We start from the raw sequence: 125046 nt of genomic DNA, 5'->3' as shown, positions 1-125046 counted from the left end.
GGCAGGAATTTACAAACCTAAGGCTTATGCAGCAACTAAACATCCACTCCCAGTTCCTCTTGATTTTGTTCCAAGCACCTATTTACAAGCGTCTAAGTATGCTCACTGGAGGGCTGCTATGCAGGATGAATATAATGCATTACTATCTACAGGGACTTGGTCTCTAGTTCCTTCTCATTCCACTCAAAATGTCGTCGGCTGCAAGTGGGTGTTTCGTGTCAAGACAAAGGCTGATGGTACTGTTGATCGATACAAAGCCCGGCTAGTGGCCAAGGGCTTTCATCAGCAAGAGGGAATTGATTTCCAAGAAACTTTTAGTCCAGTTGCTAAACCGGTTACCATTCGAATTCTGCTTACTCTTGCTGTTCAACACAATTGGTTCTTAAATCAATTAGATATTAGCAACGCATTTCTTCATGGTGACTTAAAAGAGGTTGTTTACATGCAACAACCCCCTGGTTTCATTGATCCTCTCCTTCCAGATCATGTATGCAAGCTCAGAAAATCGTTGTATGGCCTCAAACAAGCGCCTCGCGCTTGGTTTGATAAACTGTTTCAAGCATTACATGCTCTTGGTTTCACCCAATCCTCCTCTGATGCATCTTTATTTGTATTGCCTGGTCCTCAGTTGGTTATAGTTCTTGTGTATGTGGATGACATTCTTGTCACTGGGCCTAACTCCATTCTCTGTCATCAGTTTATTCAGCAGCTAAGTGACAGATTTCCGGTGAAGGATCTTGGTCCTTTACACTATTTTTTGGGGTTGGAAGTTCAGAGGTCTTCCCACGGGATCTTTCTTCATCAAACGAAATATTTACTTGATCTTCTACAGCGGACAAATATGGAGGGTGCAAAGCCTTGCTGCACACCTCTTGGCTCTCAAAAACTGGATCACAGTGGGTCACTTCTCTCCAATCCGACTGAATATCGGTCTCTTGTTGGAGGTCTTCAATACCTCACCTGGACTAGACCGGACATTGCTTTTGCTGTTAATCAGTTATGTCAATTCATGCATGCTCCGCGTGATCAACACTTTCAGGCCGCTAAAAGAGTCCTCCGTTTTCTCAAAGGTTCTTTTTCCCAAGGACTGTGGTTTACCAAAGGTTCTGTTGCTCTCTCTGCCTACTCAGATGCTGATTGGGCAGGCTGCACATTTGATCGGCGGTCGACTACTGGTTATTGTGTTTTTCTTGGCTCTAATCTCATCAGCTGGAGTGCAAAGAAACAAAGCACTGTTGCTCGTTCTTCTACAGAAGCCGAATATCGGTCTCTGGCTCACACTGCTGCAGAACTCACTTGGGTCTGCAAAATCCTTCGTGACCTTCACTGTTCTATTCCTACACTGCCTACTCTGTGGTGTGATAACATCTCCGCCATTTCCTTAGCTTCAAATCCTGTATTCCATGCTCGCACTAAGCATGTCGAGATTGACTACCACTACATTAGAGAACTGGTTTTAGCTCATCTGCTTAAAGTGCAGTTTGTGTGCAGTGCTGATCAATTGGCTGATCTACACACCAAGTCCTTGTCCAAAACCAGATTCCGCTACTTGTGTTCCAAGCTTCCTCTTGGCATCACTTCTGATTCCTCCTCTCGCTTGAGGGGGTGTATTAGGACAGATGATACATCATCCATTTCTGTTAATGATAAATAGTTTGGAAAAACTAAATGTAGTTAGTTTTGCTATTAGTTGTGGTTAGTTAGGATTGTACAAGTTTAGTTAAGGAAGCTAAGGGTATAAATGTAAAGAGCCAAAAGGCTATATATATGTACATCCATGTAATTGTTTATTCAGTCAATGAAAAACAATCTTACAGAAGAAGATTTGTTTCTCTTTAGTAAACTCATCAGAGCGTAGGCCTTGGACTTGCAATATACAGGTGTTAGTAACAAGGAAGGGATGGGAGGGAACAAAAATAGGAGGGGAGAGAATCCTCCTCCCTCGAAAATAAGTCATCATGCATTGATCAAATATAAAAAGAGATACGGAATAAGTTACAGTAAGAGCAGCGCGCATGACAATTTTCTTAACGTGCTACCAAGAATTTCCGAAAAGAAATATATAGTTTAAAATCATGTATATATCATTATGCTTTCTAACATTCTGCATGTGATCAATGTTTCTCATTTGCTTTCTACATACTAAACGACATACTTATCTACAACGGCGGCGCTAATGATTTGTTGAGATATCCCAAGTCAATTCAAGACCATCCATTTTAACTTTTCAACAAAGCAGTGTGTGATTGGTTTGAGATACCAGCTTCCCATCGCATTGAAGACCTTCTCCTACTTCACAGTCATCGTACAATGCTCATTCAACACAGCCTACAAATGCATACAGTAATGCAGCTGTGGGCAACACGCAAAATTGTACAATGACCCTATAGAAATGAATTCAATTAAATGTTGTACTGTGTGTATATGAAAAAAAGGACCGACATCAAACTAACAAGGCTCTCACTCCCGTTTTGTGAAAGTTGGGGCCGTGACCTTACTCTTACTTTACAAAGATGTTTCCTCCATATGTGTGAATATGCAAGTTTCTTTTTCTGGGTTTCATTTAATATTATTGCAGGTGCTGAGTGCTAAAGAGCTTAGGTCGTATTTATTGGAATAATAATTGTATAAAGCAATGGCCTAGCCTAGACAACTTTAGGTCCAGCCACCAACTTTTGCATCCTTTGAAAGAATGATGACTGGATGATCAAAACGACCCTCGGTTTCCGTGACAAGATAACCCTTATCCTCTGAAGGAGGAATAGGTTTTGATCCGGGAAATGATTTCAGCGCTCTTTTTTATGTTTTGCGCCGTGATCTCATTTGATTTGTTTAATTTAATGACCAAACAAATAGAGGAGTACAAAGAATGCAGAAATTATGTGCAAAAATTATTTTCCGCTTTAGTCGAGATGTAAACACATACCATTTTGAAAGCTTAGAGCCAAAGGGCTCTCTCCCCACTCTTTTCATTGCGCAGTTGTAAAGAGAGAAGAAAGAAAAAAGAAGGCATGCTTGAAAGCTTTCAAACTAAGGCATGTTGGCGTACTTGCCCCATTCATTCCACTATAAATTCTTAAATCCGCCTAGGCCGTATACACCAACACACTCATATGAGTTCCTCTCGAATCTCGTCTTTTTTTAAGTACGCTGCCGTATACGGACACAGCAAGTATCCACAGTTGATGCGGTGTACCATAAAAGGTCACATTACTGGGGACAATGTAACAAGGATGATTTAAATTCAGCAGGGAATCAAATGCCAAACTGGAAAAGCAGTCAACAAGATTAAATTCAAGGGAAAAAAAAAGATATTAAACAAGAAAAACAAAAGCAGTCAATCATAAGAAAAGCCAAAATTCTGCTGTCAGGAATTGGATTTGGAATTTTTTTTTTTTCTCTTTTAAATGTTTGTTTTTGCTTTTGATGACTTCTATGATTACTTTGGTAAAATTTTATCTTGGGGATCATTTGTCACACAAAATTATATAATCAAAAGCAATGATTGGAAATTGGAATTAGCCTATACTTTTGGACCAAATGCCTAAATCTTATGGGAAGATTGTGTGTGAAAAAGAACTTTACTGCTCAAGGATCCAAGCTAAACAGGGAAAGGAAATTAAATAGTATACCAAAAAATTAGACACTAACATATCATTGAAGATATCCCACAGCAAATAAAGAGAAAAATTGCATCATTAGTTATTGGATAATACTTGTGTTCTTTCGAGGAGAGATTTTTCAGCGTGCTTGGACAATGGAGCAGATTCGGCAAAACGCCATATGTTATTATATAATCGGATGGATACTTGAAATAAAAACTTATATGTAATTGTGTAATAACATGTGGTGTATCGTTCTGTGTTTCGGGCATATTGAAAAATTTCTCCTCTTTGAGGGGATGAGCTAGTTCCTCCATTTGATATGAACCAATCATGTCTTAACATGTGTTCATTCTTTTAAAATGAAAAATCAAATAACAAAGAAGCTCTGTTATTCAGTAATACATTCTGGTGATATTCCTTTTCTCGTAGAAGTGAGAGGTATTAGGTTCGAATCTCGTGGATGGCGAATTCAATACCAAATTAGGCTGCTCATTGTGTGGCTTAGTCAAACTCTCCTTTCCTCTAGTGTAAAAAAATTGATGGTACTAAAAAAAAAAAGCCCTAATTTATAGAAACTTCTAATCATGCTCAAACTCATAATCTGGATTTATTAAAATAAAAAAATTCAAACACATGAACACGTGTCAAGATATAGTTAGTCCATGTCAAAGGTAGGAACTTGCTCATCCTTAATTATTTTCTTTTGGTTGCTATGCATCATTTGCAGCCTTCTTATGATTTGAGTACTAAAGTTTAAGCAGTCTGTGATCTCATACGTTTTTCATAATTACCTAAAATATTTTTGTTTATGCAGATTGGAGGAAAAGGAGAAAAATAAAATGTGGTTCCTTTTATAGGGGTTTGGCCTCCTTTTTAAATTAGCGAGAGAAAAATTAGCATTAATTTGAGGTTAATTAGGTAATTGTAGGTTAAGACAATGTGCTCGTCCCTCATGCAACTTAAATTCAAATTTCTCCCCCATAGATTTATAGAGGTAAACATTAATACAAGGAAATATACGTAGTATGACCTTTAGAAGCCAATGCATTCGCTACAAAATTAGTTTAATTTTATTGAACAGTGATTAATGGAGATATTCTCAAAGGAGTATGATATCCACACACTCTCTTTTTACTTCTTTCACATCTTTTTAGTTTTCAGCCGTCATATCAAATGAATTGAAGAAGATCATCGAACATAAATTAACAAAGAGTACATGAGAAGTAAAAAAAAATGTGTAGATAGCACACCTCATTCTCAAAAGAATATGCTGGTGGTTGAATGGTTTTAATGATAGTCAGCTTCAAGAGAACTTCAGATCGAGTCCAACTTATCTCCTCTTCCATTTTCCCTCTCCTCTAATCTCTTCATATTTGAATGTTCACGATTGAGTCACATCAATATCTTGTGTTGGCTTCTTTATAGTGAGAGAAAGACAGAGGAAAGTGAGCGAGAATGGGAGAAGAGAAGATATTTAGAGAGGAAAGAATCCTCCATTTAGATCGTAGAGTAATCAAATCAATCGATTAAAATAGTTTACTTAACAAAAAAAATGCAAATTAAAGAGGAAAATCATGAATGATGATTAAAGCATTAGCATCCTTGTCTCATCATTAACTTCATTAAGGATTGGAAAAAGCTATACATATACCCTCCACACCTACCCCATCATGTTATATTGTATTTCCCCCCACCACCTAAACTAAACAAAATATGAAAAATACAATAAACCCCACTAAACATTTTCTCCAAATATACCAAAAACAAAATAAATTTAAAACAAAAAATAAAAACTGCTTGCAGAGAACTAGCTACACTTCCACATTCCAATTTCCAGATTGATCAAAGCTAAAACTGAAGTACGTATCGGAAATTCGAGCGGCGGAGACGCGAATTCGTGCAGCTTTTCGGGTTTATTAGACTCGGAGCAAGTAGATACTGAGCTCAGGAGCTCCATTGCTATCAGGGTTCATCATGTAGAAGGCCTCAGAGTCTCTAGACCCAACAATTCTCTCAAACTTGGCCCTCATGTACATGAGTTCGCCGTCGGATTCGGACCCGGCTTCAGCTTCATTCCCTTCCACCGCCGCAGACGGCGGCAGCACACCAGCCCCCATCGAAATGGGCTCCACAGCTTTCAACACCTTCCACTCCTTGGCCCCACATTCTCTTTTGCTAGCAAAACCATATTTCTTACCGTTGCAAAAAGTTCTCCACACTGGCTCTTCCAGCAGCCTCAGAGATTTCTGATCTTTCTTCTTTTGAAGATCTTCTTTGTGATCCTTGTCACACTCCAACGCAATTCTGACGAGGCCGGACGCCATTTCTTTAACCAACCCGCTGATCGGCGTTGCAAGCTCGATCAAGAAGGCCGGATGTGAGCTAGGGTCTCTCTGGAGTGCAAAATGTACGTGGCCACGCCTGGAGCCGAAAAGAGTGCCTACCACTCGGGGTCCCAGCCCGAGTGGTAGGCTAGATCGGTTCTTACCAAATGTGGTAAGAACAGACCGCAGCCTGGAAACTGCAGCCGCTTGCAGTTTCCTCCTGGGAAGTTGATGAGCCTCATGACCATGCTGTTGTTTTTGATGATGATCATGCTCTTGTTTCTTCTCCTCCTCGTCGGATTTTGCTTTCGACGCGGAGGAGGATTTGAGGCTCGGAAGAACTACATTATCAACATCATTCTCTTCTTCTTCTTCGTTGCCAACTTTGTTTGTCCAGAGGAAGTGTCTCTTGGAGGAGGAGTCCTGCAAGCTCCTTGCCATGCTCACTGCTTTCATATGAGAAAGCAATCAGTGGGAAGAGGGGAGTCCTTAAAGATGGTTTGGTGGGTAGAGAGAGATAGAGAGGAGAGAGATAGAGAGTGGGGATTCTGGTCTCTTCCTTCACTTTTATTGATATTTGGGGGGATTTCATTTCATTAATTCTTTGTTTCTAGCCCTTTGTTGTAGCCAAAGAGAATCCTGACAAAAGAAACACAGCCTGACCCACCAACTGAATGAGAGAGAGAGAGAGAGAGAGAGAGGGAGATTTGAAAAATAGAAAAGAAAGGAATCTGAGGAGACAATGTGCTTGTTATTTCACTTTCTGGTGGGGTAGAGAGGAGAGGGAGGGGAAGATGGATGTTGCTTGACTGACTCTTTTGACTTGAAATCCCCAAAACAGCGAAGAGATGGCAACCATAGCCCAAACAAACCCAAAGCCATCACTATTCCCACCAGACATCACCACAAGTCACAAGTCTCAACACACTCAGGGGAAGAACTTTCATGTAACGGGGCACATTATCATGCTGATATTCCAAACCAATCGTTATCATGTGAGATAGTTAATGTTCACGTTGTGTTTCGTTCAATTGATTGATTGGTTTGTGTACCATACCAATACTATGAGAGACATATCTACCTTAGGGACGTCACTGTGACAGTATTTCAAACTAATCACACACATTGTCTTGCAAGAAGTTCAAAACGTATTGCGGTGTGTCATTGACTTTGAATACCATCACAATTTGTTTTAGACGACAGTGCGTGACTGGTTTGAAACATTGTCGTTGTGTGTGATCGGTAATTTTCTCACCATGGACCACACCCATGCCCATGTCCACTTCTAGTTGAGAGGTGCACCAGGCGGTGGTGGCGTTGTTTGTTGGGGGTTCTCATTAGAACACTGATATCTCACGGGCTATGTTGGGTGCAGAGTCTACACTTCACCTACCTGCGAACTGACGCTTCACTGTTTGTGGGGACCCAAAAACCAGTATTCTTCCATTGAAACATTGAAACATTGAAGCATCACTTTCCTCAACGACCAGAATCTATTTGTAAGCCTCTCAATGTGGCCTTACCACATCGGTTGGTGCTGTAAGAGTTTTATGAGGAATGATTTTTCGACGAAAAATGCATCCGTTTGTGACCTAACGGAACAGTCCGCAGGATGATCTGAAAGCGTAAGAAAACCCTTAAGGAACTTTCCTTCGTAAGTTGCTGCATCCCGTTGGATGTTTTGTGAAAGGAAAAAGAAAACACAAATGCAACAGAGTAACCCCGTAAACGCAGTCTCTATCGAGAAACAACGCTAAAAGAACACAACTTTTTTCCAAACTAATGACTAAACAAAGCCAAATAATTACATACAGTTGCGGCACCAGGAGTCGTACAAACTCTTACTAGTTACATGAACTTATAGACAAGGATCCATAAAGAAAATACAACTTCGTGTGCATACGGACATAGGCCAGCTCACTCACTACTGAATGGGTTTTTTTCTTCTTCTTTCTTTTGTACATATAAGAGAAGCACAAATGGATAAGTCGAGGATACTTGCCTACGGTTCACGAAAAATAAAAGGTCCTAAAGTTAGCTCTCTAAACTTTGTTCGGGGTCTGGTTGCTTGGGTGCGGTGGCTCCACCATTCATTCTGGCACGTGCCTCGGCAAACATCCTCTGCTGCTCAGCCAAGGCTTCTTCCTCTGTCATCTCCACTCCGTTCCCCCATTTGACACTTTTTGATAGGTCATGCTGCAAGGAATTCCACTTGCATCAGCCTATAGTTTTATGTTTTATGTTGCAACTTCACGACTGACTGACAATTTATAGATATGTGAACTAGTTGACTAGTTGCAAGTGCGGGAGTGTACATGTGCGTGTATAGAGATAGAGGTACTGCCGGTTAAACCCAGCTGCACAAGGGATCAATCCCTAACTCTCAACGTTCTGCTGAATAACTGATGTCTTGTTTTAAGTTATAACAACTTCAGTTTCACATAAGTTGTATGAACATAGAAGGCATCATGAACACTCACCATAGTCTCCAGTTTGTGTTGTTCATACGCTGAATAAACTTCCTCAATGTACTCGCTAAACCCAAGAACCTGATACACAGAAGAGAAAAAATGTCACAATGCAGCTGTTGTAAGCACCTCACAAAGTATACGAAAATAATTTTTCTTCATCACAAAATAGGGGTAACGATTTAAGCTTATTGCACCAATATTCATCTCGTTCGAGGATCCACGTAGGTGAATGTGACAATAACTATCATGATAAAAGTATGAACTACACATAGATAATGCCTACAAGTACGTATATACATCGTACGCATAGACTGATAGATATATTAATATACCACAATATGAAAGTACAGATGCGCCGTGGACAACAACAAACTAGGAAAACAAATGAGAACCGCAAAGAATCAAATTTATAGAACTGAAAACACGTTCAAATGGGTTGTTCACAAACCTGTAAAGCCTTGAGTACATGCTCAGGAGCTATTGTTCTTTTCTCCTCTCTGCCACAAACTTCATTCGACTCTGAGGAGATGAGATTTATAAACTCTGCAAACGCAATAACGCAAGTCATGAATGGTTTAGCAGTATCAAAACTAAACCCTAAACCCTTAACTACAAGGTTTGATGTGCAGAACATGCTATTGCCCAAAACGGATAAGGGTTTAATCTATACAGAGATCAAGAAACAAAGATAGATGCATTAGCAGTAGCAAAACTAAAGCAATTTTGAATTAATGTATAAATGTAAAACATAAACTATTTAGATATTCTCACCTACACAACACTCAATCAAAAGATCTTGAGCATCTCTTGCGACACGTACATCTGGCGGCAGCATCTCTTTAATGATTTTGGTCATGGTTGCTGAAAATGAATACTAAATCATAAGTTACACATACGGTGGCAATATCGTGTATAAGAAGCCCCTACCGGTGATTCAAGAACATAAAGAAACCATGAGGAGCCACAAAGAGAGATGATAAAAGTATAGACAAATATGACCAAGTGAGACAGATAAATGATTGTAAGGACATACTACATAGGACCAGACAAGTAATCGCACAAATAATTTGCCACACCCGGTAAAGGCTTTGCCTCAACACAAGAAAACACGAATTAGACCTAATGACTGTTCTAATCACATGCAGGAAGCAGCCCTTCACAAGCAAATTCGAGGCCCCTAACCAGCAAGCAAATCATGCATACCTATTTCCGTCCAAATGAAAGTTATTTTTAGGAGTTCTTATTCTGATTTATTTGTTTATACAGTCCTACCCGCTATTTCATATCCGAGGAATCAATTTCTTGAAACTTTTAATTCAATATACAAGATTTAGTCCATCACTATTTTCAATCAATCTTTAACCAATCAATTAGGTAAGCAATTAGTTCAAAATAAAGAACAACAGCAAAGCCCCAAATCCTAGGGCACTAATGTTGTCGAAATCATTCAATTACAAAATCCAAAGATAATTACACGAAATTAACAAAAAAAAAATCATGAAATCGATAAACGTAACAACAATAATCTCAAAAATTAAAAGAAAAAATATACAAAAATTACGAATCTACCTTTCGGAAGCGAAGCATCTTCCTTTGACTTCCCGACGATGTCCATCGGATCCATCCTGGACCTGCGCACACCGTAAGCCCCCAAAAATCAGCACCTACATATTCAAAAATTCACCGGAAAAATACAAGACGGAAAAAAATATCACAGATCTAAAAATTCCAGCAGAACCGAGATGACTCACCTGATAACCGAGTTGAATCGGAGAGCGAGCGAGCGCGAATCTGACCACGTAGACGACGAATGAATCAACCGATCGACGAAGATCCGAGTTGCAGGAAGATCAAGATTCGGAAGGGGTACATGGTGTTGAATATATGGATTTATCAGGGGAAAGGGGTTGAGTTCTTCAGGATAAGAGAGCCAGATCTCGCTCGCAGGCGATTAGGGCAAACGAAACAATTCTCCCCCAAAAGCGCGTTGATTTACGAGTCCACCACGCGCGTCGTTGAGGAGTTTTCGACGTCCGTGTGTTTCGCGGGGTGAGCGCTTGGCGGGTGCTGCGCACGCGGGGTGGGGACGCGTGGAGGTTTTTTGGATTGGTTTTGTTAGTGAAAGGGTCTTCTCTCTCAGCTTCGGAATATCATCCTCTCCTTATCTTCTTTGTGGATATTCGGAATATCAATCAATCGAGTTCGTTTATGGTATATCGTACAGTTATAAATTATTTTAAATTTTAAATTTATAATTAAATATAAATAATATTTAATAAAAACTGATCACATAATGTACAATAAACGAACATGATTGATTGATTTTCATCCCTTCATCTTACATGGAAATAGAGCCAAAGGACTTTTGGCGCGTTTGGAAATAAATAAATATGTAGACTATCGTAAATTGATTTTATGAACATTTTAATCTAAAAATATTTAAATTCCGATAAATATTGAAAAATCACTAAATCCATATATGAAACTCATGAAACACTATGGAAGAATATGAAAATCATGATAGAGATGTATAAACACAAAATTTGGAAATGGGAAGAAATGGTAGAAAGAAAAATTGGAAGAATTGTAGGAGAAAAGTGAGTTTTGTGTGGATTTTTGAACAAATACATAGGTATTTATAGAGTTTTTGGGTGAATTTTGAGTTAAATAATTTTTTAATTATTTTAGTCGTTGGATTTAAATTTGGGTTGTTAGATCTTTTTTTTTACCATTAGATTTGATTATATTCGATCTCAACCTTTGGATTCAATAAATATATAAATATAAAAAACAAAAACAAAATTGAATCTAGGTCGTTGGATCAACCAACGGCTTGTTGATCGCGATGGTCAGATCAAAGTAGCCATTGAGGCGCCTGGGAAAGGTGGCCGACAAGCCCACATGGGTGGGGCCTTGTCTGTTTGAAGGGTCACGCGCCAGGCGAGTGGGTGGGGGGGGGATTGACGCACAAATGCCGGATTTCACTCGTTTCGGTGAGGCCCACATCGAATCCTGGGCTAAATTTTGGAAGGAATTTGGCTTTTAGCTTTTAGCCCAAAGATTTGGGTTGGGTTGGTTGGATTTGGGGGGGGGGGGATAGGGGGAATTTGGCATTTAGTCCATGATTGAAGATTATCTTATAGACTAAGAAATAAAAAGTTAGTTTCCAAAAAAAAACAGAAAGAAAAAATTCAGCTTAATCACACAGCGGGCAATCGAATTTAGTATTGAATTCATCATCTACGAGATTTGAATTTAAGACCTCTCACTTTTAAGTGAAGAAAAATACAACTAGACCGTAGTACTGAGTGACACCTAGAGATGCTTTTGGTTGAGTACAATTAAAATTAACTCATCTTTGCAATCTAATTTAGGGTAATTATTTTTTGGTCAATAATTTAGGGTAATTAATAAAACATCTTTTTTCAACCCAAAAAAATGTTGGAAACAACTAAATATTTTTTGACTTCGTAGTGGGCTTTCCCTTTAATTTTATTTTGTCATGTCAGCCCAGACCAAATTAATCTGGGTAGGCAGCCCAAAGTGGTCGGATCCACACTAGTGGGTCGACTGCCGAGCCCATTCAACCCAACAACCCAACCCAAATTACATTTTTTTTTCCGGTCCAATAGTACAAGTTAACGACTACGTTCTCTGGCTTCTTCGACCTCTCGCTCTCCTCCCTCCTCTCTCTGCTCGAAGGAGGGCTTTGCCGCGCCGGCTCGCCCTGCAGCAATCACTCTCGACGAAACCCTAATCCTCAATTAATTTTGATTACCCAGCTTCTTCTTAATCTTCAAGATATTAAGAAGTTAATCAAGCAATGGCTTCAGACCAAGACGATTTCGTGTTCTACGGAACACCGATTGAGCGGGAGGAAGATTTCACCAGTCGCAAGAAGAAGTCCGTTGCCGAGGCCTCCGGTAACTTGCGTACTCTCGTTCCTTGGAAGCAAGAGGTATGCGTTTTTTCTTATCTTTTGTTTGGTTCCGGAGAAAGCTCGAGAAAGTTGAAACAATGGAGAAATTTCAATGTTATGTAGTGGAGTGTGGTAATTGAGTTTTAATGTCAGTTGTGTTGAGCTTAGAAGTTGTATGTAATTGGAGGATTGGGTTTATAGGGAAATGTGATCGGAGAGATTTTGCAATTAGTAGTTGTAGTAATGTGTTTGGTTGATGAGAAAGTTTGAAAAGGAATTTGAAAATGTGGACTTGGTTTGGGTGAACAGGGTGCATATTGAAATGGGTTGATTTCCATTTTGGAATTTTAACATTGAAGTTGATAGTTGGCGAAACTTGTATAGCGGAATTATGCTGAGTGATTAATGTGGGATGCCGGTTTTGCTATCTTTATCAGACAAACTTTATTATGCATCGCATTAAAGCTTTAATTAATTTTCAATAGTTCTGCTCACTGATTGATGTTTAAATGAACGGTCTGGGTTCGCTTTTCGGTTGACTTTTATGTCTCCAGGTTAGAGATGAAGAAGGGAGAAGGAGATTTCATGGTGCATTTAGTGGAGGGTTTTCAGCCGGCTATTACAATACGGTCGGCTCAAAAGAAGGTATCTTCTTGCTTTCCTTTGAACTAGAAATGTGTGATTCCTTTTCTTAAGAATGTTTGAGGGTAGCTAATGGTTTAAGCCATCTGAAACAAACGTGCAGGGTGGACACCGCAGACCTTTGTGTCATCGCGGAAGAACAGAGCTGAAGTCAAGCGGCAGGACATTATGAACTTTTTAGATGAAGATGAAAGAGCTGTAAGTTTGATCTTGGCTTTAACCTATTACACCTATTTCATTTATATTCTTCAACTTTTGGAATACGTTACAAAATGTCAATGTTGGAATCATCGCCTTATAGAATTGGTAAACTATGTATGTTTATGCTTATTTCATGTTTGGTTATTGTAGTTATCTAATATAAACTTTACAACGAAGGGAGTGAAAACCTATTGGTTGGAAAACCATACAACCTTTTCCAATGGTTAGTTTCAATTATGTGAAAATTCTCATCTAGCAAAAAATAGATTAAAAGTAGCAAATAGAGTTTTTTTTTTTTTAATTTTCTAATGTTGACTGTTCTCTAGAGGTCGCACTTGGTGCGATGGCAAGTGCCTTCGCCCATGAGAGGTAGGTCTCGGGTTCGAGACTTGGGAGCAGCCTCTCCATAAATGGGGGTAAGGCTAGCCGACATTCACCTCTCCCAGACCCTGCGTAAAGCGGGAGCCTTGTGCACTGAGTACGACCTTAATGTTGACTGTTCTCTAGCTCTTGAAAAATGAGTAATATACTTATGTTGTTGAGTTCTTCTAGATGATGAGGACTACTGCCAATGATTTTACTTTAGAATTAAATCAGTTTTCTGATTCTTCTTTTTAACATTTAGGAACTTGAAGGCCAATCTTTGGGGACGTCTATGCAGTTTGATACATTTGGATCTACAGCTGCTGAACTTGCTCGTAAACAAGCTGAGAAGGAACAACAGAAAAGGTTAGGGTGTTGGTCAATTGCAGTTCTAGTTTAATCAATAACCAAGTTGATAATACAAGTTAGTCATTTGGATGAAAATGATAAGGTTCTGAATACTACCCCTTGTTGTACACTGTACCCTAACCTTTAGGTTCTAGAGAGTTGTAATGCTTTCATACCATTGCTGAACAAAATTAAATTCTTCAGGTATAAGGTTGTTTGAAGTGTTAATCCCACTTTCTCTTGGAAATTTATGGTGAGAGTAGAATGATAGCATTTTAAAAATGATTTTTCTGGTTAAATGAATAAGATTAATTATCATATTTAACATAGATTTTCTTTTTTATATGTTAATGACCGTGACAGATTTTTCTTAAAATCCAGTCCTTGAAAATAGTGTCATGCATTGTTTTCTAACTTGTTGATATCTTGTTTGTCATGTATTTTAGGCCATCAGCTATTCCCGGACCAGTTCCTGATGAATTAGTTCTTCCAGCCACAGATTCTATAGGTTTGTTCCAGTAAATTTGGGTTGGTGATTGTTCAAAGAGTTTTTTTTTTAATTTTTTTAATTATTAGTTGCACATCTCTTTATACCCGTTTGCTGTTTTTGATTAGGTGTGAAGTTGCTGCTGAAGATGGGATGGCGCCATGGTCGTTCAATCAAGGATTCACATACCGATTCATCATACGGTATATATGGCTTGCAAATTCAAAATTGTTCTGAAATCAACTATTCTCGTATCGGTTTGGTTGATGTGAATGTATTATTTATTTATTTTATGACATGGAACTTAGAACATTAGTATGGGGTTCTTTGCTATAAATTTAGATTTGGCATACCTAGAATTCATATAGCATGTGCGGGACTACCAGAACACATACAGTTTCATCTGATTTCTATTGGTTAAGGTCTTTCTTTCATTGCTTACAGTCTTAAACATTTTCATGTCCTTTGTACAGATGCTCGAAGGGAAGCGCGAAAAGCATTTTTAGCATTTTCTTCCAGTGATGCAAAAGCACAGCTTGCTGACTCTGAGCCTGTTCATGGCGAAATGGAGGATCATATTGAGCTGCCTGCTAGTGATGATGTTCAATCTTCTCAAAGCACACCTGTAAGTAAATTTTCTTTTTTATGTCAGTCATTCATTTGGTTTTCTTTTATTTCTTGATTCAGTATTTGGACCGTAATGGATAATTCTATTGTGTATTTGTTTAATTCATAAGTTGAGTCAGAGTTTTGGAGCTTGTAAAAATTATTATTTAGGTATTTCAAATTTTTAGCCGACCCCACTTAGTGGGAAAAGGCTTTGCTGTTGTTGTTGTTGAGGTATTTCAAATTTCTTTTTCTAGGCAGTACACTTTTTCTCGAAGAGTTCTTGAGAACATTTTCTTTGATCATTATGATTTGTAATATTTCCTAGCTTGTGGAGCCTCCTTTTGAGGAGCAACAGCCACTGAATACTTAAATTATTCCATGGATCCGTTTGCTAATATAACTTAATTGTACTTCTGGGTTTCCAGTGATTGCTTAGCATTGCCATTGCGTCTCACCAATTTGGAGTCTGTAGTGACTGAAGAAATTCTATATCTTTTATCAAATTCAATTTTTTACAAAAATGACCTCTTTCAACATGAGATTAAAATTTCATTTTATTTCGTTGGATTCTCTCTGTGCCTTACATATTTCCTTCAGGTTTATGTTCTCTACCCAAAGCAGGACTTTCACGGATTAGGTTTTGATCCTTATAAGCATGCTCCTGAGTTCAGAGGTAAGTGATTTTCTTTTCTTTTTACAGAAAACTGGGTCATATTTCTGTGATTACGAGCAATCTAATGCATCCTAACTACTATTTTTTTATTTTTTATATTCAGAGAAAAAGAGATCACGCCTCTCTGAGAATAGGGGTATTGGATATAGAAGTGCCCGTTCAATGGACAATAATCTTTTTGGCTTCAAGTGTAAGATTTATGATCCGGATGAAAAGCATTCCTTTTGGTGTTATACTATAGGGTTCTATCCTAAGAAGCATTTTCATGGCAACTTGGTCGCGTATCCCCTTCCCATACTTAATTGGATACGATGCGCGACCGATACTCTCAGATATGCCTCCAATACGTATCGGGTGAACTGATATGTCTTTTGACTAATGGATAAGGGTATCCAACATTTGGGATACAGTTATCCAAATTTTCGGATACGTATCAGGCTGAGAAGGATTGAATTATAGCCTTCCTGCGCAATTGCAGATCCACAGATCTGTTGAATATCGTGAGGAAGAAGACGGTAGCATCTGATAATCCTCTTTATTTTCACACATCTAAACGCTACAGTTTCAGTTTCATGTGTCGTACTCAGTTAGTGGCCACTGCCACTCAGCCCAACCACAACCATACGTGTAAAGGTTAAAAAAAATTAAATGCAATTCCTTTCCAATTTGTTTGGTCTCCTATATATCTTGTAAATATACCATAAATTATCTATAATATGCTTTTCTTGTATCTTATAAGTTAGTAATAGATACTTTCAATAGTAATGATAACAATTACTAAATGTTAATATATAATTTAAATTGTCGTGTCCATGCCGAAGAGTATCCTAGTTTTTAATAATTTGTTATATTGCCATGTCGTATTGTATCGTTGCCATAACGGTATCCGTTCTTCATAGGTTTTGTCCTCTTATTGCTTTTATTTGATTGCACGGATTGGTTTCTCAACTTATGATTGATTTATCTTGTTATTCATCAGCAGGAAAGGTTGCTCCTGGTTTTGGAATTGGAGCACTTGAAGAACTTGATGCTGAAGATGAGGATGTTTATAATTCTGGTTAGTGTTATTGTAACAAATAATCAATCTTTGCAGTAATTATAGTTATTATAGAGTCATTGCATAGAATCACTTTGTGTTTTTGGTGCTGGTCTTTTCCTACTATGTTTTCTGGGAGAAACTACTGAAGATGTGATTTATTTAATCTAAGCTTTCCCTTCCGCTTTATTCGGACCACAGATTGCTCCGTTGCATTATTTTTCTTCATTTTGCGTGATATATCTTACAGCTTGTGATTTACTGGGTAAAGGGGTATGGTTCAATAGTGATTAGACCTGTTAGTCAGATTCATTTTGGGCTAACCAGATTACCTTTTTGTTGAAATATTATTCGTTATAATGCTCAAGTTCTTGCAATTGTACTTTTCGTTCAGGTTATGGCTTTGAGGAAACTTATGTTGAAGATATTGATGATGAGCCTTCAAGATCAATCATGGATAGCAAGCAAAAGTCCGTTCGAAAGGAACCAGGTGGTCTCTCTGGATTTAGACTTGCATCTAATTCGGACTACCAACATGAGAGGTAATCAGAGGTTTTAGTTTTATATGCATGTGAGTATGCAGAAAAGAGTGATTCTTCCGCTTGTTCATTTCTGAATACATAAACACTAACTATTACTCTGGGATTTGTTCCAGATTTGATCCTCCTGTAGTACCAAAAGATTTTGTACCCAACCATAAATTTTCTGGGTCTCTTGATAGTGGCTGCAAGCTTGGAGATCCTGGTCCCACAGAAGTCTCTCCTCCAGAGGATAATAATCTGAAACTCTTAATTGACGGGGTCGCAACTTTAGTAGCTCGATGTGGTAAATTATTTGAGGATCTCTCTAGAGAGAAAAATCAGTCAAATCCCTTGTTTAGTTTTCTAGTTGGAGGGAATGGCCATGATTATTATGCAAGGAAACTGTGGGAGGAGCGGCAGAAGCAAGGCAATCACACCAAGGAGATATTGGATGGTAAATTGTCTCCACGAAAGCAGAAGATGACAGCAGAGAGCCGTGGAAAATTTTTAGGGGAAAGGCCTTTGGAACGAAGCTCCAAAGAGTCAAGTTCATCTGTTGCTTCTGAAGAGGCCATTCAGCTTCAGTACAACCTTTCAGATACATTTACTAAACCTGCATTAGATGTGAGTACAATACATCTTGCTTGTCTGCTTTCTCAAATGTTTATGTATGCAAGTTGTTTGCGAATCTAGATTGTAATGTCCTTGGTTTACTTAAGCATTGCCTTAGCTACCAATAGTTTTTCATATTTTTATGAATGAATGAATGAAAGAACTGGGCTGTTTGTGTTGCTCAAGGAAAGTTTTAGATTTTCTCACTTTGTTTTATGTGTTGAATGTAGGGTGAGATGCTGGAAGTTGCAAAACCCTTCAACGATGATCCTGCAAAGCAAGAAAGGTTTGAGCGGTTTCTCAAGGAGAAATACCAAGGAGGACTTCGATCTACTGAGTCTGGTGGAGCTAGTCATATGTCAGAAGCAGTTCGTGCTCGTGAGAGATTAGACTTTGAGGCTGCAGCTGATGCAATACAGAAAGGGAAGTGGAGTAAAGAAAGCAAACTCTCCACATCACAGTTCATGGATTTTTTATCTGCTGGAGCCATGCAGTTTACTTCTGGGGGATCAGCGGTACGTTTTGCTGGTGTTTTTCAGATTTTGGTTTTGTAAACATGTATTGTTATTCTTTATATAAATAATTAATTGGTTCTTAATTTTTGAAAACAGCAAGCCAAAGACACTCAAACTGAAAATTCTATAAAAAAGGAAGTTCGCATAAAACGCACAGAATATCAGTGGCGTCCTTCACCTATTTTATGCAAACGTTTTGATCTCATTGATCCTTTCATGGGGAAGGTGCAGTTGAATACTCTTCTCTTTAACTCCTGCTCTCTCTCTCTCTCTCTCTCTCTCTCTCTCTCTCTCTCTCTCTCTCTCTCTCTCTCTCTCTCTCTCTACATTTTTCTTAACACCATACCTTAAACATATGATACTGTCACATGCAGCCACCACCAGCACCCCGGATGAAGAGCAAAATGGAAACTCTGATTTTTACATCAGATTCTGGAAAAGACACAAAAGCAGAAGAAACTGTAATTGTAAAGAGTGACTACATCCCTGTTGTTCAATCTAATGCCCAAGGAATAAGCAAAGATGTAGTTGACGAGGAAAGCGCAGTTGAGGTTGAAGTTGAAAACGTCGAGAAGCCAGTTGACCTTTACAAGGTGCTTTAAACACAAATTCAGTGATTTGTTTTTACATGCACATGCTAGACGTAACACATGCCTAATATTAATCTTCATTTGTGTGCAGGCTATATTTTCTGATGACGAGGACGATGATGAGGATACCTCTGTTTCCAACGGGGTGGGTAATCCAGAGAAGAAGGTTGAAGCAGCCAATACAACATTAAACCGTTTGATCGCAGGCGACTTTTTGGAATCCTTAGGAAAAGAACTAGGCCTAGAGGTTCCCCCTGAGCTGCCCTCATCAACGAACAAAGCCAGGACTTCTTCGCCTCCCAAAGGAGCTGGTTCAGGATCTTCCAGTATCCTGCCAGTTGATAATAAGCCGCCTTCCACCCATGAGATTCCGCGCAGACCAGAAATTTCTCAGGAGGCTCCGCGTGACAATGCTGAACCTTTTAATGGTAACTTGACGGGTAATTCAGCGAGAAGCAATGGCAAAAACGCAGAGATGGGTGCTTTGGGAAATCAGTTTGACAAGATTATTTTTCGGAAAGCACATCAAGATGATAGGAAGGACAAAACACCCTCAAGCCGGCACCACAATGTGAGCAGCAGTTCACCATCAGAAGATGAAAGGAGCAGAAGGCGCTCTAGGGGACATCGGCACAGACACGGTGATTCAGATAGCGATTCATCCAGCGATCATCAGGACCGCCACCGTTCTAGGTCCAAAGTTAAGAAGAAAGGATCCTCTCGAGAAAAGAGCAGTAGTAGCAGAAAACGCTCGAAGCATCATAAACGTCGAAGCAGAGACTCCCCTGAGAAGGAACGTTCAGAATCCAGGAGAGACAAGCACAGAAGGCGAGATTGAACGCGACGTACTACTTCCTTAAACAGTGGAACTATTTGCACAAGTTATGGAATGACGGCCGTATGACAGCCCATGTTCCGACGGCGCTCGCCTTTCGAAACTTCTAATTGAAATTAGATTGTTCTTGGAGAGCAGGATTCATCTTGTATGCGTAAGAGTTTGAAACATTACTTTGGATGTAATGTTGGGTGGAAGTAATGTTGTGTCATAATACACCCAGTCAGAATCCGTATCATTAAAATTTGATTCCACAGTTACAAATAGAGACCCACTTTAAAAGTTATAATAACTTCAGTCGTTGGATTAATTTTCAATGACACGGATTTCCTGATTGGATGAATTAGGAGGAAGGGATTCGGAGATGATCCCTTTCCTTGTCTTTGAGGTAATATATGTACGGTTAGTGGGTATATTTGCAAAATTAGAAATTTCCACGACTCGAACGCTCGCCCATGAACCAGAGAATGAAAAAGTTGGTATATCCTTAGCAAAATAAAACAAGGTGTAAAGAAACAAGATTCGTGGACGGTTATATCCCTATCTCAATCTCACTTTAACTCGATACGCAGTTCTTATTTAGGTAAACTAACGAAAAAGATTTAAAAATTTAGAGTTTTAACGTTAATGATAAAATTAATAGTATTGTGATTGATTTTTTTATGTAAAAATATAATTTTTTGTTAAAATAAACATTATATAAAGTTTTTCGTTAAAATTCTGTTTTTATTTCTCTGTCCTACTCATCAAATGCTGACATTACGGATGAGATAAAGAACTGAAGATATTTTAGTCGATTACATTATAGAATCTTCTTACTTTTGGCAAAGTAGAAATCTCTCAATGAAAGAGAAAAGGAAAAAGACTTTGTCGTATATTATATGGCCCACAATTAAGCCGAGTAATTATAACTGTTAGTCAAACTTAACAGGCAAACCTGCACTGATTAATTAATCAAAGGTAAATTGCCATCTGAACTCCACAAATACTTTCTCAGTTTGAATTGACGGCCTGAATTATGTTTTTATGTAAATTAATTCTCTGAATTATTTAAAATTAATTAATTAATTCCTTACAGTTAAATTCAATAAAGTTTCATTCTTTATCATCATACTGGCACAAATTTACTCTCAATAGTGATTCATATGTCTTTCACGTGTTAGTATTTAATGACAAAGTGAATTAAATTTCATCTAATCAGTTAAGGGTTAATTAACTAATTATTAATAGTTTAAGAAATTAATTTACTAAAAAAATAATTATAAGAGTTAATTTTGTTAAAATAATAATTCACGGAGTTAACGGCAGTTTGCTCTCGATAGATATAAGAGCATGTGATTGGTTTTGTTTAACCCTCCCATCTCACTTTCTAAACGACAGACGTTTTTAATTATTTTTGGTCGCTCTCATTTTTCTTTTTTTTTTTAATTTTTTTTAATTTTGCTTATTTCCTCTGATAGCTCCGTTTCAGTCAGCTACCACTAGCTTTTCCTTGCATATCACATTTTTTATTTGCAGGAATATTTTTGCTTCATTTTTATTCAAAAGATCCCAAATTACAATAATATTTTTTTTATTTAGAAACAAACGTTATTATCTACACTAATAAGGAAGGGGTGAGTTTAGCTTCACAATGAGCTAATAATAATGTGGTTCAAAATCGTAAATCGCGTTTAGTAAGAATCGAACATAAGACATCTCACTTACAAGTGAAGAACCACTAGACTGTAGAACTAGGTGGCAAATTACAATAATATTAATTAGATATGATTTTCACACTTTTTTTTTTTCATTCATATTATTCATTTTTCAATTGTTAAATTGGATAAAGTAAAGAAGAATCAAATGACGTAAATGATCATATATGTGCAAAGGAGAAAATGTTTCGGCTTTTTAGTCAAAATGATTCATGAAATTGATATAACTCCTCACTTTTGTATTTGACAATGAAAATCGATAGAATTGGTTTATGAGTTTGCCCACTGTAAATCATTTTGAAGGGGTTGGTTTGACAAAAATACCCTTAAAAACATGGTCACGGGGTTGTTCACTTGACAATTTAACGATAACATCTATAAATTTTTCATGGAATGACCAAAACAAACTCATGGACCATTTCTATCGATTTTTATTGTTAGAGACTCAAATGAGAAGTTATACCGATACTAAAAAGCTGAAAAGTCCCCTATTATTAATTTCTTTTTAGAGTTGTACATTCGATGTACACACCCTTCTTAAAAGAAAAAAATTATATGCACTGTCATGTGAAAAAGTTTTATTTTTCTTTTTTGTCAATATTTTTTTATTCAATCTTACCTTGTGAGAAAATTAAGCCTAATTAGTTATAGACAAATATCTTTACAGACCTTCTAGAAGGCTTGATCCGTACGCCACGTATCTCTCTCCAACTTAAACTTTTTTACAATGACAAAAAGTCGTTTATTTAATTCCCCGAGATATAGAGCTGTTGAATTTTTATACAGCAGTTTGCTTCAGATAGCATTTTAAAGGTTGAAACATCAATAACAAGAAAGCTTTTTTCTATTAAGTGAGGTCGGCTATACGAATCTTAGAACGTCATTATATTAGGTTCTGTGTCATGTCCTCCCTTAGATCCAAGTACTTTGAGTCTTTTTTTTTAGAGTTTTCCAAAGTTTTTATAGGTCTTCTTCTATCTCTTCGATCCTAGACCTCTGTTTCGTAGTTGCATCGTCTAACCAAAGCATCAATAGACTTTCTTTGCACGAGTCCAAATTTTAAAGGTTGAAACGATTCTTTAAATCTCTTTCCCTTTCATACATTTATTAATTAACAACTCTTGTCAAATTTTCAAGTTTGAAACCATTATTTAAATCTCTTTCCCTTTCATACATTTATTAATTAACAACTCTTGGCAGATGAGTTTCCACTCTCTCTCTCTCTCTCTTATCAAAGTTTGGTGCTTCTCTAGCTACAAGTCAAAACTGGCAAGCTAGCCATCGCCCAGCTGCTTCACATAAAACACAGAAGGAAAAGAAAAAGAAAAAATCAAAATCCGAAAAATAAGGTGAAAAGCACAGTTGAAGCAATGCCTTCTTGTCCTCTTTCATAAAGTTGAACACTTTGTGAATTTTGATTGCAAAGTTTCAGTCTTTTTCTTCTGGGACTTCAGAATTCTAGCTCAGCAAGTTCTTTTCCTGCTGGGTTTTGCTGGGTTTCTTGCTGGGTTTGCAGATCATTCTGTTTTCTGAATTGGGTAAGTTTCTGTTTCTGAGATTTGTTCTCAAAAACTGGTTCTTTGGTGGATTGAGAAAATTGTTTGACTGGGTGGGGGATTGTGGTGGCTGTGTGCACCCGTTTATGTGTTGAAGTGGTGGATTGAGCAAAATGGGAGGTGGGAGTAGAAGAAGAAGAAGGCATCATTTTGGCAGAATCCATGCTTTTTCATGTGGGAAAGCTTCCTTCAATGGCGAACATTCACGGATTGGCGGCCCTGGGTTCTCGAGGGTAGTTTACTGTAATGACCCTGAGTGCTTGGAGGCCACGCTTCGGAACTACGAGGGCAATTATGTCAGAACAACTAAGTATACACTTGCTACATTCTTGCCCAAGGCAGTGTTCGAGCAGTTCAGAAGGGTTGCCAATTTGTACTTCCTCATTTGTGCAATTCTATCTTTTACGCCGCTTTCGCCTTACACCGCCGTTAGCACCGTCCTCCCTCTCGTCGTCGTGATCGGAGTTACGATGGGGAAGGAGGCTGTTGAAGATTGGAGGAGGAAAAAACAGGTATACTTTTTATGTTAATAACATGTTTGGTGCATTTTTCATGTGGTATAAGATGTATAGAAATTCTCTGCACAGAACGTCACGCTTTGAGACAACCTCGTTTCGACTTAAATTTTGTAACTTTGATCTCATTTGGTAACAGGGTTTGATTGTTCGGTGTATAGAATGTTCGTTTAGATCTTCGATTTTAGTTTCTGAGTATCAAAATTTAGAACTAATCTGAGGTTAGAAACCAAAAGACTAAGCTCAGAGTAATGACTGTATAGGTTAAAACAATCAACCATGTCAATAACTGCGACCAAAATTGAAGAAAATCGAGTAGAAGTGAAGTTTTCTCGACGTGTCATGTCTTTGAGAAAGACAGGGCGTCCTGGATTTGACTATATTTAGTGCTATTAGTAATGGTAAAACAGTTTTGTAATCTAGTTTGTAAAACTGTGATCAGGACATTGAAATGAACAACCGAAAAGTTAAGGTGCATCGTGGTGAGGGCACTTTTGAGCTTACCAAATGGAGGGATTTGAAAGTTGGGGATATAGTGAAGGTCGAAAAGGACGAGTTTTTTCCTGCTGATCTTATCTTACTTTCATCAAGCTATGATGAAGCGCTTTGCTATGTTGAGACCACCAACCTTGATGGGGAGACTAATTTGAAACTAAAACAAGCACTGGAAGGAACTTCTAATCTGCACGAAGACTCGAGCTTTGAGAATTTCAAGGCTGTAATCAGATGTGAAGACCCAAATGCAAATTTGTATTCATTTGTTGGCACTATGGAGATTGAAGATCAACCGTACCCTCTTACGCCACAGCAGCTTCTTCTTCGTGACTCCAAGCTGCGAAACACTGATTTTATATATGGGGTGGTAATCTTTACAGGTCACGATACAAAAGTTATGCAGAATTCAACAGATCCTCCTTCTAAGAGAAGCAAAGTTGAGAAGCGGATGGATAAAATTATCTACTTCTTGTTTTTCCTCTTAGTTCTGATGTCTTTTGTTGGGGCAATTGTCTTCGGGGTTAATACTAGTAAAGACCTGGATGATGGGAAATTGATCAGATGGTACCTCAGACCAGATGATACCACAGTTTACTATGATCCGACAAGGGCACCGCTTGCAGCAGTTTTGCAATTTTTAACTGCCATTATGCTGTATAGTTATTTGATCCCCATTTCCTTGTATGTGTCAATAGAAATTGTCAAAGTTCTTCAATGCACTTTCATAAACCAGGATGTGCACATGTACTATGAGGAAACTGACAAGCCAGCCCGAGCGCTTACTTCAAACTTGAATGAAGAACTTGGCCAAGTTGATACTATACTTTCAGATAAAACCGGAACATTAACTTGCAACTCAATGGAATTTATCAAGTGTTCTATTGCTGGCACTGCTTACGGGCGTGGAGTTACTGAAGTTGAGAGAGCTTTAGCTAGGAGAAAAGGCGAGGAGTTGACAGAAGAAGAGATCCATGCTGAAGAATTGAGTGAAGCCACATCGATAAAAGGCTTTAATTTTATGGATGAAAGGATCATGAATGGAAAATGGGTTAATGAGCCTCGCGCAGATGTAATCCAGAAGTTTCTGCAGTTACTTGCAATCTGTCATACTGCAATACCTGAAGTTGATGAAGAAACCGGAATTGTATCATATGAAGCTGAATCACCAGATGAGGCCGCTTTTGTGATTGCAGCAAGAGAGTTTGGGTTTGAATTTTATGAAAGGAGTCAAGGAAGCATCTCATTGCATGAGTTAGACCCTATTTACGGAAGAAAAATTGAAAGGTATGCTTCTTGCATTTCAGTTTAGCTGCTATATGATATATGTTATTCTCAAGCTATTGTTGAATTTTCATAAATAAATATTTAACTGTGTACATTTTCCTTTTTTCAGAACTTATAAACTTTTGAACATATTGGAGTTTAGTAGTTCAAGAAAGCGGATGTCCGTAATTGTAAGAAATGAAGAGGGAAGGATACTACTGCTATGCAAAGGCGCTGACAGGTCTGTTAACTTACTCCTTGCTAGTCTAATTGAGTTTCTTGATAATCAAATGAAATTGTGTTTGTTGTATCATGCATTATATATAATGTGCTTATTCCACAAACAGTGTCATGTTTGAAAGACTTGCAAATAACGGAAGGGAGTTTGAAGATAAGACTAGGGAACACATTAACGAGTATGCTGATGCTGGTTTGAGGACTTTGGTACTTGCATATCGCGAACTTGACGAAGAAGAATATGATGAGTTCAACAAAGAATTCACTGAGGCCAAAACGTTGGTGAGTTCAGATCAGGAGGAAATTGTCGAGGAAGTTTCAGAGAAGATCGAGAGGGATTTGATTCTTCTCGGTGCTACTGCAGTTGAAGACAAACTTCAAAATGGGGTGCGTTTTAATTTTTACTGGTAGTCTGGTACTGCTCGTGATGACTTTGTTGGAGATTTGTATAACATTCAAGACTAAATATCATTTTTTTCTTTTGTTCTTTTCTGTGCTGAACAGGTTCCCGAATGCATTGACAAGCTTGCTCAGGCGGGAATTAAAATATGGGTTTTGACTGGAGATAAAATGGAGACAGCGATTAATATTGGGTAGATGATTAGTGAACAGTTTTGTATCAGAAAATGGATTTCAGTATACAAATATTTCTCACTGCATACCTTTTTGCTTGTTTTTCTCTTTCCAGATATGCGTGCAGTTTGCTTAGACAAGGAATGAAACGAATAGTAATAAGTTCTGAGACTGCAGAAGCTAAAGCATTAGAGAAGGTGGAGGATAAGACGGCAGTAACCAAGGTAAACCTAATTTCTTTTGCAATATTCTTCTTTCTTCCACTTCAGCTCTCTTATGGCGTAATATGTGATTCAGGCTGTAGTGCTGTAAATGGATTATAGATTCGTGTTTTAGTTACTGCATTGACACTTAAATCGGACTTTTAACATGCTAGGGTTCGAAACTGTTCTCTCTTGGCTGATAAAATGTCATGCTGTGAGAGTTTAATGAAACCATGCTGATTGTACAGGCATTGAAGGAAAGCGTAGTCCATCAAATAAGTCAGGGAAAGGCCTTGCTTGCTGCACCAGAAGAGAACTCTGAGGCATTGGCTTTGATCATTGATGGGAATTCCCTCACTTATGCCTTAGAGAACGATGTCAAGGACCTCTTTCTAGAGCTTGCCATCGGCTGCGCATCTGTTATATGCTGTCGTTCATCTCCCAAGCAGAAAGCACTTGTAAGTTTTTCCCCTTTGCCTCCACTAAATAAGTTCCAAAAGTATAAAATCATTTTCTTAGATATATGGTTTTGTAAAGAATTAAGTCCTAAATAGTTCTATTTAAAATAATGCAGGTTACAAGGCTGGTAAAAGATAAAACTGGCAACACAACTCTGGCCATTGGTGATGGGGCAAATGATGTTGGAATGCTTCAAGAAGCAGATATCGGAGTTGGTATCAGTGGTGTTGAAGGAATGCAGGTAAATTCTTAACAAATTGCACTCATCATCTGTTACTTCTATTTCAAATTTCTTCCGCATGATGAATTCTGACTTATCCTTTCTGCCAATCAAAAATTTCAGGCAGTCATGTCAAGCGACATTGCAATTGCACAGTTCCGATTTTTGGAGCGCCTGCTACTTGTACATGGCCATTGGTGTTACAGAAGAATCTCATCAATGGTAAATTCTTTTCTTTCTAGAATTCAAATAATAGCTTTTTTTTCATCTCATTTTCTTTGTATTAATCTGTAATACATTCAGAAGCTATTCTGAATTCCATCATTCTTGTTAGACAACTATTAGACGTCAAAAACTTTAGTTATATGAAATACAGACTTCTTATATTTAGAATTTATATGTACAATTATAGTATATGTTGTTGACATACTTCTTTTCTTGTCTAACAGATATGCTATTTCTTCTACAAGAACATTGCTTTTGGCTTCACCATTTTCTTCTATCAGATCTATGCTTCATTCTCCGGCCAAACTGCGTACAATGATTGGTATCTGTCACTATACAATGTCTTCTTCACGTCACTTCCGGTGATTGCCTTGGGAGTTTTTGACCAAGATGTCTCGGCCAAGTTATGTCTCAAGGTAGGTCCTCCTTACTTGAAAAGATAACTGGTGAGAAATTCATGAGTCTTATTTGCAATCAGAAATATAGCATATGATCCTATGGTGATCTTTAGTCTCTCTCTCTCTCTCTCTCTCTCTCTCTCTCTCTCTTACAGTTCCCGCTATTGTACCAAGAAGGTACACAAAATGTCTTATTTAGCTGGCTCCGGATACTTGGATGGGCAATGAATGGGGTGGTGACTGCTACCCTAGTCTTCTTCTTCTGCCTTGTGGCAATGGGCAGTCAAGCCTTTCGTAAAGGCGGGCAAGTGGTTGGCTTGGAAATCTTTGGTGCGACGATGTACTCATGTGTGGTATGGGTCGTCAACTGTCAGATGGCGCTGTCCATCAACTACTTCACTTACATACAACATCTCTTCATCTGGGGTGGCATTGTGTTATGGTATATATTCCAGTTGGGATATGGAGCCCTTGACCCCGACATATCGACCACTGCATATAAGGTGTTCATTGAAGCCTGCGCACCGGCTCCGTTTTATTGGCTTCTCACACTGTTTGTTTTGATCTCTTCCCTCCTGCCATACTTCATTTACGCAGCCATCCAAATGCGGTTTTTCCCAATGTTTCACCAGATGATACAGTGGATAAGAACAGACGGGCAATCAGATGACCCCGAGTTCTGTCAAATGGTGCGGCAGAGATCCCTAAGAAGCACAACAGTAGGTTACACAGCCCGCATCGAAGCAACATCTAGACGCTTTGGAGAGAAGCTCGAGGTTCATTAATCAGCGGCCTTGTTTTCACGTTCCTATCCAAAGAATGTACATTATACCAGTAAGAAGTTTCTTCTCTTCTACATAATGGTTCAAGAGCATCTTCCCAGAGATGAGGGTTTGACTCGAACCTGAAGCACTCGTGTCCTTCCAAGTTTTTCGCGTAGGATAGTTCGGTTTCTCGAAGCTCCAAAGATCTACGCTTTAATGTTCATGTAGAGAATAGTATAGTCAAAATATTGTATCATGTATGAAGTATCCGATGTATCATAAACCACAATGTTCAATAAAGAAAGGGTTAGCGAATGTTTGAGATTGCTTTGGAAAAGCGCTTGCATATAAATAAAGGGTAAAGTGAATAGTATCATGATTGACTTTTTAGTGTTAAAATGTGGTTTTTCGTTAGTGAACAGTACCTGAAACTTTTCGTTAAAGTTTCCATTAATGAAACGTATAAAGAAAAAAAAGTACTCAGATTGTCAGTTTGTTGGTCAGAAATTAGTCAAAATCGTAACAAGGATTCAAAATCTACGTCAGTCAATAAGCAGGTGAGAAGATTTTCTGTTCTTTTTTCTGTTTTGTTTGGAAAATGCAGTAGAGATGAACATGTACCATCAGATTTCTATAGATCAAACCTCAGGTCATGAGGCAGCAAGGCCTAGAAAACTCGACGCCGATTTCGCCATTATTGTAGCAAATTCATTGAAACTAATGACACCATCTCCATCCGTATCAGCCTCTTTGATCGTCTCCGTCACCTCCTTATACGTCAACGGTTGCCCCATTTTCGCCATGGACCATGCCAGCTCTGCCGCAGTAATGTAACCGTTGCCGTCATGTTCAAAAGAGCGAAAAACCTCCAAGAGTTGCTTTTGGTTTACCATAATCTCCTCGTCCATGTCGGGCAATATGGCACTGACCAGCCCGTCGAATTCCACGGAGCCATTGCCGTTTGCATCCATGTTGGCTAGGAGGACGTGGACTTGGTCACCGGAGGACTTGAGGCCGAGCGAGCGGAGGAGGGTGGTGAGCTCCAAGATGGTGAGGCTGCCGTCGGAGTCCATGTCGAATCTTGCAAATATGTCTCTTAGCTGGTTGATTTGATCAACTCGTAGTGCAGGCATTAGGGTTATAAATAGGGGTGTAGTATCCGCACATCTCTTTTTACTTCTCACACCTCCTTTTAATTTTCGACCGTTGGATTAGATGAATTGAAGAAGATCAACACATAGAAATTAACAAAGGGTGTGAGAAGTAAAAATGGGTGTGGATAGCACACCCCTATAAATATTGTTACAACAAAAAAAGTGATACAATGCGCCAACAGTTAATGAGAACGTATGGTTTGTAGCACAATGTGGCAATATATTTGGTATTAGGAGGTGGTTGTGGAGGCGGAGGAGATGAAGGTGGTGGTTTGGTTTGGCGTGTTGAGAGAGAGAGAGAGAGAGAGAGAGAGAGAGAGAGAGAGAGAGAGAGGTGGTTTTTTGGGTGGTGAATGGAATTTGAAGGCTAAAATATGGTGTGGGGGAAGACAACTAAGGACTGGAACATGAGTCGGTGGTTTCTTTTTTGCCTTTTTTGTCACACGCATAGGGAATCATATGAATAGAAGGCTTCTTGGAAGGAAGCTAAATTTTGGGCCCTTTTTCTTGAGTTGATTAAATTATTTTAACCTCTTACACATGTTTAATTTTGATCGTTAATTCTATTTGACTTATTTAATTTAATGGTCGAAAATTATAAGGGGTGTGATAATTACTCTTCCTTTAGAATATCTGTAAACGTGGTGTATAGTTCTAAAGTATATTATAATACGAGTGACGACATAGTTTGATACATCGTCTTTAAATTGTATATTTTAAAAAAAATTACACGTGTTATAGTTTGCATAACACAACGTGACTGTATTTCAGTTGAAAATTTTATCGTATTGTTGAATCAAAGCAGCTGAATTAAGGGAAAAGATTAATTAAGGATGTGCAAGGCTGGATCCATGCATGCAAGTCAAACCAAATCTTTATCCTTAGTAACACTTTCAACCATGATTCCCATGTACAGCCCAGTTGAGGTGTCTTGCTTTCTAAACCTTCAACACTGCTTCCAATCCAATTAATATATATACCAAATAATAATACAAAGAAATCATACCACAGAAATTTAAATTTGTTTTAAATAGAATCGAAATAATTTGATTGATCAATAAAACCACAGAATTAACATGGGATTTTAAATTGGAGCTCCATTTAAATTTGTAACGGACTTTACTTTTTGTTATTTCTTGAATAATTTTCTGCAACCGTGTCTATCAAAATTAAAACAAAGTCAATCAACATTTATGCTAAATATTATACATGATACCTCCTAAGAACCTAAAGAATATTGTACATGATATTAATCAATTTCTCATTAATACAAGATTAATACATGACCAAATACAAGATTAATATTGTACATGATATCAATCAATTTCTCATTAATTATGTGACCAAATACAAGAACCTTAAGAATGTTATAGATTAGCAGATGACGCTTTATCGCAAAGGCGGAAAGCAATAATACTTATGCATTATAGTGTTCAATTCCCATTGATCTCCTCCCCCTAACATTTAACAATTTAACCCCATCTCCCAATTAGAACATTACATCTTCAAAATATACAATCAAGCCTTCTGGGGAGGAACTTCATGGTCACCTTCTTTAACCCTAGCATCACCTTTCTTTTCTTGACTAAGATCCATGACCATCACCTTTGATCCAACTTCGAGGTCATGATGAGCAACCATGCACTGCAGCTGCCGGCACTTGCGCTTCAACCACCCGAAACAATCGATTCTATCCCTGATGCTCTCCACCGGAGTCGGTACCATCTGATCACGAGTCAGCCTCCGGCCCAAAAAGCACGACAGAACTGCGAGGATGGTTAGGACGGAGATCACTGCAAAGAATGGCCCAATGGAACCCGAAGACGAAGAAGAAGAAGAAACTAAGGGTACTGCTTGGGGAATATTATTACTGCTACCACCACCACCCCAGATTTGATCGCCCGCTGAACCAGGCAATGTTTGTGATGTTGTTTCCATGGCTATAGAAATTTTTGAAGCAGACAATCAAGTTGCATTTAGATGCAAATATATAGCTATATATATATATAGAGAGAGAGAGAGAGAGAGAGAGAGAGAGAGATGTATACATATGTACATAGTACAAATTTAATGTATAATTTTTGGTGGCCATAGCTTCACTGCATGCTTGTATGAGTGGAAGACATGATGGAAAGTGGCAAAAGCAGTGACTTTTCTTTTCATATCTTTTTGTTTAATCTTCTTTTTTATTTGAGGATGTGGAGTTTTACTTTAGCTTGCGTGGAGATGGCCACATCCATAAAAGCTGACTTTACATCACCCTTTTATTAAATTTCTTATCCATCAAGTTTACTTAATGATTAATCTAAATGACAAGTCTCTTTCGTTGTTTGGGAAGAATTTAACGAAATTATAGGTCTTGTTTCACTTTGTCCTCTGAATTTTTAATTTGACTTTGAACCTCTCTAAACTTTATATTCGTTCAAATGTCATTTGATCGTTAGTTTATCAGTTATTTCATCAAATTAAGGGATTATTTTGTCCACTTTGAACAATAGAAGTCTCTGATTTTAATGCAAAAGGGTAACTTGTTGTGTCGATTCTTAACATAGAATGCAGCTGTGGAAGTTGGAAAAATATTTGAGTAGGTCAAATTTGTGAAGTGTAGTTCAATTTTGTAAATAAGATGACACCAAATAGTGAAGAAAAAAAAAAGCAAGTCCAAATAATATGTAGCCCCAATAGAAAGAGTAAGGATCCTTGTCAAACACTAAAGCCACGTTTACTAATCCGTAATCAAATTGAGAGGAATTGGATTGAGGGGGAATTGGATTGAGGAGGAATTGAAATGAGGTGGAATCAGAATCTGATTCCTGTTGAAGTTGTTTACTAAAACTTACAGGAATCGGAGTAGGAATGATGTTGAGTCCATATAAGTTGTTTACTAATTCATTTCAATCGGAATGAAAACTAGGTTGATTACTATATTGCCCTTACATAAATAAATTATTTTCATACTAATTAATTTAATTTAATTCTTAATTAAATTTATATAATAAAATTCATCTATATAAGCATGTATAAATAGGTTTTATTTATTTATTAAAAGATGGCAAGAATGATGTTGAGTCCATATAAGTTGTTTACTAATTCACTTCAATCGGAATGAAAACTAAGTTGATGACTAAATTGCCCTTACATAAATAAATTATTTTCATACTAATTAATTAAATTAAATTCTTAATTAAATTTATATAATACAATTATCTATATAAAAATATATAAATAGGTTTTATTTATTTATTAAAAATGACATAATGAGTGTCAAATAAATGGCAATGTTGGGATAATAAGAAACAAGTAAGGGCATAAATGGAATAAAAGATGCATTCCTGATTCCCTTGCCCTTAGGGAATTCAAATACAACAACAACAACAACAAAGCCTTTTCCCACTAAGTGGGGTCGGCTATATGAATCCTAGAACGCCATTGCGCTCGGTTTTGTGTCATGTCCTCCGTTAGATCCAAGTACTCTACGTCTTTTCTTAGAGTCTCTTCCAAAGTTGTCCTAGGTCTTCCTCTACCCCTTCGGCCCTGAACCTCTGTCCCGTAGTCACATCTTCGAACCGGAGCGTCAGTCGGCCTTCTTTGCACATGTTCAAAATCACCGGAGCCGATTTTCTCTCATATTTCCTACAATTTCGGCTACTCCTACTTTACTTCGGATATCCTCATTCCCAATCTTATCCTTTCTCGTGTGCCCACACATCCCACGAAGCATCCTCATCTCCGCTACACCCATTTTGTGTACGTGTTGATGCTTTACCACCCAACATTCTGTGCCATACAACATCGCTAGCCTTATTGCCGTCCTATAAAATTTTCCCTTGAGCTTCAGTGGCCTACGACGGTCACACAACACGCCGGATGCACTCTTTCCATCCAGCTCGTATTCTATGGTTGAGATCTCCATCTAATTCTCCGTTCTCTTGCAAGATAGATCCTAGGTAGCGAAAACGATCGCTTTTTGTGAGCTTCGCTAGATTGCTCCGGTCATTAGTGTGGATAAGTATATAAATGGATAGAGATAGGAAAGCAAACACAAGATGTACGTGGTTCACCCAGATTGGCTACGTCCACGGAATAGAAGAGTTCTCATTAATTGTGAAGGGTTTACACAAGTACATAGGTTCAAGCTCTCATTTAGTGAGTACAAGTGAATGATTTAGTACAAATGACATTAGGAAATATTGTGGGAGAATGATCTCGTAATCACGAAACTTCTAAGTATCAGAGTGTGGTGTCGTCTTGACTTGCCTTATCTGTCTCATAGGTAGATGTGGCATCTTCTCTGGAAGTACTATTCCTCCATCCAGGGGTGGTATCTTTAACTGGTGGAGATGCACAAGGTAATGTATCAATTTCACTTGAAGCTTACTTGTAGTTTCAGGCTTGGTCAAGCGCGATACAAACCATGTAGTAGGAGTCCCCCAAGTCGCCGAGCTCGGGGGTCTGCTGAAAGAGGTGACAGACAAGGTAAGCAATCAGAGCTCCGACTGATTGTTCACCTTCTCCCCATCTTGCAGCAGCATGAAGGATAAAGAGAAGAAAAATGAGAAGAGATGATATGAGATACTTTTGCTTTTGAAGAAGTAACTTTCCACAGGCTTATTCTTGAACTGAGCTGGAGGGTTTTCTGGTTTCCTCCAGAGTATAAGGCCGACTGAAGAATTTGAGGGTCAAAACAAGTCCATCAAATCTAGAGTACGTTCCACCCTGCTGATATGGGATACTTTTGCTTTTGACAGAGTAATGAATGTATCGGCACGTGTGCTGTTACGCTTGTCTCCACATGCTTCCTTGTATCCTTCGCACTTGCCCTATCTGTTCCTCAAGCAGATGCGGAATCTTCCCTGGAAACATAAGATGTTGAAGATGAGTACTCGAGAGCAATGCCAGGTAAGTAATCAGGTAAGGGGTTCCAGGCAGTCAGTTCCTGGCTGGAAGCTTGATTCCAAGTGCTGACTGATTGCTCTCTTTCTCCTTGTCTTCAGGTAAAAACAAGGCCAAAAGAAAAGACAGGGAAAAAGCATGATATGGGATACTCTTGCTTTTAACCCTGATGATATGAGATATTCTTGCTCTAGTATAGCTTGTTTGCAGAGGTATTATCGGGGGGAAAGAAAGCTGAATATTTCGAAAGGCTTCGTTGGGAGTGCCCTCTCAGATATGATGAAGGGTTGAGCATTTTTGCAGGTCTGCCTGTCCGTTGGGGATGGAGGTCGACATATATAGGAGTCTCCCTAACAACAAGTAGTAATGCTATTCCTTTACCCTGCTTGGTCATAGCACGATAGTGGGAGCTGCCAGTTTCACATGTTTTAACTCTGTCAGAGCACTTTGAAAAAGTGGTCTGTGGTATCTGGCTCTCGAGATTCGGAGAACGATGCCTCTTCGATTTTTGAGAAAGCAATCATGCTGGGGGTATGACTCTCGAGATTCGGAGAGCAGTGTCTCTTCGATTTTTGAGGAAGTAATCATGTTGGGAGTCTGACTCTCGAGATTCGGAGGGCGGTGCCTCTTCGATTTTGGAGCAAGCAATCTTGTTGGGAGTGTTGTCTCGAATGTGAGTAAAGGTTGGGCATGTTTGCTAGTCTACCTTGCCACGAAGCACAAAGGTTGACACACAGGGACTTTCCAATTATCCAGCAATGGTACTGTTCCTTTACCCTCTCTTCGATTTTGAGAAAGTAGTCATGTTGGGAGTCTGGCTCTCGAGATTCGGAGGACGGTGCCTCTTCGATTTTGGAGCAAGCAATCTTATTGGGAGTGTTTTCTCGAATGTGAGTAAAGGTTGGGCATGTTTGCTAGTCTACCTTGCCACGAAGCACAGAGGTTGACACACAGGGACTTTCCAATTATCCAGCAGTGGTACTGTTCCTTTACAGTTGTGGGTAATAATATGGTAGCTAGACCTTCAAAATTTATGTGTCTAAACTTTTGTTAGTGCTGTTTCTTTGCTATTCTTTTACCTTTCTTGGTCAGAGCGATGTAGTGGGAGCTGCAAGCTTCACGTGCTCAACTTTGGCAGAGAACTTTGGCAAAGTTATTTGTGGTACCCATGAGCTATTGTTGCGTGTGGGAAGTGGGTGATTGAACAGTAAGATTCATGTGCTTTCTACTTCACCAGAAGTCTTCGACAGAATGCCCATAATTTCTGCAAAGCTGAGTGTGCGTGTGACAGGTGCTGACAAGGCTAGAAAAGTAGGTGCCTCTTCGATTTCTGAGATCGGCCCTCGTGGTCTCTGAGCAGCCCAGCTTTTGAGAAAGCGAGCGCCTCTTCGATTGATTCGGAGAACGATGCCTCATCGATTTTTGAGAAAGCAATCATGCTGGGGGTCTGGCTCTCGAGATTCGGGGAGCAGTGTCTCTTCGATTTTTGAGAAAGTAATCATGTTGGGAGTCTGGCTCTCGAGATTCGGAGGGCGGTGCCTCTTCGATTTTGGAGCAAGCAATCTTGTTGGGAGTGTTTTCTCGAATGTGAGTAAAGGTTTGGCATGTTTGCTAGTCTACCTTGCCACGAAGCACAGAGGTTGACACACAGGGACTTTCCAATTATCCAGCAATGGTACTGTTCCTTTACCCTCTCTTCGATTTTTAAGAAAGTAGTCATGTTGGGAGTCTGGCTCTCGAGATTCGGAGGACGGTGCCTCTTCGATTTTGGAGCAAGCAATCTTATTGGGAGTGTTTTCTCGAATGTGAGTAAAGGTTGGGCATGTTTGCTAGTCTACCTTGCCACGAAGCACAGAGGTTGACACACAGGGACTTTCCAATTATCCAGCAGTGGTACTGTTCCTTTACCCTTGTGGGTAATAATATGGTAGCTAGACCTTCAAAATTTATGGGTCTAAACTTTGTTAGTGCTGTTTCTTTGCTATTCTTTTACCCTTCTTGGTCAGAGCGATGTAGTGGGAGCTGCAAGCTTCACGTGCTCAACTTTGGCAGAGAACTTTGGCAAAGTTATCTGTGGTACCCATGAGCTATTGTTGCGTGTGAGAAGTGGGTGATTGAACAGTAAGATTCATGTGTTTTCTACTTCCCCAGAAGTCTTTGACAGAATGCCCATAATTTCCGCAAAACTGAGTGTGCGTGTGACAGGTGCTGACAAGGCTGGAAAAGGCTGGAAAAGTAGGTGCCTCTTCGATTTCTGAGATCGGCCCTCGTGGTCTCTGGGGAGCCCAGCTTTTGAGAAAGCGAGCGCCTCTTCGATTTTTGAGATCGGCCTTCGTGGTCTTTGAGCAGCCCAACTTTTGAGAAAGCAAACGCCTCTTCGATTTCTGAGATCAACCCTCGTGATCTCTAAGCAGCCCAGCTTTTGAGAAAGCAAACGCCTCTTCGATTTCTGAGCAGGCGCCTCTTCGATTTCTGAAGCTTCGTCGAGTGCAGATTTTTATAGGGGCTGGCATTAAGTTCCAAAGCACACTTGAATCTCCACCAGTAGAAGCTTCATTCTTGCACTTCTAAGATCTTGATTTGTCCGACCTCTTCTCTCTTCAACACCTTTGAAAATGTCTGGCCCCTCCGACCGTCGTTTTGACTTGAACCTTGTTGAAGAGGCAGCCCCGCCTTCTCCAGACAACATATGGCGCCCATCCTTCGTCTCCCCTACTGGTCCTCTTACCGTTGGGGATTCCGTGATGAAGAATGATATGACCGCTGCGGTGGTGGCCAGGAACCTTCTCACTCCCAAAGATAACAGACTACTTTCCAAACGGTCTGATGAGTTAGCTGTTAAGGATTCGCTGGCTCTCAGTGTTCAGTGTGCAGGTTCTGTGTCTAATATGGCCCAACGCCTATTTGCTCGAACCCGCCAAGTTGAAACATTGGCGGCTGAAGTGATGAGTCTCAAACAGGAGATTAGAGGGCTCAAGCATGAGAATAAACAGTTGCACCGGCTCGCACATGACTATGCTACAAACATGAAGAGGAAGCTTGACCAGATGAAAGAAACTGATGGTCAGGTTTTACTTGATCATCAGAGATTTGTGGGTTTGTTCCAAAGGCATTTATTGCCTTCGTCTTCTGGGGCTGTACCGCGTAATGAAGCTCCAAATGATCAACCTCTGATGCCTCCTCCTTCTAGGGTTCTGTCCAGTACTGAGGCTCCAAATGATCCCCCTCCGGTGCCTTCTCTTTCTGGGGCTCTACCGACTGCTGAGACTTCTCCTAAGCAACCTTTGTGAAGGCTCCCTCTTGTGTGCTTATTTTGACTCATGTATATGTACATATTTGTAGCTTATCGGGGAAATAAGCTTTCCTTCCTTAGGGAATTCAAATACCTCACAAAAAATATTTTTAATCATTTCAAAAACACATTCAAACGAGCTCTAAAAATCTCACTAATCATGCGACGAGTAAGAGAGAGCGAGACTCTATTTACAAACATTAAAGTAAGTTATTTTCCAATATGAACTTTCGTTTAAAAACGCTCGTACTTGATAGTTTAGATTTAAGGCCTAACCCATCCTTGATGAAAACGATTAAAAGCCTGCCATGGCTCGATCCGTTTTACGACTTTGGGCTGTAGCCATATGCCAATCGGTCTGTATGAGCTTCGGTCGTCAATCCTCATAGACGAATCTGACCTGTGGACTGCGTTGGGTCCCTCGATGGATTTAACATTAATGGACGGCAGAGATCTTTCACCTTCATTTAATTATTATCTATTTATTTGATGTATTGGCTGTATGATTTTTCTCTGTCAAACAATAGATTTTATTATATTAAATGTTAAATTAGTTATTGATAGAGTTTGAATTCACACCGTTATATAAAAACTCAATATTTTTCCACCACTATAGTAAAGAGCCAATTGCATATTGACTATATGATTGGAGGATGGATTAGCCCGAACGAGACGAGGGCTTTTGTAGCATACAAAACTCAACATATTTCCAGCACTATGGTAAATGGTCACTTGCGTATTGGCTGTATGATTGGGGGATGGAGTAGTCCGAACGAGGGATTCTGTAGCGTACATTTGTAAATACACATGTTATTTATACATTTTATTTTATAACCATTGGATTAATCTGAACGGTTGTAATTAAAATTTGAAGCTGTACGACGAAAAATTGTGACCCATCAGAATGATCTTTCTATCCGCCTTTCTCTCTTCTCTCCATCGGTCAAACCCAGCGCCCCTCACCGGCGCCGGCGTCACTCTCGTTCTCTCCGTTAAAACCCAGCCCCCGCCACTTCATCTCTCTTTCTCTTTGCCTCCGTTTTTAATGCTTGTCCGTCTGAAGTTCGTTTTCCTTTGGGTTAAACAGGTCTGAAGCTTTGGTTAACGCCTTAGTTTGCACAGCAGATGCGTCGTGGTGGTTTGCTGGGGAATTTGGTTTAAGAGAGGGAAGGTGGTCCAGTTGAGAAGAGGGCATATGAGTTTGCCATTGTCAAGAGAGAGACGATGAGATGCAAACTGCGGAGGGAGAGAGAGAGAACAGGAGTTCTACAGGTTTGCAGTTCGGTGTTTCTCAGACCTAATTGTAACTTAAATATAATTTTGATCTCTTTATTAATTCGTTCAAAACCCACATTGCCTTAAATACCCCTTGAAAATACACTGTACTACATCCGGTCCGTGACTAAGTCAATGAAATGTTAAGCAGACTCTTTCAAAGTAAAACGACTTTACGAACTTTCTAGTTTAACGTTAATTTTTGTTATCAGTCCCTTTCAAAGTAAAACGACTCTCTGCAGTTTCTAGTTTAAGGTTAATTTTCGTTGTTAGACTCTTTTAAAGTAAAACAACTCTTTGCACTTTCAATTTTAACGTTAATTTTCATTGTTAACGTTATAAAATATTATGTTAAAAACAAAAGACGACAGAGTTAATTGAGAGACTTTTGAGAGAGTATATTTAGCATTTCTTGTTAACTTATTAACAAACTCATGAGAGAGAAGAGAGAGAGAGAGAGAGAGGGAGAGTATGCGTGATGCGATTCTCCAGATTCCTGGGCTCAATCCGTTTCTCTCACACCCTATAAATACATGCATCAGCGTATGTATGTAAGTATATATTATTATTATTTTATATAATGTTGTTGTGAGATCTCTGATTTTGTTGTGAGATCTCTCATTTCTTAGATCTACGGTTGGTGATTGACATATTTTTGTCTTTGTTTTTTCTTTTTAATTTTTAATTTATGAAATAATTATTGGTTGTTGGGGTCGGGTGGGAGTGCACTGGAGGCAGCGGTTCATCGATCTGTTTATGAGATTTGTTGTGAAAAAACACAGAACATGAATCGGTCGATAAACCTCTGCATCCAGCGCTCACTCTCTCATTCTTCTCTTTATTTATTTTTAATTTCTTGCTGGTATTTTTGAACTGCTCTGTTTGGTTGCCGAGAAAGTGTGGGAAAATATGGGAAAGATTGAATTCTGGGGGTTTTTTCCAGCTTCTGATCTGAACCCAGAAGGCAAGGAGCTTGTCAATTTTTTAAAAAGGTAAATAAAACCAGATTTGTGGGTAATTTGCGTTTGCTATTTTGTTTGTATGTGCTATTGGTGGTTTACTGCAGGGAATTAAATGGGGAATTAATTATTTATCTAGATTATGGTTTTACTTTCCTAAATTCTGCACTTGAACATACATGATCTATGATCTATGACATGCTTTTGTTTCTACTGAAGTTTGAAGCTTTATATTTTATTTAACTTATTAATTACTGGTTGAAAATTTAATATTTTCCATGTTGGTTAACAGAACGTTTAGTGTTTGATAATATATGTGATGAGAAGATGATTGAATTTTTAGAGTATAGATCTACCTGTCGAGATGAACTTATGTGTATTCAAAGTGGAGTACACAGTGTGTATGTGGTTCTGTGTTCAGATTTAGTCGTTTTGGGTGCAGAATTTTGAGTTTATTGTGTTCATCATTGTGATTATGATGGCGAAACCGATAGTAATGATTGAATTTCTATATCTAGTAGTTCAATTGAGTATTTGGAGCTAATGAAAGACTTGGCGCAAGGCGTTCTTAGATTCATACAGCCAACCCTACTTAGTGAGATAAGATTTTGTTGTTGTAATTCAATGGATACCAAACAGTTGTTCTTCTCGTTCTTCTGTAAGATGCTTTGGGGTGAATTAATTGGTTAGAAGTCTTTGTTCGTGGGTTGAATTTCGTTTTCAAGTAACCAACCTTACGCAGTTGTTCTGATCGAACTTGTTCTTTTCCTGGAACAATAATTTTGGGGGTCTTGTGATGTTCTTGTTCTTTCTCTTTTGCTGGAATTGATGTCCTTGTTTATCGACTTTATGTTCTTCAAAGTATTTTGCTTCCTCTTAAGTTCATTACTTCTGTATTACGGAATTAATTTTCCCTATTCGCGCTCGTAATGTATTACACGATGTTTTTAATCGTTGGATTATTTCCTAATCATCTTTCTAATGCACTAACGTTTACTTTTGCCTGTGTAATTAATACTTGTTTAAGTTCCCTTGACAGTTCTTTTCCCTTTTTTTGTGAAAGAGCTGAAGGATTGGCTGTAATAAAGAAGGGGAATATTTTCTTTTCCCTCATTTGTGTTTGCTGGAACTATATATATACGGAGATTTTGTAGTATGCTCCGAAATATCTTCTACGCTAAGTTTTTTGCCGTTAGTTTCTTGATCGAGAATCCAATAACCAAGATATAGCGGCCAAAAATCTTTATGTATGATAGGGCAATTAATTGGCTTCCAAAATATTTGTCATTTTATTGAGCAGGTGGTTTAAAAGTTTGAACTTGTTACTTTCCCTTTTGATGGTAAAAAAGTGTGTTCTGAAAGAAAGTTTGCAATTGGGAAACACAACGTCATGACTGCATGTAAGTGAGAGGAAACTGCAGTTACATGGAGTACCAAGTTGCCAGAGAATCTTCTGTGTTTGATTTTTACTTGTAGAACCTGGTATCAAATTCCTTGTACCAAGGTGATGTCAGATTGTGTATATTTAATGAAAATTGCTAGGGTTTTGTATTCCTTTCCTATTTTTGGTCTACTTTTGAGAAACCACTGATCTGACATGAGCAAATGTTAGTAGTTAGTTGCATGTTTCTGGTTTTCTTCGATAGAGATACTTGGAGCTATGGTCCTTCCATTTTAGTTTAATTGGAGCTTTGATCTCTGGACGAAAATTTGTGAGTATTGGTTTCCGAACTTGTAATGATGTGGAGCAATGATTTTTTTGGCTAGCTCTGCTAGAACTTTCATTCATTTTTTGCCCCTTTAAACCATTTATTTTGGATCAATGAATAACGAAGTTGGCGAAAAAGACTATTGCTCCACATTATAATAAGTTTAGGGACCAATGCTCAAAATTTTAATTCAAGGACTAAAGTTCTAATTGAGCCAAGTTCGGAGATCATTGCTCCAAGTTCGGGGATCACACATCTTTTTTGACTTCTCACACACCCATCTAATTTCGGCCATTGGATCAGATAAATTAAAGAAGATCAACAGACAAAAATTAACAAATGGCGTGTGAGAAGTAAAAATTGATGTGTGGATAGTACATTCCTATATTAGTTATTGTTTGTTGTGTTGACAGGATTCTAGACAGTTTTCCATGGTTTTAACCATATAATACTGCTTAATTCTTACGTGTAAGGAGTTATAAAAAACAAAGGAGATTTAACTTTGTGGGCATGCGTCGTAGTGATATGTTTGTTGTCAGTTACAAAGATTTCCTTTTCTTTTCAAAAATGACAACTGGTGGTAAGTCATGGTTATCCACTCCTTTTGGGGGTCAGGAAGACTCACAGAAACATTTCAGCTTTCCCTGGCCACAAGTCTGGCTTTCATCCCAACAGCGGATTTTGAACCCAATACCTTAACTTTTTAATTTGACCTAACAAAAAATAAATACCATGGACATCTTTCAAATCATAACTTTAAAATTCTCAAAACCCTAGTTTTCTTGAATGTATGTTTCTCAAGCTGCTTCATATACAATTTGGTTTGTTATCTATCACTCTCCTCGTGTGACGGTGACATTACACCCAGATCAGTAAGTTTAATCTACGAAGGCAAAGCACATGTACCATGCATAACCCAATCTAAAACAAGTTCGATTTTGTTTATTGAATTAGTGAACACAATTAGGTCACCAAGACCCCACAAACGATGCCTTATTTTGACGAAATGGTCTTGTGGCGAGGATAATGAAAAGGACATTGACGGTGGCTATGAATCTAAATTATGTAGAGGAAGCAAAAGAAGATGATGTTGGCGTACGTTTGACAATGTGGGTGGGTAACGTGTTGTGTGCCATTGAAAGTGATCACCATGCATATTATTTGGCATGCTCATTCTGATAAGGATTTGCCAATTTGTCATGTAAATCATAGAGGAAAACAAAGGAGGACTTTTGCGTAGGATAGATACTCTATTGTCGTGTATTGAAAGAGTACTTCACTTTTTCAAAATGCGACAAACTTTTATCAAACAAATTACAGTTATGAGTATTATATCTTAGTTGCAAGAGAGAATTTATCATTACATGCACCAGAGAATCAATTTGTCAGATGTGCAACCAGTTTCATATATCTTAGGCTATTCCCATGAACACAATTTTTATTATTGAAAAGAAGATAATGACTTAGGTGAATCAAACTACACATAAGACTTGATCGTCGGACTACAATAGTTGCATTACTCTCTAAATCCGCACAAGGCGGTTAGAAAGAACCAAAACCTTCAGGTTAGCCATCAACTACAAAGTAGGATACTTCATTCTTGCTCAATGTGATGAGAAATGACTAACTTCCAGATAAAACGATCCCTCTATTCCCTATCTCCGTAATTGATTAAGTAATGAAAACGAAAGTAAAAGAATACAAGCCGAGGGTTGTGTGTGGGGGACGAGGCCTAAACCCGCGAAGAGAAAAACAACAAAAACATTCGGGCATGAAAATTGAAATGGACATTTCAATTGTGGGAGTGGGACGTCACACCATTACAATTACACACCAATAACTTTCGCATATGTTTTCTTTTCGATTTCATTTCATGATGACTCAAGCTAAGACCAGAAGGTTGAAAGTATATCTTATGTTATTTGGTTAAATGGTAAATACATTTTGATTCCTAAGCGTGGAAGGGAATCAAACTTTAAATGTATCATAATTCTGATGTATATCCTACCATTTACCGAGGGACTTCAAAAATTTATGTGCTATGATTATGATAAGTTGGAGTTCTATTTTCATCATTTGAGCTAACTTTAATGATATTATAGGTAAGAGCGGATGCACATTGGGACCAAGTTGGTCCTAGGATCATCCAAGGCTGAGAAACAAGCATGTGAATTGTTTTCAGGGATCCTTTAAAAATATGGTACAAGTTTTTTTTTGTGTCATCAAATGATTGATGTAATATTTGCTAAACATATCTCAGCAGCACTCGACAAGTTGCGTCGACAACACTCGGCAAATGCTCTCGATAACACTTGGCAAATGCTCTCGGTAACACTCATTAGATTGCTTTGGCAAAACATCAATATCTATTGACATATGTGTAACATAGTTCGGCTGATGACAACAAACCCACCAAGTGTACGATAAACACCTTCGTGAACAAACTAAAATTTGTTTATGCGCTTTTAATATAAAAAACTTGAACCTTTAACACTGTTCTAAAAATCTCTGCCTAGGTGTTAGACGACTGGTCACTGCCCCAATGAGTCCATAGGTGTTTGAAAATTAAGAAAGTACGCCTAGGCCCGCTTGGACGTCCGCCTAGCACGTCAGACACCCACCTAGCCTGCCTAAACCCGCATAGGCACCCACCTAAGTTGCAACTCTCACTTAGACAGAAAATCAATAATTTTCTTTTTGCATTATTTTGTCAATAAAATGTAGAGACTTGTTGAATACTTAGATGAACACTCATTATATGTTTGTTCCTCATGTTTTCAATATGTTCTAATACTTTATAATCTATATGTCATTTTATTTTGCAATTTATTTTTGCTAATACAATTATGCGTTTTTAAGTATAATTAATAGTTACTTATTTATACAATATATAATAAATTTACTTAAATCCGCTTAGACCCCCGACTAGATCGTGCTAGACCCTAACCCGCCGTCTAACTAATGCCTAGCGTCTTTTAGAACATTAACAAGGACTTTCAAAAATTTAAATAAATATCCTGAATCCATCGTTGATTGTAGGCTTTTAGTACCAATGATGACTACATGCATGCTTTGTCTGAGTGACATGTTCCTATAGTTTAATGTCTACTCAAAGCTAGTTAATTATTCAAATTTTCTTCTAATTATTTGAATCATTTTACACAAAGTTCTCTTCACACCTACAACTTCTTCGTTGGGGGGCTAAAAAAAATTGACCAAATAGAATATAATTCTTGTTGTTGTCTAGTTCTTTCTTTAATGATTCGAACATGTCCTTATCGCGTAAGATGTTAAAACTAACTAGGCTTAGCTACGTGTACACAATTGTGAAATCAAGAAATTTATATTTTTTCAAGCATATTTATTTATTTATTTTTATTATTATTAGAAGAAGAGGAAGAGTTCAAAATCATTACAATAATTTAAAAGAGATAGGAGTTTCAAATCCGGGACACATTGATAAAAACTCTTTTATCTACTAAGATGTTAGACTGCTTTACTACATGTACAAGCATATTGCATCATCTTCTCTCTATAAAATAAGGAAACTTTAACGAAAAGTTTCCGGTACTGTTCACTTTAATGAAAAACCACATTTTAACACTAAAAAGTCAATCTTGGTACTATTCACTTTACCCCTTATTTTGTCCTTATCGTTAAAACTCAAAGTTTTTAAGCTCTTTTCATTACTTTTCCTAAAATAAAGCTAAGGTTTTTCGCATATAGCAATGAATGCAACACTGTGATACATTATCATAATTAAGACATGCATCTGCATAAATTCAAAGTTCATAACCATTTTGATCGGTTTTGAACTCAGAGGACTAAAATGATGAGTTTTGAAAACCTCCGGTCATTTATGATTCTAACTTCGGAAAACAATTAGGGTTCGTTTTTAGTTTTAAAAGTGAAGGTTGGTGTAAGAACAGAAAATGAAAATAAAATCTGAAGACTGAAGACAACTTAAAATAGTTTTGGTTATTGGTTTTTAGTCTTCATGTTGTGCAACATTTCTTACACTCTCTTTCTACATCTCTCTCTCATGCACCATCCGTCATTCGCTCATCTATATCTCTCATTTCTTCCATGAATTTCCCTTCTATCCATGAATTTCCGTTCTATCTCTAACACAAAAATTAAAATAAAAAACTAAAACTCAAATAGTTATCAAACGGACTCTTAACAACTTGTATATGCAAGTAACTATCTTACTAATAAACCTCTATTTTAATTTCTTATCAAATTATATTTTCCAGGCTCCATATTTCAATATTGATAGTAAAAGCTGGAAGAACACGTTAAACAGAAGCCACATACAGACGTACACACAAATCTAATCATTTTCCAAAGTCGAATTACCTTTGATTATCTTCTTGTTTCACATATTTGTCACAAAAATAACCACCCAAATTTGCATATAACAAATTAAGAGACTAATTAATTAGGGCTCTTGATAACCTTTTTCTTCTTCATCATGCACCTGTTGGCACTGAGAAGAAGCACTGAAAGAAGGAGCTACAACCACAGAAGAATAAACTTTACAACTACCGAATGAAAGTGCACAAAGCTTTTTATTCCTATCCTCATCGTGATCACCATGATCTTGACCAGAAGTAGTAGCAGCACCACTCGAAGAACAAACTATAGTTTCTTCGACAAGTATATCAAAATCGATTCCTCTAATTTGGTTTCGATCCCACGGATTAATCTTCGCGCTATTTAGAGACGAGGATCTTGCATGGTTCTTCATGATTGCATGCTGAAGGAACTGATAAAGCCTTGGATTTTTTCTCAATATGCTGCAGTTTTCTTCATGTGTGTTCAACGTGTGACATGAGGGAAAGTTGGTTTTTGCATTCCTGCCTCTTAGGAGCCTAGCAGCCTTATCGTACGCCAACGCCGCCTCCTCCGCCTGATCGAAAGTCCCTAGCCACAGCCTCAGCTTCTGTGAGGAGTCCTTGATTTCAGCCACCCATCTTCCTGATGGTCTTTGTCTCACTCCCAGAAACCTTTTTCCATTTTTGTTGCCTTTTCTCATGTTTTTCTTTTTGTTTTCTTGGAAAGTATGTGTTTGTATAGGTTGGGACACTGAGGATGAGTCCATGAGAGTTGGAGATCACAAGGGTTGGGGTTATAGCTTTAGGCTTTGGATGAAAGAGAAGACATATGTAATTATGCGTTATTATAGTAAATATGTTGAGTACTGTAAGAATGATGACAGGGATCATGGCATGTTGATTGTCTCATCTAGGGTTTGTTTGTTTACAAAGTATATATCAACATATGTTAAGGTATTAATTAATCAGGGAATGCAGACTCCCAAAAATAATTGCAGGTTCCTATTTATTAAGGAGAGAGAAGAAAAAAAATGAATAAGGTTCTTCACAAATAAGCTCCTCAAAACTCTCAATCACATTCGAAAACAATTGAAGTTTAGGATCCCGATTGTTATTGCACAATAGCTAAAGGGCTTTTTCTCAGTAGTTTAATTCTTTTTCACTAACATTAACAGTTGTCAAGAGTTACACTAATTATGTAATTAATATGAATAATGTTAATCATTTACTTTAGAAAACGTCAAGAGAAGAGTTGATAAGCAATAATGTTGTTTTCTTCTAATCATCCTATATCGTACTTACTTGACCAGATTATTTAAGGGAAAAATTAGTATCCGGTCCCTAGTTTTTACTGTTCATTAACTAACACCTTATTAGTTCTCAAATTTTGATTCAAGTCCCTAGCATTAATATGATAATGAATTTACTTGTTTATTATATAATTTTTTTAATATAAAAATTAGTAATTAATTTAGGGTTTAATACTCACACCTCTATTAAACTTCTAATTAAATTTCAATTCAAACATTTCCAAAATAATAAAAAATTAAATTAAATTAAGTTTGTACCTATTAGTTTTTTTTTATATATAAAAAGATTCTCAATTTTTTAATCTTAAATGTACCCATTCATATAATTTTTCAATTTTTTTAATCTTAAATGTACCCATTCTCAAATATATCAATTTGTTATATGTAAAATGTACCCTTTTTAATATAAAATCCATTCAAATTTTTTAATCCATGTTTAAACTTATATGGGTACATTCTTTTTCGTTGATTTGAGAATGTATCCATGTTTTGGTATAATAACGTTTTTTGTTAATTTTGGTTAATGTACCCATACATATATGTATATACACACACACACAATATAATAGAGAGAATAATTTATATTTTATTATTTTTAATCCCATAATTATGGGTTTTATTTAAAATCTCATTAATATAAACAATTACAAATTTCAATTTTTAATTTTTAATTAAAAAAATATAGTAACTTACATTATTACATTAATATCAGGGACCTCAATCAAAAACTAAAAACTAACAAGGTTTCAATCAAAGAATATTGATAGCTAGGGACCGCATCTTAAGTGTCCCTTATTTAAGTTAGTATAAATAAAGTCTCTTTTTTTTTTTTCTCTCTTCTAATGACTATAGGTGCAAGCAAGCTTAATTCCAAATCATTAAAGTCAGTTCTTGAGTTTTTGAGGTGAATAATTAGCATCAGTATTGTCATATTTGGAGTGAAAAAGAAATTTAAAATTTTGGTTATAAACATTTATTTTGTAATTGAAATTTATCTTGTATAAGTCAATCAACTTCAACGTCAATAGGAGAAATTCTTTAGTGTGACTTTCAAGCAATATAAATTAGTAACACCACGTGATGTGTGCTGGAATAGTACCGGCCACCATACGCAGCTGGCATGATTCCCAGGGTTTGGTTGCAGAGCAGAAAAGGTTGAAGATGATTTGGACGTCTCCCACATGAATGGTACAGGTGCACACATTAATTGACATGGATCCAAATCCATACAACATGCAAATCTTAGGGTTAGATTAGTAGTTTAACATCCTGCCAGGATGACGATCTGGGAGGGAATATTTGGCTCGAGTAGTTGCAGAAATGTCCAAACCAATGAGGTGTCGACAGATGCATGCTATGATAATCGTGATTAGTATATAATTAAGCTCACTGTCAACCCCAATTAGGGAATACTTCAAGTCGGTATACATCCAATTACCAGGAAACAAAAAACACACCTCAAAAGCCAATATACTTGAAATTAAAAATACTGAAACTCTGGCACTTTTCGCAGAACAAGTTTTACTTTCTATTCAAATTTTGAATCCCTGTGGGGAATTCTTGTCTTCTGAAATATAATCCAAATCTTCAACTTTATTGATGGATTCTTAATGTACTTTCTTACTCTTAGACAGAATTTTTAGGTTTCATCCGGTTTTACGTATATAATATATGTTTATATTCTCTCTCAGATGGAATTTTAGTTGTCACGAGTTGGAGTGGCGGAGCCACTTGAGGATGAAAAGAGGTCTCGGCCTATCTTGAAGTTTTTTGCTTTGTAGCTTCTGTTTGTGTGCTTTTGGTGGATACTCTGAAGTTATCGACTTATGTGTTTTTTCTCTCAACTAGTTTTATTATGTTTATTCTGAATGACTAAAATAATGTGTTTTACAGTAATATTGTTATATGAAACCAAAACCTTACATAAATAAACTATCCTTCCTTACTTAGTTCACCATTTTGCATGACACAATGTTGTCTATAGTGAAACCAAAAAAATGTGTTTTACAGTAGTATTGTTATGCAACCAAAACCTTATACATATCAACTATCCTTCCTTAGTTCACAATTTTGCATGACACAATGTTGTCTACAGTGAAAACATGCGTATATGGAATAGATGAAGAATTTATCTTGAAGGAAAATTGCAGAGCTACAATTTTGAGCCATGATTATTAATTTTTTGTTCAACTTCAATGTAAGAGCTTATAAAGAAGTTCGATGCTTGATATAACTATCTCAATGTTAATTCTTTTTCGTGACTCCATCACACTCTTTTGATTATAATTTTTTCATTCCAATACAAAAAACGAACCTTCAATTTTTCTCCCATTAGTTATATTTTTTTTTTATCCAATTTCTTTAATACAGCTTAGAGCCCCTCCTAGCCTCGATTCTTGACTATGTCACTGATGAGTTGTACATAATCATGCGTCTTTCTTTCTCATCACATGAGACATGACTGGCTTTGTAATGATAAAGATAGATACATAAATATATACAACTTAGCAGTAAAATAGATTTTCTCCCCACTCTCTCTCTTTCTCAAGCCTTGTTTCATTTGAAGACGTGGTTTAGGACAAATAGATTTTGGTGCACGAGGTTCGCCCCTTTTTTCGAAAATTAACCCGCTCTACTCTAACAAAATTAGCCCTCGCACAATCCCAACAGGCAACAACTCAAGAAAACATCCCTCAATCCTAGTTCTGCCCCTGATCATAATCCCTTTTTTATCGTTACTTTGTATGATTTCAGATTTCTCATTCATTTCCAATATAGCAAGGAACTCTTGTTTTATGAAATTTGCACACCTAAGAGCATCTCCAAAGAAGATGTTAAAACTACCACGTAGACATACAGCGGTAAAAATGGCAACAAACTTTCTTCAACCGAGCTTCAATTTCTTACATGGCGCTGAGTCAATTGAAGACAAAGCCTTTTGCTATCAAATTTGACAATAGATGTCAAATTTATTAAATGATTTTTAAATAGATTAATATAATATATGGTAAATGTTGTTATGGTTTTCAAGTATTTGATTGATTGTCTCAATTATTGGACCCCACAAAAATATAATTTTTTCCCTAAAAGACATTATTATTTAATATATCGGATGAAACAAAATATTGTACAAAATGTCAAATTGTCACATAAGCTGTCAAATATCATTTTGATATTTAAAATTTGATATTTCCTTTGGAAATGCTCTAAAAAAACTAAAACAAATACTTCTTTTGGGACCAACTTAATGCTAACTGTCAAGATTTTGAATTAGATTTCTTACAGCCTTCTGTATTTCTTCCCACAGTTGGAATATGACTCTCCACCATAAATATATGAATTGCTAGCCCAAGTTCTGCAACGTCAAGTACTCAAACTAAAGCCGATCTTCGGAATTATTATGGTAGATTAGCCCTCATTTTGTATGGTTGGAAGTTTGGAACCAAAAAAATAAAATAATGGTTGCTGCACTATATACACATTCCCTATGCATATACAGTTGATTCCCACTTTTTGAAATTATAGGATCCACTTCACATCGAACTTTAACGATCTGAAACATCTATTTTGTAAGTCTCGATTCATAGATCATCCTTGTACAAATTCAATTCAATCTAAAACCATTTGTCCATTTTCTTGTTAGGATGAAATTTCAATATTTATTAGAACATAGTGTTCGTCAATTTCTTTAAACGCAATTAGATCATTCAAATATTTTTCGATATGGCCAATTTTTGCAAAGGTGATCTATGAGTATGAAGTGCAACTTAAAAAATAGACGATTTAGATTGTTCAAATTTGATATAAGGTGGATTGGCAAACTTATAAGAAGCCATACTACTTAGTTGAGAGTTGAGAGATCAGATCTCCTCATTCAAAAAAAAAAAAAAAAAAAAGAGATGATCCTCATTCATGAGTCCGGATTCTCACCGGATCCTTATTGTGAGGATTCTGCGAATTCATGAATCGTGTCCGTTTATCGTATATCGTGCAGTTAAAAACTATTTTAAATATTTTTATTTAAAAATAAACATAAACAGTACGTGACAAAAACTGACCGTACGATGTAAAACAAACGAATACGATTTGATTTACGAATTTTCAGAATCTTCACCAAAAGGATCTGGAGAGGATCTTGTTGGCTTATTCATCTCCCACTACCACTAATATGCCACGTAGGATTTGCTTGGTGTGGGGTCCTTTACAATAAATGCCACGTGGGTATCATTAGCCAATGGCAGAAAGCCATTTTATCACTGGCCAAAAAGTAAAGTTCCTTATCTTGTCCACTTATTTCTCACCACATAAGAAATCCTTCTGATCCATCCAAAATAAACTCAAACTTCTGCCACTCAGACTGAGTGAGAGGTGGCAGAGATGGCGGTGGAGATGGCCATCAGAGCTTCCGCCACCCCAAGACCCTCCCTGCCTCAACCATCTCCGGCCACACCCAAACTTTCTCTCAAGCCACCCAAATTTAGACCCACCTCTGTTTCCCTACCAACATCAACCACAATCTCCCTTTTAGCCCTCTTCACCTCCCCCATTGAAGCCAAAGCTTTCAGCCTCTCCAAGGACCAGATTGTCTCTTCACTCACTGAAGTAAGAATTGTATAAAGTTGTTTTCTTTGAATTGGGTTTGCCGCCAATTGTTCAAAGTTCTGATCTTTCTGGTTTTTTTGCCGCCAATTGTTTGCTTGAATTGGCAGGTGGAGCAGACGATTGATCAGATACAGCAAGTGGGTTCGACCGTTTTCGACGGCACGGCACATGTTCTGGAAGCTGTTCTGAATGCAGTGAAGCCCGGCATTGATGTGGCTTTGCCTATTGCGAAACAGGCCGGAGAGCAGGCGCTGAAGATTGCTTCTCCGGCGATTTCCGAGGTTTCGAAGATTGCTCAAGAAGCAATCCAAGGCGCTGGGGTTGACACACAGCCTGTTCTCAGTGCTGCAAAGGTTTATTCTTTAACAACTTAATTTCCATTTGCAATGATCTGCCGAAAAATTAGTGAAAAAGCCCAATGAATTGCTTGATTTTAGAGCATCACTCCATATGCAATCACAAGGGGTTTGCTGATTAACTTAATTTTTCAGATAAGTGGTTAGTGTGGTTCGAACTTTGAATTGAGATCTAATTTCTGAGTACCTGACTTTTGGATATCTATGAGCAATGCAGTTTTCATTTTGAACTCGGACCTCGGGTGCAAGGGAGAATGCTCTCTAAGTTCTTAACCAACTGAGATACAAACACCGCTAAATGTAGTTGTTTTAGGTTCACTATGTCAGGAAACATTCTCATCAATATAATGTAGTCGGAACCGGTTCACTATGCAACAGTCTTCATCTCTAGTAGAGCATTAAAACGCTTCCATATACTTTTAAGTGAACAAATTGACACTGTAAAATCCATTGCTTATTGGGAAATGGATGATTGTAAGGTTTGACTAGTGTACAAGCACTCCGTTTACTTAAATTAAAGACACTAACTGAAAGATCGATTTGGTCTCAGACGGTAGCTGATGTAGCAGGGGAGACCACCAAAGCAATTGAAGAGGCCAAGCCCATTGCTTCGTCAACTATCAAGACCATCTCATCTGCAGATCCTATTGTGATTGCCGGAACTGCTGGAGCTTTATTCCTCGCGTACCTCCTTCTTCCTCCTGTCTGGTCTGCTCTATCTTTTAGCCTCCGTGGTTACCAAGGTATACAAGCTTATTACGAAATGGAATTGCTTCATGTCTGTATAACAGTAAACATATTCGAAACAAGAATAAACAATGGCGTCTTCTGCTTGAAATAGCACGTATAACTGCATTTACACAACATATCGATCAATTTCAAATTCGAGTACTTAAAATTTAGGTTTGCTTACTCAACACATTCGAAACAAGTTTTGGTTTGGATGGTACTTTTACTAAATTCATGTATTGTGAAGTTGGGATGGACTAATTGTTCTATGGTTTTGTGTTGTACTAACTCCAGGTTCGCTTACTCCTGCTCAAACCCTTGATCTCGTATCAACAAAGAATTACCTTTTGATTGATATTCGACCAGAGAAGGACAAGGACAAGGCAGGCATTCCCCGCCTACCATCAAGTGCCAAAAGCAAAATGATTGCCATTCCGTGAGTAACTTCTCCCCGGCATCCTCAATCCTCTAATTTGTACCCTTCCTGCATCCCATTTATGAACTTTTCGTTGCCTCAAATATTTTTTTTCTTTCCAGTTTGGAAGAACTACCAAACAAATTGCGAGGCCTTGTCAGAAACGTGAAGAAAGTAGAGGCAGAGATAGCCGCGCTGAAGATTTCTTACCTCAAGAGAGTTAACAAAGGCTCCAACATCGTGATCCTGGACTCGTGAGTTCTTTCGTATTAAGCTTCAACACTTAAAACTACTACCTGACATAGATATTGCTCTCTGGGTCATATTAAGTAGCTAAATTATGAGTTATGACATTGCTTTCGTTCTTGTTTTTTGTTTCTCGTAAACAGGTACTCGGATTCAGGAAAAATAGTTGCAAGAGCACTAACTAGTCTAGGGTTCAAGAACTGTTGGACAGTAGCAGATGGGTTCTCAGGAAGCAAGGGATGGTTACAGAGCCGTTTAGGCGCAGATTCGTACAATTTATCTTTTGCGGAGGTCCTTTCGCCATCAAGAATCATCCCAGCAGCGGCTGGACGTTTTGGCACAAGCAGCACGTCAGCGCAGTCCGGGCGAAAGCTTCTTCCTGGATCCGACTGAGTAGCTTGTAAATTGTTTCGTGTTCTTCCTGGTCGGAAGCTTGTACATGACGTGTAAAACAGCATTTGTACGACGGCAATAACTGAGTACTTGTACTACCTTGAGGTTATGGTGTGGGCATTTGGCCCCTTTATATGCTTTAAACATCTCCTCATCAGACCAAAACTTCAACTGCGCCAAGAAAACAGTTTATCAGCGTGCGTGCATGCATGCAACAAGAACCATTAACCGCGCGTGCGTAAGTCATAAGATCAATAAAATTATAAGAGAAAACTAGAGTAATGGTATCTGACGTTGGATTAATTGGGGCAATGATCCTGAATTGAAGTCTTGGTTCCTGAACTTGGCACAATGGAGAGCAATGACATTTTGAGTAACACCAGTAGAAATTCCACAAAAAATAGAGTTTAAATGGGTAAAAAAAATTGAAGTCTTGGTTCCTGAACTTGGCACAATGGAGAGCAATGACATTTTGAGTAACACCAGTAGAAATTCCACAAAAAATAGAGTTTAAATGGGTAAAAAACGAATGAAAAGTCTAATGGAGTTGGCTAAAATGATCATTGTCACATATTATAACAAGTTCAGGGACCAAAGCTCACAAATTTCAAGTTTAGGGGCCAATGCTCATGAATTTTTGGTTCATGGACTATTGCTTCAATTAAGCTAAAATTGGAGCACCATTACTCTAATTGAATTAAAATTCAGGAACCATTACTTTAATTATATCAAACTATAAAACCAGATAAGCTGCATGCACGACGTGACCAAGGGAACATCGAACACTGCAGCAGAGAACAACTTCATGCATAAAACGCACAAGATTCCCCATGAAACGACAGAGCACAAACAAAAGAGAAAAAAAAAAAAAAACTTGATATTATAGAAACTGAGAGGAAAATATCTTTCTGAAATATTACAATTTCATTACTTAACAAAATAATTACATGAGTATGGTATTTATAGTCATAACAACAATAACAACTAATAACCTTTCTAACTAACTTGTACACATAGCACATTACAAGTAGGTAATTAAAAACAGAATGTATGTCATGATTTGGTATCCTCATCTTTTCACCCCCTCAAGCTGAGCTTGGAAGAAGTTGGAGTTCTAAGAGATAGCTTGGATTGAAGAAGAAGAAACCGGTTCTTGGTCAAAGATTTAGTGTGAATATCAGCAATTTGGTCCTCAGTACACACATACCGAACTTGAAGCAGATTAACAAGAACCAACTCTCGAATGTAATGATAATTTATCTCAACATGCTTTGTTCGAGCATGAAAGACATGATTGGAGGCAAGAGAGATAGCAGATATGTTATCACACCAGATTGTAGGTTTGGAAGATAAGGGAAAACCAAAATCATGAAACACCTTACAGATCCATGTAAGTTCAGCAGCAGTATGGGCCAGAGATCGATATTCAGCTTCAGTAGAGGATCTAGCCACTGTAGGCTGCTTCTTAGCACTCCAACTGATTAAGTTTGTGCCAAAATATACGCAAAAACCGATGGTGGAACGACGATCAAATAAACAACCAGCCCAATCGGCATCAGGATTTGCAGAAAGATTAAGAGAACTTTTCTGAAACCATAAACCATGATCAGAGGTGCCTTTGAGGAATCGGATAATCCTTTTAGCAGCTTGCAGATGAAGATCAGTGGGAGTATGCATGAATTGGCATACTTGATTGACAGCAAAAGAGATATCAGGCCTAGTCCAAGTCAAATACTGTAAGGCACCAACCAGGGATCGATATTCAGTGGGATTGGAGAGAGGAATGCCACTGTGATCCAGTTTAGTAGTGCCAAGAGAAGTACAACATGGCTTGGCACCGTCCATTTTGGTTTTTTGAAACAAATCCAGAAGATATTTGCTTTGATGAAGAAATAATCCTTTTGATGAGCGTTGAACTTCCAACCCCAAAAAATAGTGAAGAGGACCTAAGTCCTTGATTGGAAACAGAGACCCAAGTTTCTGAATAAACTGCTGGCACACTGTCGGATCGGGACCACTGATCAAGATGTCATCCACATAAACCAATACTATAACTAGAACAGGATCTTTGATGATAAAGAGAGATGCATCAGAACAAGATTGAGTAAAACCAAAGGACTTGAGAGTTTGAAAAAGTTTATCAAACCATGCCTGAGGAGCCTGTTTAAGGCCATATAGAGACTTGTTGAGTTTACACACATGAATTGGCAGATTAGAATCAGTAAAACCATGAGGTTGTTGCATAAACACCTCTTCTTGTAAGTCACCATGAAGAAATGCATTACTGATGTCAATCTGATTTAGAAACCAATTATACTGAACTGCAACAGTTAACAGAATCCGAATAGTGACTGGTTTAGCTACAGGGCTAAAGGTTTCTTGATAATCCAGACCTTGTTGTTGGTGAAAGCCCTTGGCAACTAATCGGGCCTTGTATCTGTCAACAGAACTATCAGGGCGTTTCTTAATGCGAAATACCCATTTGCAACCAACCACATTTTAAGAAGGTGAAGAAGGAACTAAAGACCAAGTGCCAGTAGTTTGAAGAGCATTAAACTCATTTTGCATAGCTAATCGCCATTCACTGTGCTTGGAAGCTTGATTATAAGTAGTGGGCATATAATCAAAAGTGGATGGTAAAGGGTGTTTAGTAGTAGAGTAAGCTTTAGGTCGAAAAATACCATTTTTGGATCTAGTAACCATGGGATGATGGTTAGTAACTGCTGCAGAAGAGGAAGGATCAATATATTGAGCAGGAGATGGAGAAGGGGAGGGTGAGGAAACATGTGGCACAACAGGGGGAGGAGGTGGAGGAGTGGGAGAATGGGAGGAGGAAGAAAGAGGGAAGTGAAGATCAATGATGGGAGGAGCAGGATCAGGTGATGGTAAGAACTGTGAAATAGGAGTGTGTGAAAAAGGAAAGGCTTTCTCATTGAACAATACATGTCGGGATATGTACACCCGGTCTGTGAGAAGATCCAAGCATAGGTAGCCCTTATGGTGTAGACTATAGCCAAGGAAAACACATTCATTACTTTTACCATCCAACTTATAAGAGACATAGGGCTTTAACCAAGGATAGCAACTGCAGCCGAAGATCTTAAGTCGAGTATAATTTGGTGAAGTATGAAATAACAATTCCCATGGAGAACAAAGAAGACCAGATATAGGCAATCGATTGATCAAATAGAGAGCAGTAGAGAGAGCCTCAACCCAATATTTTTTAGGAACATGAGATGCAACTAAGAGAGTGCGAGCTGTCTCGACAAGATGTCGGTGTTTCCGTTCGACACAACCATTTTGCTCAGGAGTATGGGGGCAACTAAGTTGATGAGAAATGCCATGTAATTGAAGAAATGCTTGCAAAGAAGAACTGACAAATTCACCCCCTGAATCTGAACAAATAGCCTTGATTTTATTTCCAACTGTATTTTCTACATATGTTTTGAAGGTTACAAACGTAGAATACACCTTAGATTTTGCTTTTAATGGAAAAAACCAGCTATACTTAGTATGATCATCTACTATCAACAGATAATATCGAAAACCACTAACTAAAAGGACAGGAGTAGGGCCCTAAACATCACAGTGAAGTAATGCCAAGCTGTGGGATGCAGAGGAACTTGCAACTTTGAATGGAAGCTTGTGGTTTTTAGCTATAGCACAATCTGAGTAGAAAAATTCAACTAAAGATGCACCTTGCACAACAAGTTTATTCCGAGCGAGAACCTTGCGAAAAATAGAAGAAGAATGATGGCCCAACCGACTATGCCATATCTTGACTGGAACTTTAATACTGACGAAAGCTGATGCAAGGAGTGAAGGAGGAACATTACCATAGAAAGAACGATTAGAGGTAGAGGACTGCAGAGGATAGAAACCGTCTTTAACTGAACCCCGCAAAAGTGTCTTCCCCGTAGAACGATCCTTAACAACGGATCCATTAGAATCAAGAGTTAATGAACAATAATTGTCTCGGAGAAATTGAAAAGCAGACAACAAATTGTGCTTCATGTGAGGTACATGAAGAACATTGTTCAGTGTAAAGGAAGTAACAGGTGTACGGAATGTAGAGGAACCAACATGAGAAATGGACAAACTTTTACCATCACCTATGTATACTTTTTCTTCACCATTGTAGGGAGTAGGAGAGTGAATATTGGAGATGTCATTGGTGATGTGCGAGGTAGCTCCAGAGTCAATCAACCAAGTAGGAGAGGACTTGGCATTGTAACTAGAACACATCGCTTGGAGCTTGGCAGAAGGAATTCGACCAGAGATCTCCGGATTCATACGATCAAAGAAATCAATGGCTTCATGACTTGAATTTCCACAGATTTGACAGGGGGCTCGAGGACCAGAAGAAGAGCCTCAAGAGTGAGCTGCAGTATTGGTGCGATTGAAGTTACTGGTGAAATTATTGCCTCGATAATTTCCTCGATTACCACAATTATTGGAGAAGCGATTGGTCTTTCCACGATTCGAATTATACCGAAAAGATTGCTGCAGTGGTTGATTCTGAAGGACATACGCCTGAGGCGGTGTGGGAAGTAGTGGTGGTTGAGTTTGGACCGATAAAGCATGAAACGGTTCAGTAAGATTAGATGAGGCAGCTTTCTTGCGACAAATCATAGAGAGTTCTTTTGTGAGTAACAATCCATGCAATTCATCCAAAGATGTGGAGGATAAGCGAAGCATGATAGAATCCGTGAAGGACTCAAAATCATCAGGAAGACCAGCAAGAGTGGCTGCAATGAGATCACGATCAGAGATTAGGGCTCCAGCAGCAGTGAGAGAGTCGGAAATCTCTTTGAGCTCTTGCAAGTAATCATACATGGATTGTGAACCTTTTTGAATGCTTTGAAGACGCGATCGAAGCTGATGAACATGCGCATCAGAAATACCCCCAAATCGTTGCTCGAGTTTGAGTCAGAGATCACGAGATGACGAAACACCAACGGTGAACGGAATCACCTCCTCAGACAATGTGGAATTGAACCAGATCAGGAGGTTTTGATCTTTCTCATACCAAACTTCGAACGCCGGATTCAGAGTGCGATCAGGCATAAGTGGTGGCGGACAAGGTTCGGTGCCATCAACGATACCAAGAAGTCGATAGCGCCTAAGAATTGGGGCAAACAGAGCACACCATAAGAGGTAATTGGACCGCTTGAGCTTGATTGGCACCATGCTACCAATATTTTGGATCGTGAGAGAGGTATAAGGAGAAGAATTAGGGTTTGCAGAGGGATTTGGAATTGGAACCGACTAAGAGGGAGAAGCGGTCGCAGATGGAGACGCCATTGAAGATCAAGAAAGCAGATCGATGATCGAAGATCGGAGTACAAAATCAGCGAGAAATCCGATCGAATGTGGGTAGAGATCAGAGACGTAGAGCGGAAGAGAAGAGGATCGAGATAAGCCGTGAGGCGGTTGGCGATGAAACCATATAGAAACCGAGAGGAAAATATCTTTCTGAAATATTACAATTTCATTACTTAACAAAATAATTACATGAGTATGGTATTTATAGTCATAACAACAATAACAACTAATAACCTCTCTAACTAACTTGTACACATAGCACATTACAAGTAGGTAATTAAAAACATAATGTATGTCATGATTTGGCATTCTTATCTTTAGATATAAGTCCAATTTTTTTAGCCGATAGTAGAAATAGTCCAATTTATTAAAATAAGTCTAATTCTTTAAATTTAATTATTTAATTATTAATAATTATCTATTCAACGATAAGATATATTATAAAAATTAAATTTATTCCTAATTATCTCTTTAATTATTTCTTTTTATTTCTTTTTACTTTTTTTGTAATTTCTTTATCTTCCTCCTACTTTAAACCCTATTTATAAATTATATTTTTAATTTTTATAATCAACCTATATCATAGGAATTATTTTTATGTATCTATATAACAAATTATTTTTTATAATTAACCTGTCACAGATTAATATGTCTTGTTTGTAGGTATATTATGTTTTTTTTTCTTCTACCCTTTAATTAGGTTTCATATCTTGCTTACAGGTATAAAATACATTCATATATTTGTTACTTGAGTTAAGGTAGAATGTTTTGAAGATAGATTTATGTTAGTATATTAGTTTTTTTTTTTGTTATAAGATATTAATTAGATTTTTTTGGAGTTGAAAAATGCATAATATTAGAAGATTTTAATTGATTTTTAATATTTTTAGAAAATATAAAATGAGTATAAAAGAAATAAAAATATGCAATTAAATAATTGAACTCCCTCCTAAAAACCATTTATGTTTTTGGACTTGAATCTAAAAGCTGAAATAAAAATGAAAATGACTTGAAATCTTTGAGTTTTAATAAAAAATGATAAAAAAATATTGTAAGTAAATAGTAGACTTTTTAGAGTAAAAATATCATTTTCGTTAAAAGTTAACAATAATGGGAGTATTTAGTTAAAACTCCAAAAAAAATTGAAAAATGAACCAACCAACAACCTAGTAGAAACTGTTATCTTACACACGCACAATTCCGTGTACCAATCATATTGAAAAATGTCTCGTCAAAATGAACTAACCACCATCGTAGTAGAAGCTTTTATCTTACACACGCATACCCAAAATGAGCCAACAAACAAACAACGCAGTAGAAGCACCCACACCCTCAACCACTACACACTGGGCCCCACCTCCCCACCCCTCCAACCTACCCAGCTCACCAGCCTAGCTCTCATTTCTCTCTCTCTCTCTAATTATTGGCGACGGCGGCCGGAAGATGATGGCGTATAAGAGCCTGGACGGCGTTACAATTTCCGACATCGAAGTTCTGGGGATCGAATCGGGTGCTGCGAAGAGACTCCATGGAAGTTTGACTGATATCATCGCTAATTACGGAGCCGCCACACCGGAGACGTGGCGCAATATCACTGCGCACGTCCTCAGCCCCGAGCTTCCCTTCTCGTTCCACCGGATGTTGTACTACGGCTGCTACAAGGACTTCGGACCCGACCCGCCCGCCTGGATGCCCGACCCGTTAGTTCTCGAACCCAGAAAAAAAGTTTAATATTTGGTTTTTAGCCTTGGAGTTATAAATTATTTACTTACAAAGTTTAGAGGGAGTGTTTGGTTCCTGGGAAAGTTGTTTTCTGGAAAAATTTGTGTGTTTCCTTGGTGATGAAACGGGCCTGTGAGCATAACGAACAAACGAACCAGTGGGAAATTCTGATAGTTTAGAAGCGGTTTTAGAATGGCCAAAAGCACTTTCTGTTTCAGAGCAACAAACGCTTGTGGGATAATTTCACAGAAAAAGCTAAAATGCTTATGGGTTATACGTGCACTTACTTTCAAGTGCTTTTCTGGGAAGCAGACTTCAACTTTTGGTAAAAGTTGCGCCATCTTCTAAACAAAGCACTTTCTGCAAAAGCTCTTAGGAACATAACTGCTTCCCAGAAGAGCTTAAAGTTTAAAGGGTGTGTTTAGTTCCTGGAAGAGATTTCTGTAATTCCTAGGTGACGAAACGCCTGTGAACTCTACAACAATTAGGAAAGTCGGGGCCATTTTGGAAGTGCTTGGCCAAAAACACTTTCAGCGCAACAAAAGCACTAAGCCGCTAAATTTGACCCCAAAAAATGCTTTTGGGTTATAAATGCTCTGACTTTCATGTGCTTTTCCAGGAATCACTTCAATTTTTAATGAAAGCGGCGCCATTTCTCTTACGGGGAGTGTTTGGTTCCTTGGAAACGTTGTTTTGGGGAAAATTGTTCACAGTTTTTCTTGGCGATGAATCGCGTGTGAACAAATGAAGCTATTAGAGTTTAGAGGGTTGTTAAAGTAGGAAACTTTGAAGTTTTTACACTGAGATTTTGATAATAAATTCTGAAAGTGCATTTCTTTTTGTGTGATAAGGGAGACTGCAGGACTAACAAATGTTGGCCAGCTACTTGAGAGGAGGGGAAAAGAGCTCTTGGGTTCCAGATACAGGGATCCCATATCCAGCTTTTCGGATTTTCAGGAGTTTTCGGTGTCAAACCCTGAGGTAGTATTTATCGAATGCTGAGATGTTTATCGCTTTGGTACTCATTTCACATATCTGATTCCTGTCTTTGTTCGACAGGTTTATTGGAAAACTGTACTACTAGATGAGATGAACGCATCCTTTGATACACCTCCCCAATGCATTTTACGTGAGAATTTGTCTGGAGATGGGCATTTGTTAGTTCCTGGAGGTCAATGGCTTCCTGGAGCGTTTGGGAATCCGGCCAAAAATTGCTTGATTGTAAATCGTAAGAGGACCTTGAATGATACCATGGTGATATGGCGCGATGAAGGAAATGATGATCTGCCTTTGAATAAGATGACGCTTAAAGAATTGCGCACAGAGGTTTGGTATGCTACTTTTGATCATCTAAGTTTTTTCATGTTGAAATCTTTTTGAGATTTAATGTATGTTTAGTTATTTATTTGCACCTATCACACAACAAAGGGGAATATGTGTATTTATGCATTTATAAAGGGAAGAGTTTTGTTTAACACATTTTTGGTGCTACAATATGCAGGTTAGTTGCACATGCGCTAAAAGCACTGGGTTTGGAGAAAGGCTCTGCAATCGCAATTGATATGCCGATGCATGTCAATGCCATAGTTATTTACCTTGCTATTGTTCTGGCAGGATGTGTTGTTGTATCAATCGCTGATAGTTTTGCTCCTCCTGAAATATCAACAAGGCTTAAAATATCGGAGGCAAAAGCCATATTTACCCAGGTCCTTCTTTTCACTGGATAACCAAAAACATTGCAGGTTACTTTTTCATTTTTCCGTAATCTATTCGATCCTCATGATGTGTAAACTGGAGGGTGTGGGTCTATACCTTAGTTTCATGTTAGGATACAAAAGTATTCTGTTCAATTTCAAGATATTAGTGGGAGATTGTTGTACTGACATGGATGCTATGAGAAATAGGTAACAAGGCTTTCCTCTGTTATGGAATTATATCATTTGTTTCTGTCATTGATTGTTGAAGTCTCTTTTTGCTAGCCTCAATTCACCATGTATGTCATACACTAGCTCCATTGTTGTTTCTTCCACTTGAAATTACTGAATCATTTTCGGGTTTTACATCTAACTTGATGATTTTTGTTCTGGTTGTTAGGGAACGAATTTGATATTGCCTCAGTTTCTTTAGGGTTATATATGTACAGTCACCATATTTTCGTCCTTATTCCTTTCCTTTTTTTTCCATGTCTATGTTTCTGCTTCAACATAAAAAGGACTTGGTAGTTTTGAATGAAACATCGCCACCTTGTTTTCCAATTTTGTTTGTAGTTTGATTTTCTTTGTTTTTGGTTTTTGGTATTAGTATAAGTCACTTGGAAACAGTTCTCGTGTTTTACTGGTAGCTCTTTGAGTCTCAATTCATGATCTAGTTTCCAACTTGAACAAGGAAAACTTGACTTTTACAAATCTAGTCCTTTGAGTCTCAAATTCTTAATCTTTGTCTTTTCTTTTCTTTTGGTTAGGATCTAATAAAACGCGGCGAGAAAAGTCTGCCCTTGTATAGGTAAAGTACTCTAGCTATGAGTTGAAATAGTATGTTTCATGCTTTGGTTTCCCAGACAGTGTGTCTCACATTTAGCTTCAATTGTGCAGTAAAATTGTGGCAGCAGAGTCTCCTATGGCAATCGTTATTCTTACCAAAGGTTCCAGTTCTAGCACGAAATTGCGTGATGGTGACATTTCCTGGCATGATTTTCTAGAAACAGTAAAAGATTTCAAGTATGCACTATTCTTCTTCCTTTATGAAATCTGCATGATTCAACTTGATTACAAAATCTTGGCATACCATTGTGTGTGAACCAGCCAATATAACATTTGGATGGGCAACATTAGGTTGTTTCGTTCCATCTCCATTCTTGTTTATGGACCAGTTTTCCTTCGATTTTGTTGTCTCGGGTGGGATCCTCTTTAAGTTTGTCGATGCTGTCTGCGTGCATTAAAATAACTTGACTTATTACATAATTATGTTGAAAGAATCTAATTATCAGCAGGCTCTGATACCGATGTTGGATTGTTCCTTTTCATATCTTCAGAGACAATGAATTTGCTGCTGTAGAACAACCCATAGAAGCATTTACAAATTTTCTCTTCTCATCTGGAACTACTGGTAATTTGAACGTTGAATTTAACTTAGCCCTGCAATAATTCTATGTTGCTTTTCCACGAATGAAAAATTTGTCAAGTCTTAGATAAATTTAAGTTTTCAAATTAGCCAACGGTTATGTGACATCCAGCAACAGTCCTAATTGGGCTTTAACTTTGATGTAGGGGATCCAAAGGCAATTCCATGGACCCTTGCAACTCCTTTCAAAGCTGCTGCAGATGCCTGGTGTCACATGGACATCCGTATAGGTGACGTTGTTGCTTGGCCCACAAATCTTGGGTGGATGATGGGCCCTTGGCTGGTATATGCTTCATTGTTAAATGGAGCTTCCATTGCCTTATATAATGGATCTCCACTTGGATCCGGCTTTGCCAAGTTTGTTCAGGTAGTTAGCTCTGTTATATGCTCGGAACAGTAAATTAAAAGTATTTTGGCTTGATAGAAAACGCGCATATATGATAAGATATTCTCATTAATTGTCTATATGATATTTTAGTTGTAAATACTTTATTAGAACTAAAACTCTTGCAATCTGCCAGGATGCCAAAGTAACAATGCTTGGTGTAATCCCGAGCATTGTTCGGTCATGGAAAAGTACAAATTCTGTTTCCGGCTATGATTGGTCTGCCATTCGGTAAGTTTTAGTTGTCTTTCTTAGTATGTACCATATTAGTCTGAACATCTGGATTCTTGCATTGCATTTTTGAATGAAATATGTTTTATATCAGTAATGATCTTTGCTATTGGTGTTGATCAAGCCATAATCTCTTTTCTTTCCTTCCTATGAAATGTGATAGTTGCTTTGGATCCACCGGCGAAGCATCAAATGTAGAGGAATACCTATGGCTGATGGGGAGGGCTCACTACAAGCCTATCATTGAGTACTGTGGTGGTACAGAGATTGGTGGTGGTTTTGTTACTGGGTCGTTGTTGGAGGCTCAGTCGTTGGCTGCTTTTAGCACACCAGCTATGGGCTGCAGTTTGTATATTCTTGGCAATGATGGTGTTCCTATTGTAAGCACCAAAAATACCTCACATTCGAAGAAATTTTGCATCTGTACTTTTCAAGTCGCGGCAACTTTTTTGCATGGTCAAGTACTCACATACTTATCGTAGAAAGTTTCATCTTCTATTGCAGCCACAAAATGAGCCAGGGGTTGGTGAATTGGCGCTTGATCCCGTCATGTTTGGAGCTTCTAGTACATTACTGAATGCTAATCATTATGACGTTTATTTCAAGGGAATGCCAATTTGGAATGGAAAGGTAAAGCAACTTTCTGCTTCACTTTCGTACCAATATACAATGTAAGCTCAATACAAATTTATCTGATTTTGCAAAATGCAGGTGTTAAGGAGGCATGGAGATGTGTTTGAACGGACATCTAGAGGTTACTATCATGCGCACGGTCGTGCAGATGATACAATGAATATTGGGGGCATCAAGGTAGGCATTACTTTTGGAGAGAAAACACAATGAAATTCAATATTTGGGATACGCATGCACATGAAATATTCTGACCTAAACCTTCTGACATAAAGTTCCAAGTATACACAGCTTAGCCTGAAATGAACTCACAAGTTATAATCACGATACGTTTGCTCTGATGCACTCCATTTTCTTTTTCCAGGTTAGTTCGGTTGAGATTGAACGAATCTGTAATGCAGTTGATAACAATGTTCTCGAGACAGCTGCGATTGGAGTGCCGCTTGCTGGAGGCGGGCCTGAGCAGCTAGTAATTGCCGTCGTATTCAAGAACTCAGATAACCCAACTGCAGACTTGAATCAGTTGAGAATGTCCTTCAATTCAGCCGTGCAGAAGAAATTAAATCCGTTGTTCAAGGTATCGATCCTCTGCTCCTAAGTTAACCAACAACATGCCTTACATTTGTATATTTATGGATAATTTGCTGACTTTTTCCTTCGGCCGCGCAGGTTTCCAAAGTTGTGCCTCTCCCGTCTCTTCCAAGAACAGCAACAAATAAGGTCATGCGAAGGATTTTGCGGCAGCAGTTTGCTCAACTCGACCAAGGTCCTAAGCTGTGACAATGGGGTGCTCCTCCGTGTAAAGGCGGTGCCACGCGTCACGGTCCAGACTTTGTAGCGCAGCGGAATATGAACCGCGCAGCGCCATTTACTGTTGAATTACATGCGGCCCTCGATATCAAGCATGTTGCACCAACAGAAAGAAGAAATAAATTTGATGTACAAAGATTGTCTCAGCTCTACATTGTTGTACAATCGTTTTACTGCACTGTTGCAATTTAATATCTGAGGATTTTCGTCGATGGAAATAGCGTAATTCTCAGTTGATTTTTATTTTACTACCCTCATTGCATCATGAAATTCACACTTTATTACTTTTAGTTTTTTCATTTCACTTTCGTACTTAAAAATTACGCTTTGCTTCCAAAATCATACTTCCTTTGGCCCCACCGCTCCCATCTTCACCCGTACAGTCTCCTGCATGTCATCCCCGCCGCCGCCGGATACTCCCCCACCCCCCGGCTCCCCCGCGACTACTCTAAATCTACACCAATGATGCCCCCTCTATCTTTATCTCAGCAGATACTCCTCTCACCAAAAGGCTTATTAATATCAATGCCACAATGATTTAACAGAATTTAATGAAGATAACGAGATAGGACAAAGTATTACGATCTAGTGATATTCATTTTCACTTGAAAGTGAAATGTTTTAGATTCGAATCTCGTGAATGACAAATTTGATACCAAATTAGGCTACTCATTATGTGGTTTAGCAGAACTCCCCCTCCTCTTCTTGTAAAAATATTGATATACTAAAAAAAAAACGAGATAGGACGAAGTGACACAAAGCTAGCTTTTTGGGTGTAAATGACACATTTTTAGTTAAACAAGGGCAAAGTGACTAAAATTGATTCTTGGGGGCACTGACGTAAATAAGCAAAAAGAAAATGTGCGCAGTGCGCATCGTCGCACAAGGTAGTTGGGGCCGGCTCACTCTGTTGAAATATACAAGGCAGCAGCGGATATCGTTACTCCTCTTCCATCCCCAGCCACCCCCAAAACCCCCTGTTGGCTTGCAGCTTCGGAGCCTATTTCCATGGCGTCCAACCACCATTCGAATTAGGGTTTTCTCAGTTCGCAGACCTCCCCAAGAAAAAAAGCCATGGCCTCCCTCTCCATCTCCTCCCCCAATTTCACCACCGCTTTCCTCGGCCACAAACTGTACTCTCTCCCCCCCCCTCTTTCCTCTCTGTTTATATGTATATATCTGTAATTATATCTATTGATTTGGATGTTTTCTTGCAGTAAATTTCTCGAAAATTCGAAGAAGCTGCCAACTTGTTGCTCCGTTGTACGAGCTCCTAGATGTGCTGCTGCTGGTACATCTTACGGAGGTAAAATTCATTTCTGCCCTAGCTCATTTTATTGTAATTTGGGGAATTTTTATTTATTTGGTTGCCTGATTTCGCTGTTCAGACCCAGAATTTAGATTTTAGGACACAAGATTTTTAGTAAGGATAAAAAACACAAACTTTTGCTCATGCTAGTTGAAATCGAGTTTATGGCAATTGCAAAGCGAGGTTCTTGTGAGCATCGAGAATCAAGTAGTTGTTGTCTCACCCTGCTCTTTTTTGCCCCTCGGGTGAATGGCAGCTATCCATTGTTGAAAGTTGGGTACTAGTTTAACCTAGAGGGGGGTGAATCGGTTGCATTTTGTTTAGGAATTGCCAATTTTACTTGAACAATTGCGTTATATGGTGAATGATTAAAACATGAACATGACAGATAAATCCTTTTTATTATACCCGACACTTAGAACTTACGTTGGATATGTAGTACCAGAACCAGTACTTAGTGGTTTAATATATCTGACTTGAGAGTTCTGCCTGTATAAGTAGACGGCTGACCTTTGCTCATTTTGCATTTTTATTGCCTCTGTAGGTAATGCTCCAAAATTCCCTAGAATCAGTGTTTGGGATCCGTATAAACGTCTTGGTGTGACCTATGATGCGTCTGAGGAAGAAATTTGGGGATCACGCAATTTTCTCTTACAGCAGTATGCTGGACATGAAAGAAGCGAAGAATCAATTGAAGCTGCTTTTGAGAAAATCTTGATGACCAGCTTCCAGCAGAGGAAGAAAACAAAAATTAATTTGAAGAGCAAGTTGAAAAAGAAAGTTGAAGAGTCTCCGCCTTGGGTTAAGAACCTGCTCAATTTTGTGGAAGTTCCACCTGTTGAAGTTGTTTTTAGAAGGTTGTTCCTCTTTGCGTTCATGGGTGGCTGGAGTATCATGAACTCAGCTGAAGGTGGACCTGCATTTCAGGTTTGTTCAGATTGCCAAGGCTCGAATGGCCTTATATCTTTTAATCATACCTGTTGCCATTTTTATCATTTTCTGTTATCCAAGTGAAACCTTCAGTCATGGTAATTGAATGCGTAGGCTAATATCAGCTTGTCCTTAGTGCATCCTTTATTGGAAGCATTGATTTGAATTGAAACTTGTTTTATTTGTGACGGATTTGTGCAAGTTTGAGGAGGAGGTTTACTCTCTCAGTTACTTAGTTAGACATTGTTTTTTTGGTGTGCTGTTCTTAGATATCCTTTAAGCCATTCATGAGACATCTTCGTTTGTTCACAATGTGGATGATATCTTTGATTGAGTTGCTCTCGTCATATGATGAGCACAGACGGTTTGGAATAGCATATGGTAGTGGCATTGCCTCAGTCTCTTTGTGAAGCATGCCTTGCTGACACAATTAGACTTTTAGACATTTCTCGACGTACAGAGCAAATGCCTACCTTCTTTTGCTGAATCCAACATTGGGATCTTTAAGTCGTCTTTCTTCCATAAGATATATCCTCCCCCATCCTTCCGTGCTTCTCCATCATCCTAGATAAATGCACCCTTCCTCGTTGTTGATCTTGATTAAAACACTATAATCTGCATTTAAGCACGCAGAAAATAGATTGCAATGTTGGTGCCCCTTTTTTCTGGAATTTGGAAATAATCGAAATATTTGTTACAACAGGTGGCGGTCTCCTTGGCAGCTTGCATCTATTTCCTCAACGAGAAGACAAAGAGCCTGGCCAGAGCTTCCATTTTCGGGTAAGTTTGGACAGTGGCCATAGTTGTCTGCCTTCTTCCCTCACTCTTCTCGTTACTTACACATTGCCCCTGTTGCAGACTTGGAGCTCTTGTCACTGGTTGGGTATGCGGTTCGGTCTTGGTCCCGAATATTCCATCAATGCTCTTGCACCCGACTTGGACCCTCGAACTTCTAACTTCACTCGTAGTGTACCTGTTCTTGTTTCTTGCTTGCACCTTTCTCAAGTAGTAGAACTCAAATTATTTTGTCAGGCTCCATCGTTTAGAAGTCACATTTTTCTGATAGTTGTGAACTCAGCCAAAGCTTGTATGTTTCGTTTTGATGAATTACGAGTCCCCACTTTACAGCTTATGCATTCGAGAGTTTGGGATTTTTTTATTTGTTTTTTCTTTTTCCTTCTGGAATTTAGCACTTTCTATGAATCTATGAAGACATTTGGTGTAGCAGACTGTGTTTTTCGCATACTAAAAAATCTTTCCTTTTTAACTCTGTTGTCCTAAACATAATACGTATCAATCAATGATATGTAATAAACTTAACATGAAGTTTTTATTATTAGTACACTCTTGGGTTAATAAAGTATCAATCATGTCATTCACTTAAACTGTTTAATACGTGGGTTAGTAGCACTACATGGTTATGTTACAATCATATTATAAAATTTCTAAGATAGATGGGCTTATACTTCGTCTCATGTAAGTCTCTCTCGAAATAGCGACAGAAGTTTATCGTTTTCTACATTTAACTACCACTTTACCCTTGTTCCATTGTGTTGTTGTGGGCCTTGTGGCCCATATATGAACAACAACTTTTTTCTTGTGGGTTTGGGCCCCAAAGTCCAAACTAGTGAAAAAAAAACCCGGTTGGTAGGTTGCATTCATGCATGCACCGTTGTCGGTTGTCCAAAGCGAATGAGTATCCTCTCATGATTCTCTTTTCATCGTATATTATATAATTATTTTTCGTCCGATATTATTTATATTTAATTTTTAATAAAAAATTTATAATAACTTTTAACCGCATAATGTTATAATGTATGATTAACGCATGTGATTGGAAGGACCTTTATCCGTCCAAAGCGGCACCAAAATTATTTAGGGAACTTTAACGAAAAACTTTCGGTACTGTTCACTTTAACGAAAAACTATATTTTTACACTAAAAAGTTAATCCTTATACTATTCATGTGGAGCCAAAAATATTCACTAGGCGACACGTGGACTTTTGGACAAAAGAGAACAAAAATACCCTTGAGGCATACCAGGATTCCTACGCGCAAGCAGCGGGCAATCATCTTTCAATCAAGTCAAAAGTGCCCAAAAAAGGTAACAATTAAAAACCTCTTTCATCAAATCCTTTCTATAAGGTATTTCCCAAAACCTAGTATTTTCTATTTCATTATTTAGCTAATCAATTAGCTAAATAATATATACCTACCATATTTCCTAAAATCTTCCTTTAAAATCATAATAATTGACTAATTAAGGGATTAATTCCTAATCAATTCCTTAATTGTCAATTAAAACATCCATTCAACCCCAAAAACAAGTGAAGGGCCGGCCACCTATTGTTAGAAAAGGAATTGGCCATGTTTTGTTTATCTCTTGATATTTGCCCATTTCATCCCATTAATTAGCTAATTCATTTGGTAATAATTTTATTTTGCCAAATTAATTAGTCAATTAATCACATAACTCCCAAAATCATCTTAAACCTAAATTAAACCCAAAAAACCCTAGCCACCTCCTATCCCTATAAATATACTCTCATTCTCACCAAAAAGAAGATTCGAACACTTTGGCAAAAATCCCAAAATTTTCTAAACACTCTTTCTCTCTAAATTCTAACTTTGGCATCGGAGGTTCTTCGGCCAAAGCCCCCCCATTCATCGTGGGCGCGTGAGGCTCTTGACCTTAACCTAAGGTGTTAATTGTTTTGTAGGTGCAAAATCGTCCAAGATCGAGGAGGAAGAAATTTGCATCCACAATTCATTTTACCCTTTATTTTGTCTTTATCGTTAAATCTCAAAGTTTTCAAGTCATTTTCATTAGTTTTCTTAAATATTTAAGGTAGTTAAACGGACCCCCACATGCCACCTCAGCATATACACGCACGCACGTGACGCACAGCCATCTACCTTCCTCTCTCCAAAGCTGGCTGCTTCAGTCTCAACGTCTCCGCGAGTCCAAACGACACCACCAACCAACAACCCGCACGTTATATTCATCGCCACCTCGACGGATTTTCCCACACTCTCTCCCCTTTTTTATCTCTCCTCCCCAAACTTTCTCTCCCTCCAAACACTTTTCTCTCTCTAATACTCCCTCTCTCCCTCTCTCTCTCTCTCTCTCTCTCTCTCTAAACATGGCTCTAGCTACCCAGCCCACCACCAACCTCCTCCAAAACCCCTTCCTCTGCTCCAAACCCCAGCCCAGACCCCAGCTCCCCACCGGCATCCCCTGCCCGGCCCGGCGTCGTTCTGGCTCCGTCCAATGCTCAGTCGCCGTCGCGCCTACCGCGGCCGCCAAGGCCTCCAAGGAGTACAAGGTCAAATCGGTGAAGGCGAGGCAGATCATCGACAGCAGGGGTAATCCGACCGTCGAGGTTGATCTGGTCACTGACGATCTGTACCGATCGGCCGTGCCCAGTGGCGCCTCCACCGGAATTTACGAGGCGTTGGAGCTCAGAGACGGTGACAAGGCTGTCTACGGCGGGAAAGGTGTGCTCACTGCTGTGAAGAACATCAATGAGATTTTGGGACCCAAGCTCGTTGGCGTCGATGTCAGGTTAATTAAGCTTAAGCATTTTTGTTTAATCGCGTTTATAGTTTATCCGTTTCTTAATTCTAATTAGTAATAGTTTAGCAATAGATGTTAGAAAAAGTTCACTAATTTTAGGAATGTTAAGGAAAAATTTACCAAGGGACTGCTTGGAAGCCCATCGGGGACTTCTACTCTTGCTCGAAGTGCTTTTGTTAGAAGCATGTCAAAATCTTTACTAAAAATTCAAGTGCTTTTCAAGAAAGCACAGGGATTTGCTTGTTGAAGAAGCACTAAAGCACTTTTGGCCATTCCAGAAGCTGTCTCAAACAGTACTAACTTGTTAGCCTTGATGTTGATTGTGTTTATATGAGTTGTTTAGGCATATTTGTTGAGTGCTGGTTATGAAGTTCCGAAGTTTTTGCTTTTTTCAGAAATCAAAATGAGGTTGATGCACTTATGTTGGAAATCGATGGAACCCCAAACAAGTCGAAACTGGGGGCCAATGCCATATTGGGAGTATCTCTGAGCGTGTGTAGAGCGGGAGCAGGAGCAAAGGGAGTGCCATTGTACAAGCACATCCAGGAAGTTTCAGGAACGAAGGAGCTTGTTATGCCCGTCCCGGCTTTCAATGTGATAAATGGAGGCAGCCACGCAGGAAATAATCTGGCAATGCAGGAGTTTATGATCTTGCCTGTGGGTGCATCCTCGTTCGCTGAGGCACTCCGCATGGGTAGTGAAGGTTAGTCAGATTTGTTATTCATTTTCCGCATATATGGTTTATGGAGTAGAAAGTGCTTGAATCGCTATTGATTAGTATGCTCTTGGCGTTTTTTGAACGGTTGATAATTGATAAAGTGTTCTGGATTGCATGGAGCAGTTTATCATACACTAAAGGGAATTATCAAGGCAAAATATGGACAGGATGCTTGCAATGTTGGAGATGAAGGGGGGTTTGCTCCCAATGTGCAGGATAATAGGGAGGGTCTAGTTTTGCTCATTGATGCTATTGAAAAGGCTGGATACACCGGAAAGGTAGGACCGTAGTAGGCGTTGGCATTATTTCTCTCTTGCAAATTCTTATAGAAATGTGTTATGCGGACTCACAACAATGTCATTGATGCAGATCAAAATAGGAATGGATGTTGCAGCTTCAGAATTTCTCACCAAAGAAGGGGAATACGATCTCAACTTTAAGAAACAACCAAATGACGGGGCCCATGTGCTATCACCTCCGAACCTTGGCGAGCTGTACAAGGAGTTCATTAAGGAATTCCCAATTGTGTCTATTGAAGATCCATTTGACCAAGACGATTGGAGCTCGTGGTCTTCACTTCAGTCTTCTGTAGATATCCAACTTGTAGGAGATGACTTGTTGGTCACAAATCCAACAAAAATTGCTGAAGCCATTCAGAAGAAGGCATGCAATGGTTTACTTCTAAAGGCAAGCATATTTAACTGCATCGATTGTTTTCCTTTAAATGGTTAACCTTATGATTTGAGTAACTTGATCGACCTCATTTTCATCCTTTGAATTGCAGGTTAACCAGATTGGCACAATAACTGAATCTATTCAGGCAGCACTCGACGCAAAAGCTGCAGGTTGGGGTGTTATGGTCAGCCACCGGAGTGGAGAAACTGAAGATAACTTTATCGCTGATCTTTCTGTTGGTTTGGCTAGTGGACAGGTTTGTTGGCTAATTCCTATAACTATGCTCTCTATATTCGACTTCATTTATACATGAAATCGACGATTTCATTTTGTTCCAATGTTTTAAAAGGCTCGCCTCAGGGCGTGCCTAGGCGCCCTGTGAGGCTAGGCTTGAGGGTTGCCGCCTCTGTTTTCAGGGAGTGGGCGGAAGGTGCCGGAAGGCGTCGCCGGAGTAGCCTAGGCGCGCCTCAAGGGATTTTTTTTTTTTTTTTTTTACTCCCAAACCCAAATTTTGTGTAGGGTTTTAACTACCTCATACATCTTCCTTGCACTATCATCTCTCTGCCTTGTTTTCTGATTTTTATTTTTTATATAATGGATGTGTGTGCCGTCTACGTGCATTGTTATATGTGTGCTCATTGTGTTTTTCATCCTCTATTATATATATATATATATATATATATATATATATATATATATAAAATATAATATATGTATATATATATGTGTGTATATGTATTTATAATATATGTGTGTGCTCAGGATGATTATTGATTAATAATCTTCTTCTTTTATAATATAATATATGTGTACGCTCAGTGTATATATTAAAAAATTTAGGTCTTGTGAGGCTTCGCCTCACGCCTCACACCTAGGCTGGGCTATCCCTCGGACGCCTCGCCCACGCCTCACGCTTTTAATACATTGTTTTGTTCTGAATAGATCAAGACAGGAGCTCCCTGCCGAAGTGAGCGGTTGGCCAAGTATAATCAGGTTAAAACCAGAACATTTCCATTCCCTCGACACCATCCACTTTCGACTTGTTTTCCTGAATGTGCACAAAGCATTAGAATTGAAGAGTGACTGAAATTATCTCTTTATCTGTGTTTTGATTTGGATGCAGCTTCTGCGTATTGAAGAGGAACTCGGCAATGTGCGTTATGCTGGCGAAGCTTTCAGATCTCCCTAAGCGACGGAATTTATCAGATCATTCATCCAAGTCATCTAAGCTTCCCTTCCAGCCAATTCAGATTTCCTGGAAAATCTACAGAAATTTTTGATAGAGTTTATCAAGTCAGGTGCAGTTCCGTGTGCCGGCGTCATCCAGTTCAACTTTGTAGTTCTTGTGCGGCATTGTAATGCAATGTACCGTGTATTACATCTCGATTTGTCGATCGAATCTTGCAATGTTTCAGAGGCAAAACATCAATTTTACTAGTGAGAGTGTTTTGAGTTCCCGAATCTCTTGTCGTTTTAAGTAGAGCTTTAACCGTCGGCGGCGCAGATTGTGTTTTCTTGTGCGGACATGTCCGTGTTTGAATGCCACAACATAACATCACAAACATAAACTCAAACAGAGAGCTTCACTAATCACTACTATCATAACAAATCCTTGGATGCATTCATCACAATCACAACTCCGCTGAGTTGGTTAATGAAGGCCAACACAAACAAGGAGAGCGGTTCATACGGGATGACTTGACTCGATAAACTTGATATCATCGTCTAACAAGAAGCACTTCTCTCAAATCACTTCTCGGCGCCTTTGGTACCTCGTTGCCTTTCTGTCGTCAACCGCAATGCTATGCTTTCTCTACGGTGCTAAAGCCAAACCACACACATTAAGAAGCATCGGCTCATTTAGTGATCGTCCCTACCGACAGTGATGAAGGTTAAACCTGAATAGACGGCCCTGTGTAATTTCCCGAGCGCATGTAAAGATTATCCGGTTCTGTCTCAGCAAGCCATGCATACTCCTCTTCTTTACCGTCCTCTATTTTAATTTTGTTTTCCGTAGCTGCAGTTTTCATCGGACCGCTAAACTCATCAGCTTTTCTTTTCATGCGAATTAACTTCAAGAAGGAAAGAAAACCCTAACTAGAAATCAAAGTTACTTACCAAACACGGTGTACGGATAATCACGGTAGTAGGTACATTTTCTGCCTGCATCTTCTCTGTAAGGAGGTGTGAGAATGTCAAGAACAGCACAAGGAGTGACTGCCGTGAAGTTATGCAGATTCCCCCCACTCCTTGGATACAAAACTGATGTTGCACATGGTGCCGTTAAAACCTTGTCCACTGCCAGCTTCGCCAATTTTACTGCATTGGAGAGCAATTTCATCAGTTCTCCCGTATTTAAACCCTCTAATTATGAAAATCATGAGCATGGCATACAGTTGTATCTCACTCGTGAAGCTTAGCTTCTGAAAATCATTCAACGGGCATTTGTAACTAGACGTAAGGATATGATGATGCAAACATTTTCATTCCATACTATATTTTATTAACAAATATTTTCATTCGCCATGCTCATTGTCTACTGATAATCATCGTAGTATGTATTAAAAGTTACATGAAAAAACAGACCTGGAAAGTAATTTGGTCCCTTGATCTCCTGGGCAGGCTCGACCCAATCATAAGATCTCACATGCAAAGAGCCATAGAGAATTTTGCTAAAAACAGTCATCCCAGGATGGTCATGAAGCGGAATGACTGAGGAAGTAGGAAAACAGAATATACACATCTGCATAAAATCATTGCTTAATCCTTGAGTATAAATTTCAGAGAGCTTTGAATATAACGAACAACCTAAATTCCTTTTTGAGTGATAACTTATAACGCTTACCGTAAAACTATCACCTTCATACATATCCAAGTATGTTATGGGTTGAGCCCATCGAGAAACCCTATTTAGTTGGTCAAGTCCAAAAAAACCAAGCCCTCGATCGTCATCCAGATTTTCCTCTTTAAGCCCAACATCAGCAGGAGATATCGTGTCTGCAAATTCAAACCAAAATCAGAATATTAAGACAAGATTCTCTCATATGGTGTAACATATAGGAAGCAACTCAAACTGTCATCACCGTTTTGAGTTAGGGCTCAAGATCTGATATTCCGGTTCAGGCTCGTTTTAAGCAGGAATCTTTTAATACGTGCACAAAAGACACGTACGTATGAAGTATTAACATAACACATATGACAACAAAAGAACAAAAGCAAAGATATCATTGTCAATGGAGCAATGAGGCATTCCATATACGGTCCATGGAAATCTATATCAGAGGCAGCATCGGCCGCTAGGCATTACTATCAATAAGCAACAAAGCCCTATCAACCAAGTCTATACCATCAATTCAAGGAAAAAACATCACGACTTCGCTGCAAATGGAAAATATAAAACAAGTGCGATTCTTGATCAAGCTGGAGTCGACCCTGAATCTTCGATAAGCAATGATACTCCGGTCGATTCAGGGTCGATTCTTGATTAAGCAAAGTATGTTTTCAACAGGATTAACAAAGTTGGCATTTTGGATGCAAAATCTTTCTTTAAAGAGCTGAAAACATACATCCAAGAACAATAATGTATGTATTACAATATCCAAACATGCTTTTCACACAAATTTGCTTCCAATTCACAAATTTCATATTAAATTATACATCAATGCATGATTAATTCTGAAGGAAGAAAAAAAAAAGTTACTTTGGACTGTAATTAGTGAAAAATTATACACTCTTACAATTTAACAAAACCCCATAAAATATATCACTCAGTTCTTCAAAACACCCCGAAAAAAAGCAAACCCAATTTCAAAGTTACAAAATTTAGTAGAATCACAAATCAGACGAGCAGTTTAATTAAAATTTGAAGACAAAATATTATGGGAAATTACCAAGGACAGAACAGAGCTTATCGATAGCCGGAGGAGAAGGCGGAGGAGACCCTGACGGCGTGAAGATCGTTTGGCAGAGCTCGTAGAGAGCCTGGACTTTGGAGTTCTTCCTCGCCATGCTTGTATGGCTTCGGAACGTCCGCAACTTATCTGTTGCTTTCTGAAATTTTGGAAGCATTCTGGTGGCCACCACAAATTACAGAATAATTGTTGGGTCCAAATTAAGGATATGTGCGGCAAGGATAGAAAGGAGAGAACGTGGGCTTAGTATTTTCTTTAGGAAGAGGATCCGTTCCGGATTCATTTGTGGGGATTCTCGCAATCTTCACATTACAGTAGTTCGTTGTAAATTGTACGATCAGTTTTTGTCAAATATTATTTGTATTTATTTTTTAAATAGAAAAAATTAAATAATTTCTGATCACACGATACACGATAAATAATAAATATATGGAAATTCCTAAAATCTCCACAAAGTGAATCCGGATGAGATTCAATTCTTTTTCTTTACAATTGAGGAATCTTGAACTTAATTTATCAAGAATTTACACAATCAGACATATAAAATAAGTGTGTGTGGATAGTAAATTAAGAAATAAATTTGTTCTCTAAATAATACAAAACCTAATGAAAAAGAATTAGCGAGGAATCTTAAACCAAATATATCAAGAATTTACATAACTACACAATATTATATTAAATAGGTTAATTTTTACTTCGCACTTCCTCTTTGTTAATTTCTATCATTTATTTTTTTTCAATTCACATAATTTGACTGAGGAATATGAGAGCAAAATATAAAAGGATCATCGCCAGATCCTCTTTGTGGGGATCCAGGGATCAAGCAATCACAGCCGTTCATCATATATCATGCAGTCAGTTTTCGTTATATACTATTTATATTCTATTTTAAATTTTGAATTTAAAATAATTTTAATCGATCTTCACGACAACCGTTATCAGTCATTTGACTGTGGTCCCCACTCTCAGTGTATTTGAGACAAATGTCAAAATTTTCTAGTAGGTACAAGTATATTAGTAATATATGTGACCGTCAGATTATTGATTGTTAAATCTTTAGATGCACATCAAACCCTCGTTTATTTGTGCGTGTCATCGTGTGGCTCCTATATTATCCTTATAATTTTTGAAGAGGAAAATTTTTTCCATGAGGAAGTTCGTGAAGTGCTTAGTGGACTTATTTTCATATGCATTCATGTCGACAAATGTTAAAGTAATTAGCCGAGTGATGTTGAGATCCCATGCCGAATGATGTTAACATCACGTCAAATTTTGTTGAGATACCTTTACAAGAGATCTCGTCAAAAACTTAATCGGCACAAAAACAGCCCGTATCAATAACCGTTACATGCTCTTTTTTTTTGCTCGACCATAAAAAAAAAAACAAAACAATTTATGACGTGGCAGAACTAGACCGGTAAACAGATCAGGTTTGGGTTGGGTTCAATCCGATCCGTTAAGCTAACGAGTCATCCGAACCCAACCCGTTAATCTAATAGGTCACCCGTTAACATTTTTTTTTTTTTTTGCATTCCAATACAAGGAGTTGCAACCTGGATTTCTCCTCCGTCTGGTTTTGGAACTCTTCATGGAGGCTCTTAAGCTCCTCTTTGCAATTTGAAGCATCACGAATCCCTAGTTACATGAAAATATCGGAGAGCTTGGAGTGGTCAAGAACGATCTCACTCCTGAGGCGGTCAAGTATGGAGCATAGGGGTGGGTTCAAAAAACCGAACCGAAACCGAAAAAATCGAACCGAACGAAAAAACCGAACTGAATTGAAAAAACCGAACCGAACCGAATTCTTTTGGTTCGGTTCGGTTTTAGTGATCTAGAAACCGAACCGAACCGAATTAATTAAATTAATTTTTTTATTTAATTATTTGTTTTGGGTATTATTTTCTAAACCCAATTTGTAAGTTAAAATGTGCTAAACTCAATGTGTTGCCAAACTTTAAGCTTAAAATATTAAAAAAAGGCCTATAAAAACTCTAAACCCTAACCTATTATTTCTCCCCCATATAAGGTTCCGGATCCAAACCTCTTCCCGAAGTACCTACATCCATCTCCATAGCACTGTCTACTTCTGCACCAGCTTTCTTTTCCAAATCTACTCTCATATAACATGTAACATAATCCATAAACATTTATTTCGGGTAGATTACTAGGGTAATTTGTGATGGAAAAGAATCCAACACACACTAAATAAATTCACCCACGCATTACCTTTACTAATCAAGTTGTCAACATGCAAACAAGCAAACAACATTGATCTTTGAACAACATCATACAATTTAACTTTTCTAAGTCATTTGTACGATTTTTGTGTTGTGAGGTTGTTAGTTTGGACTTTGGAAGACTTGATTGATGATTTTAGTTCAACTTTAAATGTTTATTTTCATTGTCTTTGATTCTAATTAGAATGTTTATGTTATGATTGTGTTGGATATGTTAAAATTTAAAATTTCAATGTTTTTCATTTTTTGAAAAAAAAAATAAAAACAAAAAACCGAAACCGAAACCGAACCGGAAAAAACCGAAAAAAAATTGAACTGAACCGAACCGAACCGAAATTTCGGTTTGGTTTCGATTTTGGCAAAAAACCGAACCGATTTAAACCGAACCCACCCCTAATGGAGCAGACCTTGAGGCGGAGGCCGTCGTCTCTTGGATCGACGAACGACTTCGTCGACTCGTGGTGCTGCGAGAGCACTGGGTGTGGAGAAAGGAGACGACTTCTTCTACATCATTGTTTAATCTTAGCTCCTTGACGGGGATGATGTCGATCAAGTAAGGTGGAGAGGTCGAGGGTGAGCTCGTGGAAGCTGTTCACTAGAGACTTGGTCTGGAGGAGGAGCCACATCCGGCTGCCGTTGGAGGAGTCTTTGAGAAGGGTTTGGATCCTCTGGAGCAAGATGTAAAGCTCCTGGAAGCAAAGGTTGGCGGAGTGGGAGAAGATGGCGGTGGAGCTGCGAATGATGTCTTCGAAGAGGATGGAGACAAGGGTTGACTTGCAGATCATGGAGCAGCTCGAGGGAGGAGATTTCTTGGGAAAGATGGTGGAGGGAGCGGAGAACCCAAAGTGGCCTGTGGGAGCATTCCAATATAATTTATAACAGGTGTTGATCCAAAGTGATATGTTATTTAACGGGTTCACGAGCAATCTGACCCGTTAAACATCTACCTAATTACTAATATTAACATGTTGGGTCGGATCCAAAATGCTAGGTGTACCGAATTAGTACACGTGTGTAGTGGATCGCTGTCTCGAAAACTGCTTTTATTTTTCACTTTTTCAAAATTCAAGTCCTGCCCTTTCCGCTCTCCTCCGCCATTTTACAGACACTTTGCGCGGGAAAATCCCTAATGCGAATCTGAAAACCAGCAACTCTGTGGAGTAATTGCGAGTGCTTCTGTGGAATAGAGCTTCGCGTTTATTGAGAATGGAAGGCAGCGAAAGCGAGGCAGCATTCAATTCGCTGAATCTGAATCCGCAGCTGTTCATCAACGACGTCTTAAACATCGCCGATGACTTGGTCGACGACGCCTTCGATCATTTCCGCCAGTAAATCTCTCTCTAATGATCTTAATTTAATTCTTTTTCATTAATTTTACTATTATTATTGTTATTAGATGTGAATTATTGTGATTATTTCAATATTTTTCTACTATTTGTTTTTTCCAGACAAGCATCAACCTCTCTGAAAATTGAGGGCACTGACAGAGCCCAAGATCTATCCAGGGTATAATTCTAATTTCTACACACCATCTTTTTTGTTTTGTTTTGCCCCACTATGCTTAATTTCAATTTATTTCAAAATTCTAGGGTTTTCCCCTTCACAAATTTTACTAATTTCTATGTTTTGTGTGAGTGAGAGTATTTGTCAACACATTTTTTATTTTATTTTTGGTGGGTTAGTTCATATTATTTACTTTTGGTAAAAATGTTTTGTAGCTTTTTTAAATTTGAATTCTTTTGGTGCTTGATAAGTTGCAGTGGATGATTTTTTTTTTAGTACAATATTTTTACACTAATGGGCAGCCTAATTTGGTATCGAATTCGTCATCCACGAGATTCGAACCTAATACCTCTCACTTGAAAGTGAAGAGGAATACCACCAGACCGTAGTACTGAGTCGCTATTGCATTGGATGATTACTTTAAAACAAAAGAAAATTGATTGAGGATTATAATTTTCGTATTCGAACTTAGTAGGAAGATGCAATCTTTTTCGATAATCCGCTGTCGAGTTTACTCGTTTGTTTATTTGTTTGTTTATTCCTCTGTAGGGTGTTGATATCATCCGCAAAAAGGTTCAATCAGATCTTGATAAAAAGCTGGCTGTCTGGGAGCAGTACTGCCTTGACTACGTTTTTCAAGTTCCAGAGGGGTTCGACCCGTCGAAGAATGTATGTTCTTTTCAGTTTATTGATGCTTTCAGTTACGTTTTAATCCACACTCCGACTGTAAGAGAAATCAAGTTCCATATGCTGCTTGTTGATTTGGTGACCGATGATTTTTCCGTTCTGTAAACTTGTATAATTTGTCGACTAAAGAAAGTTCTTTCTAGGATGAACCACCTGTCGACGCTTCTTTATGTCAAAATGCAATAGTTGACACAGACCTGGATGCCCAGCTGGATTTGTTGAGGAACGAACTCACTGAGGTAATTATAATACCAGAGGTTGCAAGAATGTCTTGCCTGCATGAAATTGAATTCCTGATCGACAGTCCTTTAATGAAATACGCATACAGGTTAGTAAGGAGAATGCTGCGCTGAATCGAGAGATCCAAGCATTAGAAGGACAGTCTGTGTATAGAGATCGTTGTTCTGAGCTTGTCAACGAGACATTGCAACAATATGACCTAAACTCTTACCATGAAAATTTCCAAGGTAACTAACTAAATACTTCCTTCGAATATGTATAAATTTAGGAAGCATGGATTTAGTCTGTGTCTAGAGATCGTTGTTCTGCGCTTGTGTTTTGCGTTTACCATATTTCCCTACGCTTTTGTTTTTCTATGATTTTGTTTTTGTTTTAAAAGTTTCAATCGGTGACTATACGTTCTGGTTGTTCTGAAATTTTCTGGTGTTAAAACCTCAAGCATTTAGGCATTCGAAAGTTTGCATCTCGAGCTACAATTTGAAGTATTGAAAAGACAAAAGTTTTAGTAGATTACGGTTTTATGCAGAGATGGTGAAAACGGCATCAGAACTTCGGATGAAGGTAGGAAAGCTGCAGACCGAAAAGATGGAAGAATCCAAACGCCGGAAGATTGATTGGATCAACAACGCGCAGAGAGACCCGTCTGTTACGGAAATTCGCAGAGGTAACAGCAACGGACTACGGACCATATTCATGTTTAACTAGTGGCCTTTCAAGTCCAACTTACTTTGTTTTACAGCGTTTGAATTGCATATTTGGTTATACAATACTCTGTTTTGCAGGCTTCTATAGTGCTAAGTTGGAAGATCTTGAAGCATTTATAGCCCATACCAAAAACATATGAGCTCCGATCATGCTCTATTTTGCAGGGTCTCTGGTGTGAGGTTGGAAGATGTTGGAGAATTTTTAGTCCATATGATAAACTTGTGAACTTTTATGTATGAATTTTCAACTTAAAAATTCGATCAGAAGACCCGCTTAATGTTACGGTCTAATGGTATACATTTTCATTTGTAAGTGAGAGGTTTTATGTTCGATTCTCGTCAAAGATGAATTTAAACCACATTATTGTTAGTGCATGGTGAGGTTAAATCACCCTCACCTAGTGTAGAGAATATCGTTTGTATGACTTAATAATGTTGTAAAATGGGTATCGAGTGTGATACTTCTATTTTTATTTGTACTAGTCATGCAAAAGATCATGTAAAAACTCGATAATTAAATTTTTATCACAAAAACTGTAAGCTACAGAACCCATCACAAAGCTATTTTTCATGATATTTTTTTTGCTGACAACGGGGCATAATCCTGTAAGAAAAAGAAATTACTATTGCTGAAGGGGGAACAAGAAATTACCCTGTAAGCGTGACGTTAATTTCTTGACTAAAGCATAAAATAAAGGAAATTTTAACGAAAAGCTCTTGATACTGTTTACTTTAACGAAAAATTACATTTTTATACTAAAAAAAAATCAATTCTGGTACTATTCACTTTATCCTTTATTTTGTTTTTATCATTAAAACTCAAAGTTTTCAAGCTATTTTCATTAGTTTTTCTTAAAATAAATGAGTAAACACAACTGAATTCTGCAGTCACCCGAAAAATCTGAAGCTAAACAGAAATAAAACACAAAGGATGCAAAACCGGAAGCCATCCGTACACAAAAGTTTGAAGAACAAGAGATCTCTATTCAACATTACGGTTTGGCAACAAATGGTAGCTTGTATGAATGCATCTTACAATCGATGTTTTTAGAATAACTCAATTCACTAATCAATAGTTTCATAAAAGTCGAAACCAAGAGAACAAAACCGACATTTGTATCCTCGTTGTGGTTTCCTGATTTCGTACTAAATTATTTGTGCAGAAGAATGACTATCTATTTCTTGTACAGCAGTCAGCTGCAAATCAAGAAAATGAGCTCGACAAAGCTCTGTGCATGCCGAATGAAAGACGAAGAGAGGAAAGATCTTAAATTAAAAAAGAAAAAAAAGAGTATAAACCTATGGGAAGAACGAAAGACAAAGCTTACATTTGTTGTTATACAGACCTACAACAAGCTCTCAACGTTAAGTTCTACATAGGAGCACGGATCAGGAATGTCAAAGTTGTTTAACACCTGAAAAGACACAAAAATGCACAATTAAGGTAATAGAAATTGGCTATCGGTCGTGATTGACTCAAAGCAAGAATGGGAAAGTTTATAGTACAGAATCTAGTCCGTAGCTATAGCCTTATCCAAAAACTGAGTTACAATTTGTACCTCGGGGTGTAAAATGCCAAAAATTCCAATGTGCTTCCCTTTATAGATGATGCTTGCTTGTCTCCCGGGAAGAAACTCGGGATCCTTCAGGACATGTCAAAATTGCATGAAAATGATCCTTACCAACCAAAAGAGCTAGCAAAAGACAAAAGTAAAAGATACACTCACATCTGAAGTCTCGATGAAGTATCCTGTATTGTCACCAATAGGAACCCAAGAAGCCCCAACCGCTCCCATAATTCTGTCCACCAGGCCATGTATCAGCTGCAGATCATAAACCAAAGGTCAGCAACATGTAATCATTATTTGTAAATGCTACTACGTTCTAAAGTAGGAGAAACAAACAGTATGCAGCAGGATATTAGGTATTGTACCTCTAACCCCGATGTAGCACCACAGTATAGAGCTGCTAGTTGGCAATGATTTCTTGCACCAACATCGGTCTTCTCATCCAACAGTACTACATCACCCACTTCGAAAATCTGTAACAAAATGAAAGTTATATCCATCCTTGCTAAAATTCATACAATAACTTACCAGAAAAGGGGAAAAAGAGCAACCCCAGATGAGAAACTATATTGTAGAAGAGAACTTGGTAACATATACCTTTATGGGCTTCGGATGATCTTTGTTGTTATTAACAGTTTTCAAAATGCCAGGCATCAGACTGGTTCTGACAAGCTCAAAATCAGATGAGCGAGGATTTGCAATGACCACAGCCTTCGATTTGTCATCTTTACATCTTAACATTGGGAAGTTTTCTTTCCACGAGCCCAATACGAATGTCAAGACCTCTGTAAACCCAATCATTGCAATCTAACACAATTTTGAAACAACACAAAAGAAATTAGAATAAGCCACACACTTAAAACTGTTTATGTGTCAACTGAAATTTTTTATTACAGACCTCTAATCTAATGAGTTCAGTGAACTCATTCAAGGCTAGTGGCTTCAAAGAAACAGGCTCGCTCGTTGGAATATGCTTTCTCATTGGAATATTATTGTATCCATAAGCAATTGCAACATCCTAAACACAAAAGAGAATACTTTGTCAAAAAAAAGAAAATAAAAAAAAACAAAAAGAGTTTGGTTTATTAATACAGTGAGCGCGCTATGAATAATTATACCTCCACAACATCACAAGGGTGAAGAATGTCACTTCTGGTTGGAGGTACAGATACAGTAATATTGTCAGATTTAGATTGCTCAGCATTCAATTGCATCCTCTTCAACAGATCAGTAACCTACACGGTAATAATAAAGAATGATGAGAAAAGCAAAAGGATGCAGTATATCAACTAATCTGCTATAATTCATGAAAAGGGTTGCTATGCAATCGATAACAGCATTATTTCTACAACATATGATTATGCAAATAAAAAAATCATTGGAAACAATAAGCAATATTAAAGAATGAAGAAGGAAAAAGTAACATGCAGTTATTGATATACCTCTTTCGCTTCCAAAGACACTCCAGCGTAACTATTGACATACGATAGAGAAACATCCATGTTGTAAATCGATAAATCAGGATAAACATGTGAGTTTCCATCAGAATATAACACTTCAACTGGTTCAATCTCAAATTTCCTTTCACAATATGCTGAAAATGCCGTTACCTAAAGGAATAAAAGTTTATGCCATCATCCACTGACAGGTGAACCAAAAACTAGGAAATAAATGCATTCCAAAGTTTCAGGTTCTTACTATTGTGTTCAGAACAATTTTGGCTTTTGTCAAATCAGTGGCTGTACATTCTATGAACACATTCTTTGTCTTTAATGTGATTGCTGAATGTGCACCATTAATAATGGGCGGTAAAGACAAAACAGTTCTGCCAAAATAAATGGAACAGCACTTATCAAGATTTAAAGAAATACAAAGCCCACACACACACACACACACACACACACACACACACACATATATATATAGTAATCAACACTATGTTATACAAGCAGTCGTTGGACACAATCCCAATGAAGTCAAGCTCTTTACAACACTAGGAAAAGGGCGGGAGGTAGTTAAAAGATGATGAGAAATGTCAAAATAATCTATTAAGAGAGAAATTATCATACCTGTTGTGATCATATAAAACAGGAAACACTGGTGAGTTCTCTATTATGTGCAAGAACTTCTTCAGCTTCAAATCCGACTGCGAGAATACAATGGTAAAAATACGGATCAAGATATTACTAGGTCATGAAAACAGGAGATTATGGAAAAGGATTTGTGCGAATTGGCTATTATGGCAATGGTTTCTAAAATTCTATTTGTTGTTTGGTTTGGACAAACTATAACGCATCCCCAAAAAGGGGGAAAAAGAAGATAAAAATTAAAAACCACCCAGTTAAGAACTCACTTTATAAAATTCCATGAGCTCATCTGCTCTGAAGTTCTTCACCTAATGTAGAAATCAAGACAACATGATATTAGTGCTAACAAACTACTAAAAAGAATTAGAGTTGTTACTAAACCATATACTACTAATTGACAATAGTATAAAACTTAAAGAATTACCTGTTTTAGAGGCACAAAATTTATGCTTGAAGGTGGCAAAGCCTGAACATGGAAAGAGAATTGTAAGCCACAACAAAGAAGAACATGAAAATTCTTTCATTGAAATGCGAGTTATATCAAGAAATCTTCGCCTTTCTACTTTTCCTTCCAAGAACCATAAGTTTCAATAAAGGATCTAAACCATTACCATAATTTTACAATAAAAACCAATACCAAATGAACCTTCATAAAAAAATGTAGAATACAAGACTGTAGCAAAGAGAACAAGTATCAAAAGCCCACCTCATATGTGAAAGGGGCTTGTAATGTATCCAAGTCATGAGTCCCAATGGCAACTAGGGTTCTTCGCCTGTAAAATAAATAGCAGGTGTAAGCACTAGAGCTGAATAACCGCGAACGATCTTTGGACAAATGACAAGCAATTGAGAACATGACAAGCTACAAATCAAATCTCTGAGCCAGAAAAGATTACCGGCAGATATTTTGATGGAGCTTGTCTTGGAGATCAATAAAGCTGTTATAACTAGCTTCATTGAATGCTACACCTCTTAAAACGGCACAGACAATATGAGGGCGAATCAAAGATGTCTGCAAGCGGAAAAGAATCCTTTCTAAACTAACAAGTATCACCATCAAATAAAAAGCAACTAGAATAGTCCCTTCGCATAATATAACTACCTCTGGTTTTACATGCATTTTAATCATCGACTCCTTACTAATGTTCGCCAACTTATATGTAGGATTGTCCTCTTGGCCATTGAAAACACGCAGCGATTGAGCAATCCCTTCGAGGCAAAGCAAATCGTATCTGCATACAAATCAAATAACAACATTGTATTAAAATCTCGAACCAATCGATTCAATGGAGTATGACAAGACATCAATTCGCAAAACCAATCCGATTAGTAAATACATGATTCTACACGCAAATAGAAATCGAAAATTGAAAAACAACAACGTACCTATTCGCCGGAACTTCGATTTTGTAAATAACTTCTTCATCTTCGCCGCCTTCGTCATCATCCAAATTCTTCTCTTTCCGAATAATTGCCTTCTCAGTTGTCTACAAACACACATTAATCACGATAAATCAGAGAAATATAAACAAAAAACAAATTAAATTGAACAAAAACTAGAGACTGTAAAAACTGCTTACGACGTCGTCGAGCTCGATGCCGAAGTCGAAGCATAACTCCTCGAACTGCTCCTGAGCTGTCAGATTCAAATTCAACAACGCAGAGAGATAGTGTGAGTTTCTGAATTCATAGATAAATGCATCGATCAAATGAAGAGAGAGGGAGAGAGAGAGAGAGAGAGAGAGAGACTGAGAGCTCACTGTAAGTTTTTCCTAGAGCTGCATACAGACGATCGCGGCCGACGCTGACGGTAGGCATGGCGGACTTTCGAGGACTCTGAGTCTCCCTCCGACGTAGCTCTCACGCAGGCTGCCACCACAAGAGAGAAACGCAAGACCCTGAGCTCTGGCCTTTTCCGATTCTTTTTATTTTTCTTTGGGCCTAACGGGTAGTTTTATTTGGGCCGAAAGTTGGGCCAATAATTGGGTTACTGACCAAACATATGTACATTGTTCAAGCCCATCCCAAGGCCCATAATTCCTTAAAACCCTTTCGACAAAACGAAAATAAAAACCCTAATCTCCAGAGGCGTTTCTGCGAGACTCGGAGCACGGTGAAAAATCCCAGTCTCCAGAAAGCTAGAGAGAGAAAGAGAGAGAAAGATAGAGGAGGAGAGAGATGGGAAGCGATAGCGAAGTCGAGAAGTCGGCGCAGAAGGAGCGGGAGAAGAAGAAGATGCAGGCTCTTGCTCCGATCGCCAAACCCCTCGCCGGAAAGAAGCTTTGCAAACGAACCCTCAAGCTCGTCCGTAAAGGTATACATGCATACGTACATAAAAATACATGTATAAATGTGTGCGTGTATATATATGGATGTTTGTATATGGGCGAAAGAAAGTTTGATGATATTGTTGTTTTTCTTGTAGCTGCTGAGCACAAATGCTTGAAGAGGGGAGTGAAGGAGGTGGTGAAAAGCATCAGGCGCGGTCAAAAGGGGTCAGTTTGTTTTTATCGATTTCGTCTTTTTTACTTTGCTAATTTGTATTGGGAAATCAATTTGTTGTCGAAAAAACTGAATTGAATTGGAAAGGATGCAACTTTGTTAGTAGATTCGAGTTTTTCGTTAGCATTTCTTTGCTTGTGTTATATTGGTATTAATTCAAACGCTATGAAATTATGGGTTGAGCTGGAAGGGAGTGTAGAAACATGATTTAGTGAGAGATTGCGGTCGAACTGTCCAATTCTAACATGATTTAGACGGCTACATTATGAGTGTCGAGGGAAGTGTTTTGGAGTAGATTCGTATAGAGAGAGTAGGAACTTTAATTTGACAATCTATGTACCATCGATGCCGTGCAATCGGTGTATTTATCTGATGCAGAAGCCTGGCTTGATCTGCTAGCGCTAGTTTTTTATGCATTTGTTGGATCAGAGGTGGTTGCTCAAATGCAATCATTAGTTTATTAGTTCCTATAGATATAAGCGGCTTAGCATGTAGATTGCGCTCGCTGCTCGAGTTACTCCTATGAATGTTTCATTGACTTTTTGTATACCTTGTGCTGGAGTGCAGGTTTTGTGTTATAGCTGGTAACATTTCTCCTATCGATGTGGTTACTCATGTTCCAATATTATGTGAAGAGGCGGAAATTCCATATGTTTACGTGCCTTCAAAAGAAGTAAGTTTACTCAACACTATTGTTCTCCAACCTACCTACATTGAAGTTGAGCGACATTTCTTTGCCTGCACATCTATAAGTAAAACAAACCAACAGGACGAGTAGTTAGTCATACAGAAACTTCTTTTTCAGATGTCTTTTCTGTTCCTTAAGAATTCGGAAATTTACTTTATCATACATTGTATTATTCAATAGCTGAGCATTCCTTAAAGTTATTGCCTATGGCCATCGACTTCATTGATCAGAAACACGCTAATGCTAGTATTGTGAATGTCGTCTTCAGGATCTTGCAAATGCCGGTGCCACCAAGAGGCCAACCTGCTGTGTCCTGGTGACAACTAAGCCTAACAAGGGGGAACTATCCAAAGAGGATCAAGATAAAATAAAGGCAATTCACGACGAAGTTGTAGGAGACGTCAAAGAACTTCACGCCAACCTTTTCTGAAGTACTTGTCCCTGTACCGATTATCTTACTTGAGGTTTTTTCTTTTGCGGCCTCTGAAAGCTGTCGTTGTACTTCGTTTTAGAAAATTTTAGAATGTGTTTGTTTTGTGTAACTATTGAAGTCGAACGCTATGCAGAGTTGATTTTGATATGAGATCATAAATTTGCCAGCGATATGGTGTTCTGAATCAACTTCCTCCTTGTGTTCGGACGCCTGGATCGAAATCTAAGAACTAAATGAAATTATGAATTGCAAGATCTTCCGTACCATTGCAAAGTAAAAGATTTCAAATAAAACAGATATGGATATGACTGGCTCATCTGAAACACCGTCGCTTGCATTTGTAAGGCCATCAAAAGTTATCGTACAATTATGGTATGCAAACATGGGCTAGAGCACTGCCGTCTGTTGTACTCAAGTTTGAATATCTCTTTCCGTATACAGTATACCAACTATTTAGTATTTACAACATTGGCCGACCATGCATAAACCTAGAAATCCATATTTGCCCCCTATCACAAAGGCAGACTACCATTGTTCGGTATACAGAACGTCGGCACGGGTTTATACAAACGTGTTTATGGCAGGTTCTATGCTGAAAGTTAGCTGCTTGCCATGAAATTATTTTGGAGAAGTCAGACCCCTGAAGAAGAAGACACCTAAACCGCCAATCGCCAAAGCAAGAACAAGTGGGACAACTGATTCGATATCAGGCATTCTTCCAGCAGTATCTGTTCTTCCTTGGCGAACCCTCTCTGCCGTATACTCTCGCAGAAGATTGCTCAAATTGTCTATTTGGTGCATGATCTGCCGTTGGCCTCGTGTGATGGCTAGTATCTGTTGCGTGTACACCAATTAACTAAATAAGCATATCAGAAGGAAAAGAACAGAAGATAGATCAATATGTCGTCACAAGTGTTTATCACAAAGTACCTCTTCCATCAGTGGGGAATCCTTGACCAACTGGGAGGACGACGAAGAATTGGGCAGTAGCGTTCCTGCCAATGAGCCATTACTCAAGCCAGTAACAAACAGAGAAGTTGGTTCGGATCCATTGCAGGCTTTGGCCTGCAGAGCCAAATTTTGCTGGCTAGCTGAAGCTCTTCTGAGTGATATCTTGGAGTTTACCTCTTCAACACGGGATGTAAACTCGTCCATCCTCTCATTCAGCGTAGAAATTTGTTCTGAAAGTTGAGTAAAAATTCCCTGAAATAATACAAGGCAAAATTATTGGTGAAAAACAATTTCATAGTTATGTGCCATCAACAGGACTACATGAAAAATCGGTAACTCACCTGGTTCGAAATTGCTGCAGGTGATACTGGGTTTCGTCCATCAAACCTTCTGCTGTTAACAGCAAGTCTCGTTAGTTTGGAAATAGTCTTGTCCCTTTGATTCGAGTAAGACTGCGATATACCCCTGCCCAGTATGGAATATGATGTTAAAGGAACCAATCAATACATACAAGCATGATCAGCTGGATGATAGTTTATTATCCTTTCAATTCTGAGAAAATAGCTGAAAAATAAAAAATACCGGTTGAGATACTTGTTTCTCCGATCAGCTGAGGCTCGGGAAAGCGCTTCCTTAGGGCTCGAAGAATCATCATCTATGCTGAGCTTTGATTTCAAATCATCTGGCAATGTCTGTAGATTGATCACATCACGACAATGCACAAACATGAAAATGCATGATCAGTTGAGAGAGAGAGTCATACCATAACATCATTTACAAGTTTCTCCAGCTGAATTTGTTCGATGTAAGTACGAGGAACATATGAACCATCCAGGCCGAGCTGCTGTGCAATATCTTTAACATGTAACCGATCCTTTCCTTGCACCTTCGAACAATTCCAGCAAGTTAGTGCTAAGCTTCACAAAATTTATCTAAAAAGAAAACACCAAGTCTTGTTTTCGTTTCCAGAAATAAACATCTGACATGAAGAACAGAAAAACAAAAAGTATCACAAGTTTCAAAATAATCTGAAAAAATGAATGCCTGGCATGATACCTGAACATATTGACGATTAAGTTGCTCCAACCAATCAGTTTTCACACAAACCTTCTCATCGCAGAAGATATGGCTGCTTCTTTTCAAGATGGATGCAATTGTATACCCCAAGGCCATGAGACCTCCAAGAAGGCGCACACTAACTTCAAAAGTTATTCTGGGAGATATTATGAAGGGACTATCTGTGACCCACTCCTGAGAGAGAGAGAGAGAGAGGAGGTAAAGCTAGTCAAAGATCCTACTCTGGAACAAACTATGAAATTTAGACACAACGATCCACACCAAGCACATATCAGCAGAATCCTACACACAAGTTTATACAAAAGTTTTCACCTGTGCCCCCATGTAATTAAAATACAACCATGTAAGAATTCTCCATCAAAATCCCCATGTCACAATCTTGAAATCTTTTCCTTAAAATGTCCATTGTCCAGATGATGATCAAGCTTATTTGCATATGGAATCAGAAATTCATTTCACTAAGAAAAACAGCAGGGTTCCTGACTGAAATGGAAAGACATGTAAATTGTTATCCGGACTCCTAGGTAAGCCTTTGTAGATTCATTTCTTTACTGTTGATCAATGATGAAAACAACTCCGATATATATGTAGGCAATGACACTGGTCGGATAAAGTCAAAAGCATGTAATATCCTTTAGGAACTTTAGTTTACAGATGTCGAACCTCAAACATGAGATTGTATTTGCCATCTCTGTTCCTCATCCTTAGATACGACTGACACGCTTCAGGATCTTCACCTGGTGGTAAAAGATATATGTCATAAGTTTCTTCTGTGCTTTCTTTGTGATCTGCAGATATAACAGCCTTGATTTGATCCACTGTCACTGCCTTCGTTGACTGCAATAAGATATAACATAGACAGTCAGAAAAGAAAATGATTACGTATTTCTTGAAACAAACAACTGGAGAAAAAGATTTACCAAAACAAGAAAATTTAATAGTCAACCTTTAAAATATAAATAGGGTTCTGAAAACCAGTGAAGGGATTAAACTTGTTGGTGATTTTTATATGTGCTGTCTGAAGGTCTGGCTCAATAAAGGCCTTGTACATAGGATACACCTGTACCAAAATTCTGGATGAGAATCACCATAAATCTTTTGTACTGATAACAAAAACTTTCTAACACTGGATAAAGGGGTAACCGTTTCAGAAATTTGATGGATAATTTCTTCAGGCTCTTGGCCAGCACGCTGAATGTCCCTTAAAACCCGCTTTACAAGGTCAAAGTGAACTCCACCAGTTATAGATACACGAAGATCTAGCAAAGGTCGCAATTTCTCACTTAAAGCATATATGCCCTCAATGATCACAATACGGGAGCTAGGGACCTCTACTGTCCTGTTAGAAGCACCAGAAGGACCATCAATATACAATAGAATCAGAAGAAAATAAAAGCTATCACGTTATGTATGTGGCAAAGCATATCCACATCATGCAGAGATGCACTACCTGTACGCTATGCGGGAGCTAGTCTTGAAATCATATACTGGAACCTGAACAGGATTGCCTGCCTTTAAACCATGTATATTTTCAAGCAATGTTTCATAATCTGTCAGGCGTGGATCTGTTCCAAAACAATATGACAATTAGAGTTCAGCCATGACTCTCAGATGTAAAATCACTTATTCCATGATCAAAAATTGGACAAAAAGATTCAGAGATGACAATGGAGGAAGACATCAGAAGGACAAAACTTTAAAGAACACTATAAAAAAGGAAGTGAACAATTTGGAAACGAAGTAAAGAACTCAATTACTGTAAAAGGAAAATCACTCAAAACAGGAGAATAATTGAACTATTAGCGTCAAAGTTGAGATTCTTTACCATCAAAGTTGCCATCGATGATTCGACTAGCGTCATTGTAGTTGTCCATTGCAATAACTGCAATGCTGGGCATGAAGTTGAGCATTTTGTCAGTGAAAACAGTCTTACCAGCTCCAGAGGGGCCTGCCACTCCAACTAGTATTATCCCCTCATTCTTTTGAGCCAACAGCTGACACGCCCGAATAACTATAAAGAAACCTTTCTCAAATGACAGGACATCTGGAATTTGGACAATCTCATAACGATCACAGTCCTTTCTCTTCACAAGCTGCACCTGATCCCGCAACAGACCAGTGCGCAGCCGCGGTGATTCAGCACCAGAACTTGTATCTTGAACCATTTAGAGCTCAAAATCTGTGTTATTTCCTACACGCTGCAAGATTCAACACATAGCAAAAGCAACATTCTAATTGTGAAATTGCAGAACGTTAAACTGGGAAAATTATAAATGTACATGGTTGAACATTAAGTTAATAATTAACAATCCATTGATATTGATAAATTAGCATTCAATAACCCTCCCCAGCCGACAAAATTACAGAAATACAAAAACGAACTCCAAATATTAATGAAAATTGCAGATTGCCCACATGAATAAATCAACAAGAAACATCACCCCAGAAATTTAAAATCTCATAAAGTTGGAAACTTCCTAGTGATCAAACATTTTCAAGAGAAAAATAGAACAAGAACCAAGCAGTAATAAAATTGCAAAACTGTGAACTGGGAAACTCATAAATGTCCATGCTCAAACATCAAGTTAACAATTAACAATTCAATAACACTGATTAATTAGCATCCAAGAACTCCTCCCCAGATGAAAACACACATGAAATTGGAGATTGCCCAGATGAAGAAATCATCAAAAAACAGAAACCCAGAAATTAATACCGCAAAGAGTCGAAGACTTTGTAAGATTTGATCGACACAGAGTGATCAGAGATCACACCTTTTTCAGGAGAGAAAGTACAAGTGTCAAAGCTGCTGCAACTGCCTTCTCTGAATTCTTGGAGTTTCCGGGAGAATTTAATATGTTCCAATATTCTTGTCAGATTGCGCGAAGGATTTATGTAGAAATTGATGACACATGGCGGCGAGCGGTTGGTTGAGTCTGAGAGGTACGCGCGAAAACAGATCAGATGCAAAAAATCCTCAGGAAAAAATGGATAAGATCGTGTGTAGCTTTGAAATTACAAAGACAGAGCCGTTGGATTAGGTAGTGGCCTGAAGGGACCACCGTTGATTTGGACTGAATCACTACAAGTTGGGAAAGAATCTTCTTCCTTTTTTTTCCTTTTTTTTTGTGCCACTAACTTTCAGTTACCAGAAAAATGTAAGATTCTCAATTTTGGCCAAAATGGAGTAGGTGACTTATCCATCATCTACGCTGGAAATATTCCAATTTAATAACACATTGATTTGCCACTTAGTACTACGATTCCAATTTAATAACACATTGATTTGCCACTTAGTACTACGATCTGGTAGTATTCATCTTCATTTAAAAGTGAAAGGTCTTAGATTCGAATCTCGTAAATGGCGAATTCGATACCAAATTAGGCTACCAATTGTATGACTTAGCCGAACTCCTCCTCCCCTTAGTGTAAAAATATCGATGTACTAAAAAAAAAATCACGTTGATTTGTCTTGCATAAGTTTTTTCCGGTCAAATCAAGATTTGCCCTCAAGTGCAAAGGCTAAAGAGAGCTTGATTGCCAGACCCATCCGTCCACTGTAGCTTAAATTTTGTTTTAGCTGCATTCCCTTATCATTTAATACAAAAGTTAACCGTACAGCACGCTACATCCTAAAGTATAAACTTGTCGATAAAATAAGGTAAACGTTGGTATATTAGCTAAACACTTGTTCACAGTAAAATGCAGTTAAAGATGCACCAAATTTGCACATTATCTAATGTCTTAAAAAGCTGAAAGTCGCTTGTAGAACTTAGACTCAGTTCATATTGCAGCAGCTTATTGCGTCCGACCAAGTTATCACGTTACTCATTTGACCATATTGTTAGAGAACGGATGCCCTATATTGGACTCACATTGCCTCGTATTGGTCTCATCTCATCCAATGCAGGAGGTACTTCTCTTTATGTGTGGGATGTGTGGCTGGCCAAATGACGTCGTTCGCTTGTCACATTTCAAACAATTACTTTGCACATGTTACATTTACTCAAATTTCATGTTGATAAACATCTAACTGTTATATAAATGTATTGGCACTCTAAATTTTATATATTTATGAAGAGTGCACATTAAAAATTTTGGAGTGTCAATAATAACACATTTTTTATACTATGAACACAGAAACCATTTGAATTTTTTTTCAATAACACGTAATATTAAGCAGTTCGAGAAATAAATGATTGATATTGAAAAATCTCATGTAATGGCTAAAATAACGGTTGTGAAAATCTAATGTAACGGCTAAAGTAATCGTACATCTAAATATTTGTTTGTTTTTAATTTTGTGGGTTTTCTTTGACAAAATTTAAAAAAAAATTGTGGGTTTCCTAATTGTTGTGTGGTTAAATGCTAAGAAAACTCTCTTAAAGTGTGACTCTACATAATCTTTCTACCACCTTATATTTTTGGTATAATATTTTATAACGTTGATATAACAATTGTGTCAAAAATATGAAGTTCGAAGAATTTACTGAGAGTCTACTTTTTTGGATGAATCGAGGGTATCCCCCGCACATAGGCGAAGACTAATCCCTCGAGCTGGGTCGAACCCCATTCAGGGGGGGTAAGCTCTCCCAATGCTGGCTTATCCATTCACAAGGCTCGAACTCGAGACCTTGCTTAAGGGGAACAAGCTCTTTACTACTTGAACCACCAAGCATTGGTAAAAAGGACCCCATTTGGGAGGCAAGCTCTCCCAATGCTGGCTTCTCCATTCACAAAACTCGAACTCGAAACCTTACTAAAGGGGAACTTGCTTCTTACCCCGTGAACCACCAAGTATTGGTAAAAAGGAGGTGGGGATGTAACACGAGAACTTCCCAGGAAATCACCCATCCTAGTACTACTATCATCCAGACTCGCTTAACTTCGGAGTTATGATGAGATCCGATACATGTGAGTTGGTATGATCGCATCCTGAGAGTCTATTTTGAAACTGGAGCAGGATTCTCTCCCCTCTTTTTTTTCCTTCCCTTTCCTCTCCTCCTAATTGAACGGTCCACGTCAACATCTTATATTAATTTTTTCTAGTAAGAGAAAAACAAAATAAGAGAATGTGAGAGGAGAAAATGGAAAGAGGAAGAGAGCATCCTAGTCCTTGAAACTTACCTAACCTAAGCATTTCTCATACAAATCAACAGAGCCATAAAGTTGGAACCCTGACTGACAAAAGCAGCCAACACTTCTTTATTATCTCTCTGAAGACCTACTTTTTGTCCCCCACTCACCAGAAGCCACTTCACTCTTCCAAACTCGATCATCGCTTCTAGAGAAAGAAAGCGAGAGAGAGAGAGATGAAGATGGAAGGCACGCCGGCTGTCCATGGATATTACATGCCTGCAGAGTGGGAACCCCATTCCCAGTGCTGGATTGGATGGCCTGTAAGTAACCAACCCTTCTCTTCCATTTAATTACCATCTGATTACCCCCCACATGCCTTAATTGGGTTCCTTCAATTTTGCATCTTTATATGGTATAATTCTTCTGTTTGTTCTTCTGCCTCTTGGGTTTTTCAGAATATGTGTTTTAATTCATGTTCTTCAAGAAATATATGAAATTTTTATGTTTCTGTTTCTGTTTTGATTAGTTACATGTGCAGTTCTGCCAAATTTATTGATTTGTGAAATCAGTTTGTGAAATCATGAATTGCAAGTTACTAGGAAAAGTCGATTTTCGAGTGCAGAGTTAGCTTGCTCTATGTTAATTATAAGAATGCAGGATAATTCCGCGTTATTCGGAAAATACTTCGGTATGTTTCTGCATTTTATATGTAATTCTCAGTTCTTACCCGATCAGAAACACATAATTTCCTGTTTCTGCAAGTGAAGGTTCGATATACTACTCCGCCATCATAGGTGTATCCAGTAATCTATGTTGTATGTTGTATGGTGGTTTGGACATGTGCAAAGAAGGCCTACTGACGCTCCGGTTAGAAGATGCGACTACGGGATAGAGGTTCAGGGCCGAAGGGGTAGAGGAAGACGTGGGAAAACTTTGGAAGAGACTCTAAGAAAAGACTTAGAGTACTTGGAGCTAACGGAGGACATGACACAGAATCGAGCGCAATGGCGTTCTAGGATTCATATAGCCGACCCTACTTAGTGGGAAAAGGCTTTGTTGTTGTTGTTGTTGTAGGGCTCGGTTCTCTTATTAGGTTAGGTGTCACTTGCATTATTTGTCTAAAGATTGATATCAGTCTAACATTTTCTGGTAAAATCTATATTGTCAATCTTCAAATGTTCGTTTCATGAATGTATTGATCTTTACTTATTTCTTAAGTCCAACACTCATGATAATCAAGCTTTGTTGTGAATTATAGGAACGCCCGGATAACTGGAGAGACAATGCAGTGCCAGCTCAGCAGGTGTTTACCAAGGTAGCATCTGCAATCTCAAAGTTTGAGCCCGTGACTGTATGCGCAAGTGCCAATCAGGTTGGTATAATTTGTAAGAGATGAAAGTCTGTAGTATCTGTACTAGTCTTTTGTATGACTCTCATATGAGATTTAATTTTGAATTCATTACGCTCAGTGGGCAAATGCACGAAGCCAGCTACCAGAAAATGTCAGGGTTATCGAGATGAGTTTGAATGATTCATGGTTTCGTGATACAGGACCAACAGTGAGCTTCTTCCTTTGACTCATGGTTAAGTTCTGATAAGATATTCCTTAACAGTATACTATGATCTTTATATTTACCTTTAAAAGCGTTATTTTTCTTACAGTCCTAATCTTTTTCTCTCTTCTTTAGTTTGTCGTAGGAAAAAGTGCCTCTTGTTCTGGTACCCCTGAGCCAAAGGTTGCTGGTATTGATTGGAATTTCAACAGCTGGGGAGGTAGGGTTTATAGTTCATAATTTTTTAAGTGACGGAACACTAGAATATTTTTTTGAACAATATATAATATCGTTAGAAACTTCGATGTTTTCATCATTTTGATGTTTACTCATCGGTGCATTTTGCATGGACTTATTTTTGGAATTTATAGGCATTGATGATGGTTGTTATCGAGATTGGAGTCATGATCTTCTTGTGGCAGAAAAGGTTAGAGTAACTAAATAGATCATTGTCTGATTGAACATGACGTATAGCTTTGTTCTTTGAGACACTGCTTAATAGTTTTCCGAACACTCATACTCTGCAGATCCTGGCAATTGAGAAGCTTCCAAGGTTTCAACACTCCATGATTCTTGAAGGTGGAAGCATCCATGTCGATGGAGAAGGTAACAAGATTTTAAGCTTATCTTTGCATTTGGAAATGTCTTGCCTCTTTATCTTAGAATTGGCTTTCACCGGCAGCAGATTACTTCCTGGATCCATGCCTTGAAACTGTTTGGATCATAAATGTACGGGATTCTCTGGTCGTTGTTGTAATCTGTTGTTTCTTAATTATGTGTCAAAACCCTGCTTTTGATTGATTGGCAATTGCACCACTTTAGACTTCACCCTATATCTCTTTCTGTTTCAGTAGTCTTTATTCTTATACTACAAAAATTGGCAGTAGCTGCTTATGATTTGTACTACCATGTGCCTCGTCTCGTAAAATTTCAGAACCCTGCATATTTTTCTTTTTGGCACAATAAGTGCCATTACAAAAACTCATTCTCTCTGCCAGTATGTAGTTGTAATCTTCATGATCGAATCAGAATCTGCTTTCTTCCTTCAGGGACTTGCCTCACCACCGAGGAGTGCCTGTTAAATAAAAATAGGAACCCACATTTGACCAAGGAGCAAATAGAGGATCAACTTAAGGCGTATCTCGGAGTGATGAAAATCATTTGGTTGCCTCGTGGATTATATGGTAAGAACTCTACTCGGTTTCTAATTTACTATCTTACATGAAATGCTCGTTGTTACTGATGCTCAATTTTCCTTCCCCTTGTGATGATTTACATTACATTATATGTCCAATTCAGGCCACCTATTTCATTGAAACCTAAACTAGGTATAAAAATCCTTGACAGGAGACGATGATACTAATGGTCACATCGACAATATGTGCTGTTTTGTAAAGCCTGGTGTGGTTTTGTTGTCGTGGACGGATGATGAAACAGATCCTCAGTATGAAAGAGCTGTAGAAGCCGTTTCTGTTCTCTCCAATACTACTGATGCCAAGGGTAGGAAATTAGAAATAATAAAACTTCACGTACCAGGCCCGCTATACATGACAGAGAAAGAGGCTGCTGGGCTCTTTCAGGTAAACATTGTACACTACAGACCACGGTTCAACTTTCATGTTGCTTCAACTATGTATGAATACATCCAGCTGAAGGCTAATTTAACATCTGAAAATGTTGATTTAGTCTGATGGTTACGTTTTCGTTAACTTTTTTGAAATGCTTTGGTGCCTAATTTTATTCCTGGTGTTCAATGTTCCTACAGGAGGAGTGTGAAGCTAAACCGAGACTTGCAGGCACCAGACTTGCTGCTTCATATGTAAATTTCTACATTGCAAATGGAGCCATCATTGCACCCCAATTTGGGGACCAGAAATGGGATGATGAGGCTGTTCGCGTCCTATCCAAAGCCTTTCCAAACCATGAAGTAAGCTTCATTTATTGTTGATTTTCTCCAGCATCTTCATATACGTTTTAAATATAATTGTATACATCATCCAAAAGTACGAACTTCTTGGACCTGCAAATTATAAAGCCTCACCCACCCTGTGATTTTATTAGCTGCAATCGTGAGACTGTAAAACGTATCGTTAGTGTATGCTGTGCTAGGCTTAATAACATTGTGAAAGTGAGTATAATATGATACAAAGCGGTCTCTTTTCAACGCTAGGGGAAACAAACAAGACCAGTTTTACGTAGTTTGTAGATGAAAATGGATTCATCTTCTTTTATATTTACTGATGTTTGTTTCTGCCACGTTTTCTATCGCTGAACAAGCCTAATTTATACTGTCGGGTTGGTCAGGTGGTAAGAATTGAAGGTGCAAGGGAGATTGTCCTCGCGGGTGGAAATATACACTGCATTACTCAACAACAACCACGCGTTTCACTCAGTATAGTCAACAATGATTGCTTTCATGCATAGTGCAGAAACCATTTGTGCGAGATTAAGCTCAAACAGGAACTACATAGCTTGATTCATCAGTTCCATTCGGGTCCTGGGCACTCAATCAAGCAGAGACCGCTAATCTCCGAATTGTTCTAACATTACAGCGTATGGCTTGCAAACCTCTGAAGTACAAGGTAATAAAGTGCCTATGTCTAGACTCTAGAGACAAAGACGTTATCATAATTCTTGTTGATTGAGCTTTTGGTGTACTAATATTGCTACGACGAAATCTTGTTCAATCGAGTTGCGTAACATTTATACATTGCATCATCGGAAACAGCTGAGTGTCTTTTATATGACGATTGCTTGCAAATTAAACGTTTCAATTTCTATAACTACTGTGAAACATCTAAGTTCATCGGTTTAGGATCGGTAGCTTGCTTGAGCAGGTTTTCAGTTAACTGCAGCACGAAATTTTTTCGCTTTCTTGTGAAATCTTTCCGTTGACAGAGCTTTCAACCATTTCACATTCATGGTTATGAAATTTTCATAGCAGTAAGTTTCTGGTTTTCCCTGCCTGCAAGTCTAAATTTGGCAGTTTCTTGTTTTCCCTGCCTGCAAGTCTAAATTTGGCCAACTGAGGGTAACCGAATCCCAAGTGATGTTGCTTAATTTTTTACTGTGGTAATATTGCTTAATTTTTAACTTCGAGTTGTCGGTTGGGAGAGTGGATCCTCGCTGGTGAGGATTTTGGAATCCTCTAATCAAATCCGTTCATTGTACATCATGCGGTCAGTTTTCGTCAGGTATTATTTATATTCAATTTTAAATAAAAAAATTTATAATAATTTCTGATCGCATGATATACGATAAACGAATGTGATTTGAGGATTTTTAGATCCTCACAAAAAGAATCCGGCGAGGATCCTCACTCACTTGGAAGTGGGAAGTTGGTAGTCACTTGGAAGTTGGAAGTTGGTAGTTGGAAGGAAGAACGTAGATTCATCGCCAGTCAGACAGTAACTGTCTGATCGATCGTGTATCGTACTATCGTGTACAGGGACAACGCACCCATAAGTTTTAAATGCTGCAACTTGTAACCCCAACGTTCGACATACATATAACTCTTTTAGTCACTACATGTAATGGGTTTACTTATTAACTTCATCGAGTATAGGATGTTTAAACATTACATAAGGCGGGTTTACTTATTATTTTTAAGATATATATAATAGAATGATAATACCGTTTGATCTGTGTTTTACATTATTTTATGACCGTAAAAGTTCGAATGGTTAATGATTTAAAATTTTCATATAGAGAAGCACATCACAACTTTCAACAACAACAAAATTCGAAATAAGTGAATTATGGACAATATTTCGAATTTTAGGAGGGTGTAATTCTTGACCGCATTAACAAATTCTTTAAAAAGAACCATTTTGAATAAATTAGACTAAAAATTAAATATTAATGACATATGTTTTTTTTACTGCGTTAAAAAACTCATTAAAAAAAACGTCTTAAATAAAATTAGACTAGAAATAAATATTAATGGCTTGGCCAAAAATCTGACGACATAAAACATCAAATATCTATCGAAAAAATGATCGTTTTAGTAATTGAAATTCGAGAAATGATCAATTTATATCAATTTCTTAAAAACAATAAAAAAAAAACAATTCAAAATTAATTATATTGCTTTGAGCGTTTGAGCAGAAAAGGTTGGTTTTCGGTAGGACATAACCGAAAAAAATGGAGGGGAAGTGAGAGTGACTCAAGAACCGAAAAAAAGCATCCATGTGTTTGGCTCAGATTTGTCATTTGAGAGATCCAACACCAAATCACACTCAAACTCATTCACATTGCCCTCCTCCTCCATTGACTGATTGACATGAACTCCTCAGCTCTTCCGAATCCGTTTTCGAAAACCAGATTCCGTTTTTGAAAACATCCCTTTTTGGTTTTTGGATTTATTTATTTATTGGAGAGGGAGAGAGGATCAGCAGCTGAAGAACGAGTACACCAGATGGGGTGCACATTCTCTGGTTTGGGCGCGCTGTACGACGCCGTGAACGGCGGAGGCGACGTGTGGATTAACGAGAATCGGTTCAAGATCGTGAGGCAGCTCGGGGAAGGTGGGTTCGCTTATGTGTTTTTGGTCAAGGAGGTGGTCGCCGACTCCTCCGCCTCCGGCGGTGGTGGTCTCGCCAAGAAATTCAAGGATCCCTCTCATGTCTCAGGTGATTCAATTTCTGGAATTTTGTTGATTTTTTATGTGTTTGTGAGATTTTGGGATCTGGGTAGTGATCTGTTTTAAGTTTTGTTATCTGGGTAGTGAGCTGTGGATGTTGTGATCTGGGTTGCAGTGATTTGAATCGAAAATGGTTGAAGCCTGTATCTTTGAGGAATTCGTGATCTGGGTCATTTGGATATGTGAATCTGAAATTATTGGTTTTGATTCTCTGAGCTGGGAAGCAATGGTGATTTGGCCATTGAATTTGCTGAATCGAGTTTAAAGTGTGACTCTTTTGTTCTTCGAATGTGTTGAGTGGTAGGGCTGGTAGCATGCGTCGATTATTTGGTGATATGAATGTTTGATCTGTGACTCTATAGCATTGTTTCAAAGAATGCTGTGACCTTTGCCGAGGATTGCGGTGATGAATGCATTTGTGATTTGGCCTTCATATTCTTACTGTTTATGCTTGACTGATGGTGATTGATCGGTTTGCAATTCAATTTCGGAAATGATTACAGCTTGCTTGTACTCTATTCTTTTGCAGATGATGGAACTTATGCTTTGAAAAAGGTTCTCATTCAGAATAGTGAGCAGTTGGAGTTGGTGAAGGAGGAGATCCGTGTTTCATCGCTGTTCAGTCATCCCAATCTGCTTCCACTTCTTGATCATGCCATTATTGCCGTTAAGGTTAAAATCTGGAATACTTAATTTCATCTGGCTTATACAATACTTTGGGTTTTTTCTTCTCAGAATGGTAGCCTTCCGTGAAATCAAACATCGTTTTCAGTTTTCTTAATATTTTTCATGCACTTGATTCATATATAATACTCTCTGGCTGACAGACAACACAAGAACAATCTTGGAACCATGAAGCATACTTGTTATTTCCAGTTCATCTGGATGGAACTTTACTGGATAATGCTAAGACTATGAAAGCTAAAAAGGAGTTCTTTTCCACCTCAGATGTTCTTCAAATATTCCGGCAGGTCAATGAATATATCATTCCTCTCTTTTTCCGTTGTAAATTAGCCTTCAACAATGCTACCAAGTTCTGGGGCAATTGATGTGCCATGTTCAGATTTCTTTTCCATGTCCCACGATGATTTATCTTGTTGGTAAAACATATTTAGAAGCATCAAAAGCGTTCTAACCTAGAAAAAACAATGTCGCAGCTTTGTGCAGGACTCAAGCATATGCACACTTTGGATCCGCCATATGCACATAATGATATCAAACCTGGTAACGTTCTGATAACCCATAGAAAAGGACAATCACCTCTTGCAATATTGATGGATTTTGGCAGTGCTCGACCTGCGAGGAGGCAAATTTGCTCTCGTACAGAGGCACTACAGTTGCAGGTATATATTTTAAAATCATTTTAGATTTTCCTAAACACATTTATTTTTGTTGTAGTAACTGCAATTGTTTTTTTTCAGTATGCTTACTTAATGCCTACAAACTGATGTTGCTTATATGTACCTCTTTGATTTCAATTGGTTTAATAGGTTTAATACCGTAAAAGAAAGGACACCTTTGTATTGTTGGGTTCACTTGTCTGGTAACTTTTAGTTGAAAAAACTATTGAGTTGATTTTTCTTGCTTGTTATGTAGGAATGGGCGTCTGAGCATTGCTCAGCACCATTTCGAGCTCCAGAGTTGTGGGATTGCCCGAGCCAAGCCGATATTGACGAGAGGACTGATGTATGGTCCTTGGGATGCACTTTGTATGCAATACTGTGAGTACAGAGCTTTCTTTCTTGAATTTTCTATTATAGCTCTAAAGTTTGAACATCGTATTGATCGTTTGCCTTCTGCCTCACTACTTCATAGTGAACGTTTTCTGTTGGATTGTTTAAGAAACTGTTTTAATGTTCATATGTATGCATACATATTACATATACATAACTGTATCTGCCATGGACATGACACCTTTATCTCGCATATTAACGGCTTACTGCCAAATACTCGATTGGTACTGTGATCAGCATCATTCTTGTCCGCCATGGAAGCAAAACTACGCCTCTAATTAGCTGCTGTAGCTATTTTTTCTCAGTTCTGATGCCCAGTTTTTATTTAAAAGGTACGGAATGTCTCCATTTGAATATGCACTCGGCGAATCTGGAGGAAGCCTACAATTGGCGATAGTCAACGTGCAGATAAAGTGGCCAGCTGGACCTAATCCTCCATATCCGGACGCTCTTCACCAGTTCATCACATGGATGCTTCAGCCGCAGGCTGCAGTTCGCCCTCGCATTGACGATATCCTGATACATGTGGACAAGTTGATCTCCAAGTTCTCCAATTGAGATAATATAGAAGGAAAGAAAGTATGAAAACGAACTTTCTCTGCACGCGGCGACCGCACATTTTGGCAAAGATTCTTGAAGCCGGGCGTCACGTCGTGCGTTTTCTTTTGTACTCAAGGGTCGATAGGGCAACTGAGTTTATAGCAGCTCCTCCAGTATTACACAGTTTCTTACTTTTTTGCTGTAGGATTGGCAGTTTGTGCATTGGTTTATCGTTATCGTGCTCCTATCTCAACTGTTTGATTTTCTACCTTGTAAGTTATCAAACTGCTCGTCTCCCTGGACTCGAATTTTTTCGATTAGTTACAAATACAATAATTTCGATTCATTAAGCGAGCTGCAAGTTTAATTACAAAGCAGTTTATTTTGTTCATTTTATTGGATTAATGAAAGGAAGAACAGCGAAAATGTTGACGCAAATCATTCGAACTTGGAACATCTTCAATTACTGAGAAGATAAATACCGCTAAACCAAGAACTTGATTATAGTACAACTACAACTCGAACGATAGCAATTTTAGTATAAAAAACTATGGTGTTTTTTCATCCTACCTCTTCGCTCGCTTCACTCAACTGTGTTACAGATATCAACAATACAGACATTTGCTCGTGTGAATACGAAAAAATGGACGAACAGATTCGCTTGCCTGTTTATACGACATTATATGGATCTCGTAAAAAATGTTTGAATGTAATCTAAAGAATACATAGGCACCTCACACGACGAGCTGCCCTATGGTGAAAGCAGAGACCTATCTCCGGCTGACTCTCCCGGTGAGTTTGAACACTGTCTTTTTACTGTCAGTCTTCGTGTTCATCATCCTCGCTTTCAGAATCTGCAGTCCACATGAAAGGTAGCGTGAGCGGGGAAAAACATATGATGTTGGTTTGAAAACAAACAACCCTAAACCTCAAATCATTTTTTTCGGCCAGTTGCTGTCATGGTTTCTAGCTGGTAATCCTATTTTTCAATTACCGTTTTCCCCAATGCAAGTAAAGATATCTGTCCAACTTATGAACTATAAATGGAATAACTTGTTACCTGATCGAACGTCGTCATCAACTTTCCCTCTAGCCTGAATTTGCTTCACGAGCATCCGAACCATCAACTTCCACCAATAAACATGACAAATGAGCAAGCAAATTAGAAGAGTATTAAACAAGTAATAGTATATAGATCCATCCACTATGTGCTTCTCCTTGTCCAACTTCAGAAGAGCTTCATAGCTGCCAGAAACAAATGGAACCAAAAATCAATCTTTGTATACGACATAACGAGAAAAAAACGTCATTTAAGGAGGAAATTCAACAAGTATATGATATTCTCTATGCAATGTTAACGGCGAAAGGAAAACAGAAAATTTCTCTCTGCATATTTAGCTAACCTGGTACTCCATATTATCCAGAATGGAAAGTAAATAAGACGTAGTACTGTCCAAGAGAGAACAAAAGTAACAAAAGCAACGCCGGCAAGAATTTCAAAGCCACAATATTTTGACAACTTTGCAATTTCTAAAAACACATCAGATCCTTCATGGAGAGCTAAAATGATCGAGCCAACTCGAGAAAACCTGCAGGGGGACAAAACAGATCATTAAGACACCAGAAAAGATAGAGGCAAGCCTGAATAACAAAAAGCGAAGAAGCAAGCTGAAATGCTTTAAAACTAACTTGAATATGTAAGACGCGACAATTAAAATTGTAGTTGCTAAATGATGAGCCATTGACACCACAAAGTCAGAACGCCTTGTTTCCCAAAACACCAAAGCAAAGGTGGAGTAGATGTAGAATCCAGCGGAATACATGTAAAGTGCCTTCAATTTTAATCTGCCAAAAGGGAATATGCAAGGCCAAGTGAGATGCAAAAGGCAATTGTTTGTAGAGCAAAATTACACATATGATCAGAAATCAAAGTAAACTAAAGCTACTATTCACTTTTGACACTGAACAATGATTTCTAAATTGAGTTAAGAGACGAACTTAGTTTTCTGGTCGGGCCAAATCTGATTGCCAGGCCCTACCCAAAAGCATCTGGTTTTGGTGAACCAAGGCTCATTGTATGTAACAGAAAGGGCCAAAATCTCTGCAGTGAAAAAATACACACATTTGAATGCCGACTCTTTGAATTTACTAACTTTCTTCCGATTATCGCGTGTCTCAACATTCACCAATGCATGCTTCTTTCCAAACAAAAGGCGCTTTGCTAATCTCTGCCAAAAAAACAAAAAGCAAAAAGTACAATTCAAACAGTAAGGACCATAGTTTTCAAGTCTACCAAAGATATAGGCCCCCTCAAAGCAATGAAACATGTAATGTGGATCAACATTATATCGACGAAAAGCTTCAGATGGTGAGATTTGCATTTCTCATACATTGATACAAAAGAAGTTTCCCGAGCTTAGGATTTCCATATGACTAATAAGTTGGGCATGGTAATTATCTTTGCACAAAATTGGAATCTGTGGGATTGCATACATTTGGGGATTTCAACAGTAACCGCGAAAGGAACACAACTTTCATGAATGACAATACTAGGAATTAAAAACCCAACAAAATAAGAGCCAAAAGATCACAACTTTAAACTGTAAATGTTAACAATGCAGCCTGAGACCCAATTTTATTACCATTTTCTACAATTTGATGGTACTAAAGTAACATCAAGCGAATGTAAGTGATCATTTGGTCTAGCGGCACTTAGTCTCCGCCTTATTGGAGCACGTAGCGAGTTCAAATCTCACAAACGACAGTTGTTCATAAAAAGGAAAGCAGCATCAAGTGAATGAAATTGAAATTAAATCATGTTCTCCCACAAATAATTACAGAGTGCAAAACTAGTTCCGTTCCAAAATACAATAAAATTCAATTGTCTGGTAAATTTGAGAGTACCAGGAGTTGTACCTCAAAGACGAAGATGTCCAGGAAGAGCCGGAGTGAAGGGAAGAGAAGAACGAACAAGGGGAGGACAAGGAAGTCATTGGGCACTGGGTACGACTCCTCCTCCCAGTTGAGTTTGACCAAATCACTGATTCCGAACAGACCCATTATTTCCTCCATCAAACCCAAGAATTTGGAGAGGCGGAGGCGGAGGCGGTGGAGGAGCCGGCGGAAGGCGTCGTTGGTCGGTGTTAGGGGAAGATTAAAAGGCGATTGACTTTTGAAAAGCGTACGCAAAACAACTTCAACGGTTTTTGACCGGAATATTTAATCGGGTCATGCAATCTAAGATGACCCGGTTTGGATGTATCCGATTTTGGACGTGGGCCTATTTTGACGATTCAATTGGCCCAAATGAATGATATTCTGTTTTTACAAAACAATAGAAAATGGGATGTGCTATCCACACACCATATTTTACTTCTCACACACCTCTTGATAATTTATGTCTGTTGATCTTCTTCAATTCATCCGATCTGATGATCGAAAATTAAAAAGGTGTGTGAAAAATCAAATGAGGTGTGTGGATACCACACCCCTAGAATATTTGCAAAGACTTTACAATGCAACGAGGAGAGACTCTCTTATCACCAATTCTCGACGTGGTTAGTGTCTATTAGATAGATGGTACATTCTCTGAACACGCAAAAAGCATATAGTGGACAGGTGACGCCGCTGAAATTACATCTTAACTGAAAGAAGGGTGTGACCTACGCTATTAAAACAGATCAGGGTGTAGCCAAGTTCTAAGGCATAGTTTTTATCCCTATGCACTCAAATTCGATTTTTTCTCACCGTAAGAGTCTAAGATTAGATTATTGTTTAAATAAAAGAAAGCTTTACGTCATTAAACTATGTAACAAATTCATCACAAATATATATTCATTATCGTCACCTTTATTCATGCGAGTCAAACTTTAGACTGAAAACAAATATGGTAGACCAAAATGATTTTTTCGTGTGTACTAATTTAATCCATTCAATTGTCTTTCGAAACAAGATAATTATTTAAAAAAGAAGTGCACGTTTGAGAATGAATATGTCGTCTTTTTTTCTTGGAAGAATATTGACTATAGTTAGGCATGTATTATTTCTAGTATCACATGTGGATGCTAGGTTAACTAGCAACATATGATGCAGAATAATACTAGGAGATATATATATATATATATATAGCAGATCCTTTAACAAGAAAGATTATCATTTTTTTCAAAAAATAGGGATTAGGTGTGGAGCCCACTCCACATCGAACTTTAACGATCTGAACCGTCTATTTTGTAAGTCTCGATTCATAGATCATTTTTGTAAAAATTCAATTCAATCCGAAACCATTTACCTATTTAATTATCAAGATAAAATTTCATTGTTTCTTATATAACAAAGTATTTGTTAATTTCTTTGAACCCAATTAGATGTCTTAAACATTTTCGATTTGGCTAATATTTTGTAAGGATGTAATGTGGATTCCACAACTAATCCTCATTTTTATAAAAAAAAAATGGAGATCCCTTCCCTTAAAGATTTCCTACACACACACACACACACACGATATATTCGATCTTATAGGCATCGTCTTTGTCCTTGTTCAAAGAGCGGTGCTATACACACACACCTTTTTCAATTTTTGGCCGTCGGTTAGTAAAACAACTATTTTGTTCTAAAACGAAGAAAAATGAGATTCCATTATAAAATTAATTAGCAATATGAGGAGTAGTCTAATTTTTTGATCGAAAACTGAATTTTTATTTCGGTAAAAATAACATAGTACAAGAGATTTAGAGGAGTAACCTAATTACTCATAAGTACATGTAAGGTCATTTTGTTTTTCCTATTTGAAATTAGTACTCTTGATATAAACCTTGTATGAGCGCTTAATTCGAAAAACTCCATTAGAGATGCTCTAAGAGGCTCCCTCGAACATTGGTCGAGCTCTGTCTACACCCATCAACCAATGCTCAAACCCCCTCCATTATTTCCTCAAATCTTCCCTAAGCTTATTTCTTTTTTGTTCATAGAAATAATAGTCACATTTCATGCAATGTCACGTAAACTAATAGTCACATTTCATGCAAAATATATAACAATTTCCATGAAATATTCGGAGTAAAATTTCCTACAGAGACAACTAGTACTGTGCCTTGGCATGCTTGCATTTACTGTCTAGGGTTTACATCAATCGGCTGTACAATGTAGTCCAGATCGATGGCAAACCCTCTTCAAGCCGAGAAAGATTTATATGACATGAGTAAACTGTCACTGTAGCGTTCTGTACATCGTTTATTTCAATGACACGATGTGCCCCAAACTGCTTGAACTTAAAACTATTAAATTTTATTACGGTTTAAACATAGTGATGGATGACCGTTATATATAAGGATTAAATATGTATTGGCATAGAGTGCATACGTGCACTTGTGAAGTTTATTTTGAGAAAACTCTTAGCCTTTACGTAAAAATGTTCTCTTTGTTAAGAGTAACTTGTACGACACGACTATATTTCTCTATAATGATGTTTTGTGTCAATAATAAAGAAACAAACCAGCGTTGACAAACATTGTCCGATTGCAAAAACAGTACTCACGTGGGAAGGAAGACAAGGGAGAAGCAAATCGGGACGTGATCACCGCAAAAGGACAAGCAGCAAGAATAATACCTTATGCATGGGCCTCACCCCTGTCTCCTCCTCCTCCTCCTAATATTATATATATGTGTGTATTTATATATGTGTGTTGTATGGTAGCTAAGCGGTTCGATTCTAGCCACTGAAGAGAAACTGGAAGTGGGAAACAGCCAAAAATCATGCTCAAAAGTATTGGTGGCATGGTGTTCCCCAAACCCTCTGGATTATTAAACTCTTTAACTTCGTTTTGTTCTTGCCCTTTCCTAATCAAAGAGGGCCCCATCACACGAGTTGTCAATTATATATCCATGCATTTTATAGGCGAAAATCATATCTACCAGAAGCACATCTTACATTATAGTTCGTGATTAGTTTGAAATGTCGTTATAGAGTCATCTCATTGTAAGGAAGTTCTTCTTGGATTATAGGGTACTGGCCTTTTACCATTGGCTTCTAGAGTTTGCACATTATAATGTCAGCAGCTCATCTCATCTGCTCATGCATTGGATACTGATTAGGGCTTACAAAAGTGAAGGATTCAGATTCTTTCCTCTCTTATTTTTTCTTCTCTTCAATCCCTTAGTATTTGAATGTCCGCGATTAAACTATATTAACATCTTTGTTAACTTTACACACACACACACATATATATATATATATATATAGAGAGAGAGAGAGAGAGAGAGAGAGAGAGAGAGAGAGAGAGAGAGACGGAAGGGAGAGTGAGAGAAAGAGGAGAAGATGAGATTTGGATATCCAACAATGTATGTCGTTTCAAGAGTTATTGCAGAAGTAAATATTTACTTTTACTTTTGCTTGTGGAAGATATCTGTCCGATCGATCAAGATATCTGTCCGATGGATCACTATAAATTCACCCATCCAAACTTACCTCCTCGCGAAAGCAGTACAAGAAGCACAGAAGGAGAGCAATAAATAACAAGACAAGCACATGGTTTCTTCAAGAATTTTCTGATAAGTTGATATGAAATTTCAATATTTGCGGCAACATGTATAAATATATAATATTAGTGATATAATAATTCATAAATAATAATATTATTAGTTGGATCCATAATATCACTTTTTTTACACAATTGAATATATGTTTTTGTGAAACTCATTTCGTAATATTTTTTTTAACTATTTGAATTGTTTATCTTTCAGAATATCATTTATAATTTCATATATTATTTTTGCAAAAATTAGATAAATCCAAAAGATATTTATTTGTAGTGAAGAAAATGAACAAATACGATTCTACAAAGAAATCTTAAACTCTAAATTCAATGATCATATGATTTCAAATTTAGATAATTTTTTATAAATATGATCTTTGAATAAAAATTTAAAAGATAAATAATTCAAATTGTTTAAATACATTACAAAATGAACCTAAAAAAAAAAAATATATATATATATATATATATATATATATATATATATATATATATATATATATGCTACGAATCCATCACAAATTATTATATATAATTTTTGGGTGTTGATAGTATTTTTTGAAACGATGTCGACAGTATTAAAATATATTGAATTAACATAGCAAGCTGGATTGCACATTGGGATTATTGAGCTGTTAAAAGGATTAGGACCTGTGTTCTGTTTTCTTCTCTTCCCCCAATAACAAAACAAAAGACATAATCGTCGCCTTTAGGAGACACACATCATCAAAACAATCAATTTGGTGGAGAGCATAGCTACCCCTAGCAGACATAGGTTTTTGACTAGTTCCTATCTATTGATCAAATAAAACCTACAACTCCAAGATAGAACTCACACAAAAGAGAAATGCTAATGTGACGTTTCTCTCAAAACTGTTATACGAGAGAAAGTTAAAACACGTAACAACTTGTGATATGTTTGTGACACAATAATCTTAGTTATGCAAATTCTTGTCTTTATAAGAAGGAAGTAAGACTTACACATGACTGGTCCACTGTCATATGATATTCTGATCCAATAATTCATTGTAATGGTAAGTTTTTCTACACATAACTGTTAAGATTTCAGAATTGGGCTAGTTGTCTACAACTAATCACATCAATATTATCTCAACTTAACCACATGCATAACTCAGTATGTGTGAAATTTTATCACAAAAGGCTTCAATGTAATTAATAATGTAACCATTCATTCATAAGTAGTAAGATATTGCGTCTATCCAAGTTTCCGATGCAAGATTGCATTCTTTAACAATGATAATATATAATTAGACCGTGACACCACAATAACAATATATAATTAGACTGCGACACTACAGTAACAACGAACATGTTCCATTGAGAAAGGGTGTTCCATTTTAAATGGCAAGTAGGGATTTTTATTAAAGGTGTGAAAGCAAAATGAGATAGAGAAGAGGTCCTATTGTATGGAACTCATACAATGTTATTCTCTCTCTCTCTGGTTTTTTCTTTCTGCATCTGCATTTAAGGCTTCACCTTTGGGGAGAGAAACCCAATGAGCCCTAGTGAGTGAGCAACCACCAATGTCCTTTCAAATTCATGAGAGATAGCAAAAGCTTTAAGCTTTGGTATGTGCAGGATGGATTGTTTCACTTTCTTTGACAGCAGCTTCTAGCTGGCTAGCTGTCTTTCTGCTCGGTAAAAAAGCCGGAGAATTAATTGGTATTTAGATTTCCAGGCAGTGTGGTAGTAGCACTCTCAGTTATTGCAGGCAGCTTATTGGCTTTTTGTATAAGTAGAGGGAGAGAAGTGCTTCTGGCTTTTGTGGCATTGCTTTCAAATGTGAGATTGGTAAGCTTTACTCTCTCTTTTCTCTTTATAAGAACTTTTCTTTTCTTTTTTACTTTGATTACAAGCGATATTATTACCTTAAAGCTAAACTAAGGTGAGAGGGGAGGGTTTGAATGCGAGACGCAGTCGGTTGAAGAGAAAGATCCTATCGACAGGGCAATCCACGTGTTGCAATAAGAAATCTTAATTCTATTTTCCTCTGTTTTACTGTGTTTTTACTCTGCTTTCCCCTGTTTTTGGTTTCAGTTAATTCAGTTTTCTGTTGGGGTTGATCTGTTAATTCAGTTATGGAGTCTGGAAAAATGCTTGGAGGTGCGGAGGAATGCCACAGCAGTGAATCCGGGTGGACGATGTACATTGGCTCCCGCCTGGAAGGCGAAAACGACGGTGGCATGCATCACGAAGAAGACGATGAAGGTGGAGAAAATTATGGTGGTCATCGTAAGGGTGAAGAGAGTGACGATTCAATGGTCTCTGATGCCTCGTCCGGCCCAAGCCATCATCACGGCCGTCCATCTAGGTCAGGACAGGGCGTGGCAGCTGCTGAGAAAAAGGGGAAGAAGAAGCCGGCGAAGGAGAAGCAAACCAGAGGTGGAAGGAGAAAGCAGGAGGAGAAGAAAGAGAAGGCGTTGTTGATTCACGGCAAGAAACGCTGAGGAAGAAACCAACCGGAAAAGGGTATTTTGGGAAGGAAGAAATTGATTGAGTAGATGTTTTTTGATGTTCTTAATCATCAGCTAATTGCTATTATTTTGTAGTTAATCGGGTAATTAGTAATGGGGTTAGCTGATCAATTGTATCTCAGTTAAGAAAAATAGGGTGCAATTTAATTTTATGACTATGGTTTCATTATGGGATTGGCTTTTAGAGTTATTGTTTGAGGATTCGCTTGAGGGAGCGGGTCGTAGAAAAATTTATTGATACACGAGACGAGAGACTTAATATCCAAACCCCATCAAGCGAATCCTCAAAAACGGCGTCCTGCAAAACCAGTTGCATAAAATATAGCCTTGAACAGAAGTTACAGAAAAATTCAAGTGAAACCATTAGGGAAGATGACCAAAATGTTAGCCGAAACTGGCAGGCTGTGCAGCCTGTGACTTCCACCTTCTCACACCGTCACACGGTTTGCTTCCGCTCTGCATCGCATTGTTTGAGGTAGCGGTCATGGACTTGGCGGTCTTCTTCCTTTTGTTTGGAGATTCTCGGAGATTTTGCGTTTTTAATCTCTTTAGTCGGTAACTTCCCTTTGTCCAAGGGTCCTGACTATTAACTACATTGTAAAAGATGAAGAATTGGTACAAAGGAAGTGGAAGATGATAGAGAAAACCAGAAAAATTGTATTGATTAAAATGGATAAAATGTATACAAAAGAACTTAATGAAATAATAGCTATACAATCCCTTATATAGCCATATATCCTAATTACAATAATACCCTTCTAACTATACTAACCAATCTTATCCTTATGACAACCTACCAACACATTTCAACTAACTATATTCTTCATTACTAAGTAACCATGTCATCACTAATGACTATGGTTAATACTCCCCCCTCAAACTGAACTTGGTGTAGACAAGTGAAGGTTGAACGAGCTAGAACGCTGAAACTGATCTGGAACAGCAAGACCAAGATATCTGCAATGCTTCAAGAACACTACAGAAAACCCCAAACAAATGAATACTATCGGGTGCCAATTACCGCCTTTCCCCTTGAAAATTGCACCGCAAGAAAACTCTTCTTCTCTCCACACCCAACTTCTTCTTCTTTGTCAATCACTCTTGCAACGGCTCTTGTATAATGCAAGAAACTATACTTCGATCCACCGATCTTCGAAGTCGAGTGATATAACAACTGTTGGGAATAACAATCTTATCATGGGATCTTGTCATATTGCCCACGATTGCAAGATCGGAAACAACATCATATAATACATTGTTGGCAGGCCATGTTGTGGTGGAAGATTATGCTCACACTGCAGGGGCTGTTGTCGTTCATCAATTCTGCCATGTTGGCTATTTCTCATTTATTGGTGGTGGTTCTGTGATGGCACATGATGTTCCAAAGTACATGATGGTTGCAGGAGAAAGAGCTGTGCTTCGTGGTCTTGGTCTGAACATACCCAACAAATTTTTTACTGTGAACTAAGAAGCCATAGTTGACACTGCCAAGAAACTAAATCTACCAAGGAGAATGACACTCCCAAGAAACTAAACTACCACGGAGAATGACACTCCAAGAAACTAAATCTACCAAGGAGAATGACACTCCAAGAAACTAAATCTACCAAGGAGAATGACACTCCAAGAAACCAAATCAGCCAAGGAGAATGACACTCCAAAGCACAACACAAATCTCACACTTCTACTAAAAAATACCAAATAAGGAGACTGACACTCCATGAACACAAATCATACTGCAACTTAGGAGAATGAAACTCCAAATCATACTGCAACTTAGGAGAATGAAACTCCAAGATTCATAGAAAGAATGACACTTTCTTCTTTAAATTGACAAGAAAACTAATACTTGCAGAGATCAACACATCAAGACCACAGCTTCACTTCAATTAAACCTCGAAAGTACATCAAAGGCCACAGCTTCAACAAACACCCAATGTCTTTACCAGATCAACAGAATTGCAGAAACTCCCACACATTGTTGATGCAGAAAGAATAACACTGTCTTGAAAGATTGACACTTTCTTGACTACAAAACTTCGTATTTCTACACATCAACATATCCAATACAATATATGCAGATGAACACAAACACCCAAATCAACACATATATCCTAGATCAATCAGAAATATCCCACTTCAACATCTTGAGAATTTAGCAAAAAGCAGAGAACAATGGTAGAAAGATCAGCAGAGAAGAAGAAGAGGACTTTGTATATTTCGAAGAGCGTATGAGATACAATACAATTCCAAATGACTGCTATCAACACTTCGATCTATCTCACAACCCATATACCAGAATTCATTTACCAATTCAGAAGAACACATAACCAAAATCCCCAAATCCAATTCGAGAAAAGAACCCAGATGCAGAAAATATGAACAATATCACATGATACGAATCAGATTCCGGCAAGCGTCCGCCAGAGTGCCACCGCTGGCGAACTCCAGAACCAAGAACCAAGTTGTAGAACTTCTCGCCGTTCTCGACTGAGTGATCGGCGGCGAAGCAGCGGATGATTTGTGGGCAGAAGCCGATTTGGTCGAGGACTTACTTCTCGTTCTTGAGCGAATCAGAGTAGACGCCTTCACGGCCACCAGCGGCTGAAGATGAGAATATGGGTTGGTGGGTTTTGCTGTGTAGATGGTGACGAAGCTTCCCCGACCGATTTCTTTACTGCGAATCCACTCCATGGATATAGGGAATAAAGAACCATCGAGCAGCTAGAGAACCCAGAAGAAAACCCATTTAAGAAAACCCAGAAGAAAAATCCAGAGACCAAACAAAAGATCAGAACTATGAATACGTGGAAATGAAAGAAAGTAATGAAGAAAGATAGAAGCGGAAATCAACCACCAAGATCCATGGCGTGAGCCTTGGTGGCTCTGATACCATATTAACTACATTGTAAAAGATGAAGAATTGGTACAAAGGAAGAGGAAGATGATAGAGAGAACTAGAAAGATTGTATTGATTAAAATGGATAAAATGTATACAAAAGAACTTAATGAAATAATAGCTATACAATCTCTTATATAGCCATATATCCTAATTACAATAATACCATTCTAACTATACTAACCAGTCTTATCCTTATGACAACCTACCAACACATTTCAACTAACTATATTCTTCATTACTAAGTAACCATGTCATCACTAATGACTATGGTTAATACTGACCTCATAAGCACCATGGAAACGCCGGTCTACAATACGTTCATAATCTGAGGGGTTGGCGATTTCAGGCAGAGAACCGTTTCGCCAATCATCAACATCTCTAGGACCCAAGGTTTGGAGAAGAAGCAGCCCCAATAAGATAGGCAACCAAAATATTATTCGCGGAATAGTATCCTTGACAACGAAACCAAGCACAACACTTCTACTGATGCCAATCAAACAGCCAGGAGGGGCGTTCTATAGTGCCCTGAATGTGAGTAGCGCGAATAGCTGCGTTCAAATCAACGAGAAATGGATCTTACCGGTCTGAAGAATAATGTCGTGTGCCTTCAAGGCTGTGAAAATGTGGTGCAGCATTGTGGCTGGAGAGCCTTACGATTTGAAATGTATAGAGCGCGGATGCATGCAGAGATGTGAGCTCTGGTGGCAAGAGTCCATGGATAAACAATCCAGCATACGCTGAAAGAGCAGAAAAATGCAGAAAACAGCCAACTCTAATGCAAATCAGTTGCAAAATATCAATGTCTCAAGCACTTTTGCCACAGAATTTGACTTTCCAAAACATCAAAACATAATCAAGTTCTAAATGTTGACATTGCTACCTAAATTTATGACTAGCAACCCAAATTTTGCACTATTTCCCACAGTGACTGGGACCTTGTATCGGAATCCATGGATAGAATAACACGGTGATAGTAGGTCCAATCCACTATCTGGAACTGGTCGACTGTGGTACTGGCTTCGGCTTTGAAGGACTCGCTTCCAGTCTGTATGGCTGTGGCTTTGGAGGACTCGGTTCCAGTCTGTATGGTTATGGCTTCGGAGTATTCGCTTCCAGTCTGTATAGCAGCATTTGAAACGGAAACCTTGTCCTTGGTCTTCTTCCTTTTGTTCGGAGGAGGGCCTTGGGTTGTTCCCCTAACAAATATTGGGATTTGTCTTTGTTTACCATCTCCGACCACATAACCACTATAAAAACGATGATCTTCAAGGACACGGTCCAATGTTTCCTCATCAAGTTTTACAACAATTTGCCTTCTTTCAATGGTCCTCACCTCATAACCACCATAAAAATGTCGATCTTTAACACGGTCATAGGACAACGGATTGACATTTTCAGGCACAATTCCGTTTTGCCAATCATCAACATCTCTGAATCCAAGATTGGGAGTACAGGCAGCTCCGAGTATATAGGCAACCATGACATCCTCCATCGTGTAGTTTCCTTCGCGAGGAAACCAAGCACAACACTCGCAGTCCTCGTGCCAGTCGAGTAGCCAAAATGGCCTCCCTAGGTTGTCTGATCCAACGGTTGATGTTCTCCAATATCTCTTCATATTCGCAATAATTCCTCGAACCAAATTACGATCCAAAACAAAGTTCTCGATGTTGAATGGATTAGCAGTACCCCAAGCTGGACTGTCACTGAGAACAGGAACATATACAGTATCTTCCGGAGTGCCCTTAATGTGAGTAGGCCGAATATCTGCATTCAGGTGAATCAGAAAGGCATCATATTCCGATGAACAATAAACTTCTTCGTGCGAGTAATGCTTTAAAAATGTAAGGGAGCACAGCGTCTGGACAGCCTCGCGATTTGAAACATACAGATCGTGTATCCATGCCGAGATGTAACATCTTGTGGCATGAGTCCAGGGAGTTACGCCTGATGGAAGAAGGGCAGACTCTTCGAAAAGATACTTTAACCGTCGCCATTGACACTGAAAGAGAGGAATGTAGAGCGAGACCAGTTGATCGAAGATGGTCTGAAGATGTAAGCTAACACAGCGGGTGACGCGTTCCTTGCGCCGTACCCTAATGCAACCTGCTTCTAGTGCATACTTTGTTGCTCTTGACAGAAGGTCCTCGATCGAGTCTTCTTCCATCGTAGTCAAAACTCAAAATTTAAACTCATCAAGTCGTCTTCCACCTTGCCCTACGAACATACAAAAATTTGGACTGCATTCAAATTCCGAAATTTACAAAGAACAAACTTTAATATCTTCTGCATTATCTTGATTTCGAGTAACACAGTTGGGATGTTTAAATTCAACAAAAAAATACATAATCCTCGGATCTGAACAAAGAAACCCTAAACATAAAGAAAAGACTTTGACTTAGGTATAAATTAACTAATTAATTGAAAAACCATAGCAAAAGTAAAGGTCTGTATGCATGTATGTATGAACCTTTGAGATTAACTTACTCAGCACTTCTCAAAGAAAACCAAGTTCCTCCAACGACCCAAAATTCTGTGAACCTAAAAGCTGTATCTCAGAAATTTTCTAGGGTTTGTTTCTCGTGCTATCGGTCTGGCAACTTGACCATCCAACTCTTGTATCTGTGCCAATTTTTTGGAAATTTCAAACGTTTTCTTTTCTTGTAAAATGTAAAAGTTATTTATGTTGATATTTTAAAGAGCAAGAAAAGGAGTGCAAGCTCATTATGAGACTTAGTCCGCTTCTTCATCCTTTAGTGTATATAATATCGTTTGTGCAAAAAAAAAAATGTAAGAAAATGGATAGTAGTACTAGGGATGACAACGGTTCGGTTTGTGAACGGAAATTCTATATCCACGAAAATTAATCATATCCATAATCGCAAATTAACTATCGGGGAAACGGATTCTCCATTCGTTAACGATTATATCTATGTTCGTTAATACAAAAAATATATTTGTTCAGTTGACAATTTATAATTTAGTATATATTAATTTCGTCATTAAACATTTGATGTATAAAATGATTCAATGAACTGATCTTGTGGAATATAAAAACGAAAGTGAATTTAAAACATTGATGATGTTGACTGATATTTGGTATCTCTCACACGCACCATTGAATTCTCATTGATTTCGATTCAAAACTTTTATACTTTCTCACAAAATGCAACTTTTGATCCAAAATATACCAGAACTTTCATACGCAAATTCGTTTTATTTGGACGGATATCGAATTTAATGGTTAGAATTGTCATCCCTAACCATCTCCAAAGGAAATGTCAAATCCTAAGTGGAATGTCATGTAATCAAATTTAAATGTAGAAATAAACTTCAACCGATATGTTAATCCTATGTGGATTGACATATGAGTTTTCATATGTCAAATTTGACATACAAGAAAAGATGATGTCAAATAAATTTTAATTATTTTATTGTGTAAATCTCATTAATGCACCAATTATATATCTTAAAACTTTATTTTAATTGATTTCTTTTTAAAATGTGTCATACAAATATCATTTAAAAAAAACGGTTGGAAAAAGAGAAAATCTGATATTGCCACGTCAGCTATCAAATGAACGAGAAATTATACAATGATACTGTATCACCACGTCATCTGTGATACTTCTACTTAAAATCTGCCATGTGTACCATATATTTACAGTTGGATACAAAATAAAAATTAAAAAAGATAGAAAATAGAAAAATAATTATGCACCCATGGCAGCCGCCCGGAGGCCCTGCCTTTCTTCTCCGACATATATTTTTCTCTCTCTACATCTCTCAATTAATATTAGATTCGGAAGAGTAATGGTTATTCTCAATCGATGAGAACAGTATTGAAGGTTTTGTGGATTTCGCAATCTGGTGTAAAAATATTGATAACCATAAAAAAGGACCTCCAGCCGGAGGAAGAAAGAAGGCTGCATTTTGGGGAAGAATGATAGGATCAATTCCTCAGGTCTTTCACTCGAGACCTGCAAGCAGCCAAGTAATAGAGTAGGGAATGGAGGAGGGAGATAGAGAGATAGAGCTGCAATTGTTTTTGGTATATATTCCTTCAATAATATGATCGTACCCTTCCTAAAGCCACAATTGGCCTTTATATTCTTTTCTCGCAGACTAACAGCCAGCTGGCTTTTACACATAAAGCTAAAAACTAACTAGAAACAGCTCATACATATTAGAATTACTAAATTCCCCTTAATCGTGATCAAGCTAATCACAATCCTATCATTACCCTCTCCTTCCAAAACAACCTTGTCTTCAAGGTTACACTTCACAGCTTGAACTCTGGGAATCGAGCAGTGAAAGAGTCATAGTCTTCCCATGTGGCTTCTGCCACTGAATAGAACTTCCACTTGATTAGTAGTTGAACCCCAGCTGCACTGCCCTTTTTGTACATTCTTCGTTGGAGCACCTCTTCTGGTTCTTGAGTGAGTAGGCCATCATCTGTCACCAAGGGCAGTAGGGGAATAGGTTCGACCTTGGCACCCAAGTGTTTCTTTAAGCAGCTCACATGGAATACAGGATGTATTTTGGACTAAGGAGGAAGTTTAATTTTGTAAGCCACGGTCCCAACTTTCTCCAACACGTCAAAGGGTCCATAATACTTGGGATGCAGTTTGTGATAAGCATGCATAGCCAAGGACTGTAGCTGATAGGGAATTAACTTCAAGTACACGAAATCCCCAACTTCAAATACCCTTTCACTCCTATGTTTGTTCGCCTGAACCCGCATTCGATTCTGTGCAACCAAGAGATTTGTTTTCAACATAGACAGCATTTGATCCCGAGCTATCAATCCTTGTTCAACTATTTCAAGTTGGGCAGTACCCCGTTCGTATGCAGCAATGTGTGGATGAGGATATCCATAAACTATCTCAAAATGAGTGAACTGTGCAGAAGAGTGAAAAGAGCTGTTATAGTTCCATTCAACCCATGGGAGCCATTGGAGCCATTTTTTAGGCTGGCAGCTTGTGAAGCACCGTAAGTAAGTCTCCAGGCATCGATTAACCACTTCGCTTTGCCCATCACTCTGGGAATGATATCCGGAGCTCATGCAAAGTCGAGACCCTTGTAGCTTGAAGAACTTTTTCCAAAACATACTCAGAAAGATAGTATCCCGGTCACTGACAATGGTGGTAGGCATGCCATGCAATTTAAACACATTTTCCACAAATGCTTGAGCGACTATGCTAGCCGTGTACGGGTGCCCTAGTGCAATGAAATGGGAATATTTGGATAGGCGATCAACCACAACCATGATCACTGATTTACCTTTGCAAGTGGGTAGGCCAGTGATAAAGTCCATACTTATATCACTCCACACCTTTTCAGGAATAGGAAGGGGCTGGATAAGTCCCGGAGGCGAGATGGTCTCGTATTTGTTTTGCTGGCAGATTCTACACTCGGCGACCCACTGCTTGATATCCTTCTTCATACCAATCCAGTAAAAACTCTGTTTCAGCCTGTGATACGTTTTTAACACCCCTTCATGGCCTGCAATGGGAGTGCAATGATGCTCCTCAAATAATTTCTTCCTCCAACTCGAATCTGGTGCGACGACCATTCGGGAATTATACTTCAAAAAACCATTGTCGAGGTGGTATTTGGAGAGAGATTTGTCCATAGCACCTGAAGTAGGGCGATCCATGACTTCCTTGCTTTTCTGTATTATCCAAGGATCTTGCTCCAAATGTCTCATGAGATCATCTAACCACCCAAAATAGGGATAGGTTATTGCTGTGCATTCAGGACCTTGCAAAGTGTCCTCAGGTAAGAGGTTGGAACCCGAAGCTCTCGACAAAGCATCAGCAACAACATTATCCGCCCCATGCTTATATTGGATTTCGTAGTCAAATCCTAAAAGCTTGGAGACCCACTTTTGCTGGAAATGAGTGGTGGCTCGTTGACTGAGGAAATATTTTAGACTTTGGTGGTCCGTTTTAATGACAAAATGATGCCCTTGGAGATAGTTCTACCACTTTTGAGTAGCATGGACGATAGCTATCAGTTCCCTTTCATACGTAGACAGAGCTTGGTTTCGAGGCCCCAATGCCTTGTTAGTAAAGGCAATTGGCTTCCCTTTTTGTTGAAGTACAGCCCCTATTCCGACACCGGAAGCATCACATTCTAACACAAAAGGGACTGAAAAATCTGGTAGTGCAAGCAATTGAGGCGATGTCATGGCTGTTTTAAGCTGCTGGAAAGCCAACTCAGCATCTTGTGACCAATGGAACCCATCCTTCTTAGTCAACTGATACAGAGGATGGCAAATCTTTCCATAAGCTGGAATAAACTTGCGGTAATATCCTGTCAAGCCTAAAAATCCTCTGAGTTCTTAGACATTGCGAGGAGAATGCCATTCAAGAATGGACTGAATCTTCGCTGGATCTGCAGATACCCCTTCTTTGGAAACTATATGGCCTAAGTACTCCACTTGATGTTGACCAAAAGAACATTTTTGCTTCTTAAAAAATAACTGATGTTGTTGCAAGATCTCCAAGGCCTTGGACAAGTGTAACAGGTGGTCCTCCCATGATTTACTATAAACGAGTATGTCATCGAAAAAAACAAGGATAAACTGCCTCAAATGAGCTCTGAATAGTGCATTCATAAGACTTTGAAAAGTAGCTGGAGCATTGGTTAAACCGAAAGGCATAACCAAAAACTCGTAGTGGCCCTCGTGGGTTCGGAATGCTGTCTTCTCAATATCGGCACTGTTCATTCGAATCTGGTGGTACCCCGAGCGCAAGTCCAATTTAGAAAAATATCGGGCACCATGCAACTCATCCAACAAATCGTCAATCAAGGGGATAGGGTATTTGTTCTTGATGGTGATGTGGTTTAGCTCCCTATAGTCGATACACAACCGCCAGGATCCGTCTTTCTTCTTGACTAACAAAATTGGAAACGAAAAAGGACTGTGGCTAGGTCTGATAAAACTACAATCCAAGAGTTCTTGCACAGCTTTCTCGATCTCACTTTTCTGTAAAGGGCCATAATGGTAAGGCCTAATGCTAGGTGGTTTTGACCCCGGAATCAAGGGAATTGGATGGTCATGCTCCCTTAGAGGTGGCAATGTGCTGGGAATCGAGAAGACTTCCTTAAAAGTACTTAAGACCCTCTGTAGCTCCTGTAACTGTTGGTTGCTCAAATCGGAAGCCTCTTGCTTGCCGCCCTCCAAATAGTAAAGTAGGACGCCCAAAGTAGAATTGTATAACTCTTTGTCAATATTGCATAAACTGATGTCATGTAACTGGGAAGAAGGAAGTGGGGCTGCAGACTGTATCAGTTTGAAAGTGGCCTGATCCACCGAGAACTTCATAGTAAGTTGCTGAAAATCCCAGAGCACGGGGCTTATTGAGGATAGCCACTGTACCCCCAAGACAACATCGCAACCACCTAAGGGTAAGGCAAACAAATCTGTGTTGCACATGTACCCCCCAATCGCCATGTGCACATGTTGACAACACCCTTGACTGCGCACTTTTCCCCCATCAGCTATTGTCACCTCAAATGG

General features: G+C 38.3%; 20 protein-coding genes and 1 pseudogene across 22 annotated transcripts; 11 read left to right on the top strand and 10 right to left on the bottom strand.

The window, feature by feature from the left end:
• Nucleotides 1-5164: 5164 nt before the first annotated feature.
• Nucleotides 5165-6522, bottom strand: LOC126599437 (protein MIZU-KUSSEI 1-like). The gene has a single exon (XM_050265813.1). The coding sequence runs from the start codon at nucleotides 6383-6385 to the stop codon at nucleotides 5522-5524; it is 864 nt and encodes a 287-aa protein (XP_050121770.1). The 5' UTR covers nucleotides 6386-6522; the 3' UTR covers nucleotides 5165-5521.
• Nucleotides 6523-7683: 1161 nt separating this feature from the next.
• Nucleotides 7684-10356, bottom strand: LOC126599444 (protein Dr1 homolog). 2 transcript variants are annotated; one of them, XM_050265821.1, is made up of 6 exons: nucleotides 10152-10356; nucleotides 9970-10064; nucleotides 9172-9261; nucleotides 8849-8943; nucleotides 8410-8478; nucleotides 7684-8125 (listed from the first exon to the last, which is right to left on the bottom strand). In XM_050265821.1, the coding sequence occupies exons 2-6, from the start codon at nucleotides 10022-10024 to the stop codon at nucleotides 7964-7966; spliced, it is 471 nt and encodes a 156-aa protein (XP_050121778.1). In that variant the 5' UTR covers nucleotides 10025-10064; nucleotides 10152-10356; the 3' UTR covers nucleotides 7684-7963. The 2 variants fall into 2 exon arrangements, with proteins under 2 accessions (XP_050121778.1, XP_050121777.1); XM_050265820.1 differs by having other exon boundaries at nucleotides 9970-10031; nucleotides 10152-10355.
• A 1704-nt stretch (nucleotides 10357-12060) lies between these two features.
• Nucleotides 12061-20191, top strand: LOC126599430 (G patch domain-containing protein TGH). Its single transcript, XM_050265805.1, has 16 exons — nucleotides 12061-12358; nucleotides 12874-12964; nucleotides 13065-13159; nucleotides 13788-13891; nucleotides 14320-14381; nucleotides 14489-14563; nucleotides 14834-14985; nucleotides 15567-15642; nucleotides 15746-15832; nucleotides 16622-16699; nucleotides 17073-17220; nucleotides 17334-17823; nucleotides 18042-18326; nucleotides 18423-18551; nucleotides 18701-18919; nucleotides 19008-20191. Exons 1-16 carry the CDS (start codon nucleotides 12224-12226, stop codon nucleotides 19752-19754), a joined length of 2973 nt encoding a protein of 990 aa, XP_050121762.1. The 5' UTR covers nucleotides 12061-12223; the 3' UTR covers nucleotides 19755-20191.
• A 2463-nt stretch (nucleotides 20192-22654) lies between these two features.
• LOC126599429 (putative phospholipid-transporting ATPase 9) lies at nucleotides 22655-28671 on the top strand. Its single transcript, XM_050265804.1, has 11 exons — nucleotides 22655-23516; nucleotides 23962-25298; nucleotides 25408-25518; nucleotides 25625-25901; nucleotides 26019-26107; nucleotides 26203-26311; nucleotides 26539-26748; nucleotides 26865-26990; nucleotides 27093-27191; nucleotides 27419-27610; nucleotides 27748-28671. The coding sequence occupies exons 1-11, from the start codon at nucleotides 23118-23120 to the stop codon at nucleotides 28375-28377; spliced, it is 3579 nt and encodes a 1192-aa protein (XP_050121761.1). The 5' UTR covers nucleotides 22655-23117; the 3' UTR covers nucleotides 28378-28671.
• Nucleotides 28672-28922: 251 nt separating this feature from the next.
• Nucleotides 28923-29839, bottom strand: LOC126599443 (probable calcium-binding protein CML15). The gene has a single exon (XM_050265819.1). It carries the CDS (start codon nucleotides 29487-29489, stop codon nucleotides 29007-29009), a length of 483 nt encoding a protein of 160 aa, XP_050121776.1. The 5' UTR covers nucleotides 29490-29839; the 3' UTR covers nucleotides 28923-29006.
• A 915-nt stretch (nucleotides 29840-30754) lies between these two features.
• On the bottom strand, nucleotides 30755-31507 carry LOC126599445 (uncharacterized). The gene has a single exon (XM_050265822.1). It carries the CDS (start codon nucleotides 31446-31448, stop codon nucleotides 31029-31031), a length of 420 nt encoding a protein of 139 aa, XP_050121779.1. The 5' UTR covers nucleotides 31449-31507; the 3' UTR covers nucleotides 30755-31028.
• Nucleotides 31508-45977: 14470 nt separating this feature from the next.
• On the bottom strand, nucleotides 45978-46868 carry LOC126599441 (ethylene-responsive transcription factor RAP2-11-like). The gene has a single exon (XM_050265817.1). The coding sequence runs from the start codon at nucleotides 46740-46742 to the stop codon at nucleotides 46080-46082; it is 663 nt and encodes a 220-aa protein (XP_050121774.1). The 5' UTR covers nucleotides 46743-46868; the 3' UTR covers nucleotides 45978-46079.
• A 4718-nt stretch (nucleotides 46869-51586) lies between these two features.
• Nucleotides 51587-54170, top strand: LOC126599435 (calcium sensing receptor, chloroplastic). Its single transcript, XM_050265811.1, has 6 exons — nucleotides 51587-51887; nucleotides 51995-52240; nucleotides 52794-52986; nucleotides 53267-53408; nucleotides 53510-53641; nucleotides 53777-54170. Exons 1-6 carry the CDS (start codon nucleotides 51663-51665, stop codon nucleotides 54024-54026), a joined length of 1188 nt encoding a protein of 395 aa, XP_050121768.1. The 5' UTR covers nucleotides 51587-51662; the 3' UTR covers nucleotides 54027-54170.
• A 6483-nt stretch (nucleotides 54171-60653) lies between these two features.
• Nucleotides 60654-66467, top strand: LOC126599432 (probable acyl-activating enzyme 17, peroxisomal). Its single transcript, XM_050265808.1, has 14 exons — nucleotides 60654-61051; nucleotides 61925-62054; nucleotides 62133-62404; nucleotides 62575-62779; nucleotides 63535-63575; nucleotides 63665-63790; nucleotides 64105-64178; nucleotides 64340-64560; nucleotides 64715-64809; nucleotides 64973-65189; nucleotides 65314-65439; nucleotides 65521-65619; nucleotides 65804-66016; nucleotides 66109-66467. The coding sequence occupies exons 1-14, from the start codon at nucleotides 60795-60797 to the stop codon at nucleotides 66217-66219; spliced, it is 2187 nt and encodes a 728-aa protein (XP_050121765.1). The 5' UTR covers nucleotides 60654-60794; the 3' UTR covers nucleotides 66220-66467.
• A 687-nt stretch (nucleotides 66468-67154) lies between these two features.
• On the top strand, nucleotides 67155-69643 carry LOC126599439 (protein CHAPERONE-LIKE PROTEIN OF POR1, chloroplastic-like). The gene is made up of 5 exons (XM_050265815.1): nucleotides 67155-67382; nucleotides 67467-67555; nucleotides 68103-68485; nucleotides 69192-69268; nucleotides 69347-69643. The coding sequence occupies exons 1-5, from the start codon at nucleotides 67324-67326 to the stop codon at nucleotides 69495-69497; spliced, it is 759 nt and encodes a 252-aa protein (XP_050121772.1). The 5' UTR covers nucleotides 67155-67323; the 3' UTR covers nucleotides 69498-69643.
• A 1798-nt stretch (nucleotides 69644-71441) lies between these two features.
• LOC126599446 (enolase 1, chloroplastic-like) lies at nucleotides 71442-74920 on the top strand. The gene is made up of 7 exons (XM_050265823.1): nucleotides 71442-72054; nucleotides 72462-72769; nucleotides 72908-73062; nucleotides 73154-73471; nucleotides 73569-73715; nucleotides 74402-74452; nucleotides 74583-74920. The coding sequence occupies exons 1-7, from the start codon at nucleotides 71633-71635 to the stop codon at nucleotides 74646-74648; spliced, it is 1467 nt and encodes a 488-aa protein (XP_050121780.1). The 5' UTR covers nucleotides 71442-71632; the 3' UTR covers nucleotides 74649-74920.
• A 103-nt stretch (nucleotides 74921-75023) lies between these two features.
• Nucleotides 75024-77616, bottom strand: LOC126599438 (plant cysteine oxidase 3-like). Its single transcript, XM_050265814.1, has 5 exons — nucleotides 77350-77616; nucleotides 76305-76456; nucleotides 76046-76202; nucleotides 75578-75778; nucleotides 75024-75476 (listed from the first exon to the last, which is right to left on the bottom strand). The coding sequence occupies exons 1-5, from the start codon at nucleotides 77525-77527 to the stop codon at nucleotides 75352-75354; spliced, it is 813 nt and encodes a 270-aa protein (XP_050121771.1). The 5' UTR covers nucleotides 77528-77616; the 3' UTR covers nucleotides 75024-75351.
• Nucleotides 77617-80655: 3039 nt separating this feature from the next.
• On the top strand, nucleotides 80656-83054 carry LOC126599399 (protein MIS12 homolog). Its single transcript, XM_050265776.1, has 7 exons — nucleotides 80656-80935; nucleotides 81056-81113; nucleotides 81660-81779; nucleotides 81941-82036; nucleotides 82126-82264; nucleotides 82564-82701; nucleotides 82820-83054. Exons 1-7 carry the CDS (start codon nucleotides 80814-80816, stop codon nucleotides 82879-82881), a joined length of 735 nt encoding a protein of 244 aa, XP_050121733.1. The 5' UTR covers nucleotides 80656-80813; the 3' UTR covers nucleotides 82882-83054.
• Nucleotides 83055-83704: 650 nt separating this feature from the next.
• Nucleotides 83705-88317, bottom strand: LOC126599398 (phenylalanine--tRNA ligase beta subunit, cytoplasmic-like). The gene is made up of 18 exons (XM_050265774.1): nucleotides 88157-88317; nucleotides 87977-88032; nucleotides 87783-87883; nucleotides 87499-87628; nucleotides 87293-87408; nucleotides 87103-87169; nucleotides 86821-86862; nucleotides 86663-86704; nucleotides 86379-86455; nucleotides 86008-86134; nucleotides 85752-85919; nucleotides 85428-85544; nucleotides 85208-85327; nucleotides 84907-85116; nucleotides 84675-84782; nucleotides 84469-84564; nucleotides 84301-84384; nucleotides 83705-84156 (listed from the first exon to the last, which is right to left on the bottom strand). Exons 1-18 carry the CDS (start codon nucleotides 88212-88214, stop codon nucleotides 84088-84090), a joined length of 1788 nt encoding a protein of 595 aa, XP_050121731.1. The 5' UTR covers nucleotides 88215-88317; the 3' UTR covers nucleotides 83705-84087.
• A 158-nt stretch (nucleotides 88318-88475) lies between these two features.
• Nucleotides 88476-90189, top strand: LOC126599400 (H/ACA ribonucleoprotein complex subunit 2-like protein). Its single transcript, XM_050265777.1, has 4 exons — nucleotides 88476-88710; nucleotides 88822-88891; nucleotides 89466-89571; nucleotides 89855-90189. Exons 1-4 carry the CDS (start codon nucleotides 88575-88577, stop codon nucleotides 90014-90016), a joined length of 474 nt encoding a protein of 157 aa, XP_050121734.1. The 5' UTR covers nucleotides 88476-88574; the 3' UTR covers nucleotides 90017-90189.
• A 143-nt stretch (nucleotides 90190-90332) lies between these two features.
• Nucleotides 90333-94948, bottom strand: LOC126599397 (inorganic pyrophosphatase TTM1-like). The gene is made up of 12 exons (XM_050265773.1): nucleotides 94822-94948; nucleotides 93873-94245; nucleotides 93498-93612; nucleotides 93191-93386; nucleotides 92994-93107; nucleotides 92711-92884; nucleotides 92027-92221; nucleotides 91734-91856; nucleotides 91553-91662; nucleotides 91312-91435; nucleotides 90950-91222; nucleotides 90333-90853 (listed from the first exon to the last, which is right to left on the bottom strand). Exons 2-12 carry the CDS (start codon nucleotides 94210-94212, stop codon nucleotides 90638-90640), a joined length of 1980 nt encoding a protein of 659 aa, XP_050121730.1. The 5' UTR covers nucleotides 94213-94245; nucleotides 94822-94948; the 3' UTR covers nucleotides 90333-90637.
• A 1916-nt stretch (nucleotides 94949-96864) lies between these two features.
• LOC126601025 (5S ribosomal RNA) lies at nucleotides 96865-96983 on the bottom strand (annotated as a pseudogene).
• A 276-nt stretch (nucleotides 96984-97259) lies between these two features.
• LOC126599425 (agmatine deiminase-like) lies at nucleotides 97260-101404 on the top strand. The gene is made up of 10 exons (XM_050265800.1): nucleotides 97260-97446; nucleotides 98385-98498; nucleotides 98596-98685; nucleotides 98815-98899; nucleotides 99051-99106; nucleotides 99207-99285; nucleotides 99729-99863; nucleotides 100027-100259; nucleotides 100445-100606; nucleotides 100984-101404. Exons 1-10 carry the CDS (start codon nucleotides 97360-97362, stop codon nucleotides 101101-101103), a joined length of 1161 nt encoding a protein of 386 aa, XP_050121757.1. The 5' UTR covers nucleotides 97260-97359; the 3' UTR covers nucleotides 101104-101404.
• Nucleotides 101405-102813: 1409 nt separating this feature from the next.
• On the top strand, nucleotides 102814-105944 carry LOC126599426 (uncharacterized). Its single transcript, XM_050265801.1, has 6 exons — nucleotides 102814-103310; nucleotides 103851-103993; nucleotides 104149-104292; nucleotides 104479-104664; nucleotides 104918-105042; nucleotides 105387-105944. Exons 1-6 carry the CDS (start codon nucleotides 103097-103099, stop codon nucleotides 105610-105612), a joined length of 1038 nt encoding a protein of 345 aa, XP_050121758.1. The 5' UTR covers nucleotides 102814-103096; the 3' UTR covers nucleotides 105613-105944.
• Nucleotides 105945-106035: 91 nt separating this feature from the next.
• LOC126599427 (ceramide synthase 1 LOH3-like) lies at nucleotides 106036-108793 on the bottom strand. The gene is made up of 6 exons (XM_050265802.1): nucleotides 108511-108793; nucleotides 107593-107822; nucleotides 107284-107439; nucleotides 106998-107183; nucleotides 106655-106839; nucleotides 106036-106448 (listed from the first exon to the last, which is right to left on the bottom strand). Exons 1-6 carry the CDS (start codon nucleotides 108664-108666, stop codon nucleotides 106414-106416), a joined length of 948 nt encoding a protein of 315 aa, XP_050121759.1. The 5' UTR covers nucleotides 108667-108793; the 3' UTR covers nucleotides 106036-106413.
• Nucleotides 108794-113495: 4702 nt separating this feature from the next.
• Nucleotides 113496-114788, top strand: LOC126598489 (protein SOB FIVE-LIKE 2-like). Of its 2 annotated transcripts, none has more exons than XM_050264853.1 (2): nucleotides 113496-113936; nucleotides 114183-114788. In XM_050264853.1, exon 2 carries the CDS (start codon nucleotides 114224-114226, stop codon nucleotides 114590-114592), a length of 369 nt encoding a protein of 122 aa, XP_050120810.1. In that variant the 5' UTR covers nucleotides 113496-113936; nucleotides 114183-114223; the 3' UTR covers nucleotides 114593-114788. The 2 variants fall into 2 exon arrangements, with proteins under 2 accessions (XP_050120810.1, XP_050120811.1); XM_050264854.1 differs by having other exon boundaries at nucleotides 113497-113936; nucleotides 114222-114788.
• Nucleotides 114789-125046: the final 10258 nt, after the last annotated feature.

The sequence above is a fragment of the Malus sylvestris genome, chromosome 14, assembly GCF_916048215.2.
Source record: "Malus sylvestris chromosome 14, drMalSylv7.2, whole genome shotgun sequence".
Classification (NCBI taxonomy): domain Eukaryota; kingdom Viridiplantae; phylum Streptophyta; class Magnoliopsida; order Rosales; family Rosaceae; genus Malus; species Malus sylvestris.
The sequence above is the reverse complement of the archived record's forward strand: the minus strand, read 5'-3'. Positions and strand labels throughout refer to the sequence as shown.

Coding starts and splice junctions, on each gene's coding strand:
- LOC126599437 (XM_050265813.1), bottom strand. CDS start 6,385: ATGAAAGCAGTGAGCATGGCAAGGAGCTTGCAGGACTCCTCCTCCAAG.
- LOC126599444 (XM_050265821.1), bottom strand. CDS start 10,024: ATGGATCCGATGGACATCGTCGGGAAGTCAAAGGAAGATGCTTCGCTT. Junction 8,944..9,171: donor TTTGATTGAGTGTTGTGTAG/GTGAGAATATCT, acceptor TTGCGTTTGCAG/AGTTTATAAATCTCATCTCC. Junction 8,126..8,409: donor AACACAAACTGGAGACTATG/GTGAGTGTTCAT, acceptor AATTCCTTGCAG/CATGACCTATCAAAAAGTGT.
- LOC126599430 (XM_050265805.1), top strand. CDS start 12,224: ATGGCTTCAGACCAAGACGATTTCGTGTTCTACGGAACACCGATTGAG. Junction 12,965..13,064: donor TACGGTCGGCTCAAAAGAAG/GTATCTTCTTGC, acceptor ACAAACGTGCAG/GGTGGACACCGCAGACCTTT. Junction 17,824..18,041: donor TTACTAAACCTGCATTAGAT/GTGAGTACAATA, acceptor TGTTGAATGTAG/GGTGAGATGCTGGAAGTTGC.
- LOC126599429 (XM_050265804.1), top strand. CDS start 23,118: ATGGGAGGTGGGAGTAGAAGAAGAAGAAGGCATCATTTTGGCAGAATC. Junction 26,749..26,864: donor CTCCCAAGCAGAAAGCACTT/GTAAGTTTTTCC, acceptor AAAATAATGCAG/GTTACAAGGCTGGTAAAAGA. Junction 27,611..27,747: donor CGGCCAAGTTATGTCTCAAG/GTAGGTCCTCCT, acceptor TCTCTCTTACAG/TTCCCGCTATTGTACCAAGA.
- LOC126599443 (XM_050265819.1), bottom strand. CDS start 29,489: ATGCCTGCACTACGAGTTGATCAAATCAACCAGCTAAGAGACATATTT.
- LOC126599445 (XM_050265822.1), bottom strand. CDS start 31,448: ATGGAAACAACATCACAAACATTGCCTGGTTCAGCGGGCGATCAAATC.
- LOC126599441 (XM_050265817.1), bottom strand. CDS start 46,742: ATGGACTCATCCTCAGTGTCCCAACCTATACAAACACATACTTTCCAA.
- LOC126599435 (XM_050265811.1), top strand. CDS start 51,663: ATGGCGGTGGAGATGGCCATCAGAGCTTCCGCCACCCCAAGACCCTCC. Junction 52,241..52,793: donor CTGTTCTCAGTGCTGCAAAG/GTTTATTCTTTA, acceptor ATTTGGTCTCAG/ACGGTAGCTGATGTAGCAGG. Junction 53,409..53,509: donor AGCAAAATGATTGCCATTCC/GTGAGTAACTTC, acceptor TTTTCTTTCCAG/TTTGGAAGAACTACCAAACA.
- LOC126599432 (XM_050265808.1), top strand. CDS start 60,795: ATGATGGCGTATAAGAGCCTGGACGGCGTTACAATTTCCGACATCGAA. Junction 63,576..63,664: donor AAAAGTCTGCCCTTGTATAG/GTAAAGTACTCT, acceptor TCAATTGTGCAG/TAAAATTGTGGCAGCAGAGT. Junction 63,791..64,104: donor GAAACAGTAAAAGATTTCAA/GTATGCACTATT, acceptor TCATATCTTCAG/AGACAATGAATTTGCTGCTG.
- LOC126599439 (XM_050265815.1), top strand. CDS start 67,324: ATGGCCTCCCTCTCCATCTCCTCCCCCAATTTCACCACCGCTTTCCTC. Junction 67,556..68,102: donor TGCTGGTACATCTTACGGAG/GTAAAATTCATT, acceptor TTGCCTCTGTAG/GTAATGCTCCAAAATTCCCT. Junction 69,269..69,346: donor GCCAGAGCTTCCATTTTCGG/GTAAGTTTGGAC, acceptor CCCCTGTTGCAG/ACTTGGAGCTCTTGTCACTG.
- LOC126599446 (XM_050265823.1), top strand. CDS start 71,633: ATGGCTCTAGCTACCCAGCCCACCACCAACCTCCTCCAAAACCCCTTC. Junction 73,716..74,401: donor TTGGTTTGGCTAGTGGACAG/GTTTGTTGGCTA, acceptor TGTTCTGAATAG/ATCAAGACAGGAGCTCCCTG. Junction 74,453..74,582: donor GGTTGGCCAAGTATAATCAG/GTTAAAACCAGA, acceptor ATTTGGATGCAG/CTTCTGCGTATTGAAGAGGA.
- LOC126599438 (XM_050265814.1), bottom strand. CDS start 77,527: ATGCTTCCAAAATTTCAGAAAGCAACAGATAAGTTGCGGACGTTCCGA. Junction 75,779..76,045: donor GGGACCAAATTACTTTCCAG/GTCTGTTTTTTC, acceptor TCTCCAATGCAG/TAAAATTGGCGAAGCTGGCA. Junction 75,477..75,577: donor TTATCCGTACACCGTGTTTG/GTAAGTAACTTT, acceptor TGAAAACTGCAG/CTACGGAAAACAAAATTAAA.
- LOC126599399 (XM_050265776.1), top strand. CDS start 80,814: ATGGAAGGCAGCGAAAGCGAGGCAGCATTCAATTCGCTGAATCTGAAT. Junction 80,936..81,055: donor GCCTTCGATCATTTCCGCCA/GTAAATCTCTCT, acceptor TGTTTTTTCCAG/ACAAGCATCAACCTCTCTGA. Junction 82,702..82,819: donor TGTTACGGAAATTCGCAGAG/GTAACAGCAACG, acceptor TCTGTTTTGCAG/GCTTCTATAGTGCTAAGTTG.
- LOC126599398 (XM_050265774.1), bottom strand. CDS start 88,214: ATGCCTACCGTCAGCGTCGGCCGCGATCGTCTGTATGCAGCTCTAGGA. Junction 87,884..87,976: donor GCATCGAGCTCGACGACGTC/GTAAGCAGTTTT, acceptor GTGTGTTTGTAG/ACAACTGAGAAGGCAATTAT. Junction 85,545..85,751: donor TGTCTTTGGAAGCGAAAGAG/GTATATCAATAA, acceptor ATTACCGTGTAG/GTTACTGATCTGTTGAAGAG.
- LOC126599400 (XM_050265777.1), top strand. CDS start 88,575: ATGGGAAGCGATAGCGAAGTCGAGAAGTCGGCGCAGAAGGAGCGGGAG. Junction 88,711..88,821: donor CCTCAAGCTCGTCCGTAAAG/GTATACATGCAT, acceptor TTTTTCTTGTAG/CTGCTGAGCACAAATGCTTG. Junction 89,572..89,854: donor TTTACGTGCCTTCAAAAGAA/GTAAGTTTACTC, acceptor TGTCGTCTTCAG/GATCTTGCAAATGCCGGTGC.
- LOC126599397 (XM_050265773.1), bottom strand. CDS start 94,212: ATGGTTCAAGATACAAGTTCTGGTGCTGAATCACCGCGGCTGCGCACT. Junction 92,885..92,993: donor ACCCTATTTATATTTTAAAG/GTTGACTATTAA, acceptor ATCTTATTGCAG/TCAACGAAGGCAGTGACAGT. Junction 91,223..91,311: donor CTGCAGCAATTTCGAACCAG/GTGAGTTACCGA, acceptor GTATTATTTCAG/GGAATTTTTACTCAACTTTC.
- LOC126599425 (XM_050265800.1), top strand. CDS start 97,360: ATGAAGATGGAAGGCACGCCGGCTGTCCATGGATATTACATGCCTGCA. Junction 98,900..99,050: donor GAATTTCAACAGCTGGGGAG/GTAGGGTTTATA, acceptor TGGAATTTATAG/GCATTGATGATGGTTGTTAT. Junction 99,107..99,206: donor ATCTTCTTGTGGCAGAAAAG/GTTAGAGTAACT, acceptor CATACTCTGCAG/ATCCTGGCAATTGAGAAGCT.
- LOC126599426 (XM_050265801.1), top strand. CDS start 103,097: ATGGGGTGCACATTCTCTGGTTTGGGCGCGCTGTACGACGCCGTGAAC. Junction 103,311..103,850: donor GGATCCCTCTCATGTCTCAG/GTGATTCAATTT, acceptor ATTCTTTTGCAG/ATGATGGAACTTATGCTTTG. Junction 104,293..104,478: donor TTCTTCAAATATTCCGGCAG/GTCAATGAATAT, acceptor ACAATGTCGCAG/CTTTGTGCAGGACTCAAGCA.
- LOC126599427 (XM_050265802.1), bottom strand. CDS start 108,666: ATGGAGGAAATAATGGGTCTGTTCGGAATCAGTGATTTGGTCAAACTC. Junction 107,440..107,592: donor TGGCCCGACCAGAAAACTAA/GTTCGTCTCTTA, acceptor CCCTTTTGGCAG/ATTAAAATTGAAGGCACTTT. Junction 106,840..106,997: donor TGGATAATATGGAGTACCAG/GTTAGCTAAATA, acceptor TGTTTCTGGCAG/CTATGAAGCTCTTCTGAAGT.
- LOC126598489 (XM_050264853.1), top strand. CDS start 114,224: ATGGAGTCTGGAAAAATGCTTGGAGGTGCGGAGGAATGCCACAGCAGT.